Raw genomic sequence first — 141,245 nt, forward strand, 5'->3', positions numbered from 1 at the left:
GGAGTCTTCTTGGCTTGTTTTAGATCAGTTTTTCAACAGATAAAGAAAGGGGCTTTGAATTACAAAGTGAAATTGCAGAATGCATGATTCTCAACCAAACAGAACGGGAGGTGGGATGCAGGGTGAATACCTGAGCCAACACCACCTGCAAGCAACCCTTCAATATCTTAGGAATCTCTAGCCATCCCAAATCCAGTGTTGTGCTTGATCTATCATCTCTGCTGAGTTTTTAGCCTGCTGATGGTGAGCATCATGGTGGTGATGGGTGAGCAGTCGGACTAGAGGGTCTTAATCAACCTTAAGGAGCCTGTGATCAGAGGAATGTGAATGTGCTGTTATAGGTCACAAGCGCTGCACTGCAGCATGAGCATACACAGCAAAAGGCTTTCAGTAGAGCTTCAGTTCATAAATGAGGACTGGGTTATGGAAAAGAGGTTCAAGATAGAAACCAGAAACCAGATCTTAACGCCAGGTTCTGTGAATGCAGCCAGTTGAATTTCACAGATATTGACTTTCAATGACAATTTCTTGTGTTATTTTATCCTCCAGCTCCACCCTGAACAGGAACATGTCAGTGACAAGCATTACTCCTCCAGGCTTGACCTGACAGTGCTTTACTTGCACTATGAGCTAATGGCTGTGCTTACAGCACCTCAGGGAGACACCTCAGAGATCACAACGTCCTTCGGGTACAGCAGGAGACACTCAACTCTCCAAATGTGGAGTTTAATTTGTCAAAAGAGGAGACTGGATTCCCATGCTAAGAACTTAGGACCGTTTCAGTCATAGGTTTAAAGATGATGTAAGTGCTGAGGCAATTCATGAACTAGAAGAATGAAGCCCAGATGTCAGGGCTCAAGTCGTGACTCCAGTTGTCTCTTTGTTTATGAAGTTTGCCAGTGCTGAAACAAAATATGGGCACACAAAATATGTACGATGGTAAAGAACTGCAGGGACATTGCTGACCATGAGGCATTCATTTATCATAAGGCCAAACATACACGTTTAATCCTAGTTCTAATTGCTAGATTCTAATTCAGAAGCTGGCAAATTGGCAGCTTTTATAAACCACGTACCAGATTACCTTATCTCCACAAGTTGAAAGACATACACTGTACAGGGGACAGAGCCAAAGGAAGAAGCCCAGGGCTTAAAGAAAATGTCTAAACTCGGAAAACTGAGGAAAGAATTGGAACAAGCAAACTAGAAGGAAATAAATGGAGGGTGTTCTATTACTGCATTGTAACCCCCTGGAAAACAAATCGAGCCTAAAAGATGGAGACAACACTTAGGACTGAAAAGAAAAACAGAATTCCTTTATGGAAGTTAATTGGAGCGCAAAAGTTAGATGATGAAACTGGCCTCTATTAACACACAGTGGAATAATTGTAGTCACCTCACCACTGCTGGATGTGAGCCCAGCCACACAAAAGCAGCTGCTGGTTTTCACTGCAGATATAGCAGGAAGGAGGAACAGCCTCCGGACTGGACCAGCTGAGCGTGGCCCTACCAGGATTTGCTCCAAAAGTCTTATTACCAGTAATGCTTCCTGCTGAAATACATGGGGGTCCTCCTTTGATTCCAACCCCAACCCACCCCACCATGCCCCCTGATAACATCCATCAGGGCCACATCTCCACAGTTCCTGAACACCTCCAGGGATCCCACCACCTCCCTGGGTAGCCTGTGCCAGTTAATTCTGAGGGCAGACCTGCCAGTATGAAATATTATGCTAACGTGACAAAGAGGGAGAAGAAAAGCAAAATTAAGACTAGCTGACAAGCCTTGGCAGGAAGTTCTGCTCTCCATAAGTTTAGTCCCGTTATTCAATTCTGTTTGGAGCTGTCTCCATGCCTCTCTGGAGTTTGTTCATTGAGAAGAAGCAATTAAGTAAGCTCTCCAATGCCAAAGTGCATACACTACTCTAGGGCTTTGTTGTTTCTCCATGGATCAACAAGGGTGACAAGCCAGAAGAATATGATGAAGAGCCTCATGCATACTCAGTGTAAAAAAGAACAAGGCAATTGTTGCTGGGAAGAAGGTGCATTTGCATTTGTGTCTTCTGCAGAGGGTACTGCAGAAATGGAAAGTCTTCCACTGGAGCAAACAAAGGGCTCTCATTTATTGCAATCAAGGCCCAGCATGTGGATCTCAGAGATCAGACCTAAACCCTGCAGCAAAACAGAGACCTGCGTGGGAAAGTTCAGTTTCTCCCTACATCTGTGTAAGAAAAAGCCCACCATGGAATGACAGCTAAGTAAACATCCTTGTGACTCATCACAGGTCTCTTCTACATGTCAGTGCTGAGCAATTCAAGATATTTCATTTGGTCTTCTTGCCAGATTTACTAAGTAAAAATCAACCAAACATCTCATTCTACTGATTAAGAATGCTCTAAACATGCTTCTGCAGAGGTTTCCACCCAGTGACAAACAGCTCCTCCCATCACGAATGTTTATTTGTTATATTTGGTCATGCAACGCTGATTGATATTATTGGAATGATTGCTCCCCTACTTCTAAACTATTCCAGTGCAATCAGAAAGGCTGTCTGAACCTGGAGCTGAAAGTACTGCTCTATGGTGATGCAGTGGTAAACCTGGTGACTGAATGCACTGGCCAATAGCTGTGAACTGCAGACATTCATCAGCTGGCATGAAGCAATCTGGTTCAGATACCAAGCAGCTGGGTAGATTGGCTTACCCTACACTCTGTGCTATCATGTTTAGGTCATTACCAGGACTCACATCAGTCTATGGGATGCAATTTCAGGTATTTGGTACAGTCAGTGAATGCCTGCAGCCCCAGTTCTAATCAGCCGATCACAGCAACTATGCCTTGACTGGAAGAGGAAAGGAGAAGGATCAAAGCAAATACCTCTCACTTTCATCTTGGTGCTGACATCAACATTTTTGGCAACAAATTTCACTTCTGCTCCATCATCGTTCTTGGTGACGTTCTTTATCATTAGGCTGTGAGTAGTTTGGGTTCTCTTGATGATGCAGGTCTCGCTTTCCTGTAAGACTTTACCATTGATGTACCAAGTGCCGCAACACGTTGTTGTAAGGTCAATAGTAAACATGGCATTCCTTCCAGGTACAGCTTCACCAGTTGTTAGTGGGGATTTCACAGCCAGGACTGGTTCTGAGGAAGAACAACATGGATGTCTTAATGCTCTTTAGATGCAAGTCTGGGATCTCATTTAGAGATGGAAGATTAAATCATAGGTACATTTCTACTTCACCCTTTGCATGAGTGCTGGAAGAAGCACTTCTATGCTTCAAATCTGTTACAGAAAGTTCTGCCTCTTGCACATGTGAGATATCAAAAGATAATAATATTCATGTCTCTGTCACAGAAACATAACTTGTATCACTTTAGTGGTAGCTGGAGGTTGATAGGAGATAGGAGAACTAGGAATAAGGGAAAGCCTTTGGTGTGTTAATGCACTACTATCCTTCAAGTCAAAGAAAACAACTTTAGGGAACCAACACAGCTGCTCAGCACACACTGACCCATTTCCATTCGGGCTTTTGTGCGTACCAAGGTACACGCTCCCTGGGAATTCCAGAGACGGGCTCTGTCCATGCGCATTGACTGCAGACACTCGGAACTGATCATCAGCCTCTTCAGAAAGATTGCTCACCATGAACTCTGGGACGGGGACATGAGACTCGTGGCACCTCACCCAGGTGAAGCCAGTTAGTTTCTTGCGTTCCACAATGTAGCCATCGATTGGAATGGGGGTTGCATCTTCGGAGGGGACCATGCCAGCGTCACTGAGGTTTCTGTTTTATTTTTCACCACGGAGTCAACTGGGGGCTGGGTGGGAGGTTTTCTGGGAGCTGAACAGAAAGAAATACAGAAATATTAGCATAAGGTCATGTAGGCTGGAAAAGACCTTCAAGATCAGCAGACTCAACTTTCAGCATGACCTACTGAGTCCCACCATTAACTACTGTGGTACCTGAGGACATACATGACAAGCTTATTCCTGCAGGTATTTGCATAGTGAATATATTCACCCTCTGGTTGCTTCTGAACATTTTAGAGGTTAAATTCCCATCAGACTTTTTCACTGTGTGCAGCCACTGATACAGGCAGGAGGCTGGGAATTACCTGATGGGCTCTAGTTACAGACTACTGCCCATCACCCATCCAACCTCGCCTTCAACACCAAGGACAGGCATCCACAGCTTCTCTGGGCAGCCTGAAATGGAAGCAATGAGCCACACGTTGAAGACACTGAAATATTCATTACTGTAGAGAGAGCCAAATACTCCATACATATTGCCTGCCTGGTCAATTGCATTAAAATGCCAACAACAGACTCATCCAGCTCATTAAAAATGGTGTGAACATGGCGTACAGTATTCTTCCAGCAGCTAGTTAGATCTGCAAAGAGCAAAGACAGGAAATCTCAATGCCATACAATTTTCCTGACCCATCCTGACACATAACTGCTTTGATGTGCACTGTTACCAGCCTGTCAGTTGCTGTTAGTCAGTGCTAGATGCCAAAGGTCCCACTAACATAGCACGAAGCCAAAAGCTAGATGCTGGAATCAGATCTCCTGACCTTACCATCAGAAATTGAGATGTCATATTTTGCTCAGAGGTGCCTGCTTTTAGGAGGGACAGCTACCGAGCTTTTTCTGCTCCAGGAACCAGCTTGAGCTCCAGAATTTAAACAGCAGTCAGAAATTAAACTGAGCTTTGTCACCTCCATCAAACAGAAGGAGTAGTTGGGTGGTACAGCTTTCCAAATAACTTAGAAACTGGCACAACAATCAGATGCCTACCTTTTCTTTTTGAACTTGTTAATACATAGAGCTTAATAGCATCAGAATGCCCCAAGCACTTCAGATAACACGACAGCTATAAACCCTTCTTTAAGGATTCCTTAGAGTAACTGTAATTCAGTGGTGCTGGTGGGAGAAGGGAAGTCGTGATCTTCCCAGATAGTGAATAGAGTTGATTTTCACATGCAGACTGGTGCTGCAGCACAGCCAGAAACCACTCATTTGGGAAACACAGCACCAAGAAAATAACAGGAATAGCTTCATAAAATCAGGCAGCTTCACCCAAATTTCCGTCTGATCATCACAGTGGCCCTCCTTTGGACCCACCCCAACAGCTCCACATCCTTCCCAGGCCTGGACACAGTGCTGCAAATAGGGCCTCACAAGAGCTGAGCAGGAGGGGACAATCACCTCCCTCTCCTGCTGGCCACCCCTTTTTCAGTGCAGCCCAGAACACACATGGATCCATCTTTTTCATATGTATATTCCCATAGATGTACATATATATACCACACCTACACCCCCGCAATCTGCTACAACTTCATATTCCTCCCCACAGTCCCCGACAGCCCCCAGTAGCCCCATATCACCCTAAGGCCCCCACAACCCTCTATCTCTCCATACACCACCCCTTAAAGCCCCATACCTGCCCATATCCTCCAATAGCTCCCCACAACCCCTACACACCCTCAGAGCCCCCTAGAGCCCCTAGTCCTCCTATGGCCCACCACAGCCCCATATCCCCCCTACAGTCCCCCTCAGCTCCTTTTACAGCCCCTGCACAGCTCTATAGAACAGTCTGATAGAACTACCTCTAGTAGAAGCAATCTCCACACAGAGATCCTTTCCCAGTGGCACTCAGCCCTTCAGTGGGGTCTAAGAGAGCTGCAGCCAGACTCAAACACAACTGCTCACACAGCTCAGCTGCCTTCACCTGTGCTCCAGACGCTGACACATTGCAGCCCCACATCCCCCTCTGCCCCCTCACAGCCCCACACCCCCCTCTGCCCCCCCACAACGGCCACTCCCGCCCACTGCGGCTCAGCCAATCGGAGCCGGCGGAGCTGCCGCTGCCCAATGGGAGGCCGGGGGAGGCCAGCGCTGGGACGGGGAGAGGAGAGAAGAGACAGAGGCAGCACTGAGGTGGGATGGGCTGATGGGGAGTGCGGGGAGGACAGGGGGGTGTGGGGCTGTGGGGGGGCAGAGGGGGATGTGGGGCTGCAATGTGTCAGCAATGTGTCTTTTCTTCCCTCAGAGTTATGATGAATGCCAAAGCAATTGCTCACCACCTACCAATCAGTGTCCAGTTAGCCTCCTAGTAGTGGAAGAGATTTACATGAAGTTCTACCCCCTTCAAAACTCCTTCCACAATATGTCATATAGTATGGAATATCCTTTGGCCAGTTTAAGTCAGCTGTCCTAGTTCTGTTCCTTCTCACTTCCTTGGGCTCTCAGCTGAGATTGACTGTGGCTCTGTACAACGCTGCCTGGCAGCAGCTGTAAGCATCACTGGCTATCTCCATTGTTTCTCTAGAATGAAAACGTTGTATTGTATCAGACACTGAAGAAAATAATTCAGTCCCAGCTGAAGCTCAGACATCCTTCATTATCTTGTGCTTAGGATTCTTTCCCTTCAGGAAATGTGAGATAATTATTGCTATTTGGTACTGTGTTCTGTAGCTGAGCTGGATTTTGTTATCCTTGAAGAAGTATCTTCCTCTGAAAGGGGAGTAAAACATGATGCTCCTAATGAGCAGAGCAGAGACACAGATCTGATCTGAGTGTTGGTTTCACATTTTTGTGATGCTCTTTGCTGCAGTTTGTATCTCGAGAGAAGCCCTTGTGGTGTCAGTCTGTTGTGTAACCTGCTCTAGTTTTGTGCCTCAAGGAAGAGTGATCCTTTAAACAAATGGTGGCTATACAGAGGGTGTGGGGTGAGATGCATTCCTCTGGCCCCATCCAATGGATTTTCTGTCACTGAAGACTTGAAGCACAGGTTAGGTACTGGAAGGCTTGAATATTTCCTCACCAGTAGGTTAGAGCTTTGCATTTTGTAAGCTGCTGGTATCTCGGAGTAAAGCAAATCATTACAGCACGAGCATTTTCCTAGGCATCTTATGAAATCCCTCTATCTAAGGCTACTGGAAGGCACTCTGAACAAAGATCATTCTCCCCAGCTTCTCTTCTCTGAGTGGGAGCTTCAGCCCCCTGCACAGGCTGGAGGTCATCCATAGAACTTGCTTCAGAGTTTGTTTCAGGTTGTTATCCTTCCTGGCCAAAAACCAGATACAGTATTGTAGATGTGGTGCAATGAGTGTTGAAGCAGGAATGACTTGTCCTGGTCTGGTTGTGCTGCTTTTTAATGCAGCTGATGATCTTGTTGTACTTCTTTTCTGTCAGAGCACACTGCTGGCTTGCATTCAGCCTGTGGTCTCTCACCACTTGTCCTCCTAGTCCCCAGGTCCTTTCCAACAGATACAAGCTAGTATTTCCCACCTGGGATATTGGAAGATGGGAACTTGCCAGCAGTCAGTGAAGATCTCTGAGACAGCAAGAGCGAGCGAGCTTTGAGTAGACTGGGAACCACTGTCTACAGCAGGAAATAAAAGAAGAGAAAAGATGTTTCCTTGGGCACTTGGGTGGAAATCATTCCTGACTGCTTTCTCATCCACCGGGAAAATCTGCTGATTGACAGTTTGAAGCTGATAGACTTTGGACTCTGTGCAAAGCCAGAGGTAAGAGGATGTGTTAAATCAAATACAATGTGCCCCCAAGTAATGCATGTTTGACCACCGTATGCAACAGGGGCTTGTCCAAACAAACACCCTAAAATCAAGCTGTTTTTGTGGCTGACATGTCATTGCATCTTGTTTGGAATGGCCTGAACTGTGTGAGAGTGGTTAACAGATTGCTCAGAAGCACGGGTAGATAATTTTCTCTAGCTAGACTCCCTGTTTTCATAGTCTAAGCTGTAGATAATCTTGTAGGTATATCACCTGTGTTATGCAAGTGTCTGTAATAGGAGCGTGGGGTTGGTGTGCCTAAGGAACCTTCTAAGGATCTGTATGTAGGATGAGATTGTGGATAGAATAAAATGACTTTTGCAGGTGACGTACAAATCCTGTGATTGCATATGCTTGAACTGAATTGTTTCTTGATCTTCAAACTGATTTCCAGAAGCCTTTATTAACATGTAAGATGGGTGCTGGTAAGAAAGAATGGGAAGACTGCCTTACTGATTCCAAGAGAATTATTTATCATCAAATGATTTTTCCTGGCCAAATTTAGAGCCTCTCACAGGTAATCGAGACCAACAGGCTGTTGTTGCACAATCAACAGGCACAATCGAGATGATCAGCTGAGGAAAAGAAAGCATCATGCCAAGGGTACTAGATAAGTGAGCAGCTTGAGATCTGCACATTCATGTGATGCTCATGGTCTTAGACAATATTTGCTTAGTGAGGTCACATTGAATGAAAGCAAAATCTAAGATGAATGAAAATATACAGAGGAGAAGAAGCCTCTGAGGCTTCTGAAGTGTTATGACCAGAAGACATAAACTCTGTTAAAGCAAACGTTTCTCTCTCTTTTTTGTGTTCTTCCAGGGAGGCCTTGATTACCGCCTGAACACATGCTGTGGAAGCCCAGCTTATGCAGCACCAGAGCTAATCCAGGGCAAAGCGTCTATTGGCTCAGAGGGATGTAGAGCGGTGTTTGTGTTCCCCTCTTTCCCTTCCCTCTGCACAGAGCATTGAAAGGCAGTGGAGCTCAGGTAGGCTCTCTTGGTTTCCCTTCTGAATTCTGCTAGGTTGCATTGCTTGGTAGCTCTCAGAAGCTGTCAGTGGCCACAGACTAGAAAAGTGCAATTGGTCTCAGTTCACACAGCTGGCTGGTTTGTCTCTGGCTAATCCTGAACTGCCTCAAGCGACTGCTTTGGGGCTCTACAGAACAGCAGCTTCAGAGATCTCTTTCTATTACTAAGTTTTTGAAAGAGCAATTTGCTCTGTTAATTATCCATCATTTTTGTGCAGTCTGTTTTGTCAGACGTGTCTTTAGCTTCCAAGTTGTAGGTGAAGACTTGTTTCCATTGTAATGCACAGTGTACTAAAAACTGAGAGATGTCTGGAATTTTGGAACCCACTACTTGCAGTTGTTAATCTGTCCCAACTGGTCTGGTTTGGGATGCCCTCATCCTTCTTGAATCGCTGTTAAAGGCGGAGCAATTCCTACAAGTGCCATGGCCCCACTGTTGTTCTAATTCTTGTTTCTTTGTTTTCCACACACTGCTTTTCAAGCCTCCTTTTTCTTTACAGTCCAAGTGAGAATTGCACTGTGAGGTGTCTGAACCTTGTTGTGCCTCTACATAAAGAGAACAGCAGCAAAGCCTGACAGGTGACTGTGCTGACAGCTCTCGTAGCCAGTAACACGTAACTGTGCTAAATCCCTTGCGACGGCTTTGATTTCATTTTTGCCAGTGAAATCCTTGTAAAAGGAACTGCAGCAGTGTGATGAGCTAAGGTGAAGATGCTGGTTTTAGTAGTGCTCTAAGCTGAGTGGAAGAACAATTGAATTAGGGTTATATGCTTTCTCTGGGACGATAAGGTTTTTTTTTCTTGAGATAAAGAGCCAGCTTTTCATGGGCTATATGTGGGCTTTGGCAAGGGCAGACAATCCAGTCTGTCAGGAAGCCATTTGAGGTGCTTCAGGTTTGTAAGCTTGTCTTTTTGTTTTTTGAGGCGGATATTTGGAGCGTGGGTGTACTGCTGTATGCTCTGCTGTGTGGGTTTTCCCTTTGGATGATGACAATATGATGGGACTCTACAGGAGGATACCAGTGGATATCAGTGGTGCTAGAATACACTGAGAAGGGAAATAGCTGAGCTTGACAAGAGGCCTTGCTTTTCGGATGGCAGAACATGCTGAGCTGTGGGTAGAAAGGCCTGTCTGCTGAATATTGTCCCTGTTTTTGCTGCTTTGTCTGCCAGTATTTTGTGGATTTGGTTCTACGCTTGGTTGGCCTATGTGGCACTGTAGCCTGATTCTATACCATGATAGCATACAGAATTTAAGGAGAAGTATTTTCTTGCCAATGGGCGGATTTTTTGTATCTGGTTCTTCAACTGGCTGCTCCCTATACTATCTGTAGTAAAAATAGAGACACATCATTTGATTTCCCAGAAATGAATGTTCCTAAATGCCAGCTCTTCTCATGTCTACGAAGAGCAAAGTTCTGCATTTGCTATTAGAATTTCCTCTTCCAGAATCAGGAGGTAATGTAGGAACCCACAGATTGCCTTCAGAATCCAACAGTTAGTTCTGTTTCCTTTGGGAGTGCATAACAACCTGAGCACATGAACTGAATGATGTGGCTTTTCAGTCTGGTACAAACTCTGCTGTACACTGAAACTTGGTCCATTTGTAAGCAGGACTTTGTCCATCTCTGCAGGACAGCAGAAAACCCTTTGTGCTAATCATGATGCCAAGAAGCAGAATGCGGCAAATGGCAGATGATCCAACTGCTTCAGGTGTTCATTGCCTTAAAACTGAGAATAGTTTTGGACTGAGAGTTTGTAAGCAGAACGGAGCTCTTAAAGCTGTCAGAGATTATTTCTGCACTGCTCAATTCTATCTGCCTAACATACACAGGATCTCAGAACTGCGTTGCGTGAACTGGTGGAACTTGTTGAAGTGAACTGGGATGAGCAAATTTTAGAACTTAGTCAGAACGCAGTAAAAAATGGATAATCTCATGGGTATTAAGGTACAGGCTTGCTATTTCTGCACTGAATTTGTTTTTATTTTACATGGTTGTGATCTGAAAGTTGCTTGAAACGCAGGCACCTCGGCACTGTTGTGTAACTGAATTTCACACATTATAGACCCTCAAATATCCTGGAATCTAAAACTCTGACTTGTTTTAAGTCTGCTGCTTGAGTCTATTCAGGGTCATAGTGTCTGTGTGAAGTGGAGTGTGTGGGGAGATTGTTGCTGCAGATCCTGGGAAGTTGCTGTGTATTTGCAGACAATGGCTGCTGTTGGTCACTGGGTGCCCCTGTTCCTCTGCAGAACAGCTGTGCTGTGCATGCAGCACAGCATGCTGTGCACGCCATGGAACTAGGAATCAAGAAGAGATAGAAGCTTGGCCTTGATGGCACGGGCTGTGTGTATAATCAGGAGGGGTGTTAACTCTTTGAAAGGGCTGATAATATCAGGACAAGGGGAAATGGTTTTAAGTTGAAAGAGGGAAGATTTACGTTGGTTGGTAGGGGAAGTTCTTTACTAGGAGAGTGCTGAGGTCCTGGAACAGGCTGCCCAGGGACGTTGTGGATCCCCCATCTGTAGAGGTATTCAAGGCAAGGTTAGATGTGGCCCTGGACAGACAGGTCTAATAAATGTGGAAGATAGGTGGCCCTACCAGGCAGGGGGAGTGGAGCTTCATGATCCTTGAGGTCCCTTCCAACCCGGGTCATTCTGTGATTCTGTGTTCCCCAGATACCTCTTGGAAGGCATCAAGTCTGCCTCAGTGCTGACCACCAGTGCACTGTCCCCATGGGACTTAATGAGACACTTGGTGTCTCTGGCTGGGATCTGCTCGGTGATAAACATGGACGCGAAGAACTTAGCAATTGTGTGGGCTCCAAACCTCTTAAGGTAAACTTCTTTTTCCTTTTCAACACGATGCTTAGTTCTGCTCTCCTCCAACCCCAGGGGAACAATTTCTAGATGACAGTTTCTACTCACTTGTTTGGCTGGGACTGCTGTGTCCCTGATCATCCAGGATAATTTCGTCAGTGGCATCACTGTTTGCCCACTGCGGAAATCTCCGGAGCCCAGTTTGACAGTTTTTGGCTACAGAAATTCAGACTTGGGGAAATGATCTTGGGGAAATGACTTGTAAGATCTGCCTTTTCTTCAGATCCCACCAGAGCCAATCTCCCTGCGCCAGTGAAGCTGCCTGCATGGAGCTGCAGACCCAGTCAGCTGTTGTGGAATTCCTCATCAGCCACGCAGATGTCCTCTTCTGCTCCAAATCCACACCAGCCTTGGGAGAGGGAGTAGGTGAGCACCTTCCTCCATTAGCTTGATGTTGATCTGACAGCTTCATCCAATCCAGGGCTTCTCCAAGACCTTTGAAAATTCTATTACTGTCGAGGAGACAGCAGGCTTCTGGGCTTAGGTTAGAATACTGTGCCCCGTTGCTGGGTCATGAGAGTGTCCAAGCCTTACATGGAGAAAACTATCACTGCTGTTAAGATTTTTTGCAAGCAGGTGAAGCTTGATTGAAGTGTGGCTGTGAAGCTTTCTGAGATCCCTGCCCCCTAGTTTTTCTACGCTTTTTGTTTGCCTTTTTCGATACAGTGAGTTGCTCTTAATTGTGGCTGTGTCCTTTGCCACGAGCATACCACTGAGCACACAGTTATTTTGAGCTCCTCTTCTTCCAGTGGCTTGGATGAGCAATTCTGAGAGATATGCAGAACTGGGATGGCTGTGCTGCTGCTTCCTCCTCCGTCTCACCTGTGTTTTTCCCTTGCAGGGCACAGTTCTCTGGCAGGGCCCAAGTCTGTGTGGGTGTCTCCATCCACAAAGCTGCTCACCGTGCAGGAGGCACAGGCTGAGAGGAGAGGTCAGAGCAGCTCTCCTGTTGCAACACAGAGCAGCAAGATACAAGCGGAGGAAGGCCCCGCAGCTGTACTAAGGAACTTGGATGCAATCATTGATTTTCCATCTGAAAGATAAAGAAAGAGGAATTCCCTTTCCAGCCCCCATCATCATTATTTGGGTGATTTTTATTGGTTTACTTTTTGTCCGTTACATCTCCAATGACTCAACTTACACACAGTTGCCCTACGGGCTCAGTGGAGCCACACAAGGGTGCATTTCCTTCCTGGTTGGGCAGGCAGTCACGAGATGCAGAAAGCCACACTGACGTCTATCCTGGTCTGTGTTGGCTGTACCTGGAAACACTGGGGTTTTCCAGATTTCAGGGCCACACACCTGAAACCAATTGTGCTTCTCCTGTAAGCAGAGCTGTTGGTCAGACTTGCAGGCACTACAAATTAAAGATGGCAGGGAGCTGAGGCCGAGGAGGTGTTAACGTAAGAGTCAGAGATGCTTTTGAGCTTCCCTTATGGCTGCACCATTCCTCAGAAAGCAGTTACGCCTGCCAGCTCCTGTCCTGTTCTGCTGTGGAGACTTTACTCACATGCTCTGCATCTTGATTGACATGGTTGAGAGGAATGTAGCCAGCAGGACTTGAGGGCTGAGCTGTAGGAATGGAAGCGTCCTCTGCTGTTTGAAACAGAGCGCGTTTCTAAGCTGTGTTTCAGCAGAAAGCAGGCAGTGCCAGGAATGGGCAACTGTCATCAAGGGCTCGGTGCAGCTCATCACTCACCCTGCACCACGACTGACAGCATGCTCTGTTTTCTCTCTCCAGACTGAGTTCTCCCAGTAAGAGGGCAGAGTCAGCAGCTGGCAGTTGGCGTTCCTGCTTCTGCCTGGGCAAACCATCCCCTGTGGCCAAATGCCAACTGCAGAGCAGTGCCAGGGAGCCTTCCGAAGCAGAAGTCGTGGTCCTGGCAGGTAAGGGTGCAAATCCAGCTTTCAAAGCAGTGCTTGTCAGCAACACAGGTAGAATTCATGCTTTCAGTGGGCTTGTGCCTCCTTCTGTATTCCTGCGTTCGAGCCCGTGCCTGACATCGTTGGTTGACTCCTGTCTTTCCCAAATGAGTCTCGCAAGCTGCTTGAAACCTGCTTGACAGGCAGCACCAAGCCTTTGCCTCCTTGGATAGTGAAAGTTTGACGCTAAATGCTGTGTATCTACTCTTTCCAGGTGAATCCATCCCTCGCCAACACAGGAACCCACCAGCAATTTGCAATGATGCACGTTGTGCTTCCATCAATGGAGTGCAGTTAGGATGCATAAGTCACTGCAGTTCCAAGGACAGCCTTCCAGGTGACAGCAATGATGGAAAGAAGGAGCTCTGACCTATTCAGTTTTGGGCCCCTCCATGCAAGAAAACCTTACGTTTCTGGAACGTCTTCAGCTAAGAAGGTAGTGAGGGGTCTGGAGCAAAACCTTACGAGGAGAAGCTGAGGGAACTAGGATTGTTCAGCTTGGAGAAGAGGAGGCTCAGGAGAGACCTTATAACTCTCTATAACTTCCTGAAGGGAGGTTGTAGTGAGCTGGGGTTTGGCCTCTTCTCTTGTGTAATCACTGATAGAACTAGAGGGAAAGGTTTTATGCTGCGCCAGGGAAAATTCAGGCTGGACATTGCGAAACATTACTTGTCGGAAAGGGTATTCAGGCATTGGAATGCACTGCCCAGGGAGGTGGTGGAGTCACCGATCATGGCAGTGTTCAAGAAACGTTTGGATGTGGTGCTGAGGAATATGATTAAGCTGGGAAGTATTGGTAATGGTTGGACCAGATGATCTTCTAGGTCTTTTCCAACCTTGATAATTCTGTGATTCTGAGCTGAGAAGCTTGTCTTGCTCAAGTCCTGCTTCCAAGCTTAACCACCTACAATGAAGTAGACGTCAATTTTCTGGTGTCCTTCAATTCCATGTCCGCATTTTCCAAAAGAAGGAGGTAACCAGCTACAGTGAAGTGAGCAATTTCAGTGCCTATTTCTGATGGTGGCAATGAGTTCAGAGGTCACACTTAACTGATAGTGCCTGTTTCCATTCTGACAAAGGATGTAGTTGCAGCTGACTTCCCGAGGCTGCCATACGTAGTGGTGATGCAGCCTTGGGCTTGTGCGTTTGCATGACTCCCACCTTTCCTTTCTGTGTCTTGCAGGTCAGCTGGTGCTGGAAGCGGCCGGTATCTGAGTAGGAATGAAGGTGAGTGCAGCAGCAGCTGCTGAGGGGAGGAAGGAAGTCCATGCTAATGAGCTCTGAAGCATCTGCGGGTTCGGTATCAGAAGAAGCAGAAGTGATGCAGGGGGCTCCCCAGCAGGAAGCTGTCTGATCCAAATGCTTGCTGAGAGTTTGGAAGCCCAAACCCTTATGGTCTCTGTAAGGGTGGCTAATATAAAGATGTTAACCAAGATGGTGGTAAATAGTCAAAGGTTGTTAGCAAAGGAAAACTCACCAATGTCGATGTTTTGACCAGAAAGCTGAGGCAGTCTCAACTGGGGAGCAATCTCCAAGAGATGCTGCCTCAGTGGTGGTCAGCCCTTAAATGAGGTCTCAGAGGAAGTGGAGTTGAGGTCCACCCCTTCCAGGAGCACAGCTAGATTACTCTCATCTGTGCTCCCGCAGCTGACCCAACACTTGCCTCAGCTGATTAATCAGAGGTTCAAGCTGTGATTTCCCATACAGTCTCTAAGCTGAAGGCAGCATCTCCTTGATCTGATGGTGGTGTGCCTGAGTGAGGGAGTGATCCAAGCTGGATGCAGAAGAGTCATCTTAATTTCTCTGCTATTTTACTTCAGATGACACCTATTGGGTGTTGGTTTCTTAAAATTTGGATCTAGGAGGTGGCCTCTCCCTTTGCTTCTGGTGAAAGCACAGTAGTGCAGCAGGAGTAGAAGACAAAGAGGTTTTCTTCATGACAGCAACACCGATTATTTGATTCAAATGTGGAACAGTGATGAAGATGGTGAAGAACAGATACACCTCAAAGACATGCTTGATCACATAAGGAATGAGCATGTGATCCAAGACAGTCAGTGTGGCTTTAGCAGGGGAAGGCCATGCCTAACTAATCAGGTGGTCTTCTATGATGGAGTGACGGCATTTGTGGACAAAAGGAAGGAAACTGATGTCATTGACCTGGACTTGAGCAAGATCTTTTACATGGCCCTCCACCACATCCTTATCTCTAAACTGGAGGGATGTGGATTTGACAGGTGGACCACCTGGTGGATAAGGGATTGGTTGAAAGGCCACAGACAGAGGGTGGTGATTCATGGTTCTGTGTCCAGGTGGAGGCCAATAACAAGTGGTGTCATCCAGGAGTCTGTCTTGGGACCAGTGCTTTTTAACATGGTTATCAGTGACACCAATGATGCAATGGAGTGCACCCTCTGCTGTTTGCTGAGTGGTGCGGCTGATGCAGTGGAAGGAAGGGATGCCATTCAGAGGGAGCTCAACCGAGAGGTTGGCCTAGGTGAATCTAATGAGGTTCAAGACAGCAAAGTGCAAGGTTTTGCACTTGGGCTGGAGGAATCCCAGGCATTTCTACAGCCTGGGAGGAGCAGTCCTTAAGAGAAGCCCCGCAGAGAAGGACCTGGGGGTCCTGGTGGATGAAAAACAGAACGTGAGCCATCAGCGTGCTCTTGCAGCTCAGAGAGCAAATGGTCCCCTGGGCTCCATCAGAAGAGGGGATGGCCAGCCGGGACAGGGAGGCGATTGATCTTCATGATCCTTGAGGTCCCTTCCAACCCGGGCCATTCTATGATTCTGTGATTACACTCACTGACAGAAATAACGGCAGCTGTACAGAAGCTGGATATATTTTGGGACAGTTCTTGTAACCAGCTGATTTTAAGACCTTGCCCAAGTCGTGAGTCTTAATTGCATGTCAGAAGAAAGCTGGGAAAGTGGTTATTGCTCATTCTTTCTCATTTGCTGATTCTTTCTTTAGTGTTCCTTTTCCAAAGGAGATTCTGGTGATGGAAGCAGTTGAAGAAAGAACCAAAGCAGCTCTTGCCAAGAGTGCTTGAAGTCCCTGTGGAGAGAAGCAAAGAACTTGGGCTTCCTCTGGGATGCTCCCCACTATGTCTCAGGAAGGAGACCAACTGCTGTTCCACTTTCTGCTCTGTGTGTGGAAAGGTACGTCTGGGTTTCTTCTGCTTGTTTTTTCTTTCTTTTTCTGGCTTTGAAGGAGAAGGGGTGGAGCAAGGGGAGACCCACTGGTCATTTGTTACCTCAAGAGCAGGATGGATTTTACATTCACTGTGAAAAACCTGGGCTAGTAGCATGGGCATGTTTCAGGCTGGACTCTTCTTTTGCTGCTTGGTTTCCTTTTGGCTACAGGGAGACAGCTGTCTAAAGGTGTGTTTTCAAACCCACTCTCCAAAACCATGTTTCATTGTTGCAGGTGGTTCAGTGTGCTCTTGCAGTGCAGATGCTGTAGTTTGCTGTAGAATCTGAATGGTTTCTGTTCCTAGGGAAGGACTGGGAGGAGGTAGTGAGAAGAGAATTCAATGCCTGAGGTGTATCTTAGTGAGAAATGTTGGCATGAGGTGCTGGAAGTCTTGAGCTGTCAAAGGCCAGTGAGGCTCAGACTCCTTAACCTGCTGGAGCAGGGTGGAAGCAAGGAGTGGGCACTGCCGTCCCACAGGCTGCACTTGGTTCTGGTCTTCCAGGTCTGTGCTGGCCTGGATTTCTTCTGAGAAGTTTGTTGGAGCTGCTTGGAGTAGTGAAGGGTGGGGAAGAAGTGCTGCTCAAGAGCTAAAGCTCTGCTTGATCATTTTGGATGGATTTAACCATGGTATCTGAAGACATAGTTTCCATCAGAATGATCCCAGCATTGTGCAAGTGTCTCAGCTGAAGCCCCTGAGCAGATGTGTGAGAGCACCCTCCTACTCCAGCTGAGCCATAGGAAAGCTGACTGTGCCCAGTAATTACAGCTTCTGCAGATTGAATGTGCTTCCAAGTGTTTTCCTTAGTGATCAATCATGTCCCAGCACTCTGAGATTCCATCTCTGGCACAATCTGGAGCATCTCTGCAATCCTTGGGTGCCCATTCCCACCAGCATTTCTTCCTTTCTCTCTTTAGAATCAGTGTGGTGCAGTTCCCTGTGTTTGTGAGCAGCAGCCAGCAGGCTGCAAGAGATCCAATGGCAGCTTTCAGCACACAGAGGGATGTGATGGGGACAGACTGTCCTTAGTGCCATGCAGAAGGGAGTTTTTACTGTCCTCTATCAAGAAGTATGAAAGAATAGAGTTTGAATGATACTTGTGAGCAGGTGCTGTGCTGTAGGGGATGTCAGGTAACCATTAATTTGGGGGTTCAGGAAGGAGCAGTGAAAGTGATGTATTAGTTTGTGTTTTGACTGTTGGAGTGCAGTTCCATTTTTGGGAGCAAAACTATGGGCTATGATGGAAAACAGAAGGGAGAAGGCTGATACCTGGATAGTGGGCTGAGCTTTGGTGACTGCAGCCATCTGCAGTAGAAGTTAGAAGTTTTGCACAGTGGGGTTCAGAATGGGAGCTGATGATGAATGGGAGCTGCTCAAGGGACAGACTTCCACATACAAGTTCCAGTGCCTCAATGACTTTCTTGTAGCGAGGAGCCCAAAACTGAACATAAGACTTGAGGCACAGCCTCTCCAGTGTTGAGTCCAAGGGGATGATTACCTCTCTGCTCCTGCTGGCCACACTATTTCTTATACAGGCCAGGATGCCGTTGGCCTTCTTGGCCACCTGGGCACACTGTTGACTCATGTTCAGCTGAGCATCGACCAACAGCCCCAGGTCCATTTCCTCTGCACAGTCCTGCAGCCACTCAGCCCCAGGCCTATAGCGCTGCATGGGGTTATTGTGGCCAAAGTGCAGGACCTGGCATTTGGCCTCACTGAACCTCATCCCATTCACCTCAGCCCAGTGAGGTTGATCCAGCTTATCTAGATCCCTCTGAAGGGGCCTCCCTTCCCTCAGGCAGATTGACACCAGCTCCCAGACAAAAGACAAAAAGAGAAGAAAGCAGAAATGAAGAAGGCTTCTCTGAGAGCTGCCCCTGCACCTGCAGAGGTGAGTCCTTGTTATGGACAGACACAGCTCTTGTTGTCAGGGCCTCCATCTGTCAGACATGAATGAGACTGTAAAATCCTGAGGGAAGTGGTGTCCTGTTTCTGCACTTGCTTTGTTTCTTTGCAGTGTTTGAAGTGTTACACAAAATGAAGGATAAATCTCTAAAGCAGGTGGTCGGGATGCTGGCATGATGATGTTACTTATGTAATTAGTGCTATTATTTTGTAGTATGTTAGCAGTTTGCTAATAAACAAAAAACAAGGGGGGGTTGGAGGGGTCGGTAACAGAGGAAGGGGTCCTGGTAACAGAGGATGCTGAGAAGGCGGAAATACTGTATGCTTTCTTTGCTTCTGTCTTTAGTGAAAAGGCATTCCCTGAGGAATCCCAGAACCTGGAGGTTAATGAGAGAGTCTGGGGAATGGGAGATTTCCCTTTAGTCAGGGAAGAGGTGGTCCGTGAGTGCCTAGGAAACATTAAGGTCCATAAATCCATGGGACCTGATGGGGTGCATCCACGGGTGCTGAGAGAGCTGGTGGAGGTCATTGCTGAGCCGCTCTCTGTAGTCATTCAGAGGCCTTGGAAACTGGGGAGGTGTCTGAAGACTGGAGGATGACCAGTGTCACTCCGGTCTTTAAAAAATGGCAAGAAGGAGGACCCAGGTAACTATAGGCCAGTCAGCCTCACCTCTGTCCCAGGGAATGTGATGGAACAGCTTGTGCTGGATGCCATCTCCAGAGAACTGGGAGTAAAGCAGGTTATCAGGAGTACTCAGCATGGGTTCACCAAGGGGAGGTCGTGCTTGACCAACCTGGTGGCCTTTTATGAAGATGTCACTGGCTGGGTGGATAGGGGGAGAGTGGCAGATGTAGTCTACCTTGATTTCAGAAAGGCTTTTGATATTGTCCCCCATGACATCCTTATAACAAAGCTGAGGAAGCATGGAATAGATGAGTGTACAGTGAATTGGGTCAAGAACTGTCTGACTGGCAGAGTGCAGAGGGTTGTCGTTGGCGGTGCTGAGAGGGGATTTGATCCAGGTTTATAAATACCTGAGGTGTGGGGGCCATAGTGGCACGGCTGGTCTCTTTTCAGTAGTGCGTGGGGACAGGACTAGGGGTAATGGGCTGAAACTTCTGCATAGGAAGTTCCGCACGAATGTGTGCAAGAACCTCTTTACGGTGAGGGTGACGGAGCACTGGAACAGGCTTCCCAGGGAGGTGGTGGAGTCTCCTTCTCTGGAGATATTCAAGACACGCCTGGACACCTACCTGTGCAACGTGGTGTAGGGAACCTGCTTTGGCAGGGGGGTTGGACTCAGTGATCTCTAGAGGTCCCTTCCAACCCCTACAATTCTGTGAGTCTGTTGGAATGTGGGAATGCAAGAAAGAATATTCTGAGCAGTAGCTGTGGAGCGAGATAAATGGCATGAGAAAGCAAAGCTGAGAAGTAAGGAAGGCTCCAGAAGAGAAAACAAAGTCCAATAGGGCATATTTAGAGACAGGTGAAGAACCCTTGAGCGCACTGAGGAGTACTAGGGTGCCCTGGAATGTCTCTTGGGCTCCCTACAGCACACATACTTGCTCTGGGGCATGTCTGGATGTCTGTAGAGCTAATTGCGGGGCCCTGAGAAACGTCTGGGGCACATTAGGGGGCACTGGCTTCCATGTGAGTGTTCCCAGGTTCCCAGAAGTCAACAGGGAAGCCTTTGGAGACCCCTTGGGAAGACTCAGTGGGGCCCTAGAGTGATGTAGCAGCTTGTGTTGGTTGCATCTGCTTGGCAGGGAAGCGATTTCCGTGCTGGGAGCTGATTGACTGGGAGGTGATTCCCTTGGTTTAATTAATTTAATTACCTGGATTATAATTAAATAACACTGTTCAGCATTCAATCAAGATTATATTTTTCCAAAGTACTGCAGTCGTGCATCTGTAGCAGCTTTGCTAAAATATATCGAGTTTATTCAAAATTCCAGTGATGCTCCTAAAGCACTTGAAGTGCATTTGAGGTGGCGAGTGACAAAACAGCTCTGAGAGAATCATCATCAAATCAGAACATGGGAACGGTAACTAATAGCAGAGATTCTGATAAGAATATTTAAATTTTCAAATTACCTTTTTCTAAAGTTGTATTTCACCAAGTTTCATCAATATGCACACTGAAGAGCTGACTTGCTATGTTTCTTTTTATAAAAAATTATGTGTTACAATTGAGAAAAGAAGGTATAGCATGTAACATCCTCCAAGTAAAGTGCAAAAAACATTTCTTCACAGTTCCAATTAATGTCTTAGGTTTTGTTCAGACTCACTAAATGATGTATTTCAGGGTACATCACATGGGAATATAAGAAGATTATTCAGAACAGGAGCTGCAGAGCAAGATGAACAGCATGAGAAGGTAAGGCCGGGAACCAAGGACACAGCTTTTGTGTCACTCAGCCACCTGTGGCAGAGGTCAGGATTTCAGCAGGGATTTCTGCAGACGTTCCTTGAACACCCCCAGGGTGGGTGACTCCACCACCTCCCTGGGCAGTCCATTCCAGTGCCTGGCCACCCTTTCTGAGAAGTAATATTTCCTAATGTCCAGCCTGAACCTCTCCTGCCGCAGCTTGGAACCATTCCCTCTAGTTCTATCAGTAATGACACGAGAGAAGAGGCCAAGCACCAGCTCACTGCAACCTCCCTTCAGGAAGTTATAGAGAGCAATGAGGTCTCCCCTGAGCCACCTCTTCTCCAGGCTGGACATTCCCATCTCCTGCAGCCTCTCCTCATATGGCCCCATTGTGCTCCAGACCCCTCACCAGCTTTGTTGCCCTTCTTTGAACACATTCCAATGCCTCAGTGTCTTTTTTGCAGTGAGGGGCACAAACTGGACACAGAATTAGAGTTGTGGCCTCACCAGTGCTGAGTACAGAGGGACAGTCACCTCTCTGCTCCTGCTGGCATCACTGTTTCTGATGCAAAATGTATGTAAGTGTCACATGTGTGACATCCTTTTTGATGGAGTTCTGTGACTGGAGTTCAATGGATTTGAGAGCTGACTTGAAGCCTGTGGGCATCACCCAGGAGTTGGGGTGAGAGGATGAGGCGTAGGAACAGGAACCTCTTTGGTCGTTATTAACTCCCAACTTTTTGGTCAGGAATCTCTGTGTGTTTCTTTATCACGTAAAGAACAGAGTCATTGGGCAGCTTGTGAATGAATTGATTCACGCCTGCTGATTGGTGCTGTTCTCTACAGGGAGCTGCAATGGAAATGGACACTTGTGGTCCACTGTCCAGCCCCCTCCCGTGTTGGATTTTCTGGGCTTTGAGACACGTCTTCCAGATGCACTTTGTGTTATTTCTGATGTGTGACCTGTTGAGCTCCAGCCCCAAATGAGGATTCAAATACTACCACAGCAGTCCATTGGGACTGTAGTATTTCTTGCTAAACAGAATTCGTGTGCACCCTTGTCTTTCGTCTGCACAAAGGATCTTGTAATCATCTCTGTCTGTGTTTCTTTTAGAGCCAGAGATGGAGCAGAGAGGAACACAGACTTGGGTGAATCTTCATTCAGGAGCAGGGACACGTCATGCTCATCTGAGGTGTCTGGCTGACAACAAGAGCAGAGAGGTAAGTTTCATAGGGTCGCGTGCCCATTTTATTTTATTTTTCATTCATGATGCATAGAGGCGTTCCCCAGACAAAGTGAGCATTTCTCAACTGGACTTTCTAGAAATGAGCTAGGCAGTGAAAATGGGTTTGAAGCATTCCTAAGAGCCCCGCAAGAGAATGCTGAGAGTTAATCTGGCACCCTCCTTTGGAAACGTCCGGTGTCTGTCAGCTCTTCAGCTGTGCCCTAACACCTCCCATTGCGCTGCCACACCAGGATAGAATTCCAAGCCCACGCTGAGTTCTGGAATGTTGTGGTGCCGTGTTGGAATCAGATGTGACCACGTGGTCTTGGCTCCCCGCCTTGTGGGGGGTCATGGTGGACCAGGCTGTTGGCCGTTGGTGATGTCATAAGCGGCTGGAATGAGGGGAGGAGTGGTGCGTTCTGTGTTCCTTTGTGGGTGAGCTAGTGGTCGGAGTGGTTGGTTGTCTTGTTGGTCTTGTGCCTTTAGTGCCGTTAGTGCTGTTAGTTAGTGTTGTTAGTGTTGTTAGTTAGTGTTGTTAGTGTTGTTAGTTAGTGTTGTTAGTTAGTGCCTTTAGTTAGTACCTTTAGTTAGTGCCTTTAGTTAGTGCCTTTAGTTATTGCCTTTATTGCCTTTTTCTTCTCACCGTCGTGTGCAGCAGCTTGTAGGTAAGCTGAGCTGACGTGGGATGGATGGGTGGGCAGTGAGGTGTTGAGAACTGCTGGCTGTCGGAGCTCACAGCACCGTATTGCTTACTCTTGACCATCAGACGTAATTTTCCCCTGGTACACACGTTCCAAAGGGGGTATCAGTAAAGTTGGCACCTGTCCCGTGCTTCTTCCATTGTCTTTGCTCAGTAGTGGAAGCATTGTAAAGTTGCTGGGCGGACAGGCATCACGTAGCCTGAGACTCATCATGTCTTGCAGCAAGTGGATGGGACGGTTGTGCTGTGTGTGTTATTCCATGGATGTCTTAGCCCTGCTCACTGACCTGCTCTTTCTCTCTCCTCTCCTCACCCTCCGCCCACTGCCTCGGTGCAGCTTTTGCTCTCATTCCATCTGAGCAAAGCGACAAGGAACTGCTGCAGATAGCTTGAAGTGATCTCACTGCCAGGTACGTGCCACGTTTTGTCCCCGCACATGGTTTTGCCGCAGGGTATGCGAGGGTAGTTCTGACGAATTGTACCCATACTGTGCTGTGTGAATACAGAAAACAGAAATGTGTTTCCGTTCTGTTCCAGCACGTCACAGCTGCTGTGATGGGCGTCGCGTGCATGGCCGGGGAGGAGAGTGGGGCTCTCCAGGACAGAAGATCTCCAGCGGAGCCCTACCAAGTTACGGAGGTGATGCCTCTGCATGCTGGTGAGTGAGGTTCTAAAGCGGGGTGGGCAGGGCTGGGGCAGCGAGTGCCCCCTGCTCCACACCAGGAACCCTTGTCACGGGCAGACTGTGCCAGGGGAGCGAGCCCAGGGCCGGAGAGGGCAGAGCTCCTTCTGCTCCCGCCTGCCTTTGGCCCCTCTATAGCACTGCTCTCTCTCCTTGCTCAGATGCTGAATTGCTGCCTCTGTCTGATGTGGAACAGGAGGCAGTGGACTTCATCCAAGCCAACACCATCAGCATGGAAATGGTAAGAGCAGCCATCTCCATCGTGGCTATACCTGCATCTCCAGACGGTCCCTCTGGCTCTGCCTTCAGGCTGCAGGAGGGCTGATGGCCGGGCAGAGCTGCTGCTGTCCTGCAGCTGTCCTGTGCTGCTCCACACCCCGCAACGCCTGGTCCCCCTGGCCATGGCTGTCCCCACTCACACTCCTCGGTCTCTGTGTGCTTGCCAGGATCTGGTGCAGAAGCTGCAGTTCCTCAATTCCATTTGTATACTGTGCAGCATGGCTGGACAGACGAGCCTCACACTGAGCCATGATATCTTCTGCTTGCTGAAAAATCAGTGCAAGAAGATTGAGGTGAGGGGACATGGCACCCAGGTAGCTGCACCCTGTGAGAAGGACAGGACAGGGGGAGAGGGAGGCAGGGAAATGATGCACAGACACCCAAGTGCCCCAGATGGGACTCCAGGTGCTGCTGAGAGCTCAGCAGTGGAGGTGGACAGCAGCACCAGTGTGCCAGTGTTTGTCAAGGGCCACTGGGGCGACTCAGGCTCTAGCGGCCGGTGGCAGGTTTGCTGTTGCTGGGTGCTGGCAGCTGCCAGGTGCCATCCTGATTGTGCTTTGCAGGTTCTGTTGCGTGAGGAGCCCATGGAGCAGCTGAGCACCGGCCTGAGATACTGCTGCATGAACACCATTGCTGCCTTGAGGTACCTGCCCAGCCCCTGCTTTTGCCAGCACATCCCCCAGGCACCATCCTGGTGGCCCTGATGCAGCTCCCCACGAAGTCTTGGCCCTCGCCCTAAAGCTGGTGACATCAGGACTGTCCTCTGACCCAGAGCAGCCCCGTAGGGGAGGAGGCACCTCCTGGCAGGGCTCCCCATCCCTCTCAGGGAGCCTTGCCCAGGGGAGGACCTGTTCCAGCCCTGCCTCAGCACCCAGGCACCGCTCCTAGCATCAGTGTCTCTCTAATTGCAGCACAGTTAATGCAGTTACAGAGGAAGAAATACTCCATCTCTTCAAGGTGTGCTGCAGCATCGTCTTCTATCTTCCTCCAGCCAGGGCCTTGAACATTTCCCTCTACAACCAGGTATGTACTGGGCAATCTACTGTTGACCCCATGCCTCTGGGCTGCCGCTTGCATTACTTGTGTCCAGAGATCTATCAAGATGTTTGTGGGACAAGGTAGCAGCCTTGCTTGCCCTCACCCCTCTCACTCTTGCCTTGGGCTTGGCAAACACCCTGTGTTGTAGCCTGCTCTGAGTGCAGCAGCCTTGCAGGGTGCCCCTGTGCACAGATCTGTGGGTATCCTTCCTTGGCAGCTAGAGGGGTTCACAGCAGTCTACTGGGTATGAAAGGGAACCCTGAAAGACTTCCACAACCCACTGTTCTCTTTACAGACCCTGGAAGCTATGGACGACATGCTGCAGATTGTGCTAGATGTCTGTCCCATTGCCAGTGTCAAGAGTCGGCTGCAGGGAATCTTGGAGGTCTGTCTATTGTGAAGTTCTGCCCCCACAGCTCCCTTCTAGTAGTTTATCCCACTCCATGGAAACGGCACTGGCAGTAGTTGGAGCCAGCAAGGGACCCTGGCAGCAGTAGCCCCATGATGGGCTTGGCTTAAGCTCAGGGGAAGCCTGGATGGATGCTGTGATTCCAGCTAGGAGCTCAGCAGACCTGCAGTGGGCATCAGCAGCTCCCAGGCTAACCAGCAGCTCCTCTCCTCACAGGTGCTGCTGCCTTTCAGCATCTCCAAGACACAGGCTGTGTGTGAGAGGGCTTTGGGGCACATCTGGAAGCTTAGTGGCTTCATGACCAGCAGTTTCTGGCAGCAGGTAAGGAGACATGAAAATTGTGTACCTGTGAGAAAAGCTGCGGCTCAGGTGTGAACCCTCAGAATGCTTTTGACATGAAGGGAGGGTCTTTATCCTTCCTTTTGCCTGTGCTCATCCTGCTCCAGATGCTATTCTCTCATTCTGTTTAACATGCCTTCCCTCCTTTTTTCCTTCTTACTGCAGCCCTTTGGAAAAAACCTTGCCCCTTCTCAGAGGACAGACATTGCCCTTGTAACCCTGGAGAAGATCATTGGGGACTATGGTTTTGATGAGAAGAAGTGGGCTGAGACTATGCTGGATGTGCTTCGGAGAAACCCTGGCACCTGGCTGATGGATGTAAGCAGAGTGAGGCAACCCTGCCCGCCACAGCTCTTGGGAACTGAAGCCATTTGAAGGCAGCAATGAGCTGTGGGAAGGGCAGTAATAACACAGCCTGGGAGGCAAATGGCTGCAGTCCAGTGGCAGCAGCAGTCTCCCTGTGTTCTCACAACAGGTGCCAGAGATTCTGGGATTCATCCACGCCAACCTGAAGATCCAGAGCACATCAGTTCAGCAGATCCTGCTCTCAGTGCTGGATATGCTGACCGTCCAGTTTCCCAGGGATGTGCTGAGGAGTGTGTTGACTGACCTCCCACAGAATGACAGGTATCAGCCCAGACAGCCCCACACATTTGTTCCATGTGAAGAGCAGGGCTCAGAAATGGTCTGGCTGCCAGAGCCAAGGAAAGCTGCAGGACATCCCAAGGAGCAGGCCCTCCATCCCACTGTGCTTTCCAGTGCTGGTGGGCAGCTCAGGGCTGCAGCAGCCAATACCAACCATGGCAGCCCAGAGCCCCCCATCAGGCTCCTGCCTGAGCCATGGTGCTGTGGCTAAGGCAGCCCTGCTGACGCAGCATTGCTCTCTGTTTATAGCACTACCCTGGACATACTGAAGAGTGTGCTGACCCTGCTGGAAGCATCCAAGCGGATCTGGGATGAGCTCAGCAGTGTTCTACAGGACCAACAGCTGTGTGAGATATTGAGCATCAGCACAGAGGAGTTGGGCCTCCTTCGCTTGACTGTGAGTTACTGGACAATGCACCGTGCTCTCCTACAGAGCACTGGTAGCTCAGGCTGGGCTGTGTCTCCCTAGTGCCCTGCCTTGAGCTGCCAGAGCAGCCAGGAGCTGCAGGGTGCAGGATGTCCTGCTGCCTCTGCCTGCCTCTCACTGCTGTGTTGGTTTCAGGCGATGCCTCCCACTGAAGAGCTGGTGAAGGAGCTGTGTAAGCCAGCACTGCTCCAGAAGCTTCTGAATGTGGAAAGCCTGCCAGTGCTCTGGCTGGTGCTCAGACGTCTCGTGCTGCTGTCTGATAGACCTGAGACGGTGAGCAGGACCTTGTCAAACAAAGGCCTCATGTTGACAGCCTGGCGCTGGGGCAATGGGCAACACTGTGCCTTGGCATCTGTCCTCCTGATGGAAAGGAAATTGTGTGTTTTGTACAGGCAATTGAAATCCGGGCCCTGCTTCCAGGCGTCATGGAGAACCTGCTGTTTGCCAACACAGCCATTACTGTGAAGGTGCTGAATATTTTCAGGAATGCAATGCACCATCTGGGGAAGAGGCATGCCAGTCCGTTTGCTCTGGAGCTGGCTGAGAAGATCCTGCCTCTTTTTAATCACGTAAGTCTGTTGTGGGAGGCTGAGCTCTGCGGGTGGGTGCTTGACAGGAGCGTCTTCTCCTTTCTTTCCTTCTCTGGGCTCTCAGGAATGACATGTCCTGTGGGCTCTGTAGCACTGCTGGCCGTGTCCCTGCTAGTGCAGCTTGGTTGTTCTTGGTGATGTCAGGCCCCTGTGCTGGGGCTCAGCCTACACTCATGCTCACCATGGGCAGTGAGAGTGTGCTGCTGAGGTCTGAGGTCCTCCTGTTCTCCCTCAGGCATCATCTGAAGTGCGAGAAGGTTCCATCCGCCTCTTCATGGATGTGATGGATGCTGTGCTGTGGTCTCAGAAGGGAAGCATGAAGAAGATCGTGCGCAGGGCCCTGCACCCTCTGCTCTTTCACATGAGTGACGAGACCCTGAGCGTAGCACAGGTACGAATTTCAGAGCTGAGCAGTGTGCAGGCAGTGGTGTGCTGACAGTTCAGGTGTGATGTGCAATTGAGAGCAAGTTCAGCAAGCATTCAGACACTGGGATGTGTGTCTGTGTGTGTGGTGCCATGTCCCTGCATCTGTTGTTCTGCAGGCATCTGGGGAAGCCCTTGTGTCCTGTGCAAAGTTCCTGAAGTGGAAGGAGCTCAAGCAGCAGACCCAGCAGAAGAACACAGTGGGGATCATGAAGTGTTTGGTGAGGACAATCTCACAGCCCCCACCTTTTTGCTGGGGGAAAGGGGATGCTGGAGGAGGGGTTGCAGCAGCAGCTGTGGCTGCTCTGCAAGCCCCATGCTCTTGTTCTCTTCTTCAGCTGCAGCAGGACAGAAAGGGAGTGGAAGGGTACCTGCAGCAGAGCCTGCCATACCTGGAGGATTCTCAGGCCTCCTTGCGATGCGAGGCTGTCAGATTCATTGGTGAGCCCAACCCCTGCGTCCCTCTTTGGGCCCTGCCCTGGCAGGAAGGCACAGCCCTGAAGCCCCCAGGTACAGCCTGCCCATGCCGGTAGCCACAGTGGGTGCCTTGCTCAGGTCCCCCCTCAGGTGCCGTCCCTGCCTGCAGCATGGAAGGGGAAGCAGCTGGGCTGGCGGGGTTGGGGTCTGAGCTTCTGGCAGCATGTTGGGGAGTGGGTGTCTGACAGAGCTCTTTCCCTAGGGCTGATTGGGAAGCACGCCAGGGAGCAGAGTGAGGAGATGCTGAATGAACTCTGCAGTGGTGAGTGAGGGCAGTGCTGTGTGTGTTGGGGCTGGGGGCAGAGCTGGGCAGCATGCAGCTGTGCTTTGCCCTGCTGCAAGGAAATGCTGCAGGGGCAGAGGAGCATTCATGGCAGTCCTGAGCAGTGTCTTCCACTGACCCGTCAGTCTCCCGTGCTCCTCCTGGCCAGGAAAAGCAAGGAGTGGGGCTGGCAAGGCCCAGAGTGGAAGCTGGTGGCTCTCTGTAGACTGGGGGTCCCATCTCTGCTCTGTTTCCTTCTGTTGCAGCCCTTCAGCCTTTGGAAGATGACCCCCATCTGACAGTCTGTTCTATGGCATCTGAGACCATCCAGAAGCTGAGACACCAAAGGCAGAAGGCGGCACCAGCACGGAGAAGGCTCCCAGCACTTTTCCGCTGGTCCTGCATAGCCTTCTGAGGGATAATTCTTGTTCATTAACGTTGCTAGGACACCTGTACAGCAACGTTGCTGGGACATGTGTTCCTGTCACGCAAGACAGACCCCCTGAACAACAGCGGGAGCCTTGGAGCACAGACATCTTGGAAGAAAGAACAGGAACCAAGCTGGTTAGAACTGGGTCTGTAGTTAGCGATTAATTAAATTGAAAAGCACAATTGAAAGCCTTTGGAAGGAAGATCTGGAGAATATGACCACTAGAGAGCAGCACGTATGCACACAGATGCAGAACTGATCATAATTACACTGACTAAATTGTAACTCCTCATATGAGTTCTTGGAACTTAAACAAGCAAGCAGAAAAGTTGTGGTTTATTCTAGCTTTTGCAAAGCCGGAATGCTGGGCAGCAAAGCTCCTGCTTGTTTATAGTGCTGTGTGCCTGGACATAAGTGTCATGTGGAAAAAGACAAAGAAACACATTTTCTTTGCCTATGTCTTGGAGAGCCAGGAATCCAGAATTCAAGATCTTTGCTTTTGAGTTTGCAATTCAAAACCGGATTAGAAAGGATTCTGCAAACTTTCTTTGATGACATTAGACTCTTCATTAACAACAATACTGTTTCTAATACTACTAATAACAGCAACACAACAACAAAATAATGGAAGATGAAGGAAGACATGGGGACAAGAGTCACTGGAGGAAATTTCTCCTTTGAACTGAATTGGTGTTAGTGTCCCCGTGCACAAGAACCAAGGAGAGAGCAAGCATGTTTTGTACTCTTCAGAATGCAGTGTGGTTCATCTTATTGTCATCCAAATGAGACCGGGATTTCACTGCATTGTTGGAAATGGGAAAACAGTGCCAAAGTTGCATGTTTTGAAGCGGAAAAATAGTAATTTTAAAAACCCACAGCAATAGAGTAGAGAAGATCACCAGCAAAGCCTGTATCACTTGACCTCAGAGTAAAAGCAACAGTCAACCAAAGAAGCGGATGCTGATCCATTTCATGCACTTTTGTAAGGATGTGAAAGCGAGCAGACTTACCTGAAGGTGGTGTAACGTTAGTGGTAAACATCACCAAGCTCCCTCCAAAAGTGGACTTGACCTTTTGTCTCTGCGACCATCTACGTACAGAGGGAGCTACTGGAGAGCTGTGCTCGGATCCTTCAGTTTTCATGTCTCTTACCATCTCTCTTCCAGGAGATCTTGCGAAGAAAGGCTTTTCCTGTGAGGATGAAACACAGATAGGAAATGTTACATCTAGTTTTGCTGTGGGAGTTTACCTCTGTGTGTGACACATTCATTCTTCTGACAGCTGCTAACACTCAGTTTATTAATAAAAATCATACCTTTATTACTTTGTGCCTTGCAGATTAATCTGAATGTAAGAAAATCGGGTTGACTTTGTTTGCTTCGCTCAACACTGGCCACATCAAGATAACAAAGGACATTGTTTTCAAGAATAATTGCAGCTATCTTCCAGTTGGCTTGTGCTTCTGTGTTTCTGAGAAACACCATCTAGCAATTTCTTTTTCTTCTTTTTTTGCACGAGTCCTGGATGCTGGTGTGTGTTGTGCTCTGTTGTTTGCTGACCAGCAGGTGAGAGGACTGTGTTTTGTGTTGGGTGTTGAGTTTTGTCTGTCTCAGGGGCCATCCAATTGGATCCATCCTCTTTTTGCAGTGCTTAGGGACAGTTAATTTGCTGTTGCCTGGAGCTATGTGTGAAGTGCAGGACTAGAAGCTGTGATCGCTGAATCTCCTTGGATGAGCCCCAGCTCAGGTTCTCTCACACCAACCAAGAACATTTTTGCCAGCCCTGTTGTATTGCTGCAGCTCAGTGACCCCGACAATCTTCCCATGGAGTGCCGAAGACGGAGGTGGGAGCCTCCTTGCTGAGATCTGCTAGCAAAGCCCTGAGCGGCTCTAAGGTCGGAGCCTGTTGGGTCGGTAACACTGTGTCATGGTTTTGTGCTGCTGCTGTCCATATTCCACATCATAACATCACATGCAGTATGAATCATTAATTGAGGGTATAAATAGTGGAATCATGTACAAAGGAAAAAGGGTTAAAGAGAAAGTAACTTTTTGTTTATAACTGAACAATACGGATTGCTAAGGGAACGTTATATGGTATTAAAGGTGTTTGAATGGAACAAACTGTTCTGATGGTATAAGAAAGTGTAACTGAGGGTATGTGGAAGTGTAATAGAGGGTATGTGGAATTGTGATCGAGGGTATGTGGAAGTGTGGAAGGAGGAAGGCTGAGGGACCTGGTCTAGGTCCTGCTATCCTGGAAAGGCAGCCTGGGGATCTGGCAGTGTGTGTGCCAAGTGGCTCTGTGTGCCTATGGGTGTGTACTGAAGGGCACCCAGAACTGCCACTTCCCCTTGGGACATAGGCTTGGAGCATCAGTTGCTATGTTACTCTCTGAGAAGAGGATTCAGGCCCCAAGTCTTGCGTCCAGCTTGGTGATTTGGATTGACTCTGGGGCAGCAGTGGATGATCTGCAGCCCTGCAGCTGAGTGCATGAGGCTGATTGTGATCTCTGCTCTGCCATGTACCTACAGCAAATCCCAAGAGCACACAAAGATTGGGTCTGTACCCTGGCCTTCATCCCTGGCTGCCCCATGTTGTTGAGTGCGTACCAAGGAGGCGTGATCAAAGTCTGGAACATGGATAACTTCGGCCCAGTTGGGGAGATCAAAGGGCAGCCCCATCAACGCCATCTGCACCAACTCCAAGCACATCTTCACTGCCTCCAGGTGAGCCTCGGGCTTGGTGCTCCCCAGATCCTGCAGGAGGTGAGAGTGCCCTGTGTTGACTTGTCATCCCTGGGCCTGGGTGGGTTTGCACTGAGTGGGGCCAGGAGCCTGGAGGGCGAAGAGGGCAGAGGGGATCTTGCAGCTTTCTGGTCCCTCAGTGCCTTCCTCTCACCTTGCTGTCTTAGTCTGTCCCCTGCCCGCTCTCTGGGATATCCCCATGCAGGGTCCCCTCTTCCCTGGCGCTGGGCATCCCCTGCTGTTCTTGGGGAGCATTTTGGCAGCAAGACTCTGAAATCCACTCTCTTTTGTTTGTGCAGCAGCCGGAGCTGCGCATCTGACCTGGCTCACCCTGAGCTTCCCTGCAGAGATCTCTGAATCCCAACTGCAACGTCTGCTGACCCTCTGCTCTTCCCTGGGTACCCACTTTGCTCTGCAGTGGGGTGGGGAAGGGCTGCAGATGGGTGAGGATGGAGATGGTTGTGCCAGGAGCGGAGTGTGGACGGGTTGGACCCTGATCCTGCACGACTCCCCCACGGCTGCACACCTGAAGGACAATCCTACAGAGAACGATGGTGCATGGCTGGAGCCCTTCAGAAGGCTGAAGGCTCAGCCCAGGAGTGTCAATGAGGACGCAGCCTCTCCAGCTGCCCTGCTCATGTTTCTCTGCTCAGGGGGCCGACGAGGCCCTGGTCTCACACTGGAGCTTTCTTCTACCTCTTCTGTGGTCCCTTGGAGCATCCCCTGCTCCATCCTGCCCTGCCCCGCGCTGGGCTCGTGGGGGAATGTGGGAATACAAGAAAAGCTGTTCAGAGCAGCAGCTGTGGAGCCAGATCAACAGCCTGAGAACCAAGGACACCTCTGGAAGGAGAAGAAGGGACTCACGGCTCTGATTGGATATGTTAGAAAAAAAAAAAACTTGTGAAGGTTTATAATGGATGTGAGAACTTGTAATAAAGGATTTGGATCATTCACATCTGAGTCCGTGCTTCAAATGCTGCAGGGGAATGGCTGCGTTGAGCCCTGGGAGTGGTATTCTCTCCTTATGCGCTCTCACTTCCCTTTGGTCACTGAAGAAACGACTTTTGAACTCGGACTTAAGGATTTCTCTGCATGATCCCATTGGTGCTGAACTCGGATCTCAGAGGAGCTCCAGGATGTGCCCCATAAAGCACAGACCAATTTCTTTCTGCTTTCTGCAGCCCCGTTTGTTTCGTGTCACCAGTCCTTGTTCAAACCACTGCAGGGTGGGAATTTCTACACACCTTGAAACAGGAGCATCTCTATTGACTTGATGGAGTCTGTCTTTTATCATTCTGGGGATGGGGGGGGAAGAAGAAAATGCAGTTTCCATGGCCTGGTGGAGGGCACGATGGCATGCGCAGGGTCACCCTGCCATGGACAGGATGGTGGCTGCTCCTGGGTCACAGCTGAGCCCCGTGCTGTGGGGCTGGGCAGGATGGATCACAGGACCCATGGTTGCCCTGTGACGCACAGCACTTTTACAAAGTAAAAGAATCAATTTCCTTAAATATTGAGCATCCATACGTAAATTGCAGCCTAGTGGAATCTTTTCCTATCCAAACAGAATTCTTTATTTATTTCTGTTACATAAGAAAAGCAAATAATTTTTTATCGGTCGACTTTGAAATTCAGGCAAGTGTTCACTTGAAGTGTTATGAAGTGTCAGCTTTTCTAGAGCATTTACTTTTCATGCTCTTAATTTCTCATTATCTCGCCTTATTCTCTTGCCACGTCAGTGTTTTCATTCGATGGCTTCCATGTGACAAGAGCTCTTGCTGTGTGAGCGATACAAATGTAGCTTTAAAAGTGGTACAACTTGCTATTAAGGCAGCTCCCCTCGGGAATTCCTTAAAGCTGCAGTGAGACAAGGGACACAAGAGAAACTTTGCTATGCACAGCAGGCTGAGCCCTCCTGCAGTCCCAGCTATGGAGTGCTCTGCACAATCTGTCTCTTTTTGCTCCTGATGTGCAGAGGTTTGATCTGCTTTTGCACCAGCAAGAGAGAAGTGGCACCTCACACTTATATTTCTGAATATTCTTGCTGCATTCAGTGGGATGTAAGCAATAAATAAAGAAATAAAATAAAAATATTATTGCTTTGGTTCTCAAAAAAAAAAAAAAAGAACTGCCCAGCTTAATTTTGCTCCAGATCCTTCACTGCTTTGTTGCCTTTCACTGGACAAGATTTAGGGCCTCAATATCTTTCTTATAGTGAGGGGTCCAAAACAGAACACTGATAAACAGACCGGTACTGTGATCAATAGAACTTGAGGAAGAAATTCATCTTTCATGAGGAGCTCCTCTTTGAACAGCACCAGGAACTAAGACAGGTGTTTGATTATTTCCTGCTATGAGGCAAAGATGGATCAGCAGATAGAGCTGGAATCTATCTCTCTCCTCCCCACTTTATTCCCCACCTTCAATTCTTTTTGGAAAGGAAATGCTGCAAATCTGGACTTATTTGGGAAATCACCGTGCACACAATGAAGTGAGAAAGCACCGTGCACATGAACAAGGCAAGATCCTGGATCAAGCTTTCAGTGGAAGGGAAATGCCTGAAAGGATTGAGCAAAGTCCTGGCGAAAAATCCCTGGGGTTCCTGTTGGTGGGAAGCTGAACATGAGCCAGCAGTGTGCTCTCACAGCACAGAAAGTTAACCATATCCTGGGCTGCATCAAAAGAAGCACGGCCAGCAGGGCAAAGGAGGCGATCCTGCCCCTCTACTCTGTGCTGATGAGGCCTCATCTGGAGTACTGCATCCAGATGCAGAGTCCTCAGTACAGGAGAGACATGGACCTGTTGGAGCATGTACAGGTCACTGATACATGCCATAGAACTGATTCAAGGGCTGGAACACCTCTCCTATGAGGACAGGCTGAAAGAGCTGGGGCTGTTCAGCCTGGAGTACAAAAGGCTCCACGGTGACCTGAGAGCAGCCATGAAATCCTTAACAGGGGAAAGTAGAAAGAAATACAAATAAAAGAGATTTCCATTAGGATATTTAGCAACACAGTCAGTAAGGGAAGTCAGTAAGGCACAGATGATTTGCTACATACTACCAGAAGAAGAAATAAATATTACAATTCAATGGTAAATTCAGTTGTATTCACTTTTACTTCTTCATAGACTAAGATCTGAATACATAGAAAACCAAGAGAAAATTTATTACAGGGATTATAGCTCTTTCATTAAAAATGTCTGAAACTTAATAAAGAAAGTCAGCCAGGGATGGATTTATTGACCATATCAAATATGACCCCTGACTTCAATTCTTTGTGTTGCTTTTTACAAGGAAATGTTCTCTTGGCAGTGGGGTCAGCATATTTGGTGTTGAAAGATGCTGTAGAGCAAGGACTGACTCCACTCAGACATCAGGATGCCCAGGACAAGTAGGGTTCCCAAAAGGGGAAACTACAAGCTGCCATCAACATCTCAAAGTAAAATCTCTTGGAGAAGGCAGGTTTGTGCAGAGCCAGAAAGATCATGAGGCTGCAAACACTTTCAAGGCATATTATGGTAAAAGCGAAGTTCTCCAGCACATGTAGATACCAGGAGGAGAGAGAAGGGGGTCCATGCACTGTCACTGTCTTTCCTCTGATATTCTATATAGTTCCATAGCAAATTAAATTCTTTGGCAGGTGAATTGCTGTAATAACAGAAGTAAAATAATAAAAAAAGCCATCGCCTGGGCACAATGAGGCACACTGAGAAACAGTGAAGGGACAAGAAGGAGAGACCTCAGCTTCCTCTGTTGTGGGTCTTCAAAGTGCACCTGCAGCAGTCAGCTATTTTCCCTTATTATTTGGCTCTTTTCAAGATTTTCTTTGTGATACTGTTTTTATTTTTTTATTATTTTTATTTTTCTGTTTCCTAAGAGTCTCTACATGTTGTAGGTACTTCCCTCATCCAAAATTTCCTTTCTTCTTACGATAAAAGAATACAGATTATTCCCTCAATAATGGGAAAGGACAAATAGAAGCTGCTTCACCCCATCTGAGGTCAGGCTGTTTCCACACATAGGAAAATTGCAGGTAAGTGGAGGGGATTTTATCTAAGTGTAGGAACCAGGGGTGAAAATGTTGATTTTCTCCTCTATGAGAAGGGCAGAGCCAGCCATGCACACCCACAGAGCACAGAGCTTTTCATTGCTTCTTCATTTTTAAGTAAAATCATAGGGAAACTGTCAGACAATCAATGTGCAGAAGTGGTACAATCTCTTGAAAAGCCACTTACAGATCTGCAAAACTTGCAAAAAACAATTTTCTGTTTATCCAATTGTTTTCCCATCTCCAGATAAGACCCCGTGCTATGATCCATTTTTTGTGCGTGCATCAACAGATTTACAAAAAGAAACAAGTCAGCAACTAGCAATTTATTCAAGGTGTTGAAAGTATCAGACAGTTGGTAGATTAGAAAGCAAACTGATTCCTCCAGAATTTCTTGGGGGACTCTCAGGAAATGGGATCCAGTAGGAGCTGGTCTGAAGTGGGGACTACTCCATTTCTAAGGAACTGTACATCAATGAGGAACTAGTTCAATGCTTTCTCAATCAAAGAAAAACCTGACTTCAGTACACGTCTGACCAAATGCCCAAGCTGTACAAACCTAAGTCAAGGTGTGAATGCAACTCTCTGAAAGGAAATTTTGTCATTTATTTCATTTATTTCATTAGTAAACATGGAAGTTTGGTGGCCCTTCCAGGCAGGGGGGCTGGAGCTTCATGATCCTTGGGGTCCCTTCCAACCCGGGTCATTCTGTGATTCTGTGATTCATTTCTCTGCATTGACAAGACTATCTTCCTTGTGTAAGCAGAAAGAAGAGCTGCTGGAGAGGAGCTCTGCTGAGGGGGACCTGGGCGTCCTGGTGGACGACAGATTGACCATGAGCCAGCAGTGTGCCCTTGTAGCCAAAAAAGCCAGGGGTGGGTAAAAGATCTAACACACATCTCTATGATGGGGGTGGCCCAATCACAAGCAGTGCTGCGCTCAGTTGTTCTGCTTGCCTGCTCCTCGAGGAGTTAGGAGAAATCTATGCCTGTTGCGTGTTCGAGTGCATGCGCAATGCCATGTGGAGGGCTTATCGCAATAAAGATTGGCGGATTTGCTGCGTAGACCGGTCAGAACTCAGATCTGCGTTGTGCTTCCTGCGGCACCAAACGCCCAACAGTGGCAGTTCCGCTTATTGGCCAGCAGGTGGCAGCAGAGACCACGGAAAGAACGTCTGCGGGACAGACCCTGGGGATCCGTTCTCTTTTGATTATAGGGGAAATATATTGAAAGCTTCAGATTTCATTAATCTTTGTGGGAATCATATAATGTGCAACTCAGATCTACCTCTTCGTGCAGTGACTGCCTGTAAATTTGCTAGAGCCTGATATAATATGGCCTTGTGCTTTCCGCTAACTCACCTTCATTTCATTTTCATTAAATTTGCTTGGTAGTCAGATTTTGGTGTGTGGATATTTTAAAACAATCTAACTGACATTGGCAAAAAATTAAAAATAATAAAAAAATGCACGACAGCATCAATTGTATCAATTTTTATAGGTAAGATAAAGAAGAGCAGTTTCCCTTAGTTTTCTGTGCCTCTTTACTTTTTTACCCTCTCCCCTTGTGTGAGAAACTCTCAAAGTCAAAGATTTCTAGTTAGGCAAAGATGGCAGCGATAGCAGCAGTGCTTATTCATTACTGCAATACTGCGCGCACATCCCCTGTTGGCAAGGGAGAAACTGCACACCAGTCAGTGAAATCAATTCTGTTCTGTGCCCTAAGACCAATGCAGGTGATGCTCTCATGGCTCTCATTGGTTGAGCATCTCAGGCTCACAGACTCCTCCAGACTGTTGCTAGGATTCATTTCCATAGAAGGTCAATTACCAACCTCTTGTTTTTAGGTCTGCCTTGTACTTTTCTATGGAGAGAGAAGGGCAATGTTTCCAAAAGTCAGTACATTCATTCTGTCCTGTGCTGGGCTCTACCCACCCTGCATATTTATCTTGTGCTTGTCTCAATTCTACCCATGTCAGAATGCCCCCAGTCTGAACTTAACTCTGTTCAGCAACTTTCTTGGTGGAAAAACTACTTATACAGCTGTTTTACAAGAGGGTTATACATTCAGTTAGGGCCTACACTATGTACTGAAAATACTGGAAACTTCCACTGCAAAAACACAATCTACCTCTCCCATCTGTGCAGCCTTGCAGACCCAGAGCACGCCAGGTTATTTCTACTTTCATAGCATTTGCATGCTGTAGGGTGAGCAAAAGGTTCTGCTGCTTGATTCTTCTGCAAGAGCTGCCTACCGGCAAATGGTTGCAGGGATGGAGGATGTGACAGAAAGCATTTGTCTCCACAAGAGCAGAGTTACATTCAGTGCAGAGTGTGAGAGTCAGGTTGGTGTGGAAAAGCACTGACACGCTGGGGATGATGCAGTGCTCACATGTCTAACACTCACAGACATTACTGTCAGAAGGATGGTGCTGTGTTGTGCTTCTACCTTTGGCAGCCCCTGGAGAAATGCTGTGGCACACAGAACGCCTTTGTATTGCACTGACTGCTGCCATGCAGCATGGATTTAACACACTAAATCCAGAGGAGCGTGACTGCATCTAACTGCCCTGAGAAAAACTACTGTAGCTGAAGAGATGAGGAGGCAGCTGCTCATCTGCAGAACAAGCAGCACTGCCAGACATTGGGCCAGGTGAGCACCTCCTGCTGCAGCGTGATGATGACAGGGCTGGAGATGATCTGCAAAGCCAGCTTAAAAGTGGGAGACGTGAGTCAACATGGCAGGAGGACAGAGGTGTTAGGGAGCAGCCAAGGCATCAAAGAGTATCAAAAGGCTTTGAAAGGTATCACAAAGCGACAGCCAGGAAGACTGGGATTATCATGAGCAGCAACCTGGATGCTAGAGATTATTTGCTGCCATACAAAATGGTAGAGATCTTGCTGCTGACATCCCAAAGCCATGCAAAATGGGAACCCAGAGCTCTGCCTGCACGAACCCCACAGCCATAGCATTGCAACCTTGCTGTTTGTTGCATTCATCCCAATCCCTGTGAATGAAGACTCGGAATGCAGCCAAGGCGATGATTGAGCATGAGAGTGACTTTATTCAATAAAAGACAGGAGGGCTTGAGAGGTCAAGGGTGAAGATAGGACTCCTCTTGTCAAGATGAGAGTGGCTCAGAGCTGGTGCTGCTGCCTGGTGCCTGGGACTGGCAGCCTGACTCTAAGTCCCCATCTAAGATGCTCAGCTTCACCTCACTGATGCTGCCCTGCTCCTGCATGGTGGTGCTGCTGTTGGGGCACTCGGGCTGTGCTTGGGATGGGCAGCACTGCAAAGGCACTGGGTCACAATCCAGGCAGGTGACTGTGGTGTCTGGCAGGCTCAGGTCAGGAGCTTCAGCAGAGCCAGGAGATATGAGAGCATGAACGTGGATGAGCCCCTTGTGTCCATCACTGTTACCATGTGGAAGGCTGTCATCCGAATTGCAGCGATTTGTGCTTAATAAGAACTCTCCATTGATGGAAACACACTGCACATCACTACTTGGTTTGGATCTTTGGGGTTGACAAGGGCTCGAATTATCCAGGAAGGCACAGAAACACAAGGGTTAGTGTCAAACGTTTGCAAGTTGAATCATGCAAGAGGTTGCTGATACTTGGTAATAGAGTGGCGGCAGGACGAAGCAAATAAGCTTGAAGCAACAGAGCCACTGTCTTGAAAGTGATCCTCGTGCAGGTCCATAAGTTTTGACTCTGCCTGGACTTCATATGGGGCAGTATGACATCACAAAGGGGTGATATGATGTCACAAATGGGCATTATGACGTCACAAATAAGCATTATGATGTCACAAAGAAGAACTATAATGTCAAAAAGGGGCATTATGACATCACAAATAAGCATTATGACGTCACAAAGGACATTATGACATCACAAAGGGGCATTGTGACGTCACAAAGGATCATTATGACGTCACAAAGAGGTATTATAACATCACAAAGGGGCATCGTGACGTCAGAAAGGGGCATCGTGATGTCAGAAAGAAGCATTATGACATCACAAAGGGCATTATGACATCACAAAGAAGCATTATGACGTCACAAAGGGGCATTATGACATCACAAAGGGGTGTTACCATCACCCTGCGCCCAACTCCTCTCTCCCTCCTAATGGCTCCCTCTACCACCAATCCCCGATCTCCCCTCCCCTTAGGCATTGAATTCTCTTCTCACTACCTCCTCCCAGTCCTCCCCTAGGAACAGAAACCATTCAGATTCTACAGCAAACTACAGCATCTGCACTGCAAGAGCACACTGAACCACCTGCAACAATGAAACATGGTTTTGGAGAGTGGGTTTGAAAACACACCTTTAGACAGCTGTCTCCCTGTAGCCAAAAGGAAACCAAGCAGCAAAAGAAGAGTCCAGCCTGAAACATGCCCATGCTACTAGCCCAGGTTTTTCACAGTCAATGCAGAATCCATCCTGTTCATGAAGTGACAAATGACCAGTGGGTCTCCCCTTGCTCCACCCCTTCTCCTTCAAAGCCAGAAAAAGAAAGAAAAAACAAGCTTCTGTACAGCTGCCGTTATTTCTGACAGCGAGTGTAATCACAGAATCATAGAATGGCCCGGGCTGGAAGGGACCTCAAGGATCATGAAGATCAATCGCCTCCCTGTCCCTGCTGGCCATCCCCTCTTCTGATGGAGCCCAGGGGACCATTTGCTCTCTGAGCTGCAAGAGCACGCTGATGGCTCACGTTCTGTTTTTCATCCACCAGGACCCCCAGGTCCTTCTCTGCGGGGCTTCTCTTAAGGACTGCTCCTCCCAGGCTGTAGAAATGCCTGGGATTCCTCCAGCCCAAGTGCAAAACCTTGCACTTTGCTGTGTTCAACCTCATTAGATTCACCTAGGCCAACCTCTCGGTTGAGCTCCCTCTGAATGGCATCCCTTCCTTCCACTGCATCAGCCGCACCACTCAGCAAACAGCAGAGGGTGCACTCCATTGCATCATTGGTGTCACTGATAACCATGTAAAAAAGCACTGGTCCCAAGACAGACTCCTGGATGACACCACTTGTTATTGGCCTCCACCTGGACACAGAACCATGAATCACCACCCTCTGTCTGTGGCCTTTCAACCAATCCCTTATCCACCAGGTGGTCCACCTGTCAAATCCACATCCCTCCAGTTTAGAGATAAGGATGTGGTGGAGGGCCATGTCAAAGATCTTGCTCAAGTCCAGGTCAATGACATCAGTTTCCTTCCTTTTGTCCACAAATGCCGTCACTCCATCATAGAAGAGCACCAGATTGGTTAGGCATGGCCTTCCCCTGCTAAAGCCACGCTGACTGTCTTGGATCACATGCTCATTCCTTATGTGATCAAGCATGTCTTTGAGGCGGATCTGTTCTTCACCATCTTCATCACAGTTCTACATTTGAATCAAATAATTGGTGTTGCTGTCACGAAGAAAACCTCTTTGTCTTCTACTCCTGCTGCACATCTGTGCTTTCACCAGAAGCAAAGGGAGAGGCCACCTCCTAGATCCAAATTTTAAGAAACCAACACCCAATAGGTGTCATCTGAAGTAAAATAGGAGAGAAATTAAGATGACTCTTTTGCATCCAGCTTGGATCACTCCCTCACTCAGGCACACCACCATCAGATCAAGGAGATGCTGCCTTCAGCTTAGAGACTGTATGGGAAATCACAGCTTGAACCTCTGATTAATCAGCTGAGGCAAGTGTTGGGCCAGCTGCGGGAGCACAGGTGAGAGTAATCTAGCTGTGCTCCCAGAAGGGGTGGACCTCGACTGCACCTCTTCTGAGACCTCACCTCATTTAAACGCTGACCACCACTAAGGCAGAATCTCTTGGAGACTGCTCCCCAGTTGAGACTGCCTCAGCTTTCTGGTCAAGGCATCAACATTGGTCAGTTTTCCTTTGCTAATAATCTTTGACTATTTACCACCATCTTGGTTAACATCTTTTTACTAGCCACCCTTACAGAGACCATAAGGGCTTGGGCTTCCAAACTCTCAGCAAGCATTTGGATCAGCCAGCTTCCTGCTGGGGAGCCCCCTGCATCACTGCTGCCTCCTTTGGTACCGTACCCGCAGATGCTACAGAGCTCATTAGCATGGACTTCCTTCCTCCCCTCAGCAGCTGCTCCTGCACTCACCTTCATTCCTACTCAGATACCGGCCGCTTCCAGCACCAGCTGACCTGCAAGACACAGAAAGGAAAGGTGGGAGTCATGCAAACGCAGAAGCCCAAGGCTGCGTCACCACCACGTATGGCAGCCTCGGGAAGTCAGCTGCAACTACATCCTTTGTCAGAATGGAAACAGGCACCGTCAATTAAGTGTGACCTCTGAACTCATTGCCACCATCAGAAATAGGCACTGAAATCGCTCACTTCACTGCAGCTGGTTACCTCCTGATTTTGGGTAAATGCGGACACTGTCTTGAGGGCTACCAGAAAAACGACATCAACTTCATTGTAGGTGGTTAAGCTTGGAAGCTGGACTTGAGCAAGAAAAGTTTCTCAGCTCAGAATCACAGAATTATCAAGGTTGGAGAAGACCTACAAAATCATCTGGTCCAACCATTACCAATACTTCCCGGATAAATCATACCTCTCAACACAACATCCAAACGTTTCTTGAGCACTCCCATGGTCGGTGACTCCACCACCTCCCTGGGCAGTGCTATCCAATGCCTGAATACCCTTTAGGGGAAGTAATATTTCCTAATGTCCAGCCTGAATCTTTCCTGGCACAGCTTAAAACCATTCCCTCTAGATCTATAACTGATCACACGAGAGAAGAGGCCAAACCCCAGCTCACTACAACCTCCCTTCAGGACGTTATAGAGAGTTATAAGGTCTCCCCTGAGCCTGCTCTTTTCCAAGCTGAACAATCCTAGTTCCCTCAGCAGCTCCTCGTAAGGTTTGTGCTCCAGACCCCTCACTACCTTCGTAGCTGAAGATGTTCCAGAACCGCAAGGTTTTCTTGCAGGGAGGGGCCCAAAACTGAATAGGTCAAACATCCTTCTCTCCATCATTGCTGTCACGTGGAAGGCTGTCCTTGGAACTGCAGTGACTCATGCATCCTAACTGCACTCCATTGATGGAAGCACAACGTGCATCATTGCAACTTGCTGGTGGGTTCATGTATTGGCAAGGGATCGATTCACCTGGAAAGAGTAGATACACAGCATTTAGCGTCAAACTTTCACTGTCCAAGGAGGCAAAGGCTTGGTGCTGCCTGTCAAGCAGGTTTCAAGCAGCTTGTGAGACTCATCTGGGAAAGACAGGAGTCAACCAAAGATGTCAGGCACAGGCTTGAATGCCAGAAGGAGGTACAAGCCCACTGAAAGCATGAATTCTACCTGTGTTGCTGACAAGCAGTGTTTTGAAAGCTGGATTTGCACCCTTACCTGCCAGGACCAAGACTTCTACTTCAGAGCGCTCCCTGGCACTGCTCTGCAGTTGGTGTTTGGCCACAGGGGATGGTTTGCCCAGGCAGAAGCAGGAACACCAACTGCCAGCTGGTGATTCCTTCCTCTTTTTGGAAGAACTTGGTCTGGAGAGAAAATAGAGCATGCTGTCAGTCGTGGTGCAGGGTGAGGGAAGAGCTGCACTGAGCCCTTGCCAATAGTTGCCTGTTCCTGGTAATACCTGCTTTCTGCTGAAACACAGCTTAGAAACACCCTCTGTTTCAAACAGCAGAGGATGCTTCCATTCCTACAGCTCAGCCCTCAAGTCCTGCTGGCTACATTCCTCTCAATGATTTCAAGCAAGATTCGGAGCATGTGAGCAAAGGCTCCACAGCCGGACAGGAAAGGAGCTGGCAGGCGTAACTGCTTTCTGAGGAACCGTACAGTTATAAGGGAAGCTCAAAAGCAGCCCTGACTCTTACGTTAACACCTCCTCGGCCTCAGCTCACTGCCACCTTTAATTTCTAGTGCCAGCAAGTCTGACCAACAGCTCTGCTTACAGGAGAAGCACAATTGGTTTCAGGCACATGGCCCTGAAATCTGGAAAACCCCAAGATTTCCATGTACAGCCAGCACAGAACAGGATAGATGCCAGCATGGCTTTCTGCATCTTGTGACTGCCTGCCCAACCAGGAAGGAAAGGCACCTTGGGTGGCTCCACTGAGGCCATAGGGCAACTGTGTGTTAGTTGAATCCTCAAAGATATAATGGACAAAAAATAAACCAATAAAAATCATCCGAACAATGATGGTAGGGGCTGGAAAGGGAATTCCTCTTTCTTTATCTTTCAGATGGAAAATCAATGATTGCGTTGAAGTTCCTCAGTACAGCTGCAGGCCCTTCCTCCACTTGTATCTTGCTGCTCCGTGTTGCAACAGGAGAGCTGCTCTGGCCTCTCCTCTCAGCCTGTGCCGCCTGCACGGTGAGCAGCTTTGTGGATGGAGAGACCCACACAGACTTGGGCCCAGGCAGAGAACTGTGCCCTGCAAGGGAAAACCACAGCTAAGACAGAAAAGGAAGCAGCAGCACAGCCATCCTGTCATGGTTTTGTAATTTTGTAATTTTGCTATCAGTATTCCACATCATAACATCATGTCACGTATGGATACTTCTGTTGAATGTGCAGTCCACAGAAGAAGACTACATATCCCAGAGAACAACAGGAGTAACAATAAGTCACGGGACCAGGACTCTATATAATCTCGTTCCCAGGCTGGAGTGCCCTCCTTCTTCTCTCGAACTTCTCGGAGAGTGGGAAGCATTCCAGCCGTGTCGCCTAGAGTTCACAGTAGGCCTCTCGGTTTTTGGAGACTCTCTCTCTCTCTGTTTCGTTCGATTTGTTAGCCTTAATTATATTATATTGTGTTATCTTGTATTTCGATATCATATTTAGTAAAATAAGTTTTTCCTCCTTAGATTGTCGCTGTTTTATCCCACTCCCCTTTTCCCCCTCCTTTCCAGGCCCCGGGGGGGGGGCGTGGGGTGGCTTCCCCTGTCACGGGCATAGGTAAATCTAAGTAACCCGTGACAGATTTTTTGGTGGAGAATACGGGCATAGAGCTTTTTAGCTTTTAGAACAACTCTCTCTTTGCTCTTAAAGAGCTTCGTTACGGGAGTGTTGGGAGTGTTATCTTTCCGTAGCTGCTCACAGAGAACGTGACCTTGAAATACCAGACAAATTGTCAACATTAAGGGCTGCTGCACATTCTCAGCATTGCTATCTAACTTTTGTGTAGAAAACAAAGGGATTTCTTTCTCCCTTAGAGCAAAGCTAGCTAGCTCTGACTTTTACAGAGCCTGCCAGCTATGAATCCACTCTTCATCCCAGTTGCTCTGTTTAAGGGATTGAAAGCAATTATGATCTTCTTAAAGTATTGGTCAACTATTAACACCATAATTTGGTGTTGTGGAATTGTGCAGATATATAGCCTAATAAGGTGGATACTGATGGAGACACCTGCCTGGTACTTTTACGAGATGTGGTATGGTCAGAATTTTGGCATCTACACCTCAGATGGAATTGTGAATCTTACAAACACTTGCATCCCAGATGGAACAGGCAATTTTACAAATACTTGCATCCCAGATGGAACAGGCAATTTTACAAACACCACCATGTTTAATTCATTGTACAGGCTAAAAAAACCCTTTTTATTTAGGTTGTACTCTCAGATTTCCACACGCTTTTCAATAACTGAGATAGGGTTCATACTTGCATTCATGTTATCACTATCAATGCATGCATATATGTTCCTATGCATTCGTTCTATGCGGAAGTCCCCTCCAGAACCAGAGAATGATGACTGGCAGGGAATATGGAAAGGTTTAGGAAAAGTCTTAGAAGCATGGGGACCCGCAGTGTCATGGGATTTCACTCTTGAACACCTAAGGGACCCTAAGAAATTAAGTGAGTATTTGGGTCAGAGATCTAAGGAGGTAAACCTTATGTGGGGTTTGGCTTATGCATACCGTGCTTTGTATCATACTATTCTGGAGAGAGAGAGTTTCCGATCTGAGATTCAAGCCCAAGTTAATTCTGATCAGTCACAGGAGGCATCAGTAGCAATATCAGTTGCCCCTGTGGAAGGCAAGAAATGGAAACGGGTGTCCATGCGTCTAGAACGAAAAGAAGGAGAAGCACAGGGGGGGGCTGCAGAAGACCCAGGTGCCGGGCATGGAGCAGTACTGAAAAAAGCAAAGGCAAAAACCAAGAGGCATGAAGAAGAGACTGATGATGAGGAGGAAATCACCTATTGTCGACCTCTGAAGCTGACTGAAATCCAAGGCTCAAGAAAGGAGTTCACACGGCGTCAAGATGAAGGTATCCTTGCTTGGTTGCTTCGCTGCTGGGACAACGGGGCAACAGCTTGTCTCTAGATGGTAATGAAGCTCGCCAACTAGGAAGCATTGCCCAAGATGCAGGTATCGACAGAGGGATTAGCAGATGTTCGGATGGAGCTGCCACTCTCTGGTTGCGGCTGTTAGAAGCCGTGAGAGAAAGGTACCCCTATAAGGATGCTTTGAAGCCTAAATTTGATAGTTGGAATACCGTCCAAAAAGGTATTCAGCGCCTGAGGGAATTGGCCATGGCGAAAATGTTGTACAGCCCTGATCCAAGCGAACTTGACCCTGAGAGAGTGAGGGCCGATCCTGACATGTGGCAGAAAATCACAAGTACAGCACCAGAGAGAATTGCACAGTCATTGGTATCAGGATCTAAAGGGTTCGTGGACAGATGGCCCCGAGTTGTTGAGCTGATTATAATGCTTCAAACCATCGATCAGCAGCTCCCCCAACCGCATGCCGCAGTTTCTGCCATCTCACGGCTAGAAAACCGAGTAGATGAAATGTGCAAGAAATTGTTTCCATCAACTAATTGTAATGATCCTGTAATAGTATCAGAAACAACTGATGAAGGTCAATCCTCGTACGGGCCACCAGGTCTAATGAAGGATCTGATCAAACTAGTCCAGTCCTACTCCCCACCTGCATCATCAAAAGTCTCAGCTGTTAAACGCACACGCTTCCCAGCTCGAGCAAAGAACAACAGTACGATTGCACCGCGTGTTTCCATGTGGCGCTACCTACGTGACCGTGGAGAAGACATGAGGAAGTGGCATGATCAGCCTACTTCTGCACTACGAGCACGGGTGAAAGAACTGCTAGACATACCAACCACCAGTGGAGTTGCTCCAGTCATCACAGGTAACCAATAGAGGGGCCCTGCCCTCAGTCAGGGGAGGGAAAGGGATAATAGAGTTTATTGGACTGTGTGGATTCGATGGCCTGGCACATCAGAACCACAGGAATATAAGGCGCTGGTGGATACCGGTGCACAGTGCACCCTAATGCCCTCTAGTCATGAAGGGACAGAATCAATTCATATTTCTGGAGTGACTGGGGGCTCTCAAGAATTGACTGTGCTGGAGGCTGAAATAAGCCTCACTGGCAAAGACTGGCAAAAACATCCTATTGTGACTGGCCCAGGGGCTCCATGTATACTGGGTATTGATTACCTCAGAAGGGGGCATTTCAAGGATCCTAAGGGGTATCGATGGGCCTTTGGGATAGCTGCTGTAGACATGGACAACATTAAGCAGCTGTCTGTTTTGCCTGGCCTGTCAGAGGACCCGTCTGTTGTGGGGCTGCTACGAGTAAAAGAGCAGCAGGTACCGATTGCTACAAAGACAGTGCACAGACGGCAGTATCGCACCAACAGGGATTCCTTGCTCCCCATTCATGATTTGATTCGCCAGTTGGAGAATCAGGGAGTGATCAGTAAAACTCACTCACCTTTTAACAGTCCCATATGGCCAGTGCGTAAAGCCAGTGGAGAATGGAGGCTGACAGTAGACTACCGTGGCCTGAATGAGGTCACACCCCCATTGAGCGCTGCTGTGCCGGACATGTTGGAACTCCAGTACGAGCTGGAGTCAAAAGCAGCCAAATGGTATGCCACCATTGACATTGCCAATGCCTTCTTTTCTATTCCTTTGGCCGCAGAATGCAAGCCACAGTTTGCCTTCACCTGGAGGGGCATTCAGTATACTTGGAACCGTTTGCCCCAGGGGTGGAAACACAGCCCAACCATTTGCCATGGGTTGGTCCAAACTGTACTGGAACAGGGTGGTGCTCCTGAACACCTGCAGTACATTGATGACATTGTTGTGTGGGGCGATACAGCAGAAGAAGTTTTCACAAAAGGAGAGCAGATAATCCGGATTCTTCTACAAGCTGGCTTTGCTATTAAGCGAAGCAAAGTAAAAGGACCTGCCCAGGAAATTCAGTTCTTAGGTATAAAGTGGCAGGATGGACGTCGTCACATCCCAGCAGATGTGATCGACAAAATCACTGCCATGTCTCCACCAACTAGCAAGAAAGAGACACAATCTTTCCTGGGTGCAGTAGGCTTTTGGAGGATGCACATTCCAAACTACAGCCTCATTGTAAGCCCCCTTTATCAGGTAACGCGGAAGAAGAATGATTTTGCATGGGGCCCTGAGCAGCAGCAGGCTTTTGAACAGATTAAACAAGAGATAGCCCGTGCTGTAGCCCTGGGGCCAGTACGGACTGGACAGGATGTAAAGAACATCCTCTACACTGCTGCTGGAGAGAAAGGCCCTACTTGGAGTTTGTGGCAAAGAGCCTCAGGAGAGACCCGAGGCCGACCCCTGGGATTCTGGAGTCGATCATATAAGGGGTCTGAAGAGTGCTACACTCCAACTGAGAAGGAGATCTTAGCCGCGTATGAGGGGGTTCGGGCTGCTTCCGAAGTAGTCGGGACTGAAACACAGCTCCTTTTGGCACCTCGACTGCCAGTGCTGAACTGGATGTTCAAAGGACAGGTTCCCTCCACCCATCATGCTACCGATGTCACCTGGAGCAAGTGGATTACGCTGATTACACAGCGAGCGCGAATGGGAAACCTCAATCGTCCAGGAATCCTAGAGGTAATCATGGACTGGCCTGAAGATAAAAAGTTTGGAACATCACCAGCAGAAGAGGTATCATGTGCTAAAGAGGCCCCACCATACAACGAATTACCAGAAAATGAAAAGAAATATGCCCTATTCACTGATGGATCATGTCGCATTGTAGGGAAGCATCGCAAATGGAAAGCTGCTGTGTGGAGCCCCACACGACAGGTTGCAGAGGCCACTGAAGGTAAGGGAGAATCAAGTCAGTTTGCAGAGGTAAAAGCTGTCCAGCTGGCCTTAGATGTTGCTGAACGGGAGAGGTGGCCAATGCTGTATCTTTATACTGACTCATGGATGGTGGCAAATGCCTTATGGGGGTGGTTACAGCGGTGGGAACAAAATAACTGGCAACGGAGGGGAAAATCTGTTTGGGCCGCTGAACTATGGAAGGACATTGCTTCCCGAACAAAGAATATGGTTGTAAAGGTGCGTCATGTGGATGCACATGTGCCCAAAAGTCGGGCTACTGAAGAACAACAAAACAACCATCAGGTAGATAAAGCTGCTAGAATTGAGGTGGCTCAAATTGACTTGGATTGGCAGAATAAGGGCGAATTATTTCTAGCTCGATGGGCTCATGAGACCTCAGGCCATCAAGGAAGAGACGCAACATATAAGTGGGCCAGAGACCGAGGGGTGGACTTAACCATGGACGCTATTGCGCAGGTTATTCATGATTGTGAAACATGTGCCATAATTAAACAAGCCAGAAGGATGAAACCTCTCTGGGAGGAAGGGCGATGGCAAAAGTATAAATATGGGGAGGCGTGGCAGGTTGATTATATCACCTTGCCACGATCTCGCAGTGGTAAGTGTTATGTACTCACTATGGTAGAGGCAACCACTGGGTGGCTTGAAACATACGCAGTACCCCATGCAACTGCTCGAAACACCATATTAGGTCTTGAGAAACAAGTCCTGTGGCGGCATGGCACCCCAGAAAGAATTGAATCTGATAATGGGACACATTTCAAAAATTCTCTTATAAATACTTGGGCCAAAGATCATGGCATTGAGTGGATTTATCATATTCCCTACCATGCACCAGCTTCTGGTAAAATTGAACGATATAATGGGTTGTTGAAAACTATGTTGAAAGCAATGGGTGGTGGAACATTTAAGCACTGGGAGAAGAATCTGGCAGAAGCCACTTGGCTGGTCAATACTAGAGGATCTGTCAATCGTGATGGTCCTAGTCAATCTAGCCCCCTACACACTGTAGAAGGAGATAAGGTCCCTGTTATACATGTAAAGAACATGTTGGGAAAAGCTGTTTGGGTCCTTCCAGCTTCTGGAAAGGGCAAACCTATCCGTGGAACTGTCTTTGCCCAGGGACCCGGGTGCACTTGGTGGGTAATGCAGAAGGATGGGGATGTTCAATGTGTGCCACAAGGGAATTTGATGCTGGGGGAGTGCAGTCAATAATTTTATGTATCTATATATATATATATATGTTTGCATGTGTAGTGTATTTTAGTTATTATAGTTGTACATTTAGTTATGTTACATGCAATTCTACTATTTAGCTATCACAATTTTACATACGTGTATATATATGTATATATATGTATATATTAACCATGATGTAATAATGTAGAATAAGGGGTGGAATGTCATGGTTTTGTAATTTTGTAATTTTGCTATCAGTATTCCACATCATAACATCATGTCAAGTATGGATACTTCTGTTGAATGTGCAGTCCACAGAAGAAGACTACATATCCCAGAGAACAACAGGAGTAACAATAAGTCACGGGACAAGGACTCTATATAATCTCGTTCCCAGGCTGGAGTGCCCTCCTTCTTCTCTCGAACTTCTCGGAGAGTGGGAAGCATTCCAGCCGTGTCGCCTAGAGTTCACAGTAGGCCTCTCGGTTTTCGGAGACTCTCTCTCTCTCTGTTTCGTTCGATTTGTTAGCCTTAATTATATTATATTGTGTTATCTTGTATTTCGATATCATATTTAGTAAAATAAGTTTTTCCTCCTTAGATTGTCGCTGTTTTATCCCACTCCCCTTTTCCCCCTCCTTTCCAGGCCCCGGGGGGGGGGCGTGGGGTGGCTTCCCCTGTCACGGGCATAGGTAAATCTATGTAACCCGTGACACATCCCCATTCTGCATATCTCTCAGAATTGCTCATCCGAGCCACTGGAAGAAGAGGAGCTCAAAATAACTGTGTGCTCAGAGGTATGCTCGTGGCAAAGGACACAGCCACAATTAAGAGCAGCTCACTGTATCTTAAGAGGCAAACAAAAAGCCTAGAAAAACTAGGGGCCAGAGATCTCAGAAAGCATCACTGCCACACTTCAATCAAGTTTCACCTGCTTGCAAAACATCTTAAGAGCAGTGATGGTTTTCTCTATGTAAGGCTTGGACACTCTCAGGACCCATCAACAGGGCACCATATTCTAACCTAAGCCCAGAAGCCTGCTGTCTCCTCAACAGTAACAGAATTTTCAAAGGTCTTGGAGAAGCCCTGGATTGGATGAAGCTGTCAGATTTAGATCAAGCTAATGGAGGAAGATGCTCACCTACTCCCTCTCCCATGGCTGGTGTGGATTTGGAGCAGAAAAGGACGTCTGTGTAAATAGTACTGTTGAAATATCAACTGGTAGAGCAGTGTTGCACATTGTACAAATCACAGTTGGACATCCATGGACAGCTGATGATAAAAGTAATTGTAGGGGAAGAGCTGGATGAAATATTGTTAAAAACAAATAATCATTTTAGCTGCACGTTTGTAAGCATTTCTTTTCATCCTTCTCAAAACAGTTTCATGGCAGAATAAAGAGGACACGTTCACACAGACATTTCCACAGCCAGACTAGGGAATAATCAAAGAATATCAACCAAAACGTGTTTCCTACCAGTTACATGAATCTTGAAGGTGAGTTTCTAGCCAGCAGCCTCGCAGCTGTACTCCCCTTTGTTGCAGTAATTCATTCCTGGATGTAAATCACATGTAGAAAAGTGTTGCTATGATACTAGATGACCAAGAAAGTCCTATAGCCAAAATGTTTTGCACCAGAGGGGCTGTAAGTTGATCCTCCAAATGCAAGACACACAAAATGAAGCGTTCCTTTATCTCTGGGATTCCAAGCATTTTCTCACCTCTGACTTTCACTTGGAATGTTGCTTTGTCATCTTTTGTTTCACAGCTGTAGCTCCCTTGGTCTTTCAGGGTCACATTTTTGACCATGAGCTTGCGGTGCGTCCCCTGGGAGATGATGGTTGTCCTCTGGTCCTGCTTCACCTCTGTTTGATCTTTCTTCCATACGACAGCTCCGCTTGCAGCTGACACCTCACACACCAGCTCCAGGTCTTCAGAAGGACTGACTGATATTTCTGAAGTGGTTTTGGGCTTGCTGACAACATTAATGGCTTCATCTGAAGAAAAAAAGAGAAAGTGGTTTACATCCTGACTCAGGCTTATTCAGCACAGCATGAAGATACAGTTAGAACTGATTGTAATGTCTCTGCTCATTACATTTGGGTGATTGAGTTTCACCTCTGGAGGTACTCACATACAAACGTGTGCTTGATTCTCCTGTGTAAGGAAAGAGTAAGTTCTATGCAGACAGTTGTTATTTCTTTTAAACAATTCTGTATTCTGCACACGTTCTTCTGAAGCTAAAATGAAGGCAGATAAGTAACGTGTTTGCAATGCATGAACAAACCTATTCAACACTTTGTCTCTAAGCTAACAAGCAGCGTTTGAAGAGCACATCAGTATTTCATGCCCTTCATTCCATCCAGACAGAACCTGCCTGAGGAGCAAGCTGATGGCTGTCAGCTACAGGCAGACCTAGCTTAGCATTGCATTTCTTAGAGCAACAACTGTTGCTTTCAGTCACTGAATATACCAAGGCCAATTGCTATGCCAGGCACATTTATGGCATCAGTGAACAAATAATGAGTTAAAAATTGTAATAGACAGGAGTCATCTATTCTTGTAAAACTAGGTGACCAAAGAAGAACAGTCCCTCTAGAGTCAAGCTGTTTAGAACTAATAGCATCAATCAGTATCACATAGATAGATTACTTCCCTGCCCTAAGACCATCTTGTGACCATTTGGTGCTCCTAATTAAGCCCTCTTGATGGCTTTTTTGTCTGAGCCATGTGACATTTTGTGATAGGAGTTACTGCTAGTGTTCCCTTCACCCTACACCAAAGTAGGAGGTATCCATTCTCAGGGAATCATGCAGGCTTCCTCTGTATTTGATGCTCAGAGACAGCCCCAGAACTTTTTAAATCTTAGCTTAGCTCTCATCCAATAATGTTCATCAAACAGTGCAACTTGTCCTTTGGGGATGCCTTTGTTCTGCATCAACCAGTTCCAACGGAGTCTTCTCGGCTTGTTTTAGATCAGTTTTTTAACAGATAAAGAAAGGGGCTTTGAATTACAAAGTGAAATTGCAGAATGCATGATTCTCAACCAAACAGAACGGGAGGTGGGATGCAGGGTGAATACCTGAGCCAACACCACCTGCAAGCAACCCTTCAATATCTTAGGAATCTCTAGCCATCCCAAATCCAGTGTTGGGCTTGATCTATCATCTCTGCTGAGTTTTTAGCTAGCATCTTGGTGGAGATGGGTGAGCAGTCGGACTAGAGGGTCTTAATCAACCTTAAGGATCCTGTGATCAGAGGAACTTGAATGTGCTGTTAATGGTCACAAGAGCTGCACTGCAGCATGAGCATACACAGCGAAAGGTTTTCAGTAGAGCTTCGGTTCATAAATGAGGACTGGGTTATGGAAAATAGGCTCAAGAAATAAACCAGAAAACAGATCTTAACGCCAGGTTCTGTGAATGCAGCCAGCTGAATTTCACAGATATTGAATTTCAATGACAATTTCTTGTGTTATTTTACCCTCCAGCTCCACCCTGAACAGGAACATGTCAGTGACAAGCATTACTCCTCCAGGCTTGACCTGACAGTGCTTTACTTGTACTATGAGCTAATGCCAGGAAGAGCAGGAAAAGAGTTTCATCCACGTGCCTTCTCCTTCCTTAGTAAAATCAGTGTGAAACTGCAGCCACGTCAGGCTGAAGGAGACGTCTCAGATGTCCTGCCTGGATGCAGGAGCTCACGTGTCAGAGGATGTCTGGCACGTCAAGTCTCATGGCAGTGCAGTGCATGACAAAATGCAACAACACTTTCCTGTGGGTTCCTTTGGGCACGAGGCCCAGCGGGTGACACACCTCTGGCTGCAGCTCTTCAGAGCCTCCCAGCAGCCACGTGATGCCCATGGGAGAGACACAGCTGACCCGCACAGCAGATGATTTACCAGCTAGCTCTGATTTACAGCAAGAGAAGATACAAGTGGTGATGCTGAATGGTGAAATACTGCGAGTGTGTGGCATGGGTATAAGATTGGTGAGCCTGAGGATGTTCAAAGTCAGGATGGACAGGGCTCAGAGCACCTGATGGAGCTGCGGTGCCCCTGTTAATTGCAAGGGAGTCCAACTAGCTGACCCTTAAGGGTCTCTTCCCTATCTATGAGATACACAAAAGCTGATTCTGCAGTAACCAAGCTACCAACAGCAGCTGTTTGTCTTACAGCTTGCCAACACAGATTTTAAAATAACAGCATTGATTACTCATTTGATAGTCACATTACAGTGCAAAGCACATGGAAACGTCCATCAGCTAATTCATTTAATTCTTTGGGCAGACCTGCCAGTATGAAATATTATGCTAACATGACAGAGAGAAGAAAAGCAAAATTAAGACTAGCTGACAAGCCGTGGCAGGAAGTTCTGCTCTCCATCAATTTAGTCCCATTATTCAATTCTGTTTGGAGATGTCTCCATGACTCTCTGGAGTTTGTTCTTTGAGAAGAAGCAATTAAGTAAGCTCTCCAATGCCAAAGTGCATACACTACTCTAGGCCTTTCTTGTTTCTCCATGGATCAACAAGGGTGACAAGCCAGCAGAATATGATGAAGAGCCTCATCATGCAAACTCATGCATTTTATCCCCCTCACAGATGCACTGACAACTTACAGCATCATCCATTGAGACGTTGTGAATTTTCAGGGTGTGTTTCTTCCCCACAATGTGCAGTTCCTATTTTTCACTGGCCTTGAGCTCCTTCCCATCCTTCATCCACTCCACAGTAGCGCCTGTGTCTGAAAGCTCAGCCTGCAGTTTGGCTTCCTCACGCAGCCGAGCGGAGATCTTTTCTACATCTTTGCTCTTATTGGTAAATCTCACTGCAGCACCTGTCAGGAGCAAAGGCCTCGTTAGTTCAATTGATATCAGGCTAACGTGGTCAATGTTTGCTGCAACATCTCTGAAAAAGTATCACCTTCTGTTCCTGCACTCATCATTGTGTCACTGCTGAGCAATTCAAGATATTTCATTTGGTCTTCTTGCCGGATTTACTAAGTAAAAATCAACCAAACATCTCCTTCTACTGATTAAGAATGCTCTAAACATGCTTCTGCAGAGGTTTCCACCCAATGACAAACAGGTCCTCCCATCATGAATGTTTATTTGTTCTATTTTGTCATGCAAAGCTGATTGATAGAGATATTATTGGAATGATTGCTCCCCTACTTCTAAATTATTCCAGTGCAATCAGAAAGGCTGTCTGAACCTGGAGCTGAAAGTACTGCTCTATGGTGATGCAGTGGTAAACCTGCTGACTGAATGCACTGGCTAATAGCTGTGAACTGCAGACATTCATCAGCTGGCATGAAGCAATCTGGTTCAGATACCAAGCAGCTGGGTAGACTGGCTTACCCTACACTCAGTGCTATCATGTTTAGGTCATTACCAGGACTCACATCAGTCCATGGGATGCAATTTCAGGTATTTGGTACAGGCAGTGAATGCCTGCAGCCCCAGTTCTAATCATCAGATCACAGCAACTATGCCTTGACTGTAAGAGGAGAGGAGAAGGATCAAAGCAAATACCTCTCACTCTCATCTTGGTGCTGACATCAACATTTTCGGCAACAAATTTCACTTCTGCTCCACCATCATTCTTGGTGATGTTCTTTATGATTAGGCTGTGAGTAGTTTGGGTTCTCTTGATGATGCAGGTCTCGCTTTCCTGTAAGACTTTACCACTGAGGTACCAAGTGCTGCAACACATTGTTGTAAGATCAGTAGTAAACATGGCATCCCCTCCAGGTACAGCTTCACCAGCTGTTAGGGGGGATTTCACAGCCAGGACTGGTTCTGAGGAAGAACAACATGGATGTCTTCATGCTCTTTAGATGCAAGTCTGGTATCTCATTTAGAGATGGAAGATTAAATCATAGGTACATTTCTACTTCTCCCTTTGCATGAGTGCTGGAAGAAGCACTTCTATGCTTAAGATCTGTTACAGAAAGTTCTGCCTCTTGCACATGTGAGATATCAAAAGATAAGGATATTCATGTCTCTCTCACAGAAACAGAACTTGTATCACTTTAGTGGTAGCTGGACGTTGACAGGAGAACTAGTAATAAAGGAAAGCCTTTGGTGTGTTAATGCACTACTATCCTTAAAGTCAAATGAAACATCTTTAGGGAACCAACACAGCTGCTCAGCACACACTGACCCATTTCCATTGGGGTTTTTGTGCTTACCAAGGTGCACGCTCCCTGGGAATTCCAGAGACGGGCTCTGTCCATGCGCATTGACTGCAGACACTCGGAACTGATCATCAGCCTCTTCAGACAGATTGCTCACCGTGAACTCTGGGACGGGGACATGAGACTCGTGGCACCTCACCCAGGTGAAGCCAGTTAGTTTCTTGCGTTCCACAATGTAGCCATCGATTGGAATGGGGCGTTGCATCTTCGGAGGGGTCCATGCCAGCGTCACTGAGGTTTCTGTTTTATTTTTCACCACGGGGTCAGCTGGGGGCTGGGTGGGAGGTTTTCTGGGAGCTGAACAGAAAGAAATACAGAAATATTAGCATAAGGTCATTTAAGCTGGAAAAGACCTTCAAGATCAGCAGACTCAACTTTCAGCATGACCTACTGAGTCCCACCATTAACTACTGTGCTACCTGAGGACATACATGACAAGCTTATTCCTGCAGGTATTTGCATAGAGAATATATTCACCCTTTGGTTGCTTTGGAACATTTTAGAGGTTAAAATCCCATCAGACTTTTTCACTGTGTGCAGCCACTGATACAGGCAGGAGGCTGGGAATTACCTGATGGGCTCTAGTTACAGACTACTGACACAGTAAAGGATTGATTTCATTTCATTTTGGCCATCAGAAAGTTTGGAGTCTGGTTTAAGTCATCCATCTAGACTCCAATTATAATCATATGGAGAACAGCGCATTTAGGAGAACTCATCTCATCTTAATAAACCTGAATGAAATCACAGAATCATAGGATCACGGGAGGGCTTGGGTTGGAAGAAACCTTCAAGATCATCCAGTTCTAAACACCCTGCCATGGGCTGGCTGCCCACTAACCAGCTCAGGCTGCCCATCACCCATCCAACCTCGCCTTCAACACCAAGGACAGGCATCCACAGCTTCTCTGGGCAGCCTGAAATGGAAGCAATGAGCCACATGTTGAAGATACTCAAACATTCATGACTGTAGAGAGAGCCAAATACTCCATACATATTGCCTGCCTGGTCAATGGTATTAAAATGCCAACAACAGACTCATCCAGCTCATGGAAAATGGTGTGAACATGGCGTACAGGATTCTTCCAGCATCGAGTTAGATCTGCAAAGTGTAAAAATAGGAAATCTCAATGCAATGCAATTTTCCCTCATAACATAAATAGACACATAACTGTTTTGGGGTGCACTGTTACCAGCCTGTCAGTTGCTGTTGGTCAGTGCTAGATGCCAAAGGTCCCACTAACATAGCATGAAGCTGAAAGCTAGACGCTGGAATCAGATCTCCTGACCTTACCATCAGAAATCGAGATGTCATATTTTGCTCAGAGGTGCCTGCTTGTAGGAGGGACAGCTTCTGAGCTTTTTCTGCTCCAGGAACCAGCTCCAGCTTCAGGATTTAAACAGCAGTCAGAAATTAAACTGAGCTTTGTCACCTCCATCAAATAGAAGGAGTGGTTGGGTTCTACAGCTTTCCAAATCACTTAGAAACTGGCACAACAATCAGATGCCTACCTTTTCTTTTTGAACTTGTTAATACATAGAGCTTAATAGCATCAGAATGCCCCAAGCACTTCAGATAACATGACAGCTATAAACCCTTCTTTAAGGATTCCTTAGAGTAACTGTAATTCAGTGGTGCTGGTGGGAGAAGGGAAGTCCTAATCTTCCCAGATGGTGAATAGAGTTGATGTTCACATGCAGACTGGTGCTGCAGCACAGCCAGAAACCACTCATTTGGGAAACACAGCACCAAGAAAATAACAGGAATAGCTTCATAAAATCAGGCAGCTTCACCCAAATTTCCGTCTGATCATCACAGTGGCCCTCCTTTGGACCCACCCCAACAGCTCCACATCCTTCCCAGGCCTAGACACAGTGCTGCAAATAGGGCCTTACAAGAGCTGAGCAGGAGGGGACAATCACCTCCCTCTCCTGCTGGCCACCCCTTTTTCAGTGCAGCCCAGAATACACATGGATCTATCTTTTTCATACAGATATTCCCATAGATGTACATATATATACCACACCTACACCCCCTTAATCTGCTACAACTCCATTCTCCTGCTCCTGTGATAACACAGAATGGCTGAGACCTTCCAGCTGCTTCCACCCAGGGTCACACAGCAAAGCCGACCCTGCAGGAGTCTGCATCATTCTTTGCATGGCATTGCTAAGAGGAAGATCCCCCCCCTACCCTTGGCTCTACACTCCAGGTGCTCTCTGCCATCTGTAAAGCCCCCCCACAGCCCCACACCCCCCTGTCCTCCCCGCACTCCCCATCAGCCCATCCCACCTCAGTGCGGCCTCTGTCTCTTCTCTCCTCTCTCCGTCCCAGCGCCTGCCTCCCCCGGCCTCCCATTGGGCAGCGGCAGCTCCGCCGGCTCCGATTGGCTGAGCCGCAGTGCGCGGGAGTGGCCGTTGTGGGGGGGGCAGAGGGGGCTGTGGGGCTGCAATGTGTCAGCGTCAGGAGCACAGGTGAAGGCAGCTGAGCTGTGTGAGCAGTTGTGTTTGAGTCTGGCTGCAGCTCTCTTAGACCCCACTGAAGGGCTGAGTGCCACTGGGAAAGGATCTCTGTGTGGAGATTGCTTCTACTAGAGGTAGTTCTATCAGACTGTTCTATAGAGCTGTGCAGGGGCTGTAAAAGGAGCTGAGGGGGACTGTAGGGGGGATATGGGGCTGTGGTGGGCCATAGGAGGACTAGGGGCTCTAGGGGGCTCTGAGGGTGTGTAGGGGTTGTGGGGAGCTATTGGAGGATATGGGCAGGTATGGGGCTTTAAGGGGTGGTGTATGGAGAGATAGAGGGTTGTGGGGGCCATAGGGTGATATGGGGCTACTGGGGGCTGTCGGGGACTGTGGGGAGGAATATGAAGTTGTAGCAGATTGTGGGGGTGTAGGTGTGGTATATATATGTACATCTATGGGAATATACATATGAAAAAGATAGATCCATGTGTGTTCTGGGCTGCACTGAAAAAGGGGTGGCCAGCAGGAGAGGGAGGTGATTGTCCCCTCCTGCTCAGCTCTTGTGAGGCCCTATTTGCAGCACTGTGTCCAGGCCTGGGAAGGATGTGGAGCTGTTGGGGTGGGTCCAAAGGAGGGCCACTGTGATGATCAGACGGAAATTTGGGTGAAGCTGCCTGATTTTATGAAGCTATTCCTGTTATTTTCTTGGTGCTGTGTTTCCCAAATGAGTGGTTTCTGGCTGTGCTGCAGCACCAGTCTGCATGTGAACATCAACTCTATTCACCATCTGGGAAGATTAGGACTTCCCTTCTCCCAGCAGCACCACTGAATTACAGTTACTCAGTGGTTAAACAAAGGAATCCTTAAAGAAGGGTTTACAGCTGTCGTGTTATCTGAAGTGCTTGGGGCATTCTGATGCTATTAAGCTCTATGTATTAACAAGTTCAAAAAGAAAAGGTAGGCATCTGATTGTTGTGCCAGTTTCTAAGTGATTTGGAAAGCTGTAGAACCCAACCACTCCTTCTGTTTGATGGAGGTGACAAAGCTCAGTTTAATTTCTTACTGCTGTTTAAATTCTGAATCTTGAGCTGGATCCTGGAGTAGAAAAAGCTCGGAAACTGTCCCTCCTACAAGCAGGCACCTCTGAGCAAAATATGACATCTCGATTTCTGATGGTAAGGTCAGGAGATCTGATTCCAGCGTCTAGCTTTCGGCTTCATGCTGTGTTAGTGGGACCTTTGGCATCTAGCACTGACCAACAGCAACTGACAGGCTGGTAACAGTGCACCCCAAAACAGTTATGCGTCTATTTATGTTATGAGGGAAAACTGTATCGCATTGAGAATTCCTATTTTTACTCTTTTCAGATCTAACTCGATGCTGGAAGAATCCTGTACGCCATGTTCACACCATTTTCAATGAGCTGGATGAGTCTGTTGTTGGCATTTTAATACCATTGACCAGGCAGGCAATATGTATGGAGTATTTGGCTCCCTACAGTCATGAATATTTGAGTATCTTCAACATGTGGCTCATTGCTTCCATTTCAGGCTGCCCAGAGAAGCTGTGGATGCCTGTCCTTGGTGTTGAAGGCGAGGTTGGATGGGTGATGGGCAGCCTGAGCTGGTTAGTGTGCAGCCAGCCCATGGCAGGGTGTTTAGAACTTAATGACCTTGATGGTTTCTTCCAACCCAAGCCCTCCCGTGATCCTATGATTCTGTGATTTCATTCAGGTTTATTAAGATGAGATGAGTTCTCCTAAATGCGCTGTTCTCTATATGATTGTAATTGGAGTCTTAAATTATAATTGGGTGACTTAAACCAGACTCCAAACTTTCTGATGGCCAAAATGAAATGAAATCAATCCTTTACTGTGTCAGTAGTCTGTAACTAGAGCCCATCAGGTAATTCCCAGCCTCCTGCCTGTATCAGTGGCTGCACACAGTGAAAAGGTCTGATGGGATTTTAACCTCTAAAATGTTCCGAAGCAACCAGAGGGTGAATTTATTCCCTATGCAAATACCTGCAGGAATAAGCTTGTCATGTATGTCCTCAGGTAGCACAGTAGTTAATGGTGGGACTCAGTAGGTCATGCTGAAAGTTGAGTCTGCTGATCTTGAAGGTCTTTTCCAGCTTAAATGACCTTCTGCTAATATTTCTGTATTTCTTTCTGTTCAGCTCCCAGAAAACCTCCCACCCAGCCCCCAGCTGACCCCATTGTGAAAAATAAAACAGAAACCTCAGTGATGCTGGCATGGTCCCCTCTGAAGACGCACCGCCCCATTCCAATCGATGGCTACATTGTGGAACGCAAGAAACTAACTGGCTTCACGTGGGTGAGGTGCCACGAGTCTCATGTCCCCGTCCCAGAGTTCACGGTGAGTAATCTGTCTGAAGAGGCTGATGATCAGTTCCGAGTGTCTGCAGTCAATGCGCATGGACAGAGCCCGTCTCTGGAATTCCCAGGGAGCGTGCACCTTGGTAAGCACAAAAACCCCAATGGAAATGGGTCAGTGTGTGCTGAGCAGGTGTGTTGGTTCCCTAAAGGTGTTTCCTTTGACTTTAAGGATAGTAGTGCATTAACACACCAAAGGCTTTCCTTTATTCCTAGTTCTCCTATCTCCTATCAACGTCCAGCTACCACTAAAGTGATACAAGTTCTGTTTCTGTGACAGAGACATGAATATTATTATCTTTTGATATCTCACATGTGCAAGAAGCAGAACTTTCTGTAACAGATCTGAAGCATAGAAGTGCTTCTTCCAGCACTCATGCAAAGGGAGAAGTAGAAATGTGCCTATGATTAAATCTTCCATCCATAAATGAGATACCAGACTTTCATCTAAAGAGCATTAAGACATCCATGTTGTTCTTCCTCAGAACCAGTCCTGGCTGTGAAATCCCCCCTAACAACTGGTGAAGCTGTACCTGGAGGGGATGCCATGTTTACTATTGACCATACAAAATGTTGCGGCACTTGGTACCTCAGTGGTAAAGTCTTACAGGAAAGCGAGACCTGCATCATCAAGAGAACCCAAACTACTCACAGCCTAATCATAAAGAACATCACCAAGAATGATGGTGGAGCAGAAGTGAAATTTGTTGCCTAAAATGTTGATGTCAGCACCAAGATGAGAGTGAGAGGTATTTGCTTTGATCCTTCTCCTTTCCTCTTCCAGTCAAGGCATAGTTGCTGTGATCTGATGATTAGAACTGGGGCTGCAGGCATTCACTGACTGTACCAAATACCTGAAATTGCATCCCATGGACTGACGTGAGTCCTGGTTTTGCCCTAAACATGATAGCACTGAGTGTAGGGTAAGCCAGTCTACCCAGCTGCTTGGTATCTGAACCAGATTGCTTCATGCCAGCTGATGAATGTCTGCAGTTCACAGCTATTGGCCAGTGCATTCAGTCAGCAGGTTTACCACTGCATCACCATAGAGCAGAACTTTCAGCTCCAGGTTCAGACAGCCTTTCTGATTGCACTGGAATAGTTTAGAAGTAGGGGAGCAATCATTCCAATAGTATCTCTATCAATCAGCTTTGCATGACCAAATAGAACAAATAAACATTCATTATGGGAGGAGCTGTTTGTCACTGGGTGGAAACCTCTGCAGAAGCATGTTTAGAGCATTCTTAATCAGTAGCAGGAGATGTTTGGTTGTTTTTTACTTAGTAAATCTGGCAAGAAGACCAAATGAAATATCTTGAATTGCTCAGCAGTGACACAATGATGAGTGCAGGAACAGAAGGTGATACTTTTTCAGAGATGTTGCAGCAAACATTGACCACATTAGCCTGATCTAAATTGAAATAACGAGGCCTTTGCTCCTGACAGGTGCTGCAGTGAGATTTACCAATAAGAGCAAAGATGTAGAAAAGATCTCTGCTTTGCTGCAGGGTGTAGGTCTGATCTCTGAGATCCACACGCTGGGCCTTGATTGCAATAAATGAGAACCCTTTGTTTGCTCCAGTGGAAGACTTTCCATTTCTGCAGTACCCTCTGCAGATGACACAAATGCAAATGCACCTTCTTCCCAGCAACAATTGCCTTTTTTTTTTTACACTGAGTATGCATGAGGCTCTTCATCATATTCTGCTGGCTTGTCACCCTTGTTGATCCATGGAGAGACGAGAAAGCCCTAGAGTAGTGTATGCACTTCGGCATTGGAGAGCTTACTTAATTGCTTCTTCTCAAAGAACAAACTCCAGAGAGGCATGGAGACAGCTCCAAAGAGAATTGAATAATGGGTATAAATTTAAGGAGAGCAAAACACCCTGCCAAGGCTTGTCAGCTAGTCTTAATTTTGCTTTTCTTCTCTTTCTTTTTCACGATAGCATAATATTTCATACTGGCAGTTCTGCCCACAGAATTAACTGGCACAGGCTGCCCGGGGAGGTGGTGGGATCCCTGGAGGTGTTCAGGACCAGTTCTTGGGACCAGTGCTTTTTTACATGGTTATCAGTGACACCAATGATGCAATGGAGTGCACCCTCTGCTGTTTGCTGAGTGGTGCGGCTGATGCAGTGGAAGGAAGGGATGCCATTCAGAGGGAGCTCAACCGAGAGGTTGGCCTAGGTGAATCTAATGAGGTTCAAGACAGCAAAGTGCAAGGTTTTGCACTTGGGCTGGAGGAATCCCAGGCATTTCTACAGCCTGGGAGGAGCAGTCCTTAAGAGAAGCCCCGCAGAGAAGGACCTGGGGGTCCTGGTGGATGAAAAACAGAACGTGAGCCATCAGCGTGCTCTTGCAGCTCAGAGAGCAAATGGTCCCCTGGGCTCCATCAGAAGAGGGGATGGCCAGCAGGGACAGGGAGGTGATTGATCTTCATGATCCTTGAGGTCCCTTCCAACCCGGGCCATTCTATGATTCTATGATTACACTCGCTGTCAGAAATAACGGCAGCTGTACAGAAGCTGGATATATTTGGGGACAGTTCTTGTAACCAGCTGATTTTAAGACCTTGCCCGAGTCGAGAGTCTAAATTGCATGTCAGAAGAAAGCTGGGAAAGTGGTTATTGCTCATTCTTTTTCATTTGCTGATTCTTTCTTTCGGGTTCCTTTTCCAAAGGAGATTCTGGTGATGGAAGCAGTTGAAGAAAGAACCAAAGCAGCTCTTGCCAAGAGTGCTTGAAGTCCCTGTGGAGAGAAGCAAAGAACTTGGGCTTCCTCTGGCATGCTCCCCACCATGTCTCAGGAAGGAGACAACTGCTGTTCCACTTTCTGCTCTGTGTGTGGAAAGGTACGTCTGGGTTTCTTCTGCTTGTTTTTTCTTTCTTTTTCTGGCTTTGAAGGAGAAGGGGTGGAGCAAGGGGAGACCCACTGGTCATTTGTTACCTCAAGAACAGGATGGATTCTGCATTCACTGTGAAAAACCTGGGCTAGTAGCATGGGCATGTTTCAGGCTGGACTCTTCTTTTGCTGCTTGGTTTCCTTTTGGCTACAGGGAGACAGCTGTCTAAAGGTGTGTTTTCAAACCCACTCTCCAAAACCATGTTTCACTGTTGCAGGTGGTTCAGTGTGCTCTTGCAGTGCAGATGCTGTAGTTTGCTGTAGAATCTGAATGGTTTCTGTTCCTAGGGGAGGACTGGGAGGAGGTAGTGAGAAGAGAATTCAATGCCTGAGGTGTATCTTAGTGAGAAATGTTGGCATGAGGTGCTGAAAGACTTGAGCTATCAAAGGCCAGTGAGGCTCAGACTCCTTAACCTGCTGGAGCAGGGTGGAAGCAAGGAGTGGGCACTGCCGTCCCACCAGCTGCACTTGGTTCTGGTCTTCCAGGTCTGTGCTGGCCTGGATTTCTTCTGAGAAGTTTGTTGGAGCTGCTTGGAGTAGTGAAGGGTGGGGAAGAAGTGCTGCTCAAGAGCTAAGGCTCGGCTTGATCATTTTGGATGGATTTAACCATGGTATCTGAAGACATAGTTTCCATCAGAATGATCCCAGCATTGTGCAAGTGTCTCAGCTGAAGCCCCTGAGCAGATGTCTGAGAGCACCCGCCTCCTCCAGCTGAGCCATAGGAAAGCTGACTGTGCCCAGTAATTACAGCTTCTGCAGATTGAATGTGCTTCCAAGTGTTTTCCTTAGTGATCAATCATGTCCCAGCACTGTGATATTCCATCTCTGGCACAATCTGGAGCATCTCTGCAAACCTTGGGTGCTCATTCCCACCAGCGTTTCTTCCTTTCTCTCTTTAGAATCAGTGTGGTGCAGTTCCCTGTGTTTGTGAGCAGCAGCCAGCAGGCTGCAAGAGATCCAATGGCAGCTTTCAGCACACAGAGGGATGTGATGGGGACAGACTGTCCTTAGTGCCATGCAGAAGGGAGTTTTTACCGTCCTCTCTCAAGAAGTATGAAAGAATAGAGTTTGAATGATAGTTGTGAGCAGGTGCTGTGCTGTAGGGGATGTCAGGTAACCATTCCTATGGGGGTGCGGGAAGGAGCAGTGAAAGTGATGTATTAGTTTGTGTTTTGGCTGTTAAAGAGGAGTTCCATTTCTGGAAGCAAAACTATGAGCTATGATGGAAAACAGAAGGAAGAAGGCTGATACCTGGATCGTGGGCTGAGCTTTGGTGACTGCAGCCATCTGCAGTAGAAGTTTTACTGTTTTGCACAGTGGGGTTCATAATGGGAGCTGATGATGAATGGGAGCTGCTCGAGGGACAGACTTCCATATACAAGTTCCAGTGCCTCAATGACTTTCTTGTAGCAAGGAACCCCAAACTGAACATAAGACTTGAGGCGCAGCCTCCCCAGTGTTGAGTCCAAGGGGATGATTACCTCTCTGCTCCTGCTGGCCACACTATTTCTTAGACAGGCCAGGATGCCGTTGGCCTTCTTGGCCACCTGGGCACACTGTTGGCTCATGTTCAGCTGAGCATCGACCAACACCCCCAGGTCTATTTCCTCTGCACAGTCCTGCAGCCACTCAGATCCAAGCCTATAGCGCTGCATGGGGTTATTGTGGCCAAAGTGCAGGACCTGGCACTTGGCCTGGGTGTACTACATCCCATTCACCTCAGCCCAGTGAGGTTGATCCGGCTTATCTAGATCCCTCTGAAGGGGCCTCCCTACCCTCAGGCAGGTTGACACCAGCTCGCAGTCAAAAGACAAAAAGAGAAGAAAGCAGAAATGAAGAAGGCTTCTCTGAGAGCTGCCCCTGCACCTGCAGAGGTGAGTCCTTGTTATGGACAGACACAGCTCTTGTTGTCAGGGCCTCCATCTGTCAGACATGAATGAGGCTGTAAAATCCTGAGGGAAGTAGCGTCCTGTTTCTGCACTTGCTTTGTTTCTTTGCAGTGTTTGAAGTGTTACACAAAATGAAGGATAAATCTCTAAAGCAGGTGGTCGGTATGCTGGCATGGTGATGTTACTTGGTAATTAGTGCTATTATTTTGTAGTATATTAATAGTTTGCTAATAAACAAAAAACAAGGGGGGGAGGAAGGCGTTCTGATAACAGAGGATGCTGAGAAGGCAGAAACACTGAATGCCTTCTTTGCTTCTGTCTTTAGTGAAAAGGCTCTCCCTCAGAAATCCCAGACCCTGGAGGTTAATGAGAGAGTCTGGACAATAGGAGATTTCTCTTTAGTCAGGGAAGAGGTGGTCTGTGATTGCCTAGGAAACATTAATGTCCATAAATACATGGGATGGGTGCATGGGGTGCATCCACGGGTGCTGAGAGAACTGGTGGAGGTCATTGCTGAGCCCCTATCTGTAATCTTTCAGAGGTCTTGGAGAACTGGGGAAGTGCCTGAAGACTGGAGGATGGCCAATGTCACTGCAGTCTTCAAAAAGGGCAAGAAGGAAGAGCCAGGTAATTATAGGCCAGTCAGCCTCACCTCTGTCCCAGGGAAGGTGATGGAACAGCTTGTGCTGGATGCCATCTCCAGAGAACTGGGTGATAAGGAGGTTATCAGGAGTACTCAGCATGGGTTCACCAAGGGGAGGTCGTGCTTGACCAACCTGGTGGCCTTTTATGAAGATGTCACTGGCTGGGTGGACGGGGCTAGAGTGGTAGATGTAGTCTACCTTGATTTCAGTAAGGCTTTTGATACTGTCCCCCATGACATCCTTATAACAAAGCTGAGGAAGTATGGGATAGATGAGTGGACAGTGAAGTGGGTTGTGAACTGTCTGACTGGCAGAGTGCAGAGGGTTGTCATTGGTGGTGCTGAGAGGGGATTTGATCCAGGTTTATAAATACCTGAGGTGTGGGGGCCATAATGGCACGGCTGGTCTCTTTTCAGTAGTGCGTGGTGACAGGACTAGGGGTAATGGGCTGAAACTTGTGCATAGGAAGTTCCACATGAATGTGCACTATAACTTCTTTATGGTGAGGGTGACGGAGCACTGGAACAGGCTGCCCAGGGAGGTGGTGGAGTCTCCTTCTCTGGAGATATTCAAGACCCGCCTGAACACCTACCTGTGCAACGTGGTGTAGGGAGCCTGCATTGGCAGGGGGGTTGGACTCGATGATCTCTAGAGGTCCCTTCCAACCCCTACAATTCTGTGATTCTGTTGGAATGTGGGAATGCAAGAAAGAATATTCTGAGCAAAAGCTGTGGAGTGAGATAAATGGCATGAGAAAGAAAAGCTGATAACCAAGGAGGGCTCCAGAAGAGAAAACGAAGTCCAGTAGGGCATATTTAGAGACAGGTGAAGAACCCTTGAGCGCACTGAGGAGTACTAGGGTGCTCTGGAATGTCTCTTGGGCTCCCTACAGCACACATACTTGCTCTGGGGCATGTCTGGATGTCTGTAGAGCTAATTGCGGGGCCCTGAGAAACCTCTGGGGCACATTAGGGGGCACTGGCTTCCATGTGAGTGTTCTCAGGTTCCCAGAAGTCAACAGGGAAGCCTTTGGAGACCCCTTGGGAAGACTCAGTGGGGCCCTAGAGTGATGTAGCAGCTTGTGTTGGTTGCATCTGCTTGGCAGGGAAGCGATTTCCCTGGTGGGAGCTGACTGACTGGGAGGTGATTTCCTTGGTTTAATTAATTTAATTACCTGGATTATAATTAAATAACACTGTTCAGCGTTCAATCAAGATTATATTTTTCCAAAGTACTTCAGTCGTGCATCTGTAGCAGCTTTGCTAAAATATATCGAGTTTATTCAAAATTCCAGTGATGCTCCTAAAGCACTTGAAGTGCATTTGAGGTGGGGAGTGACAAAACAGCTCTGAGAGAATCATCATCAAATCAGAACATGGGAACGGTAACTAATAGCAGAGATTCTGAAAAGAATATTCAAATTTTCAAATTACCTTTTTCTGAAGTTGTATTTCACCAAGTTTCATCAATGTGCACACTGAAAAGCTGACTTGCTATGTTTCTTTTTATAAAAAATCATGTGTTACAATTGAGAAAAGAAGGTATAGCATGGAACATTCTCCAAGTAAAGTGCAAAAAACATTTCTTCGCAGTTCCAATTAATGTCTTATGTCTGTGAAAGGTAATGAGATGGGAGAGATTCTGGGGTCTGAGTCCTTCAACTGTCTCCTGATAAGACTGTCGTGAGAGCTAACTGATAATATGGTTAAAGTGAATAGCAACCTTCTACTTGAACCTTGAAGCACTGAGAATTTCTCTTAAAAATAAGTAAAAGGAGGAACCATTTGACACAAATGTGAGAACTACCCAAAGCACTGGGGTAGTGTTGGCAATGAGCATCTCACTACAGCTTGTTCCATTACCAGTAAATCAGGAATGATCTGTTGAGGCAACTGTGGGAGCAAATATCCTCTAAGTATAAGCTGAAGGGATGACCTTCACATCATCTAGCTGTACAACAAATTCCTATCTAGAACATGTGCATCTGAGAGCATCATCTGAGGCTCCCAGTGTGATCAGTGGAGAGAAGGAAGAGGCAGTTTTCAGACATGGTTCCATCCTCAATGGGGTAGATTTAAGAGAGAATTAAGAGTGCCTGGAATTCTATTGTCTGTACTTTACAGATTACTGCTGGCTGTAGGATGGCCTCTGTTGCAAGTGCCTCTCTAACTTATGTCCAGCATGTAGATGCGTGTATTTTGAGAGAGGCATCCTACCCTAAGTGTATGTTACTCAAAAAGCATGTTTTCTTTCAGAAAAACCTACTGAGGTAACAAAACAGCTGGAGGATAAGACAGCAGCAGTAGGGCTGAGCTGTGAGCTGTCGAAACCTGATGTGAGCATCAGGTGGTACAAGGATGGCAAAGCAATCAGAAAAAGCCAGAAGTACGACTTGCAGCAGGAGGGAACGAGGGCCATTCTGATCATCCATGACTCTACTGCCAAGGCCAGCGGGGAGTACACCTGTGAGACAGAGGACTCTGAAACAAAAGCCAGGGTCACTGTGCAAGGTGAGTTGAAAAGCACACTGGGGATGGCATGTAGAGAAGTCGAGGTAAATATCTGCAGCTTGTGGGTGATGTTTTTCTCTTCTGTTTCCTTGAGCGGGATCAATTCTTAGTTTTCAGAAAATATGGTGGATTAAAATATTTTAGTTAAAATAATCTCTAAACTGAATGATAAATGGCATGAGAAAGCAAAGCTGAGAACTAAGGAAGGCTCCAGAAGAGAAAACAAAGTCCAGTATGGCATATTTAGAGACAGGTGAAGAACCCTTGAGCTCACTGAGGAGTACTAGGATACTCTGGAATGTCTCTTGGGCTCCCTACAGCACACATACTTGCTCTGGGGCATGTCTGGATGTCTGTAGAGCTAATTGCGGGGCCCTGAGAAACCTCTGGGGCACATTAGGGGGCACTGGATTCCATGTGAGTGTTCTCCGGTTCCCAGAAGTCAACAGGGAAGCCTTTGGAGACCCCTTGGGAAGACTCAGTGGGGCCCTAGAGTGATGTAGCAGCTTGTGTTGGTTGCATCTGCTTGGCAGGGAAGCGATTTCCCTGGTGGGAGCTGACTGACTGGGAGGTGATTTCCTTGGTTTAATTAATTTAATTACCTGGATTATAATTAAATAACACTGTTCAGCATTCAATCAAGATTATATTTTTCCAAAGTACTGCAGTCGTGCATCTGTAGCAGCTTTCCTAAAATATATCGAGTTTATTAAAAAATTCCAGTGATGCTCCTAAAGCACTTGAAGTGCATTTGAGGTGGGGAGTGACAAAACAGCTCTGAGAGAATCATCATCAAATCAGAACATTGGAACGGTAACTAACAGCAGAGATTCTGATAAGAATATTTAAATTTTCAAATTACCTTTTTCTAAAGTTGTATTTCACCAAGTTTCATCAACACTTGGTGAAAACACTGAAAAGCTGACTTGCTATGTTTCTTTTTATAAAAAATCATGTGTTAAAATTGAGAAAAGAAGGTATAGCATGTAACATCCTCCAAGTAAAGTGCAAAAAACATTTCTTCACAGTTCCAATTAATGTCTTATGTTTTGTTCAGACTCACTAAATGATGTATTTCAGGGTACATCACATGGGAATATAAGAAGACTATTCAGAACAGGAGCTGCAGAGCAAGATGAACGGCATGAGAAGGTAAGGCCGGGAACCAAGGACACAGCTTTTGTGTCACTCAGCCACCTGTGGCAGAGGTCAGGATTTCAGCAGGGATTTCTGCAGACGTTCCTTGAACACCCCCAGGGTGGGTGACTCCACCACCTCCCTGGGCAGTCCATTCCAGTGCCTGGCCACCCTTTCTGAGAAGTAATATTTCCTAATGTCCAGCCTGAACCTCCCCTGCCGCAGCTTGAAACCATTCCCTCTAGTTCTATCAGTAATGACATGAGAGAAGAGGCCGACCCCCAGCTCACTGCAACCTCCCTTCAGGAAGTTATAGAGAGCAATTAGGTCTCCCCTGAGCCATCTCTTCTCCAGGCTGGACATTCCCATCTCCTGCAGCCTCTCCTCATATGGCCACATTGCGCTCCAGACCCCTCACCAGCTTTGTTGCCCTTCTTTGAACACGTTCCAATGCCTCAGTGTCTTTTTCTCAGTGAGGGGCCACAAACTGGACACAGAATTAGAGTTGTGGCCTCACCAGTGCTGAGTACAGGGGGACAGTCACCTCTCTGCCCCTGCTGGCGTCACTGTTTCTGATGCAAAATGTATGTAAGTGTCACATGTGTGACATCCTTTTTGATGGAGTTCTGTGACTGGAGTTCAATGGATTTGAGAGCTGACTTGAAGCCTGTGGGCATCACCCAGGAGTTGGGGTGAGAGGATGAGGCGTAGGAACAGGAACCTCTTTGGTCGTTATTAACTCCCAACTTTTTGGTCAGGATTTGTGTGTTATTTTTATCATGTAAAGAACAGAGTCATTGTGCAGCTTGTGAATGAATTGATTCACGCCTGCTGATTGGTGCTGTTCTCTACAGGGAGCTGCAATGGAAATGGACACTTGTGGTCCACTGTCCATCCCCCTCCCGTGTTGGATTTTCTGGGCTTTGAGACACGTCTTCCAGATGCACTTTGTGTTATTTCTGATGTGTGACCTGTTGAGCTCCAGCCCCAAATGAGGATTCAAGTACTACCACAGCAGTCCATTGGGACTGTAGTATTTCTTGCTAAACAGAATTCGTGTGCACCCATGTCTTTCGTCTGCACAAAGGATCTTGCAATCATCTCTGTCTGTGTTTCTTTTAGACCCAGAGATGGAGCAGAGAGGAACACAGACTTGGGTGGATCTTCATTCAGGAGCAGGGACACGTCATGCTCATCTGAGGTGTCTGGCTGACAGCAAGAGCAGAGAGGTAAGTTTCATAGGGTCGCGTGCCCATTTTATTTTATTTTTCATTCATGATGCATAGAGGCGTTCCCCAGACAAAGTGAGCATTTCTCAACTGGGCTTTCTAGAAATGAGCTAGGCAGTGAAAATGGGTTTGAAGCATTCCTAAGAGCCCCGCAAGAGAATGCTGAGAGTTAATCTGGCACCCTCCTTTGGAAACGTCCGTTGTCTGTCAGCTCTTCAGCTGTGCCCTAACACCTCCCATTGCGCTGCCACACCAGGATAGAATTCCAAGCCCACACTGAGTCCTGGAATGTTGTGGTGCCGTGTTGGAATCAGATGTGACCACGTGGTCTTGCCTCCCCGCCTTGTGGGGGGTCATGGTGGACCAGGCTGTTGGCCGTTGGTGATGTCATAAGCGTCTGGAACGAGGGGAGGAGTGGTGCGTTCTGTGTTCCTTTGTGGGTGAGCTAGTGGTCGGAGTGGTTGGTTGTCTTCTTGTTCTTGTGCCTTTAGTGCTGTTAGTTAGTGCTTTTAGTTAGTGCTGTTAGTTAGTGTCGTTACTTAGAGTCGTTAGTTAGTTAGTGACTTTAGTTAGTTAGTGACTTTAGTTAGTTAGTGACTTTAGTTAGTGACTTTAGTTAGTTAGTGATTTTAGTTAGTTAGTGACTTTAGTTAGTGACTTTTGTGCCTTTTTCTTCACACCGTTGTGCGCAGCAGCTTGTAGGTAAGCTGAACCAGCATGGGATGGATGGGTGGGCAGTGAGGTGTTGAGAACTGCTGGCTGTCGGAGCTCACAGCACCATATTGCTTACTCTTGACCATCAGACGTAATTTTCCCTCAGTACACACGTTCCAAAGGGGGTATCTGTAAAGGTGGCACCTGTCCCGTGCTTCTTCCATTGTCTTCTTTGCTCAATTTTGGAAGCATCGTAAAGTTGCTGGGCGGACAGGCATCATGTAGCCTGAGACTCAGCATGTCTTGCAGGAAGTGGATGGGATGGTTGTGCTGTGTGTGTTATTCCATGGATGTCTTAGCCCTGCTCACTGACCTGCTCTTTCTCTCTCCTCTCCTCACCCTCTGCCCACTGCCTCGGTGCAGCTTTTGCTCCCATTCGATCTGAGCAAAGCGACAAGGAACTGCTGCAGATAGCTTGAGGTGATCTCACTGCCAGGTATGTGCCATGATTTGTCCCCCCGCATGGTTTTGCCGCAGGGTATGCGCGGGTAGTTCTGAGGAAGTCTGTCCATACTGTGCTGTTTGAATAGAGAAAGCAGAAGTGTGTTTCTGCTCTGTTCCAGCTGTTCACACTTGCTGTGATGGGCGTCGCGTGCAGTGGGATCAGCCGTGAGCCTGAGGTGGCGGCGACGGAGGTACAGTATGAAGCTCTGGCTGGTCTTTTTTCCGTGTTGAGCCAGCAGAGGGAGCTGCAGGTGTACTCTCCTGCAGTAAAGAATGGGCCCAAAAGGGCCTGGCCAACTTTCTGCGCCAGTGCCATTGCTGATTAGTCTGTGTTGAGAGAGATGCATCTTTGCATGGCCTGACAATGCAAAATAGCAGCTCCTTCTGAAGTGCTGATTATAAGGACGGAGCGCATTTGCTGCAGCTTTCTCTGCAGATGTGCTCCTCACTTTGAAATCCTCCTGGTTTGTCCTCATCTCCTGACCACGGCCTATGCTCTGTTTTGCAGGCTGATAACATGCGGAAGCCGCAGATGGAGCGTGCTGTGTCATCTTTAAACGTACCAGCGGTTGCGGCGGCCCATGTTATTAAGAGCCACGTCGCCCAGGGGCCGGATGAGCTCTCCCTTGAGGTAAGCAGTTACAGCTGTTCCTTGTTGTCATGCATAGAAGAAGGCAGTCATTTGAGCTGTGTTTTCCTACCAGATTTGCTGAATGTGGGATTGACGTTTCAATCTCTTGCAGGTTGGAGATCTGGTGAGCATTATCGATATGCCACCAAAGGAGCTGAGCCCCTTTTGGAGAGGCAAGCGTGGCTTTGAGGTAGGTACACGTTTCCGACTAGAGAGCACAACTTGACTAGAGTCGGGAATCTCAGGTTGGAGCTGCTCTGCCTGCACAGGATGGCTTCTGGACGCAAACAGTTGCCCTGTGTCGGTGTCAGAGGACCTTCCCTTTGGCTCTGGGCTCGCGCTAATGCCCACCTGTCTTTTTGTTCTTATTACAGGTTGGGCTTTTCCCTGGTGAGTGCGTGGAACTCATCAGAGGAAATGTTCCCGAGTCCTTCCTGAATTCCTTGCCAAAGCCAGGTACATATGTTACATTTGATAATTCGGGTTAGTAAAATGGGGTCAGAATGTTGCTTTAAGGGTGTTCGTTAATGCCCAAGTACAGAAATCTCAGCAAGAGGACTGCATTAAGCTCCTTGGGCGCCTCCCGGAATAGGGAAAATCTGTTCTTGCATGTCCTTGTTGGGAATTCTCTTCCCGTTGTTACATGCTTTGTCGAATGCATTATGTTTGGCCTCGTCCAACCGAGCCAAGCCTGAAATGAACTGGTTTCTTTGTTTTGTTGTGCAGTGCCAAGGAGACGGGGCAAGCTCATCCCCTTCCTTCACTCCTTGGTGACGGCCCGCTCCAGGAGAGCAACGGAGCCGGAGCCGAAGAAGGAAGGGGTGTTTGGGTGTGACCTGGGGGAGCACCTTCTCCGCTCTGGCCGTGATGGTAAGGAACAGCCCATTCCTGAGATCTTCCTCCGTTGGGCATGTAAAGGTGAAAGGGAGATCATAGGCAGCAATTGTTTCAGTCTGAAAATGCAGGAAGCCTTCTGGCCACAAAGTGCATCCTGCATCCTTTTTGTAGCTCTTCTGGTCTTTCGATTCCTGAGGGAGCTGTGATGGGACTTGCAGTGTCTGTGGCTTTGCCAGACTTACTTTCTCCAGGCTGTTGATATGTCGTGGCATTTCTGGAAAGCCAAGAAAACATCTCTGTGCAGTTTCCTCACAGCTGTCTCTGCCAGCTTTCTCCTCTCTGGAGGAAGCAAGCGGTAGCCCGGCTGGGCTTAGAGGATGGGATGTGAGAAGGGCGCGGCCTGAAACAGGACTTAAGAAGCTGAGCTAACTGCTGGCTCTTGTTCTGTAGTCCCCCAGGTCCTGCAGAGCTGCGCTGACTTCATTGAGGAGCATGGTGTAGTGCAGGGGATATACCGCCTGTCCGGCGTGGCGTCCAGGATCCAGCGACTACGGTAAGAGTGCTGCGACTGACACAGCTGTCAGTAGGGGCCCGTGCCATGCTGCGGGTGTTCAGAGGAACCCCTTCCTTTTCTTGACTGTTATTTGTGTGGCTTTGGACTTGTTTTCGTCTTTCTCAAAGCCCTCTGCCCAATTCTGTGTCCTTCTCTGCAGCCATGAATTTGATTCGGAGCAAGTTCCCGAGCTCAGCGTCCGAGAAATTCACAGCGTGAGCTCCCTGTGTAAAATGTATTTCAGGGAGCTCCCAAACCCTCTGTTAACCGACCAGCTGTATGACAAGTTCTCGGTAAGCTCAGGGCAGTGTCTTGGTAAAGATATGTACCTCTTCCCGGGGCGTCCTGGCTAGTGGTTGCAGCAGTGCCCCAGCTCTGAGGTCTTCTTTCTGTTAGCCCCATGAGGCATGTCTTTGCCACATCCTGCCTCTCACTGATGGCACTTGTAGTGCCAGGAGGTGCTTATTTAAGGTATTCACAATGCTAGTGAGAAATCCCTTTCCTTTGTTGTTCCCCAGCTATTGGTAGAATGGGGTTAATAGTAAATTGTAGATGAATGCCTGCTGTGAGGAGCTGTGCTCCACAATCAGGCTGTAAAGACCTCAGAGTTTTCACTGCTTGGCCTTGATGGCACAGGCTGCGTGCTGCTGTGTTCCCCTGATGCCTCTTGGAAGGCATCGAGTCTGCCTCAGTGCTGACCACCAGCGCGCTGTTTCCATTGTTCCCAAACCTGTGGCAGCTCTCCAGCCTGACTGGTGTCTGAATCCCTTCCTGCCTTTTTCCAGGACGCTGTTGGTGCTGCAGAGGAGGAGCGGGTGCTCAGAATGAAGGATGCCATCCAGCAGCTGCCCGCTCCTCACTACAGGTCAGTGCTGCACTCGGTCTGCTGAGCTGGATGAAGTTATGATTGTTTTGTGCACTGCAGCACGGCTTGCTTTTTGTTGCTGAACATCTGCCTCTCTTGTTTTCCAGGACTCTGCAGTACCTAATGAAACATCTGGCAAATCTGGCAGGGAACTGCTCCGTGACAAACATGGACTCTAAGAATTTAGCGATAGTGTGGGCTCCAAACCTCTTAAGGTAAACTTCTTTTTTCTGTTTCAACACGATGCTTCGTTCTGCTCTCCCCCAACCCCAGGGACACAATTTCGAGATGAGAGTTTCTACTCACTTGTTTTGCTGGGACTGCTGTGTCCCTGATCATCCAGGAGAATTTCATCAGTGGCATCGCTGTTTGCCCACTGCGGAAGACTCCAGAGGCCAGTTTGACAGTTTTTGGCTACAGAAATTCAGACTTGGGGAAATGATCTTGGGGAAATGACTTGTAAGATCTGCCTTTTCTTCAGATCCCAGCAGAGCCAGTCAGCCTGCTCCAATAGTGAAGCTGCCTGCATGGAGCTGCAGACACAGACAGATGTTGTGGAGTTTATCATCAGCCACGCAGATGTTATCTTCTGCTCCGAATCTACACCAGCCGTGGGAGAGGGTGAGCATCTTCCTCCATTAGCTCGATGTTGATCTGAAACCTTGATCCAATTCTGGTCTTCTCCAAGACCTTTGAAAATTATTTTGCTGTCGAGGAGACAGCAGGCTTCCGGGGTTAGATTAGAATATGGCACCCTGTTGCTGGATCCTTAGTGTGTCCAAACCCAAACCTTACATGGAGAAAACTGTCCCTGCCGTTTAGGTGTTCTTCATGCAGGTGAAGTTTGATTGAAATGTGGCAGCAAAGCTTTCTGAGATCCCTGCCCCCTAGTTTTTCTAGGCTTTTTGTTTGCCTGTTTCGATACAGAGAGCTGCTCTTAATTATGACTGTGTCCTTTGCCACAAGCATACTTCTGAGCACACGGTTATTTTGAGCTCCTCTTCGGTGAGTGGCTCTGATATGCAAGTCTGACAGAAATGCAGAACTGGGATGGCTGTGCTGCTGTTTTCTGATCCTCCGTCTTACCTGTGGTTTTCCCTTGCAGGGCACAGTTCTCTGGCCGGGCCCAAGTCTGTGTCTCCTGCTACAAAGCTGCTCACACTGCAGGAGGCACAGGCTCAGAGAAGCGGCCAGAGAAGCTCTCCCACTGCTACGTGGAGCAGAGAGAGAGAAGTGGAGGAAGGCCCCGCAGCTGTACCAGGGACCTTCCACACGGTCATTGATCTTCCATCTAAAAGGTAAAGAGGACTTCCCATTCCAGCCCCTATCTTCATTGGTTGGGTGGGTTTTACTGGTTTAAATTTTGTCCATTATATATATATGAGCCTGCCAGCTCCTGTCCTGTCTGGCTGTGTAGCCTTTACTCACATGCTCTGCATCTTGATCGACATGGTTGAGAGGAATTTAGCCAGCAGGACTTGAAGGCTGAGCTGTAGGAATGGAAGCATCCTCTGCTGTTTGAAACAGAGCGTGTTTCTAAGCTGTGTTTAGGCAGAAAGCACACAGTGCCATGAACAGTCAACAATTGGCAAGGGCTCGGTGCAGCTCTTCCCTCACCCTGCACCACGACTGACAGCATGCTCTGTTTTCTCTCTCCAGACCAAGTTCTCCCAGTAAGAGGGCAGAGTCAGCAGCTGGCAGTTGGTGTTCATGCTTCTGCCTGCACAGACCATCCAGTGTGGCTGAACACCAACTGCAGAGCAGTGCCAGGGAGCCCTCTGAAGTAGAAGTCTTGGTCCTGGCAGGTAAGGGTGCAAATCCAGCTTTCAGAACACTGCTTCTCAGCAGCACAGGTTGGACAGGGCCCTGGGCAACCTGATCTAGTAAATGTGTATGTTTGGTGGCCCTGCTAGGCAGGGGGGTTGGAACTACATGATCCTTGAGGTCCCTTACAAACCAGGTCGTTCTGTGATTCTGTGATCTTGTGAATGTATGACACTAACCCCTGTGCATCTACTCCTTCCTAGGTGACTTGAGCCCTTGTCTACCCCGAACACACAGGGCATTTGATGATGGAGCATCCTGTGCTTCCCTCAATGGAGAGCTCATGGGAAGCACAGGATGCTGGAGTTCAGATGACAGCCTTCAATATGAAATCAGCGATGGAGAGAAGAACGTCATCGTTGTGCAAGCTTTAATTCATCCCATCCCTCCTGAAGCTGCTGACCTGAGCCTGCCAGACAACACAGGCACGAGCCCGGATTGTGACCCAGAGCCTTTCCAGAACAGCCCAGCCCAAGCGCAGCCCGAGTGCCCCGAAAGTGACACCACCATGCAGGCTCAGGTCAGCATCACTGAGGAGAAGCCAAGCATCTCGGAGGAGGGCGTAGAATCAGACCAAGAGACCCAAGCTCCGGGCAACAGCACGAGCTCAGAGTCACACTCATGATGACAAAAGCTCATGAATCCCATCTTTCCTCAAGACCTCACGCCCCCTCCTTTCTCCTATTGAATAAAGGCACGCTCGTGCTCAATCAACGCCTTGACTGCAATCCGAGTCTTCATTCGCAGAAATTGGGATGAGTACAAGAAACATCAAGGCAGCTCAGCTTGCAATGCTCTGGCTGTGGGGTGCATGCAGGGACACTGTAACCATACAGGGAAAGGCTTCCACTGCTTCCTCAAGCTGTAGTCCAGCCCTGCTACTGCTCTGTGGCACAAAGCCCTGAGGGATGTTCCATATTGTTAACCTAAGTGAAGCCAGCTTCATGCACTGTGTTTTGTTGTTTCTGGGTGAGAGGGGGATGCACGTTGGTGAGAAGATGAGCATTGCTGGATCTGCCACGAGTGTCCCTTCTGCCTCTAAGAATATGTCCTAAGTAGGATGTGAACACTGCTGGCACTTCCTCATTGCACGTGCTTGGAGGATCTTCAGTTCTTGCACATTTCAGGATGTCTGTCAGTGACTACGAGGAAATTCTCAAGTACTAGGAATTCCATGAAACAGTTGGAACGGGTAAGTGTCATCTTTGTACAGAAACAGCACGCCTAACAGTCTGTCTCACCACTCTAGAATTAATCTGAGAATAGATTAACAGCTCTTGTCAGTTCTCTAAGTCAGGTTTCATTTGTATAAATTTGAAATTCGTTTTTTAAACCAGTTGGAAATTGTAATATTATATTAGAGAAGAATTCACACTCAACTTTAAGCATCTGTGTTTTGATTTGTAGGTGGTTTTGCCAAGGTAAAACTCGGGCGGCATCTTCTTACTGGTGAAAAAGTTGCACTAAAAATCATGGAGAAAGTTACTGTAGGGGTAAGCCAAAAGGCATTTAAATATGAGAATATCTTCTGTTGGAGTTGTGGAGTTCTCAAGAACACGGGGGCAGGTGGGATGGTACATACGAATGCAGCCTACTGGTCCCATTGCCTTTTGAAAGATGCTGTAGAGCTGGAAAAAGTTTAACAGAGCACCACAAATCTTGTTGCTGGTTGTTCAGAGGGCAGTATTCTCTGGCTTTAAAATGGAGGAAGTTATTACATCATTACATTACATTACATTATTGTTACATTATTACAGCAACTTTACCAAAATGCCAATGAAAATGCTGAATGTTTTACTTTTCATTTTTCACAGCTCTGTTTCAGAATTTCTATGGGAGTGATGTCAGTCATTGCTGAGTTGATGTTGAATTGTGTACTGTCCCATATGTGCTTGATCTGTTCCACAGCAGTCAGATGTGGTACCTGCTATGTCACAGTAGTTAGCGATTTCATCGCTTGCTTTTATGGTCTCTTAAGGATGACTTGCCTCATGCTAAAACAGAAATTGATGCCATGAAGAACTGAAGTCATCAACATGTTTGCCCATTGGATCACGTAAGAGAGACATCAAAGAAATATTTATAGTCATAGAGGTAAGAAATAGTTTCTGCTTTCTGTGCTGTCTTTCTTACTTATCTTTCTCTGATACTCTCTAAATGCATTTTCAGATAACCTTATCTTACAGGGAAGCTGTTTGATTGCATTGTTTCTAAGGACCGCCTTTTGGAAGAGGAAGCTCCAGTCTTTTTTTGACAGACTGTTTCAGCAATTGCTTCTGTTCACAGTCAGGGTTATGCCCAGAGACCTCAAACCAGTGAGCCTGAACTGCAGTCAGTCTTCCATAAATAATAATGAATGTGTTTTTATTTTTCTGTTGGCAGAGAGAGTTACAGTACTCCACTCCATTCCAGTGGACTGCAGGAGAGAACTGAAGGGGGGAGAAGTAACACAAAGTAGAACTCATGGGTTGAGATAGAATTATGTACTGAGATAGAGAAAAGGATAATAGTTATGATGAATGCAAAAGCAATTGCTCACCACCTACCAATCAGTGTCCAGTTAGCCTCCTAGTAGTGGAAGAGATTGACATGAAGTTCTACCCCCTTCAAAACTCCTTCCACAATATGTCATATAGTATGGAATATCCTTTGGCCAGTTTAAGTCAGCTGTCCTAGTTCTGTTCCTTCTCACTTCCTTGGGCTCTCAGCTGAGATTGACTGTGGCTCTGTACAACGCTGCCTGGCAGCAACTGTAAGCATCACTGCGCTATCTCCATTGTTTCTCTAGAATGAAAACGTAGTATTATATCAGACACTGAAGAAGATAATTCAGTCCCAGCTGAAACTCAGACAATAACTTGTGCTTAGGATTCTTTCCCTACAGGAAATGTTAGATATTTATTGCTATGTGGTACTGTGTTCTGTAGCTGAGCTGGATTTTGTTATCCTTGAAGAAGTATCTTCCTCTGAAAGGGGAGTAAAACATGATGCTCCTAATGAGCGGAGCAGAGACACAGATCTGATCTGAGTGTTGGTTTCACATTTTTGTGATGCTCTTTGCTGCAGTTTGTATCTCGAGAGAAGCCCTTGTGGTGTCAGTCTGTTGTGTAACCTGCTCTAGTTTTGTGCCTCAAGGAAGAGTGATCCTTTAAACAAATGGTGGCTGTACAGAGGGTATGGGGTGAGATGCATTCCTCTGGCCCCATCCAATGGATTTTCTGTCACTGAAGACATGAAGCACAGGTTAGGTACTGGAAGGCTTGAATATTTCCTCACCAATAGGTTAGAGCTTGGCATTTTGTAAGCTGCTGGTATCACTCAGTAAAGCAAATCATTACAGCACGAGCATTTTCCTAGGCATCTTATGAAATCCCTCTATCTAAGGAACCTTTCCCCTCTGAAAAATGAATCATTGTCTGTATGTTTTAGAAGCAACTGGCTTCCAGCTGAGAAGCTGATGGATTTATGGGCTTGGACAGGAACTGGGTGTGGAGGTGACTTGTAGAGATTTGTGCCTGAACCTGCTGCTCTGGGAATCGTGAGACCAAGTTTCTCAAGAGCTTTTCCCACTCTCATCATCACTTTCTGCGAGGGATGAGGCTGCATGTTCTCTCTGGGTAATATGTTCAGTGCTTGGAAAGCTATTTCCTTCTATCTAGTCTGCTGTTTAGGTGTATGACTGTTTCCTGTCACAATCCCATCGTGACCTGCTGGCCAGAGCCTCAGTCAATCTTCATACGCACCCCCTCTCCCCACCCCGTAGGCATTGAGAAGCTGCCATGAGGTTCCTCTGCACCCTGAACAAACATCTTTCTCCCCAGCTTCTCTTCTCTGAGTGGGAGCTTCAGCCCCCTGCACAGGCTGGATGTCATCCACAGAGTTTGTTTCAGGTTGTTATCCTTCCTGGCCAAAAACCAGATACAGTATTGTAGATGTGGTCCAGTGAGTGTTGAAGCAGGAATGACTTGTCCTGGTCTGGTTGTGCTGCTTTTTAATGCAGCTGATGATCTTGTTGTACTTCTTTTCTGTCAGAGCACACTGCTGGCTTGCATTCAGCCTGTGGTCTCTCACCACTTGTCCTCCTAGTCCCCAGGTCCTTTCCAACAGATACAAGCTAGTATTTCCCACCTGGGATATTGGAAGATGGGAACTTGCCAGCAGTCAGTGAAGATCTCTGAGACAGCGAGAGCGAGCGAGCTTTGAGTAGACTGGGAACCACTGTCCACAGCAGGAAATAAGAGAAGAGAAAAGATGTTTCCTTGGGCATTTGGGTGGAAATCATTCCTGACTGCTTTCTCATCCACCGGGAAAATCTGCTGATTGACAATTTGAAGCTGATAGACTTTGGACTCTGTGCAAAGCCAGAGGTAAGAGGATGTGTTAAATCAAATACAACGTGCCCCCAAGTAATGCATGTTTGACCACCGTATGCAACAGGGGCTTGTCCAAACAAACTCCTTAAAATCAAGCTGTTTCTGTGGCTGACATGTCATTGCATCTTGTTTGGAATGGCCTGAACTGTATGAGAGTGGTTAACAGATTGCTCAGAAGCACAGGTAGATAATTTTCTCTAGCTAGACTCCCTGTTTTCATAGTCTAAGCTGTAGATAATCTTGTAGGTATGTCACCTGTCTTATGCAAGGGTCTGTAATAGGAGCGTGGGGTTGGTGTGCCTAAGGAACCCTCTAAGGAACTGCATGTAGGATGAGATTGTGGATAGAATAAAATGACTTTTGCAGGTGACGTACAAATCCTGTGATTGCATATGCTTGAACTGAATTGTTTCTTGATCTTCAAACTGATTTCCAGAATCCTTTATTAACATGTAAGATGGGTGCTGGTAAGAAAGAATGGGAAGACTGCCTTACTGATTCCAAGAGAATTACTTGTCCTCAAATGATTTTTCCTGGCCAAAGTTAGAGCCTCTCACAGGTAATCGAGACCAACAGGCTGTTGTTGCACAATCAACAGGCACAATCTAGATGATCAGCTGAGGAAAATAAAGCATCATGCCAAGGGTACTAGATAAGTGAGCAGCTTGAGATCTGCACATTTATGTGATACTCATGGTCTTAGACAATATTTGTTTAGTGAGGTCACATTGAATGAAAACAAAATCTAAGATTAATGAAAATATACAAAGGAGAAGAAGCCTCTGAGGCTTCTGAAGTGTTATGACCAGAAGACATAAACTCTGTTTTTGAAAGAGCAATTTGCTCTGTTAATTATCCATCATTTTTGTGCAGTCTGTTTTGTCAGACTTGTCTTTAGCTTCCAAGTTGTATGTGAAGACTTGTTTGCACTGTAATGCACAATGTACGAAAAATTGAGAGATGAAAATGTGAAGAGTTTTTCTATCTTTGATTTCATGTCTGGAATTTTGGAACCCACTACTTGCAGTTGTTAATCTGTCCAAACTGGTCTGGTTTGCAATGCCCTCATACTTCTTGAAAAGCTCTGCTGTTAAAGGCAGAACAATTCCTACAAGTGCCATGGCCCCACTGTTGTTCTAATTCTTGTTTCTTTGTTTTCCACACGCTGCTTTTCAAGCCTCCTTTTTCTTTACAGTCCAAGTGAGAATTGCACTGTGAGGTGTCTGAACCTTGTTGTGCCTCTACATAAAGAGAACAGCAGCAAAGCCTGACAGGTGACTGTGCTGACAGCTCTCGTAGCCAGTAACACGTAACTGTGCTAAATCCCTTGTGATGGCTTTGATTTAATTTTTGCCAGTGAAATCCTTGTAAAAGGAACTGCAGCAGTGTGATGAGCTAAGGTGAAGATGCTGGTTTTAGTAGTGCTCTAAGCTGAGTGGAAGGGCAATTGAATGAGGGTTATATGCTTTCTGTGGACAATAAGGTTGTGGTGCTGTTGGGGTGGGTCCAGAGGAGGGGCCACTGTGATGATCAGAGGGTTGGAGCAGCTCTCCTATGAGGAAAGGCTGGATTGTGGCTCTGGGCAGCCTGGTCTGGTGGTTGGCGACCCTGCACATAGCAGGGGGTTGGAACTGGATGATCTTTGAGATCCTTTTCAACCCAGGCCATTCTATGGCTGTACAGTTCCATACTGGAACAAATATAAAATGCTAACTATGTAAAACATGGAGTCAAACCTGTGTGATTTGTCCACACCAGGAGGTGATTAGAAAACAATTTTTTAAGCTACAAAGCTGCTTGCATGAAAGGAAAAGAAAATAAAACTACAAGAATAAGGGAAAACATTTATTCCTGAAAATAGGAAGAATAATGGACCTGACATGAAATTTGGGTGAAGCTGCCTGATTTTATGAAGCTATTCCCATTATTTTCTTGGTGCTGTGTTTCCCAAATGAGTGGTTTCTGGCTGTGCTGCAGCACCAATCTGCATGTGAACATCAGCTCTATTCACCATCTGGGAAGAGTAGGACTTCCCTTCTCCCACCAGCACCACTGAATTACAGTTACTCAGTGGTTAAACAAAGGAATCCTTAAAGAAGGGTTTACAGCTGTCGTGTTATCTGAAGTGCTTGGGGCATTCTGATGCTATTAAGCTCTATGTATTAACAAGTTCAAAAAGAAAAAGTAGGCATCTGATTGTTGTGCCAGTTTCTAAGTGATTTGGAAAGCTGTACCACCCAACCACTCCTTCTATTTGATGGAGGTGACAAAGCTCAGTTTAATTTCTGACTGCTGTTTAAATCCTGAAGCTGGAGCTGGTTCCTGGAGCAGAAAAAGCTCGGAAGCTGTCCCTCCTACAAGCAGGCACCTCTGAGCAAAATATGACATCTCGATTTCTGATGGTAAGGTCAGGAGATCTGATTCCAGCGTCTAGCTTTCAGCTTCATGCTATGTTAGTGGGACCTTTGGAATCTAGCACTGACCAACAGCAACTGACAGGCTGGTAACAGTGCACCCCAAAACAGTTATGTGTCTATTTATGTTATGAGGGAAAATGGCATTGCATTGAGATTTCCTATTTTTACACTTTGCAGATCTAACTAGCTGCTGGAAGAATCCTGTACGCCTTGTTCACACCATTTTCCATGAGCTGGATGAGTCTGTTGTTGGCATTTTAATACCATTGACCAGGCAGGCAATATGTATGGAGTATTTGGCTCTCTCTACAGTCATGAATGTTTGAGTATCTTCAACATGTGGCTCATTGCTTCCATTTCAGGCTGCCCAGAGAAGCTGTGGATGCCTGTCCTTGGTGTTGAAGGCGAGGTTGGATGGGTGATGGGCAGTCTGAGCTGGTTAGTGGGCAGCCAGCCCATGGCAGGGTGTTTAGAACTTAATGATCTTGAAGGTTTCTTCCAACCCAAGCCCTCCCGTGATCCTATGATTCTGTGATTTCATTCAGGTTTATTAAGATGAGATGAGTTCTCCTAAATGCGCTGTTCTCCATATGATTATAATTGGAGTCTAGATGGATGACTTAAACCAGACTCCAAACTTTTTGATGGCCAAAATGAAATGAAATCAATCCTTTACTGTGTCAGTAGTCTGTAACTAGAGCCCATCAGGTAATTCCCAGCCTCCTGCCTGTATCAGTGGCTGCACACGGTGAAAAAGTCTGATGGGATTTTAACCTCTAAAATGTTCCAAAGCAACCAGAGGGTGAATATATTCACTATGCAAATACCTGCAGGAATAAGCTTGTCATGTATGTCCTCAGGTAGCACAGTAGTTAATGGTGGGACTCAGTAGGTCATGCTGAAAGTTGAGTCTGCTGATCTTGAAGGTCTTTTCCAGCCTACATGACCTTATGCTAATATTTCTGTATTTCTTTCTGTTCAGCTCCCAGAAAACCTCCCACCCAGCCCCCAGCTGACCCCGTGGTGAAAAATAAAACAGAAACCTCAGTGACGCTGGCATGGTCCCCTCCGAAGATGCAACGCCCCATTCCAATCGATGGCTACATTGTGGAACCCAATAAACTAACTGGCTTCACCTGGGTGAGGTGCCACGAGTCTCATGTCCCCGTCCCAGAGTTCACGGTGAGCAATCTGTCTGAAGAGGCTGATGATCAGTTCCGAGTGTCTGCAGTCAATGCGCATGGACAGAGCCCGTCTCTGGAATTCCCAGGGAGCGTGCACCTTGGTAAGCACAAAAACCCCAATGGAAATGGGTCAGTGTGAGCTGAGCAGCTGTGTTGGTTCCCTAAAGATGTTTCCTTTGACTTTAAGGATAGTAGTGCATTAACACACCAAAGGCTTTCCTTTATTACTAGTTCTCCTGTCAACCTCCAGCTACCACTAAAGTGATACAAGTTCTGTTTCTGTGAGAGAGACATGAATATCCTTATCTTTTGATATCACACATGTGCAAGAGGCAGAACTTTCTGTAACAGATCTTAAGCATAGAAGTGCTTCTTCCAGCACTCATGCAAAGGGAGAAGTAGAAATGTACCTATGATTTAATCTTCCATCTCTAAATGAGATACCAGACTTGCATCTAAAGAGCATTAAGACATCCATGTTGTTCTTCCTCAGAACCAGTCCTGGCTGTGAAATCCCCCCTAACAGCTGGTGAAGCTGTACCTGGAGGGGATGCCATGTTTACTACTGATCTTACAACAATGTGTTGCAGCACTTGGTACCTCAGTGGTAAAGTCTTACAGGAAAGCGAGAGCTGCATCATCAAGAGAACCCAAACTACTCACAGCCTAATCATAAAGAACATCACCAAGAATGATGGTGGAGCAGAAGTGAAATTTGTTGCCGAAAATGTTGATGTCAGCACCAAGATGAGAGTGAGAGGTATTTGCTTTGATCCTTCTCCTTTCCTCTTACAGTCAAGGCATAGTTGCTGTGATCTGATGATTAGAACTGGGGCTGCAGGCATTCACTGCCTGTACCAAATACCTGAAATTGCATCCCATGGACTGATGTGAGTCCTGGTAATGACCTAAACATGATAGCACTGAGTGTAGGGTAAGCCAGTCTACCCAGCTGCTTGGTATCTGAACCAGATTGCTTCATGCCAGCTGATGAATGTCTGCAGTTCACAGCTCTTGGCCAGTGCATTCAGTCACCAGGTTTACCACTGCATCACCATAGAGCAGTACTTTCAGCTCCAGGTTCAGACAGCCTTTCTGATTGCACTGGAATAGTTTAGAAGTAGGGGAGCAATCATTCCAATAATATCTCTATCAATCAGCTTTGCATGACAAAATAGAACAAATAAACATTCATGATGGGAGGACCTGTTTGTCATTGGGTGGAAACCTCTGCAGAAGCATGTTTAGAGCATTCTTAATCAGTAGAAGGAGATGTTTGGTTGATTTTTACTTAGTAAATCCGGCAAGAAGACCAAATGAAATATCTTGAATTGCTCAGCAGTGACACAATGATGAGTGCAGGAACAGAAGGTGATACTTTTTCAGAGATGTTGCAGCAAACATTGACCACGTTAGCCTGATATCAATTGAACTAACGAGGCCTTTGCTCCTGACAGGTGCTGCAGTGAGATTTACCAATAAGAGCAAAGATGTAGAAAAGATCTCCGCTCGGCTGCGTGAGGAAGCCAAACTGCAGGCTGAGCTTTCAGACACAGGCGCTACTGTGGAGTGGATGAAGGATGGGAAGGAGCTCAAGGCCAGTGAAAAATAGGAACTGCACATTGTGGGGAAGAAACACACCCTGAAAATTCACAACGTCTCAATGGATGATGCTGTAAGTTGTCAGTGCATCTGTGAGGGGGATAAAATGCATGAGTTTGCATGATGAGGCTCTTCATCATATTCTGCTGGCTTGTCACCCTTGTTGATCCATGGAGAAACAAGAAAGGCCTAGAGTAGTGTATGCACTTTGGCATTGGAGAGCTTACTTAATTGCTTCTTCTCAAAGAACAAACTCCAGAGAGTCATGGAGACATCTCCAAACAGAATTGAATAATGGGACTAAATTGATGGAGAGCAGAACTTCCTGCCACGGCTTGTCAGCTAGTCTTAATTTTGCTTTTCTTCTCTCTGTCATGTTAGCATAATATTTCATACTGGCAGGTCTGCCCAAAGAATTAAATGAATTAGCTGATGGACGTTTCCATGTGCTTTGCACTGTAATGTGACTATCAAATGAGTAATCAATGCTGTTATTTTAAAATCTGTGTTGGCAAGCTGTAAGACAAACAGCTGCTGTTGGTAGCTTGGTTACTGCAGAATCAGCTTTCGTGTATCTCATAGATAGGGAAGAGACCCTTAAGGGTCAGCTAGTTGGACTCCCTTGCAATGAACAGGGGCACCGCAGCTCCATCAGGTGCTCTGAGCCCTGTCCATCCTGACTTTGAACATCCTCAGGCTCACAAATCTTATACCTATGCCACACACTCGCAGTATTTCACCATTCAGCATCACCACTTGTATCTTCTCTTGCTGTAAATCAGAGCGAGCTGGTAAATCATCTGCTGTGCGGGTCAGCTGTGTCTCTCCCATGGGCATCACGTGGCTGCTGGGAGGCTCTGAAGAGCTGCAGCCAGAGGTGTGTCACCCGCTGGGCCTCGTGCCCAAAGGAGCCCACAGGAAAGTGTTGTTGCAGTTTGTCATGCACTGCACTGCCATGAGACTTGACGTGCCAGACATCCTCTGACACGTGAGCTCCTGCATCCAGGCAGGACATCTGAGACGTCTCCTTCAGCCTGACGTGGCTGCAGTTTCACACTGGTTTTACTAAGGAAGGAGAAGGCACGTGGATGAAACTCTTTTCCTGCTCTTCCTGGCATTAGCTCATAGTACAAGTAAAGCACTGTCAGGTCAAGCCTGGAGGAGTAATGCTTGTCACTGACCTGTTCCTGTTCAGGGTGGAGCTGGAGGGTAAAATAACACAAGAAATTGTCATTGAAATTCAATATCTGTGAAATTCAGCTGGCTGCATTCACAGAACCTGGCGTTAAGATCTGTTTTCTGGTTTCTATCTTGAGCCTATTTTCCATAACCCAGTCCTCATTTATGAACCGAAGCTCTACTGAAAACCTTTCGCTGTGTATGCTCATGCTGCAGTGCAGCTCTTGTGACCTTTAACAGCACATTCAAGTTCCTCTGATCACAGGATCCTTAAGGTTGATTAAGACCCTCTAGTCCGACTGCTCACCCATCTCCACCAAGATGCTCACCATCAGCTAGCTAAAAACTCAGCAGAGATGATAGATCAAGCCCAACACTGGATTTGGGATGGCTAGAGATTCCTAAGATATTGAAGGATTGCTTGCAGGTGGTGTTGGCTCAGGTATTCACCCTGCATCCCACCTCCCGTTCTGTTTGGTTGAGAATCATGCATTCTGCAATTTCACTTTGTAATTCAAAGCCCCTTTCTTTATCTGTTAAAAAACTGATCTAAAACAAGCCGAGAAGACTCCGTTGGAACTGGTTGATGCAGAACAAAGGCATCCCCAAAGGACAAGTTGCACTGTTTGATGAACATTATTGGATGAGAGCTAAGCTAAGATTTAAAAAGTTCTGGGGCTGTCTCTGAGCATCAAATACAGAGGAAGCCTGCATGATTCCCTGAGAATGGATACCTCCTACTTTGGTGTAGGGTGAAGGGAACACTAGCAGTAACTCCTATCACAAAATGTCACATGGCTCAGACAAAAAAGCCATCAAGAGGGCTTAATTAGGAGCACCAAATGGTCACAAGATGGTCTTAGGGCAGGGAAGTAATCTATCTATGTGATACTGATTGATGCTATTAGTTCTAAACAGCTTGACTCTAGAGGGACTGTTCTTCTTTGGTCACCTAGTTTTATAAGAATAGATGACTCCTGTCTATTACAATTTTTAACGAGTTATTTGTTCACTGATGCCATAAATGTGCCTGGCATAGCAATTGGCCTTGGTATATTCAGTGACTGAAAGCAACAGTTGTTGCTCTAAGAAATGCAATGCTAAGCTAGGTCTGCCTGTAGCTGACAGCCATCAGCTTGCTCCTCAGGCAGGTTCTGTCTGGATGGAATGAAGGGCATGAAATACTGATGTGCTCTTCAAACGCTGCTTGTTAGCTTAGAGACAAAGTGTTGAATAGGTTTGTTCATGCATTGCAAACACGTTACTTATCTGCCTTCATTTTAGCTTCAGAAGAACGTGTGCAGAATACAGAATTGTTTAAAAGAAATAACAACTGTCTGCATAGAACTTACTCTTTCCTTACACAGGAGAATCAAGCACACGTTTGTATGTGAGTACCTCCAGAGGTGAAACTCAATCACCCAAATGTAATGAGCAGAGACATTACAATCAGTTCTAACTGTATCTTCATGCTGTGCTGAATAAGCCTGAGTCAGGATGTAAACCACTTTCTCTTTTTTTCTTCAGATGAAGCCATTAATGTTGTCAGCAAGCCCAAAACCACTTCAGAAATATCAGTCAGTCCTTCTGAAGACCTGGAGCTGGTGTGTGAGGTGTCAGCTGCAAGCGGAGCTGTCGTATGGAAGAAAGATCAAACAGAGGTGAAGCAGGACCAGAGGACAAGCATCATCTCCCAGGGGACGCACCGCAAGCTCATGGTCAAAAATGTGACCCTGAAAGACCAAGGGAGCTACAGCTGTGAAACAAAAGATGACAAAGCAACATTCCAAGTGAAAGTCAGAGGTGAGAAAATGCTTGGAATCCCAGAGATAAAGGAACGCTTCATTTTGTGTGTCTTGCATTTGGAGGATCAACTGACAGCCTCTCTGGTGCAAAACATTTTGGCTATAGGACTTTCTTGGTCATCTAGTATCATAGCAACACTTTTCTACATGTGATTTACATCCAGGAATGAATTACTGCAACAAAGGGGAGTACAGCTGCGAGGCTGCTGGCCAGAAACTCACCTTCAAGATTCATGTAACTGGTAGGAAACACGTTTTGGTTGATATTCTTTGATTATTCCCTAGTCTGGCTGTGGAAATGTCTGTGTGAACGTGTCCTCTTTATTCTGCCATGAAACTGTTTTGAGAAGGATGAAAAGAAATGCTTACAAACGTGCAGCTAAAATGATTATTTGTTTTTAACAATATTTCATCCAGCTCTTCCCCTACAATTACTTTTATCATCAGCTGTCCATGGATGTCCAACTGTGATTTGTACAATGTGCAACACTGCTCTACCAGTTGATATTTCAACAGTACTATTTACACAGACGTCCTTTTCTGCTCCAAATCCACACCAGCCATGGGAGAGGGAGTAGGTGAGCATCTTCCTCCATTAGCTTGATCTAAATCTGACAGCTTCATCCAATCCAGGGCTTCTCCAAGACCTTTGAAAATTCTGTTACTGTTGAGGAGACAGCAGGCTTCTGGGCTTAGGTTAGAATATGGTGCCCTGTTGATGGGTCCTGAGAGTGTCCAAGCCTTACATAGAGAAAACCATCACTGCTCTTAAGATGTTTTGCAAGCAGGTGAAACTTGATTGAAGTGTGGCAGTGATGCTTTCTGAGATCTCTGGCCCCTAGTTTTTCTAGGCTTTTTGTTTGCCTCTTAAGATACAGTGAGCTGCTCTTAATTGTGGCTGTGTCCTTTGCCACGAGCATACCTCTGAGCACACGGTTATTTTGAGCTCCTCTTCTTCCAGTGGCTCGGATGAGCAATTCTGAGAGATATGCAGAATGGGGATGGCTGTGCTGCTGCTTCCTTTTCTGTCTTAGCTGTGGTTTTCCCTTGCAGGGCACAGTTCTCTGCCTGGGCCCAAGTCTGTGTGGGTCTCTCCATCCACAAAGCTGCTCACCGTGCAGGCGGCACAGGCTGAGAGGAGAGGCCAGAGCAGCTCTCCTGTTGCAACACGGAGCAGCAAGATACAAGTGGAGGAAGGGCCTGCAGCTGTACTGAGGAACTCCAACGCAATCATTGATTTTCCATCTGAAAGATAAAGAAAGAGGAATTCCCTTTCCAGCCCCTACCATCATTGTTCGGATGATTTTTATTGGTTTATTTTTTGTCCATTATATCTTTGAGGATTCAACTAACACACAGTTGCCCTATGGCCTCAGTGGAGCCACACAAGGTGCCTTTCCTTCCTGGTTGGGCAGGCAGTCACAAGATGCAGAAAGCCATGCTGGCATCTATCCTGTTCTGTGCTGGCTGTACATGGAAATCATGGGGTTTTCCAGATTTCAGGGCCATGTGCCTGAAACCAATTGTGCTTCTCCTGTAAGCAGTGCTGTTGGTCAGACTTGCTGGCACTAGAAATTAAAGGTGGCAGTGAGCTGAGGCTGAGGAGGTGTTAACGTAAGAGTCAGGGATGCTTTTGAGCTTCCCTTATAACTGTACGGTTCCTCAGTAAGCAGTTACGCCTGCCAGCTCCTTTCCTGTCCGGCTGTGGAGCCTTTGCTCACATGCTCCGAATCTTGCTTGAAATCATTGAGAGGAATGTAGCCAGCAGGACTTGAGGGCTGAGCTGTAGGAATGGAAGCATCCTCTGCTGTTTGAAACAGAGGGTGTTTCTAGGCTGTGTTTCAGCAGAAAGCAGGCAGTGGCGGGAACAGGCAACTATTGGCAAGGGCTCGGTGCAGCTCTTCCCTCACCCTCCACCACGACTGACAGCTTGCTCTGTTTTCTCTCCAGACTGAGTTCTCCCAGTAAGAGGGCAGAGTCAGCAGCTTGCAGTTGGTGTTCCTGCTTCTGCCTGGGCAAACCATCCCCTGTGGCCAAACACCAACTGCAGAGCAGTGCCAGGGAGCCCTCTGAAGTAGAAGTCTTGGTCCTGGCAGGTAAGGGTGCAAATCCAGCTTTCAAAACACTGCTTGTCAGCCACACAGGTAGAATTCATGCTTTCAGTGGGCTTGTACCTCTTTCTGGCATTCAAGCCTGTGCCTGACATCTTTGGTTGACTCCTGTCTTTCCCAGATGAGTCTCACAAGCTGCTTGAAACCTGCTTGACAGGCAGCACCAAGCCTTTGCCTCCTTGGACAGTGAAAGTTTGACGCTAAATGCTGTGTATCTACTCTTTCCAGGTGAATCGATCCCTTGCCAATACATGAACCCACCAGCAAGTTGCAATGATGCACGTTGTGCTTCCATCAATGGAGTGCAGTTAGGATGCATGAGTCACTGCAGTTCCAAGGACAGCCTTCCACGTGACAGCAATGATGGAGAGAAGGATGTTTGACCTATTCAGTTTTGGGCCCCTCCCTGCAAGAAAACCTTGCGGTTCTGGAACGTCTTCAGCTACGAAGGTAGTGAGGGGTCTGGAGCACAAACCTTACGAGGAGCTGCTGAGGGAACTAGGATTGTTCAGCTTGGAAAAGAGCAGGCTCAGGGGAGACCTTATAACTCTCTATAACGTCCTGAAGGGAGGTTGTAGTGAGCTGGGGTTTGGCCTCTTCTCTCGTGTGATCAGTTATAGATCTAGAGGGAATGGTTTTAAGCTGTGCCAGGAAAGATTCAGGCTGGACATTAGGAAATATTACTTCCCCTAAAGGGTATTCAGGCATTGGATAGCACTGCCCAGGGAGGTGGTGGAGTCACCGACCATGGGAGTGCTCAAGAAACGTTTGGATGTTGTGTTGAGAGGTATGATTTATCCGGGAAGTATTGGTAATGGTTGGACCAGATGATTTTGTAGGTCTTCTCCAACCTTGATAATTCTGTGATTCTGAGCTGAGAAACTTTTCTTGCTCAAGTCCAGCTTCCAAGCTTAACCACCTACAATGAAGTTGATGTCGTTTTTCTGGTAGCCCTCAAGACAGTGTCCGCATTTACCCAAAATCAGGAGGTAACCAGCTGCAGTGAAGTGAGCGATTTCAGTGCCTATTTCTGATGGTGGCAATGAGTTCAGAGGTCACACTTAATTGACGGTGCCTGTTTCCATTCTGACAAAGGATGTAGTTGCAGCTGACTTCCCGAGGCTGCCATACGTGGTGGTGACGCAGCCTTGGGCTTCTGCGTTTGCATGACTCCCACCTTTCCTTTCTGTGTCTTGCAGGTCAGCTGGTGCTGGAAGCGGCCGGTATCTGAGTAGGAATGAAGGTGAGTGCAGGAGCAGCTGCTGAGGGGAGGAAGGAAGTCCATGCTAATGAGCTCTGTAGCATCTGCGGGTACGGTACCAAAGGAGGCAGCAGTGATGCAGGGGGCTCCCCAGCAGGAAGCTGGCTGATCCAAATGCTTGCTGAGAGTTTGGAAGCCCAAGCCCTTATGGTCTCTGTAAGGGTGGCTAGTAAAAAGATGTTAACCAAGATGGTGGTAAATAGTCAAAGATTATTAGCAAAGGAAAACTGACCAATGTTGATGCCTTGACCAGAAAGCTGAGGCAGTCTCAACTGGGGAGCAGTCTCCAAGAGATTCTGCCTTAGTGGTGGTCAGCGTTTAAATGAGGTGAGGTCTCAGAAGAGGTGCAGTCGAGGTCCACCCCTTCTGGGAGCACAGCTAGATTACTCTCACCTGTGCTCCCGCAGCTGGCCCAACACTTGCCTCAGCTGATTAATCAGAGGTTCAAGCTGTGATTTCCCATACAGTCTCTAAGCTGAAGGCAGCATCTCCTTGATCTGATGGTGGTGTGCCTGAGTGAGGGAGTGATCCAAGCTGGATGCAAAAGAGTCATCTTAATTTCTCTCCTATTTTACTTCAGATGACACCTATTGGGTGTTGGTTTCTTAAAATTTGGATCTAGGAGGTGGCCTCTCCCTTTGCTTCTGGTGAAAGCACAGATGTGCAGCAGGAGTAGAAGACAAAGAGGTTTTCTTGGTGACAGCAACACCAATTATTTGATTCAAATGTAGAACTGTGATGAAGATGGTGAAGAACAGATCCGCCTCAAAGACATGCTTGATCACATAAGGAATGAGCATGTGATCCAAGACAGTCAGCGTGGCTTTAGCAGGGGAAGGCCATGCCTAACCAGTCTGGTGCTCTTCTATGATGGAGTGACGGCATTTGTGGACAAAAGGAAGGAAACTGATGTCATTGACCTGGACTTGAGCAAGATCTTTGACATGGCCCTCCACCACATCCTTATCTCTAACAGGTGGACCACCTGGTGGATAAGGGATTGGTTGAAAGGCCACAGACAGAGGGTGGTGATTCATGGTTCTGTGTCCAGGTGGAGGCCAATAACAAGTGGTGTCATCCAGGAGTCTGTCTTGGGACCAGTGCTTTTTAACATGGTTATCAGTGACACCAATGATGCAATGGAGTGCACCCTCTGCTGTTTGCTGAGTGGTGCGGCTGATGCAGTGGAAGGAAGGGATGCCATTCAGAGGGAGCTCAACCGAGAGGTTGGCCTAGGTGAATCTAATGAGGTTGAACACAGCAAAGTGCAAGGTTTTGCACTTGGGCTGGAGGAATCCCAGGCATTTCTACAGCCTGGGAGGAGCAGTCACAGAATCACAGAATCACAGAATTACCCGGGTTGGAAGGGACCTCAAGGATCGTGTAGTTCCAACCCCCCTGCCTAGCAGGGCCACCAAACATACACATTTACTAGATCAGGTTGCCCAGGGCCCCGTCCAACCTGGTCTTGTACACCTCCAAGTACGGGGCATCCACAACCTCACTGGGCAGCCTGTTCCAGGACCTAACCACCCTTCTAGTAAAGAACTTTCCCCTAACATCCAACCTAAATCTTCCCTCCTTCAACTTAAAACCATTTCCCCTAGTCCTGCTATTATCAGCCCTTTCGAAGAGTTTACTCCCCTCCTGGGAGTAAGTTCCCTTCAGGTACTGAAAGGCTGCAATGAGGTCACCCCGCAACCTTCTCTTCTCCAGGCTGAACAAACCCAACTCCCTCAGCCTGTCCTCATAGGGGAGGTGCTCCAGCCCCCTGATCATCTTCGTGGCCCTCCTCTGGACCCTTTCCAAAATCTCCATATCTTTTTTGTACTGAGGGCTCCACACCTGGACACAGTACTCCAGATGGGGCCTCACAAGAGCAGAGTAGAGAGGGACGATCACCTCCCTATCCCTGCTGACCACCCCTCTCCTGATGGAGCCCAGGATCCCATTTGCCTTCTGGGCTGCCAGAGCGCACTGCCGGCTCATGTCAAGCTTCTCATCTATCAGGACCCCCAGGTCTTTTTCAGCCGAGCTGCTCTCAAGGACAACTCCTCCCAGCCTGTACAGGTGCCTGGGGTTCTTCCGGCCCAAGTGCAAAACCTTGCACTTTGCCGTGTTGAACCTCATTAGGTTCACCCGAGCCCAGCTTTCCAGCCTGTCAAGGTCCCTCTGAATGGCATCCGTTCCCTCCACCGTATCGACTGCACCACTCAGCTTGGTGTCATCAGCAAACTTGCTGAGGGTGCACTCCATTCCCTCATCGATGTCAATAATAAAGATGTTAAAGAGCACCGGTCCCAAGACAGACCCTTGAGGGACGCCGCTCGTTACCGGCCTCCACCTGGACATAGAGCCATTGACCACCACCCTCTGTCTGCGGCCTTTCAACCAATTGCTTATCCATCTAGTTGTCCACCCATCAAATCCACCTCCCTCCAATTTGGAGATGAGGATGTGATGGGGGACCATGTCAAAGGCCTTGCTCAGGTCCAGGTAAATGACATCGGTCGCCTTCCCTTCATCCACCAACGCCGTCACTCCATCATAGAAGGCCACAAGATTAGTTAAGCATGACCTTCCCCTGGTGAAGCCGTGCTGGCTGTCTCGGATCACATGCTTGTTCTTTATGTGATCAAGCATGTTGTCCAGGAGGATCTGTTCCATAATCTTCCCAGGCACAGAGGTGAGACTCACCGGCCTGTAGTTCCCCGGGTCCTCCCTGCTCCCCTTCTTGTAAATGGGAGTGACGTGACCCTTCCTCCAATCATCCGGGACCTCACCTGACAGCCACGACTTCTCAAATATGATGGAGAGCGGCTCAGCAACCACCTCAGCCAGCTCCTTCAGGACCCTGGGATGCACGCCATCTGGCCCCATAGACTTATACTCATTCAGTCTAAGGAGGCACTCTCGGACTTGCTCTACCCTTACAGTGGGGAGGGATTTACCTCCTTGGTCCCCACATGGAGGGATGGGGGTGCAAGACTTAGGGACGTGAAAAAGACTAGAATCCTGGCCACCAGTGAAGGCCGAGGTGAAGAACTCATTCAGCACCTCAGCTTGCTCTTCATCTGTTGAAGCCATTTCTCCTTTTGAATTTACCAGAGTAGGTACGCCCATTTTGGCCTGTCTCTTCTGGCCAATGTACCTGTAGAAGGTTTTCTTATTGTTTTTCACATCCCTCGCCAAGTTCAGTTCTGCCTGTGCCTTGGCTTTCCTGATCCCACATCTGCAAGTTCGGACGGCATCCCTGTATTCTTCCCGGGTGACACAGCCTTGTTTCCAGAGCTTGTACACCCCTTTCTTCACCCTCAGTTCTCTTAGCAGGTCCTTGCTGAGCCATGCCGGTTTTCTACCTCTCCTGCCCACTTTCTTAATCAGGGGAATGGAGACCTCTTGTGCTGCCAGGAGGGCATCCTTGAACAGTAGCCAGCTCTCCTCAACGTCCTTATCTTTGAGGGCAGCGCGCCAGGGGATCTTGGCCAGCATTCCATTGAGTAGCTTGAAGTCTGCTCTTCTAAAGTTGAGCATCCTGGTCCTGCTCTTTGCCAGGCCCACATCGCTTGAGATCACAAACTCAACCAGGGCATGATCGCTGGAGCCCAGGCAGCCTCCAACCTTGACGCCTTTGATGATCTCTTCAGCGTTGGTGAGCAGCAGGTCCAGCAACGCTTGACCTCTGGTCGGTCTGTCCAATACCTGAACCAGAAAGCTATCATCAATGGATTCCAAGAGCCTTCTGGAGCTCTTGCAGCTCGCCGTGTGGTTTTCCCAACAGATGTCCGGATGGTTGAAGTCCCCCACCAGGACAAGAGCCCGTGAGCCAGACGCCTCACGCATCTGGAGCAAGAAAGCCTCATCAGCAGCCTCCCCTTGATCAGGTGGCCTGTAGTATACCCCTAATACCAGCTGACCTTTATTAGTCCCATCTCTAATCCTAACCCACAGGCTCTCAACCTGTTCTTGACTGTTTCTCATGGGGAGCTCCTCACAGTTTATCCAATCTCTGACATAAAGGGCGACTCCCCCACCCTTCCTACCTCGCCTATCTCTCCTAAAGAGCCTATAGCCATTGATGGTAGTATCCCAATTGTGGGAGTCATCCCACCATGTTTCTGTGATAGCAACAATGTCATAATTTTCAGAGTGCATCACAGTTTCCAGTTCCTCCTGCTTGTTACTCAGGCTCCGTGCATTAGTATAAAGGCACTTCAGCCGGGCTGTCCGTCTCACCACCTTCATAAGCGATCCAGGATCCGCTAGAACAGCGGCATCCCCAGCATCCCCCTGCCCTACTCCCTCCTTTTGCACTCTGCAATCTTTGCCCACAGAGTTTGGTACAATCCCTCGAATGCACCGTTCAACCCCAGTAGCCCTTATTTTGTCCCCTTCCCCCTTCGTTCCTAGTTTAAAGACCTATCAATGAGTCCCGCTAATTCTTCAGCTAATACCCTCTTACCCCTCAGGGACAGGCTGCTTGCATCAGCAGCCATCATTCCAGGTGCAGTGTAGATTGCCCCATGGTCAAAATAGCCGAAATTCTTGTGTCTGCACCAGCTCTTAAGCCATCTGTTTAAGAGATGGGTTTTTTGGATCCTCCCTGTATCTTTTCCTGACACCACGGGCATAGAAGAAAAGATCACCTGCACCCCAGCTCCTTCGAGTATTCGCCCCATTCCCCTGAAGTCTTTCTTGATGGACCTCAGGCTTTGCTTGCCAACTTCCTCACTGCCAGCCTGAATTATTAAAAGTGGGTAGTAGTCTGAAGGATGAATCAATCTAGAAATTTTCTTTGAAATGTCCCTGACCCGTGCCCCAGGAAGGCAGCACACTTCTCTGCGGGTAGGGTCAGGCCGGCATATAGGGCCTTCTGTTCCTTGCAGAAGGGAGTCACCTACAACAATCACCCTTCTGTCCTTACGTGTGGAAGCAGTCTTGAGGCTTCGGGGTGACCGCTTCACCTGAGGCAACCTCATGGGTGCACCTGTTTCCACACTCTCACTAGTCCCCCCCTCAAGTTCCAGGGCCTCAAACCGGTTTCGCAGAGGCACCTGGGGAGCCGGGGATGGTCGTGATGGAGGTTTCCCCTTTCGTCGAGCAGGTACCCGTTTCCACTCCTCCTCCCTTCTCAAATTACTGCTGGGGGGAAGAGAGGACAGGGGGCCGGCTGCAGTGTTGCCAGCTGGCTGGTTACCCTTTACCACCTGTTTGTGAGGTGGCAGGGGCTGACATGCTCCATTAGGAGCCTCGACTGTGTGATGAGAACTTGAGGCCGAGAGGGACTGACACCACCAGTCAATCTCCCTCTCACACTCTTTTATAGTCCTCAGCCTCTCCACTTCCTCCTTCAGGTCAACTACGAGGCTGAGCAAGTAGTTCACCTGGTCGCAGTGAACACAATCACTGCCTCCCTCACCCAGCCCTGCAAGGGCCAGGCTCTGGCACTCAGTACAGCCAGAGACCTGCACACCAGCATCGTGGGTTGGGGGCTCAGTCTGAGTTTCCTCAGACATTTTGGCAGCAGCCTTCCTATGAGGCAAGTGCAGGACGTCAGTCTGGGTCTCTGCAGTCTTCTTGGTTGCTGCCTCCCGTTTCTGTGAGATCGGGACCCTTGTCTTGGCCTCCTCAGTGTTTCGGGCAGCAGCCTTTCGCCGGGGAGCACCCATGTCGGAGCAGAATACTTACCAGAGCTGAAACAGGAAGTCAAGAGGTGCACGAGCCCCGCCTCCTCCTGACCGTTTCTGGTGCTCGTTTAAATCTCCCTCCGTAGGCAGGGAACGCCCACACGCTGCGTCAGCGGCTGCGTCAGCTGCTCCCTGAGAGCTGCCGGGCTTCTCCTCTACCCGGGGGTTCCCTGCTTGAAGGAACCGCCCGAGATCCCCCTTGACCACGCGGTCAGCCGCTGCTGATCGGTCCGGGACGGCTCCGAGTCAGGCGACTTCGGCGATCAGAAAGTCCTTAAGATCAGTCCTTAAGAGAAGCCCCGCAGAGAAGGACCTGGGGGTCCTGGTGGATGAAAAACAGAACGTGAGCCATCAGCGTGCTCTTGCAGCTCAGAGAGCAAATGGTCCCCTGGGCTCCATCAGAAGAGGGGATGGCCAGCAGGGACAGGGAGGTGATTGATCTTCATGATCCTTGAGGTCCCTTCCAGCCCGGGCCATTCTATGATTCTGTGATTACACTCGCTGTCAGAAATAACGGCAGCTGTACAGAAGCTTGTTTTTTCTTTCTTTTTCTGGCTTTGAAGGAGAAGGGGTGGAGCAAGGGGAGACCCACTGGTCATTTGTCACTTCATGAACAGGATGGATTCTGCATTGACTGTGAAAAACCTGGGCTAGTAGCATGGGCATGTTTCAGGCTGGACTCTTCTTTTGCTGCTTGGTTTCCTTTTGGCTACAGGGAGACAGCTGTCTAAAGGTGTGTTTTCAAACCCACTCTCCAAAACCATGTTTCATTGTTGCAGGTGGTTCAGTGAGCTCTTGCAGTGCAGATGCTGTAGTTTGCTGTAGAATCTGAATGGTTTCTGTCCCTAGGGGAGGACTGGGAGGAGGTAGTGAGAAGAGAATTCAATGCCTAAGGGGAGGGGAGATCGGGGATTGGTGGGAGAGGGAGCCAATAGGAGGGAGAGAGGAGTTAGGCGCAGGGTGATGGTAACACCCCTTTGTGATGTCATAATGCCCCTTTGTGACGTCATAATGCTTCTTTGTGATGTCATAATGCCCTTTGTGATGTCATAATGCTCCTTTCTGACATCACGATGCCCCTTTCTGACATCACGATGCCCCTTTGTGATGTCATAATGCCTCTTTGTGACGTCATAACGATCCTTTGTGACGTCATGATGCCCCTTTGTGATGTCATAATGCCCTTTGTGACGTCATAATGCTTATTTGTGACGTCATAATGCCCATTTGTGACATCATATCACCCCTTTGTGATGTCATACTGCCCCATATGAAGTCCAGGCAGAGTCAAAACTTATGGACCTGCACGAGGATCACTTTCAAGACAGTGGCTCTGTTGCTTCAAGCTTATTTGCCTCGTCCTGCTGCCACTCTATTACCAAGTATCAACAACCTCTTGCATGATTCAACTTGCAAACGTTTGACACTAACCCTTGTGTTTCTGTGCCTTCCTAGATAATTCGAGCCCTTGTCAACCCCAAAGATCCAAACCAAGTAGTGATGTGCAGTGTGTTTCCATCAATGGAGAGTTCTTATTAAGCACAAATCGCTGCAATTCGGATGACAGCCTTCCACATGGTAACAGTGATGGACACAAGGGGCTCATCCACGTTCATGCTCTCATATCTCCTGGCTCTGCTGAAGCTCCTGACCTGAGCCTGCCAGACACCACAGTCACCTGCCTGGATTGTGACCCAGTGCCTTTGCAGTGCTGCCCATCCCAAGCACAGCCCGAGTGCCCCAACAGCAGCACCACCATGCAGGAGCAGGGCAGCATCAGTGAGGTGAAGCTGAGCATCTTAGATGGGGACTTAGAGTCAGGCTGCCAGTCCCAGGCACCAGGCAGCAGCACCAGCTCTGAGCCACTCTCATCTTGACAAGAGGAGTCCCATCTTCACCCTTGACCTCTCAAGCCCTCCTGTCTTTTATTGAATAAAGTCACTCTCATGCTCAATCATCGCCTTGGCTGCATTCCGAGTCTTCATTCACAGGGATTGGGATGAATGCAACAAACAGCAAGGCAGCTCAGCTTGCAATGCTATGGCTGTGGGGTTCGTGCAGGCAGAGCTCTGGGTTCCCATTTTGCATGGCTTTGGGATGTCAGCAGCAAGATCTCTACCATTTTGTATGGCAGCAAATAATCTCTAGCATCCAGGTTGCTGCTCATGATAATCCCAGTCTTCCTGGCTGTCGCTTTGTGATACCTTTCAAAGCCTTTTGATACTCTTTGATGCCTTGTCTGCTCCCTAACACCTCTGTCCTCCTGCCATGTTGACTCACGTCTCCCACTTTTAAGCTGGCTTTGCAGATCATCTCCAGCCCTGTCATCATCACGCTGCAGCAGGAGGTGCTCACCTGGCCCAGTGTCTGGCAGTACTGCTTGTTCTGCAGATGAGCAGCTGCCTCCTCATCTCTTCAGCTACAGTAGTTTTTCTCAGGGCAGTTAGATGCAGTCATGCTGCTCTGGATTTGGTGTGTTAAATCCATGCTGCATGGCAGCAGTCAGTGCAATACAAAGGTGTTCTGTGTGCCACAGCATTTCTCCAGGGGCTGCCAAAGGTAGAAGCACAACACAGCACCATCCTTCTGACAGTAATGTCTGTGAGTGTTAGACATGTGAGCACTGCATCATCCCCAGCGTGTCAGTGCTTTTCCACACCAACCTGACTCTCACACTCTGCACTGAATGTAACTCTGCTCTTGTGGAGACAAATGCTTTCTGTCACATCCTCCATCCCTGCAACCATTTGCCGGTAGGCAGCTCTTGCAGAAGAATCAAGCAGCAGAACCTTTTGCTCACCCTACAGCATGCAAATGCTATGAAAGCAGAAATAACCTGGCGTGCTCTGGGTCTGCAAGGCTGCACAGATGGGAGAGGTAGATTGTGTTTTTGCAGTGGAAGTTTCCAGTATTTTCAATACATAGTGTAGGCCCTAACTGAATGTATAACCCTCTTGTAAAACAGCTGTATAAGTAGTTTTTGCACCAAGAAAGTTGCTGAACAGAGTTAAGTTCAGACTGGGGGCATTCTGACATGGGTAGAATTGAGACAAGCACAAGATAAATACACAGGGTGGGTAGAGCCCAGCACAGGACAGAATGAATGTACTGACTTTTGGAAACATCGCCCTTCTCTCTCCGCAGAAAAGTACAAGGCAGACCTAAAAACAAGAGGTTGGTAATTGACCTTATATGGAAATGAATCCTAGCAAAAGTCTCGAGGAGTCTGTGAGCCTGAGATGCTCAACCAATGAGAGCCATGAGAGCATCACCTGCATTGGGTTTAGGGCATAGAACAGAATTGATTTCACTGACTGGTGTGCAGTTTCTCCCTTGCCAACAGGGGATGTGTGCACAGTATTGCAATAATGAATAAGCACTGCTGCTATCGCTGCCATCTTCGCCTAACTAGAAATCTTTGACTTTGAGAGTTTCTCACACAAGGGGAGAGGGTAAGAAAGTAAAGAGGCACAGAAAACTAAGGGAAACTGCTCTTCTTTATCTTATCTATAAAAATTGATACGATGCTGTTGTGCATTTTTTTTTAATTTTATTTTTAATTTTTTGCTAATGTCGGTTAGATTGTTTTAAAATATCCACACACCAAAATCTGACTACCAAGCAAATGTAATGAAAATGAAATGAAGGTGAGTTAGCGGAAAGCACAAGGCCATATTATATTAGGCTCCAGCAAATTTACAGGCAGTCACTGCACGAAGAGGTAGATCTGAGTTGCACATTATATGATTCCCACAAAGATTAAGGAAATCTGAAGCTTTCAATATATTTTTTAAATTCTTTTTTCATTTCATTTTTAAACACCTGACCCAGACCCCAACCCTCATAGGAGCTGTAAAGATAACAGCACTAACCCGCAATGTAACTCTAATCCTAACCCTTACCCTGATTCTAAAATCGTCCCTAACTCCAAATGTAACAACAAAAATGATGCTAGAAGTTTGTAGCAAAAGGAACCTTAACCCTGATCATAATCCAAAAAACAATCATTAAGGTAACAATAATCTTTACCTTAAGAGTAATATTAATCAGAGCCCAGATGATGCCTGCATCCAATCAGAAGCATGCTTTGCATTATTTAAGAGTTGTATTTTTTCCAATGAACTCTCTCTATTATCACATTTATAAACTAACAGAGTCTGTTCTTATTCTCCTGACACTATGCCTTACTCCTGACATCCCTGGAAATGACCCAGATAGGGCACCATCAAAGTAATGCTAATAGTAATGTCAATCCTAAGGGTATCTCTAGCCTCAGTGTTAATGGGACGCTAACAACAATCCCAACAGCCTTAAACATTCTGGTGGTGTGAAAGAGGTGCTGCCTTGCACATGCTGGGCAGTCCCATTGCCTGTTAAATGCAGGCGGCAGCGTAGAAACATGATGCCCGTGGTCAGAATGCCCTGTGGCAGATCCTGGCACCGGAGAACTGACCGGAGAACCATGAGAGAACTGACAACAAATCACTCGACATCAGAACCGACCCAGTGGTTATTTACAAGCCTTGGGTGACCCAGACAGGATCTCAGAGTGGTGAATGTAGGTACAGAAGTTGTTACTACTCTGTTTTCTTCTAAAAGATGCTCAGCTGCTTTGCGTTTCAGACCATCCCTGGCTTCACTGTGTGCATCTGTCCAATTGATACCAGGTGTTTTTTTTTCATCTCAGAAGTTTTGTGGGGGGCGGGGGAGAGGGGAAACAGACATCAATTCAATTACTCATTTATTTATTGACAGAGATTCACGTTTGCTACTTTTGGAGAAATTTTTATTTGTTTGCTGCGGCTTGGTTTTTTCTTTTTTTCTTTTTTTTTTTTCCCCTTCCCTCCTCTTCCATCTTTGTGTTCTTCCCCTATAATCAAAAGAGAACGGATCCCCAGGGTCTGTCCCGCAGACGTTCTTTCCGTGGTCTCTGCTGCCACCTGCTGGCCAATACTCGGAACTGCCACTGTGGGGCGTTTGGTGCCGCAGGAAGCACAACGCAGATCTGAGTTCTGACCGGTCTACGCAGCAAATCCGCCAATCTTTATTGTGATAAGCCCTCCACATGGCATCGCGCATGCACTCGAACACGCAGCAGGCATAGATTTCTCCTAACTCCTTGAGGAGCAGGCAAGCAGAACAACTGAGCGCACCACTGCTTGTGATTGGGCCACCCCCATCATAGAGATGTGTGTTAGATCTTTTACCCACCCCTGGACTGGCCTTGTTTAACGATAACCTCTGAAATCTGAGTTACTGGTTCTACCACCTGTAGTGTAGAATAGGTAGCCAATAAATGCTTTTCAACTGTGATGTATCTTCATTCTGCTCCATGCCAAACCTGTGACCAAAACCTCATAGGGGTTCACAAAGAACTCCGGCTCTGCCAGAGCCCCCATCCAGACCCTTCTTGAGTTACATTCATATCTAGTTTGGCTGAAAAGGTTGGACTATAAATACTCAGTGCTTGGGCCTGTTTAACAGATATTTTTTCCTGATTATGCTGTCCATTGATCTTTTTAAACTGAACTCCTGCTCTAATCTGGTCTTTAAACATTTGTTGTCTCAAGACCCTAATGGGTCCAGACTGGATTACCTTAGGGGCTGGACGCCTAAGTCATGGCAGCAGATGGTTCTCTGACCTTTTCACCACCATTCAGAGCCTGCATCTGGCCATAGGCTCTCTTGTCTCCCCATCAATTGGGCAGCCTGTTGTATTACAGCACCTGAGGGCCACTGGGGGGTTCAGTATGGATAACATAGACCCATCCTGATGTAAAGGTGATGGCTGTAGGATGAGATCCCTCGTTCCTGATGAAAAATTTATTGACTGGGCTCTCAAAATCATCTTCATAGATTGCCTCTTTCATGCCTAATTCTCTAATATAATTTTGTTAGTCCTCCATAGAGGACCACAGGCTGATATTTAATGGTATGTCATTCTTATTTGGCCATGTTATATGACACACATCTATCCTCATTATGTTGGACTGAGCATACAGTCTTTGCCTGAGGGCAGGGTGAGTAGTAATGGATGTCAGTTCTGAAATTTCCAGTCCATTCACCACAGCGCTTTCTGCCTCCATGTCCCATAACCAGAGCAGCTATGCTGGCATGCTCTCTTGGTTTCTGTCTAAACCACTGTACTATATCCATCAGTTCAGCTGCTGTGTTATGGGCAGCAGGGTTTGGGGGGCTGGACACTGGTCAGGGCACTCCCACCAGCCTATCCTGCATTTATTTATTATTTTTTTCATTTTTGGGTTACAATCAGTCAGATCTCAAATAGATCTAGTCCAAATGGAACCTCAAAATCTGACCTTTTAGTGCCTTCATTTACAGAGTCCATTTTATACACATTCCCTTGTACAGGGTCCCCATGGTCTTCCAGAGAGATGTTCCTGATCTTCCATAGGAGAATGATTGAATTAGGTTTTTTCCCCATCAAAACTGCCACCTGTCTTTCCAGTTTTTCAACACTGTCATTCAATAGCTGATTTGCATCAGCCTGAGCCTCTTCAGTTATGTTCAGACAGTTCAAGGCCATCAGCAGTGGCCATGCCACCATGAACGCAGCTAACTCTCATTCTCAAGTTGTACGTATGTCTTTGCTAAGACCATGGAAATACTCAGTCAGGTGGGCCAGGGACTCATGGACCCTCCCTCCGTCCCACACAGGGCCCCATTTTTCAGTGACAGAAGCAGTGCTGCATTTTGAGGATCCTAGGAATCTCAGGACATGCCCTGACAAAAGGTCATTCAAAGCAGTAGTCTTTCCCAACCAAACCACCCCATGATATTCACAGAATCACAGAATTGTAGAGGTTGGAAGGGACCTCCAGAGACCATTGAGTCCAACCCCCCTGCCAAAGCAGGTTCCCTACACCACGTCGCACAGCTCAGCATCCAGGCAGGTCTTGAATATCTCCAGAGAAGGAGATTCCACAACCACCCTGGGCAGCCTGTTCCAGTGCTCTGTCACCCTCACCATAAAGAAGTTATTGCACACATTAGTGCAGAACTTCCTATGCTGTACATTCATCCTATTACCCCTAATCCTGTCCCCACGCATTACTGAAAAGACACCAGCCTCACCACTATGACCCCCACACCTCAGGTATTTATTAACCTGGATCCTGTCCCCTCTCAGCCTTCTTTTCTCAAGGCTAAACAGACCCAGTTCCATAAGTCTCTCCTCATAGGGGAGATGCTCCAGGCCCTTCACCATCTTTGTGGCCCTCTGCTGGACTCTTTCTAAGAGATCCCTGTCTTTTTTTTACTGGGGAGCCCAGAACTGGACACAATATTCCAGATGAGGCCTCACCAGGGCAGAGTAGAGGGGGAGGATCACCTCCTTCGACCTGCTCGACACACTCTTTTTAATGCACCCCAGGATGCCATTGGCTTTTTTGGCTACAAGGGCACACTGCTGGCTCATGGTCAATCTGTCGTCCACCAGGACGCCCAGATCCCTCTCAGCAGAGCTCCTCTCTAGCAGCAACTCCCCCAGCCTGTACTGGTGCATGCAATTATTTCTACCCAGGTGCAAGACTCTACACTTGCTTTTGTTAAACCTCATCCAGTTTCTTACTGCCCAGCTCTCCAGCCTGTCCAGGTCCCGCTGGATGGCAGCACAGCCTTCAGGCATGTCAGCCAATCCTCCCAACTTCGTGTCATCAGCAAACTTGCTGAGGGTGGTCGTTGATGAAGATGTTGAACAAGACCGGACCCAGCACAGACCCCTGGGGGACGCCGCTAGTTACAGCCCTCCAGCCAGACACTGCACCGCCAACGACAACCCTCTACACTCTGCCAGTCAGCCAATTCTCGACCCACTTCACTGTCCACTCACCTATCCCATACTTCCTCAACTTTGGTATAAGTATGTCATGGGAGACTGTATCAGTTATAGAGGTTATAGAGTTCAATTCCTGTAGTCAATTTGGCGGCCTAGGTGGGACCAGCTCTGTTCGCTGCAGGACCAGCTGAGAGGGAGACACTTTTGGCGCACCCTGAGATTTCTCTGAAGGACTCCCTTCCTCACCTTATCACTGCAGGGACAGACAAGGACAACCCATAGGTGGACCAGGTATGTGTATGGTAAGTGGAGCCCATATGTCTTGAGGAGACATCCTACACAGTTTACAGCCATACGTGCTGCTCCCAGGGAGGTGAGCTCATGGCTTTGGTTGCCAGCTGGGGTAGGAAGACTCCTTGGGTGAGTTCCTATGAAAGGGAACTGTATGTCATATGAATGGAAACAAGAACAAATACTCTCTCCCAGGTGGTTGGCAATAGGAGGGACCTAGGTTGGTCTCTCCTACGGGTATGGGATATAGTGGATAGCCTGTCAAATGGTAGCCTGGGTTATCCAAGGTGTAATCATGGGGCTTATAGGTTGTATGTTCAATATTATCATCTGCTTTAAGTGTTTGGTACCGTGTGTCAAGCCGACTCTGGGAAAAACATTAACGTATGCAACTGGTCGACCAGAGTATGAGTGTTATTAAGATTCCAGCTAGAAAACGTTGTCAGCATTGTGTAGTATGAATAAACCATGGTTTTTGATCTAAATGTCAGAGTGAGTGTGGTGTGAGTGAGACACAGAACAGCTGCAGGGTGAGTGCCGAGTCCCGATCCATGTTTCCTTCCTCCTGTGAGGGAAATGGCCAGACACGGACAAAGTGAAAGACTGTGTTGTCTGTCCACTCACAAGTACTTTCTGCTTGTATGTAAGAAGACGGGAGTTTGTACTCTGTAGATTAGTAAGATGGTCCTGAGGAGAGGTGTACATTCCACCACCAATGAGTGTCAACCCATTTATGTAATACTATGTACTGCTTGTGAGGAAGTGTGTGAGGGAGGTGGTTCAATCAGTGCTGGTTCTGTGGCACAGTGTTTATAGCTGAAGAATACAGACTGTATTAAGGGAGTTTATGTGAACTGAAGAACTGTACTGTTTGACAAACTGTTTTGTTGGTATAAGAAAGTGTAATTGTTAATGATATATGAAAGTGTACTTGAGGGAATGTGGAAGTGTATCTGAGCATACAAATAGAGGAAGCATTTACAGAGGAAAAAGGGTTAAAGCAAGTTTACCTGCACTGACATGAGAGCAACACCCTGCCGAACCGTTGCCCTGTGAGCTGAGCAGAGCAGAGCGGAGACACAGTCCCCATGTATCAGGTAGTGTTATTCTGCTTACCAAATGAATGAGTTCACTACAGAAGAGGCAAATCTTCACCTCTGCTGCATTTGTGGCATACTCTGGAGTTAAAGGCATTGCAAAGCTATGGCACATCTACTTTCTTTCAATGATGACACCTTAGTGTGCTCTGGGCTCTCATTTCAATTGCATCTAAAGAAGTCTAGGGTCATGCCAGCTGACAGGAAGCTGGCAAATGTTGACTCATTGTAAGGAAGAGCAAGAAAGATGACATGGGCAATTATGGACCTGTCAGTCCAGAGCCTGGTAAAATTATGGAGAAAATGATGGTGGGAGTTATGGAAAAACAGCTGAAGGACAATTCTGTCATTGGTCGCAGCCAACCCAAGTTTGTGAGGCGAAGGTCCTGTTTAATTTAAGCTCATTCTGTGACACAGTTATCCGTTTAGTTGACCAAGGGAAGCCAGTTGATGTAATCCTTGAGGATTTCAGTGGAGATTTTGATACTGTTTCTCACAACCTTCTGGACAGAATGTTCTGCATATGGCTAGACAGAAACACAATGTGGTGGGTGAGCAGTTGGACAGTAGGTCAGTCCCAAAGGATTATAGTCAGTGGGTTCCATCGGGCTGGTAGATGGTCACTGTCGGGATCCCCAGGGTTCCATTTTGGGGCCACTTTCCTTTCATGTTTATGCAGATGACTTGAATGCAGGACTAGAAGATGTTCTGAGCAAGTTTGCTGATGAGACCAGATGAGGAAGTGCTGTTGCCTCCACTGAGGGTGGAGAGGACTTGCAGAGAGATGTGGACAAGTCAGAGAAGTGGGTACCAGTTGGTACTAAGCATCAAGTGCATAATGTATAACAAGAACAAGTGCCTGATTGTGCACCTGGGTAGGGGCAACCCTGGACATACACACTGACTGGATATGGGACACTGGAGAGGAGTCTGACTGGAAAGGGTTGGGGTGCTGGTCAGCATCACACTGAATGTGAGTCAGCAGTGTGCCAAGGCAGCCAGGAAAGACAACAGTCCCCTGGAGTGCATGAAGCAACTTATTGCCAGCTGGGTGAGGGAAAGGATCATCCCTCTGCTCTGCATTGCTACTGCCTCACTAGCAGCACTAGGTGCACTTCTGGGCACCGCAGAACATAAAGGACTTCAAACTCTGGGAGAATGTGCAAAGGAGGGCACTGGAACTGAGAGATATAAAGTTCAGAGTTTCACAGGGATTGACTGCTTGTTCAGACTGGGCCCTTCTCACATCCCACATCCTTCAATGAGACACAGGGCACATGTGGGATAGGAACTTAACAGCATCCTTGCACCACATGCAGAGCCTGGGATCTTCCGTTCCTATGTCTTTCACATAACATCATATAGACTTCCAACCCACTGCCACAGGAAGTGCCCTGAGCCAACATGAGAGACAGGATCTCCCTACTTCTGGTCTTGCAATCAGGGCTTGACCTGTCTGCTTTGTAAGGCAAAGGAGAGGTTTCTTAGCATGCCAGTGCCTTTGCCTGCCTGTAGTCATGGCTTCCAGTTATCTTCTCTAACAAGTCCCTTGGGAAGCTTGCTTGTTAATGTTCCTCAGTGGGCCCATTAATACTCCAAGAAACTTCACTGTTACTTCTGACTTTGTCTTGTTGAGCACTTTGTGCAAACTTCTCTCTGCACTGGAGGTTGATCCACTCAGCATCAAATGCGCCCTGGGGCCCATTATAACCTAAATAATCTCCTGTGTTTTATGCCATCTTGTTATCTTCTTCAGGTTATCAGAACTTGTTCAGCAAAAAGGAGGGATATCTGGAGAGAGCTTAAAGAGAAAGAATCCATTATAAATTTATTGTCTCTTTATTTATAGCTGGGTTTAAAGCAGCACTGTGCAACTGATACCAATCCAGGATGTCCCAATGAGTTCTGTACTGTTACTGTGTTGACAAAGGTCCTTCTCAACCTCCCCACCCAATTTCTGCTCACAATGGACCTATGGGACTTACATCACTTTTCTTCACATCACTCTTCTCCTCTGCATTCATCTGCTCAGTGTTAAAACTGCTTTGCACCAACTCCCACTGGCTTTCCTCAGAGAACCAGCTACACATGGAAAAGGAAAGATTTCTCTTTTTTATCTGGCCAGCAAATGGAAGGAAAGGTGATGCAATTGAATGAACAGTAAAACACAGTGATCAACTGCATGCCATGTTCAAGCTGCATCTATTGAAGTTTGTTTTTCATATGGAATACTTTTAAAAGAAATGATTTTTACTGAGGTAGGATAGGATAGATTGAATCACAGTGAAGGAGTTGACAACAGATGCCATCAGACTCTGGGAGATGGAGCAAATTCCAGTAATCTCCCTGGGATAGATAAGCCACGTAGCTGAGAGGTATCAACTTAAAACTGAACAGGACTTGTGAGTATTTCACACATTGAGAATGCTTAACACATTCTCTTTGATTTATATCTTTGTCTTCAACTCTTTTTTTTCACTTTTACTGACATTAATTAACATCTTTTAGACATTGTGCTTTTTAAAAAAAGAAAAATAAAAACAATAAGAAAAAGAAAAAAGAAGAAAAAGAAAGAGAAAAAGAAATGAAAAAGAAAAGAAAAAGGAAAAGGAAAAGAAAAAGGAAAAAGAAAAGAAAAAGGAAAAGAAAAAGAAAAAGAAAAAGAAAAAGAAAAAGAAAAAGAAAAAGAAAAAGAAAAAGAAAAAGAAAAAGAAAAAGAAAAAGAAAAAAAAAAGAAAAAGAAAAAGAAAAAGAAAAAGAAAAAGAAAAAGAAAAAGAAAAAGAAAAGGAAAAGGAAAAGAAAAAGAAAAAGAAAGAGAACGAGAAAGAGAAAAAGAAAAGATAGGAAGGGATAGATAGAATTATGGTGAAGGATTTGACAACACAGTCAATCAGACTTAGGAGAGTCAGAGCAAATTCAAGTAATCTCCTTGAAAGTCAGAAATCAGACAGATAACTGGGAGGTATCTGACTGAACAAGGATGGGGAAATATGGCAGGCAGTGGGAGAAGCGTGAGTCCAAATGGTCTGCTGAAAACATGCCCTTAACCACGGCCATTTATTCACGACAGCTCCAGACACCTGAAAAATGAGGGACATCAAATAGGCAGCAGGGAAGAGCAGCGGTGGACGCTGGGCTTTAGTCGCAGGGCAACGGCAATGGCACCACTCTCTGTGTCTCTGTACCTGAAGGCATTTGAAATATAGGGAAAAAAAAAAAAAAGAAGAAGACACAAAATCCCCACAAATTCTCATATTTACAACTAAAAATGGATCAAGACTCATGAGAATTTCTCATGATGAGAAGGGTTAAAGCATTTTCATTGAATTCTTTGTCTTCAATTCTTTGTTTCAGTTTTATTTACATGTATGTTCATCTTTTAATCTTACAGCCTCAAAACAAACAAACAAACAAACAAATAAATAAAATTAGATCCATTTGTCTTTTGCACGTGGCCTGATGCCCCTCTCACCTTCACAATTCCCACTAGACCTTCATTGCCAGAGAGTATGAGATCCAGCAGAGCACCTCTCCTCTTTGGTTCCTCCACTGCTTGGTCAAGAAGCTGCCATCTGTGCTCTCCACGGATCTGCTGGACGGCACATGCCCTGCTGTGCTGTCTCTGCAGCACATACTGGAGTGAAAAAGGCTCCCAAACGGGACAATGGCCTGACAACATAAGTACTTCCATGTGTTTGCAGAGGGCACTTTCTACTTGCTCTCCCTGATCAGGAAGACAGGAACAGACACTGTTGATCTCCTCCATTGGCCATTTCCATTAGCTCTGGCCTGGCTGCTCTGCCACCCCCAGGCAGAGCTCAGTGCACTCTCTTTTCCTTGTCTCCTCACCAATCCATCCTTAAGAATGTATACCCCAGTGCTACCCCTGTATGCCCCTTGTGCTACAGTGCAGTTGTAGAAGCCATTCAACTGTACCACTGTGGTCCCAACAAGAGCTCAGGCATGTAACTCTACAAAGATTTCTAGCTCCTCAAGTTTTGTTGTTCTCATTAGTGCAAAAATATAGAAGTAAACATACTCATTGGAAAGCATCACTGGACAGAGCCTGACTGGATAGCTCATCTATGGTATTACTGTGAAGAAGGTGGCACACAGGCTTTAGATCCATTGTGGATCTTGGAGTTGACACAGCAGCACAGACACACCATGGGCATGGCTTTCCTGAAGGCCCTGTTACAGTTGCATGTGAGTGTGTGGGAGAGCCCAGAGACACTAGGCTGCTTCTGAAGCCATTCACTTGAGAGCGCACCGAAAACTGAGGTTATGTCTGTTGAAGAATAAAGACGTATATTATCTTTGTGTTGCCTTGAGCTCCAGAATATGCCGCAGATGGAGAACAGAGAAAGATCTGGCTCTTCTTTTGTGAGCTCATCCATTTAGTCAGCTGTGTAACTCTGCATTCTCAGTGGAGTTGGAGACAAAGGCACCATGAAGTGCCCTAAACGCTGGGGTCTGTTGTCATTCAGGATGGTCGATAATACCTCTGTTCCCTCTCTGCCCCGCAGCTGATGTTCAGGAAAGAGGTTTCTGTCCCAGGGATTTCCCACACATTTTATAAGCACTGGCACACATCAGGAGCAGCCCAGGCACCTTGGTCATCACCCAGTGTCTGTGTGTGAGCAACTGCCTCCCTGCTGAAGGACCGAGGACTCAGAGCAGGAGCTCACATGCAGGCAACTCCTTGTGCACTTCTGAACTGAACCAGAGGAATCCCAATGATACTGTGTGTCCATGGGGAGCTGAATCCCATTTCAGCCCCAGGGTTTCCCATTAGGGATGAGACTCCTGAACTGCCTCAACTAAATCACTGCCGTGCACAGGGGAAGTCCGCCTCTCTCTGTCCTTGCCTGTATGCCCATTTTGTTTCATCACAGGATCTCAGGTATCAGGTCTGAAATCAGTCACTGACCACCGTACATTTGGTGTTTAATTCATCAGATTTCAAAGTACAATCATGATGCTGTTGTTTTTTCAGGATCTGTTGGCCAAGAGGACGCAGGGACATCTCAGGGGAGATGAGTGAGAAGGATAAAACATGACATCCTCTGATGCTGAGCTGGGCCGGGCTCCTGGGACACAGTGAGCTCATAAAGGTGGGCAGTGCTACAGAGAGAAAGTTGTGCTCAGGAGCAGCTCTTGTGCACAGCACAGCCTGCAGCTGACAGAAGGAGAGGCGAGAAAGGGGAGAGAGTTTCCAGGATGTGTACAGTGTGAGCAGGCTGTGGGCACATGAAAAGGTAAGTCTCACTGCAGACCATGAAGCTTCCTTTCATAGAGGGTTAACCAAATCAGGGACATCCCATGGCAGATCTGGCTGCAGGCACTGCATGTTTCTGTACTGTGGAAAAACCCTTCTGCTACAGCTGAGGGCTTCTGTGCTGCAGTATGAAAGCACAGCCCTGAGGGCTGCGTGTCCCAGCATGGCTGCAGGCTGTGCAGCCAGGGCTGCAGGCGGGTGCCCAGGGCTGTCCTGCAGAGCAGGGTCCCTGCTGTGCCCCAGGGGCTGTGTGCCGGGTATGGGACTCTGCCGCCTGCCAGGCTCAGCACTCAGCCTGCCCGGGGAGCTGCCCAGGGCGCTGCGGGGAGACGGGTGGGGGGAAGGAGCCCCCGGCAGGGCTTGTGCTGCCACAGCTGCTGCCTGGGGCAGGGGATCACAGCTCCACTGCACAACTGAATGTTTGTGAGGGCACTTTGCAAGAGGAGAGCCAAGGAAGGGTTTTTTCATATCTTGTTCTGAGGGAAGGCAGAAAGGACTGGAGGTGGAAATCTTATAGAGGCTTATAGAGGTAAAATTTAAAACACAGCTATGTCACTCCCAAATAATTCTTCAATCAATTGCTTGTTTTGTGAACAACCACACAGGTTGTGCTTTCAGCCTCTCGTTTCTAAAAGGAAAGAATCAGTTTAAGTTTTTCCTGTTTTCTGCAGACTCTAATATTGCACTTATACTGCAAACAGGAATATTTGACTAAAACATATTGAAGTGCAAAGAGGCTGGAGTTGGGGGCACTAAGAACAGTTGGAGTGAAGATATGAGACATGTAAACAGCTCCAAAGAGGAAAATATTCAGAAGCTCAGGATATGATTATGAAATGAGAACATATTAAGAGCTCCTTAATCTTCTATTTCTTTAGGGATTGTGAAGCTCATGAATTTAAATTCAAGTTATGGATTTAAATGAAAATTATCCAAAGGTAAATGAAAACATTTCAGAGTACAGCGGGAGGAGTGTGTCTGAAAATGATCTGGACTTGTCATTATCTTCTGCACTCTGAGCAGGACTCCAAGCCCAACAACAGCAGATGCCCAACAGCAGCTCCATCAGCGAGTTCCTCCTGCTGCCGCTGGGAGACACGTGGCAGCTGCAGCTCCTGCACTTCTGGCTCTTCCTGGGCATCTACCTGGCTGCCCTCCTGGGCAACGGCCTCATCAGCACAGCCGTAGCCTGCGACCGCCGCCTGCACACCCCCATGTACTTCTTCCTCCTCAACCTGGCCCTCCTCGACCTGGGATGCATCTCCACCACTCTCCCCAAAGCCTTGGCCAACGCCCTCTGGGACACAAGGGCCATCTCCAACGCAGGATGTGCTGCACAGCTCTTTTTCTTTCTCTCCTTCATCTCAGCAGAGTTGTCCCTTCTCACCATCATGTGCTATGACCGCTACGTTGCCATCTGCAAGCCCCTGCACTACGGGACCTTGATGGACAGCAGAGCTTGTGCCACCATGGCAGCAGCTGCCTGGGGCGCTGGGGTTCTCAATTCCCTGCTGCACACTGCCAGTACGTTTTCACTGCCTCTCTGCCAAGGCAATGTTGTCAACCAGTTTTTCTGTGAAATCCCCCAGATCCTCAAACTCTCCTGCTCAGCATCCTACCTCAGGGAAATTGTGTTTCTCATTTTTAGTGCCAGTTTAGCCTTTGGCTTCATTGTTTTCATACTTGTGTCCTATGTGCAGATCTTCATGGCTGTGCTGAGGATGCCCTCTGAGCAGGGACGGCACAAAGCCTTCTCCACGTGCCTCCCTCACCTGGCTGTGGTCTCCCTGTTTCTCAGCACTGCCTTTTTTGCCTACCTGAAGCCCCCCTCCATTTCCTCCCCACTCCTGGATCTGACAGTGGCAGTTCTGTATGCAGTGGTTCCTCCAACACTGAACCCTATTATCTACAGCATGAGGAACAGGGAGATCAAGCACGCTCTAAGGAAGGTGTTGCAATGCACATTATTCCAGCTACAATAAAGTGCACATTTTCCTCGCAAGATTCCCAGTGATGGTTCTTTATGTTTTACGAATCTTTGATTGTTTAATTGTGTGTGATATAGCAACCTGCAAAAAAAAAAAAAGTGATTGAACTTATAAATAAAAATTTATTTCACTTCTTTCCTACCTACTTTCCATTTTCTCACTCCAAGAGCTCATGTAAACATGGAAAAATATACCCTGAATAGGTTAAGAGATAAATAAAAAGCTTTCAAAATAGAATTTTCCTTATCTCTTCTCTCTTCCTACTTTGAATGGGTCTGGGGGAGGTACAGCCACAGACAGCAGCACAACGTGCTCTTTTCATTCCTGCTCTATTTATCCTATCTATTTATCCTGGATTCCCGCTGTGTCTGTTCCTGGCTCCTTGATCATGGAGAGCAAGTGGAAGGTGCCCTCTGCAGACAGATGGAAGTCTCATGTTGTCCGGCCATTGTCACCTTTGGGAGCCTTTTGCACTGCAGTATCTGCTGTAGGGACAGCACAGCAGGGCATGTGCCATCCAGCAGATCCCTGGAGAGCACAGATGGCAGATTCTTGACCAAGCCATGGAGGAACCAAAGAGAAGAAGTTCTCTGCTGGATCTCATACTCTCCAGCAATGAAGGTCTGGTGAGAACTGTGAAGGTCAAAGGGGCATCAGGCCAAGCAGAAGACACAAAAGGATCTCTTTATTTATATCTTTATATATTTATTTATTTTGAGGCTTTATTATGAAGCTTAAAAGATGTACATTTATGTCAATAAAATTGAGACAAAGAATTGAAGACAAAGATCGAAATCAATGAAAATGTGTTAACCCTTTTCAATATGAGAAATTCTCATGAGTCTTGTTCCATTTTAAGTTGTGAATATGAATTATTTTTTTTTCTTTTTTCTCTTTTCTTTTTTTTTAATTTTTTTTATTTTTTGAAACTACGATGTTTTCCAGAAATGAGTTTTCAGGAAACAGATGCCTTCAGGTTCAGGGACACACACAGTGGTGCCAGTGCCAATGCCCTGTGACTAAATCCCGGCGCCCGCAGCTGCTCTTCCCTGCTGCCTATTTGATGTCCCTCATCCTCCAGGTGTCTCCAGCTCTCCTAAATAAATTGCCGTGGTTAAAGGCTTGTTTTCAGCAGGTCATTTAGACACACGCTCCTGTCACAGCCTGCCAGATTTCCCCATCCCTTGCTCTTTGTTCAGTCAGATACCTCCCAATTATCTGTCTGATTTCTGACTTTTAGGGGGATGGCTCAAATTTGCTCCATCTCGCCAAACTCTGATGGACTGTGCTGTCAACTCCTTCCCCGTGATTCTATCTATCCCTTCCTATCTTTTCTTTTTCTCTTTCTCTTTCTTTTTCTTTTTCTTCATTCATTTTCTTCTCCATTTCCTTTTTCTATTTTTCCTTTTTTCTCTTTCTCTTTCTCTCTCTCTTTCTCTTTCTCTTTCTCTTTCTCTTTCTCTTTCTCTTTCTCTTTCTCTTTCTCTTTCTCTTTCTCTTTCTCTTTCTCTTTCTCTTTCTCTTTCTCTTTCTCTCTCTTTCTCTTTCTCTTTTTCTTTCCCTTTCTCTTTTTCTTTCCCTTTCTCTTTCTCTTTTAAATTTTTCATGCTTTAAAAAGCATGAATTCTGAAAGATGTTCATTAATGTCAGTAACAGTGAAAAAAAGATTTCAAGACAAAGATAGAAATCAATAAGAATGTGTTAACCCATCTCAATTTCTGAAATACTCACGAGTCCTGTTCAGTTTTAAGTTGATACCTCCCAACTCCCTGGCTGCTCTATCCCAGGGAGATTACTGGAATTTGCTCCATTCCTCAAAAGTCTGTTGTCAACTCCTTCACCGTGATTCTATCTATCCCATCCTATCTGTGTCTAACTGATTTATTGTGCAAATATTCCCTATGAAAGATAAACCTCAATAGAAGCACCTTGGACATGGCATGCAGTTGATCACTGTTTTACTGTTCATTCAATTGCACAACCTTTCCTTGTGTTAGTTGGCCATAAATAAAGAGAATTCTTTCCTTTTCCATGTGCAGCTGGTTCTCTGTGGAAAGCCAGAGGGAGTTTATACAAAGGAGGTTTAACACTGAGTGGGTGACAGCAGAGGAGAAGAGTGATGTGAGGAAAAGTGATGCAAATCCCATTGGGCCAATGTGAATAGAAGTGAAGTGGGGAGGTTGAGGAGGAACTTTGCCCACACAGAAACAGAATAGAACTCATTGGGGGCATCCTGGATTGACATCAGTTGCAAAGTGCTTCTTTTACTTCTTGTATAAAACAAATATAAATAAATAGACAATAAATGCATTTTGGATTCTTGCTCTTTAAGCTGTCTCCATTTTTCTGAACAACTTCTGAAAACCTGAAGAAGAGAACAGGAAGGCACAAGGCACAAGAGGCTCTTTAGGTTATAATGGGCCCCAGGGCGCATTTGATGCTGAGTCCATCAACCTCCAGTGCAGAGAGAAGTTTGAACAAAGTGCTCAGCAAGACAAAGTCAGAAGTAACAGTGACGTTTCTTGGAGTATTAATGGGACCACTGAGGGCCATTAGCAAGCAAGCTTCCCAAGGCACTAGTTAGAGCAGATAATTGTAAACCATGACTCCAGTCAGGTAAAGGCACTGGCATGGTGGCTCTGATGCTAAGAAAATCCTCCTTTGTCTTAAGAAGCAAACAGGACAAGCCCTGATATTCAGACCCTTGGCAGGGAGGACCTGTCTCTCATGTTGGCTCAGGGCCCTTCCTGGGGCAGTGGGATGGAGGTCTGTATGATGTTAAATGAAAGACATGGGGACAGAGATCCCAGGCTCTGCATTGGGTACAATGATAATGTCAAGTTCATGTCCCACGTGTGCCCTGTGTCTCATCACAGGATGTGGGGTGTGAGAAGGGCCCCGTCTAAACAAGCAGTCAATCACAGTGAAACTCTGAACTTCAGATCTCTCAGTTCCAGTGCCCTCCTGTGCACACCCTCCCATCGCTTGATGTCCTTTATGTTCTGCATTGCCCAGAAGTGCACCTAGTGCTCCAGGTGAGGCTGTAGCTGTGCAGAGCAAAGAGGGACAACCCTTTCCCTCACCCAGTTGGCAATAAATTCCCTGATGTGCTCCAGGGGACCGTTAGCTTTCCTGGCTGCCTGGGCACACTGCTGACTCACATTCAATTAGATTTTGACCAGGACCCCCTGTCCTTTTCAGTCAGAGCACTCTCCAGTGTCCCTTATACATTCTGTGTTTATGTCCAGGGTTGCCCCTACCCAGTTGCACAATTAGGCACTTGTTCTTGTTAGACGTTATTCACTTGGTGCTTAGTACCAACTGGTACCCACTTCTCTGACTTGTCCACATCTCTCTGCAAGTCCTCTCCACCCTCAGTGGAGGCAGCAGCACCTCCTCATCTGGTATCATCAGCGAACGTCAACAAAAAGTCTTGCATGCAAGTCATTCGCAAAAACATGACAGAGAAGTGACCCTAAAATGGAGCTCTGGGGAACCCTGCTACTAGTGACCTACAAGTGACCATGTACCAGCCTGTTGGAACCCTTTGACTCTAATCCTTTGGGCCTGACCTACCAGCCAACATCTCACCCACCACATTCTGTTTCTGTCTAGCCGTATGCAGGACGTTCTGTCCAGAAGGGTGCTGTGAGAAATAGTCTCAAAAGCTCTACTAAAATTCTGAAGGATCACATCAACTGTCAACCCTTGGTCAACCAATTCACTAACATTGTCATAAAAAGACCTATAGTTAAACAGGACCTTCCCCTCGGGAACTTGTGTTGGCTGTGACCAATGACACAATTGTCCTTCAGGTGATTTTTCAATCAGTCACTCCCACCATCATTTTCTCCATAATTTTACCAGGCACTGGAGTGAGACTGACAAGTCCATAATTGCCCCTGTCATCTTTCTTGCTCTTCCTTACAATGAGACAACATTTGCCAGCTTCCCGTCAACTGGTATGACCCTAGATTTATTTACATGCCATTGAAATGCGAGCCCAGAGCATACTAAGGTGTCATCATTGCAAGAACATAGATGTGCCAGAGCTTTGCAGTGCCTTGAACTCTGGAGTATGAAATAGATGGAGCATAGAGAAAGACTTGCCTCTTCTGTTGGTTAGCAGAATAACACTACATGATACATGGGGTCTCTGCTCTGCTGGGAGTGTGGATGTGCCTGAAGTTAGCAAGGCCTTGCTTAGGAATCTGGACAGGCTGGAGAGCTGGGCTGAAGCTAATGGGATGAGGTTCACCAAGACCAAGTGCCATGTCCTGAACTTTGGGACCTGGAATGGACTGCCCAGTGTGGAGGTGGTGGATTCACTGACACTGGAGGAGTTCAAGGAATGACTGGATGTTGTGTTGAGGGACATGGATTAGTGGGAGCTCTTGGTGATAGGTGACCAGCTGGAGTGGATGATCTTTTAGGTCTTTTCCAACCTTGGTGATTCTATGATTCTATGATATCCCGCCCTTGTATGAGTGCCCTCTTTGAGAAAACACTCTCTGGGATGACTCAGCACATGTCTGGAATTAGTCACTGACCACTAGAAATCTGGTGTTTAATTCAACAGATTTTAATGTACTGTCATGATGCTGTTGTCTTTCAGGAGCAGTTGGCCATGAGGACCCCGGGACACCACAGGGGAGATGAGTGGGAAGGATAAAAAATGACATCATCTGTTACTGATATGGACTTGGCTCCTCAGATACATGGAGCTCATAAATGTGGGCAATGTTTTAGCTGTGCACAGGTGCATCTCTTGTGCGCAGCACAGCAAGGCTGGGGCTTCATCAGCAGTTGACATGAGGATAGAAGAGAAGGGAGAGAGAGCATACAGAGTTCACACAGTGTAAGTCTGCTGTGAGCTGACTGTTGGAGCATTGATAACAGACCACAGCATGGTAAGTGTCTTGCAGTAGGCAATGGAGCTACTTTTCCTGGAGGGATCACCAATCTGGGACACCCCATAGCTGATCTGGCTGCAGGCACCGCATGATTCTTTACTATGTTAAAAGCCTTCTGCTCCAACTGAGGGCTTCTGTGCTGCAGCACCAGAGCACAGCCCTGAGGGCTGCGTGTCCCAGCACGGCTGCAGGCTGTGCAGCCGGGGCTGCAGGCGGGTGCCCAGGGCTGTCCTGCAGAGCAGGGTCCCTGCTGTGCCCCAGGGGCTGTGTGCCGGGTATGGGACTCTGCCGCCTGCCAGGCTCAGCACTCAGCCTGCCCGGGGAGCTGCCCAGGGCGCTGCGGGGAGACGTGTGGGGGGAAGGAGCCCCCAGCAGGGCTTGTGCTGCCACAGCTGCTGCCTGGGGCAGGGGATCACAGCTCCACTGCTCAACAGAATGTTTGTGAATGGTCTTGGCAAGAGGAGAGCGAAGGCAGGGATTTTGCAATTATTTTTCTGAGGGAAAGCAGAAAGGACTGGAGGCAGAAATAGAATAGGGGCTGTAAAATTTAAAACACAGCTATGTTACTCACAAGTATTTCTTCAATCAATTGCTTGTTTTGTGAACAGTGACACAGGTTGTGCTTTCAACCTCTCATTTCTAAAAGGAAAGAATCAGTTTGTTGTTATCTGAAGACTTTAATATTGCACTTACCCTGCAAACAGGCATATTTGTCTAAGACATATTGAAGTGCAAAAAGGCTGGGGCTGGGGGTCTAAGAGAAGCTGGAGTAAAAATATGTGATGAGTAAAGGGCACCTAACAGGAAAGTATTCAGGAGTCTGGGATATGATTATGAAATGAGAAAAAAGTAAGAGCTCCTTAATCTTCTACTTCTGTAGTGATGGTGAAGCTCACGAAAATAAATTGAAGTTATGGAGTTAAATGAAAATTATCCAAAGGTAAATGAATACATTTCACAGTACAGCAGAAGAACTGTCTCTGAGAATGGTCTGGACTTGTCATTATCTTCTGCACTCTGAGCAGGACTCCAAGCCCAGGAACAACAGCAGATGTCCAACAGCAGCTCCATCAGCGAGTTCCTCCTGCTGCCGTTGGCAGACACGCGGCAGCTGCAGCTCCTGCACTTCTGGCTTTTCCAGGGCATCTACCTGGCTGCCCTCCTGGGCAACGGCCTCATCAGCACAGCCGTAGCCTGCGACCGCCGCCTGCACACCCCCATGTACTTCTTCCTCCTCAACCTGGCCCTCCTCGACCTGGGTTGCATCTCCACCACTCTCCCCAAAGCCTTGGCCAACACCCTCTGGGACACCAGGGCCATCTCCTACACAGGATGTGCTGCACAGCTCTTTTTCCTTCTCTTCTTCATCTCAGCAGAGTATTCCCTTCTCACCATCATGTCCTATGACCGCTACGTTGCCATCTGCAAGCCCCTGCACTACGGGACCTTGATGGACAGCAGAGCTTGTGCCACCATGGCAGCAGCTGCCTGGGGCACTGGGGTTCTCTATTCCCTGCTGCACACTGCCAGTACGTTTTCATTGCCTCTCTCCCAAGGCAATGTTGTCAACCAGTTTTTCTGTGAAATCCCCCAGATCCTCAAGCTCTCCTGCTCAGAATCCTACCTCAGGGAAGTTGTGTTTCTCATTTTTAGTATCAGTTTAGCCTTTGGGTGCTTTGTTTTCATAGTTGTGTCCTATGTGCAGATCTTCATGGCTGTGCTGAGGATGCCCTCTGAGCAGGGAAGGCACAAAGCCTTCTCCACCTGCCTCCCTCACCTGGCTGTGGTCTCCCTATTTATCATCACTGGCTTTTATGCCTATCTCAATCCCTACTCTGTCTCCTCTCCATCCATGAACCTGATGGTGGCAGTTATGTACTCAGTGGTACCACCAGCACTGAACCCTATTATCTACAGCATGAGGAACCAGGAAGTCAAGGATGCAGTGAGGAAAGCGATGTCCATATGTGTTTCAAAAACATTGAACTGCCCATCTTTTCTAATTCATGACAAGTAATGCAGCTTTTTACTGTTGCAAACACTTTGTTTTATTTAGTTTTGATCAATTTTTATAATTGTAATGTATTAAATGTTTGGGGTTTTTTTTGCTAAAATATAATTATTGAAATAAATTCCTCTTATCTTGTGCCTTTGTTGTGTAGCCCAGAGACACTGTATATAATGAACCAGGCTCTCTGTTAACCTTAACAGAATAAAGGATGTGCAGTGACTTTGTCTGTCCTCCTTCTTGTGAGACATTTATGGAGGTCTTGGGGTTGGATGTGCTCAGAAACCCACAGTCCAGCAGGAAGCAAATAGCTATTCATCAAACTGTGCAGTGACTTCAGCCTGCAACAGCTGATGGGCCATCCCTGGTCTCCTGGCTGGGGTCTGTGTTTTCAGGCTCACATCTGTCAGTGCCTCTGACAGGCCAGCAGCAGCAGCTGATTTGCACGTTGGTTGTCACGTCCCCTCTTCATCATTCCCTGTGAGACCCTGCACAGGACAAGTTCTTGGATATGGGTTATCACGTCAGAAGTTTCCAAGCTTCATAGAATCATAGGATCATAGAACTACCCAGGTTGGAAAAGACCTTGAATATCATCAATTCCAAATGCAGCCTAACCATAGTACACTAACTCTAACAACCCTCTGCTAAATCATATCTCTGAGCAGCACATCCAAAAAGCTCTTGAACACATCCAGAGACGATGACTCAACCACCACCCTAGGGAGCCTATTCCTGTGTTTAACTACCCTTTCTGTAAAAAGGTGTTTTATAATGTCCAGCCTGAACTTATCCTGGCACAACTTGAGGCCATTTCCCCTCATCCTGTCACTTGTCACCAGTGAGAAGAGAATTGCCCCACTCTCACTGTAAGCCCCCATCAGATCCCTCAGCCTCTCCTCATAGGGTTGATTTTCCAAGCCCTTCACAAGCCTCTTTGCCCTTCTCTGGACCTGCTCCAGTACCTCCATGTCTTTATTGTTCTGAGCTGTCCAGAAATTAACACAGTACTCGAGGTGAGGCCTCACCAATGCCGAGTACAGGGGTAGGATGACTTCCCTAGTCCTGCTCACCCCACCATTCCTGATCCAAGCCAGGATGCCATTGGCCCTCTTGGCCACTTGGGCACACTGCTGGCTCATATTCAGCCAACTGTCCATCAGCACACCAAGGTCCCTTTCCATCAGGTAGCTTTCCAGCCACACCTCCCCAAGTCTATATGGTTGCCTGTGGTTGTTGTGACCAAAATGCAGGACCCAACAACTGGTCCCATTGAAGCTCACGCCATTAATCTTGACCCATAGATCCAGCCTATGCAGGTCCCTCTGTAATGCCCTTCTCCCCTCAGGCAAATCAACACTCCCTTCCAACTTGGTATCCTCTACAAACTTACTGAGGGTGCACACAATCCCCTCATCCAGATCATCAGTGAAGAAATATAGAAGATATACAAAATAGCTTCCAAAACCCAAAGATGAACTCAGAGCTGAATATGTACAAAACTTAATTTTGTCAGCTGCAAATTTTATCATGATATAAACCAAGGTCAAACAGCATAGCAAAATAAATACCCTGTTCCAGACCCTAGAGCTGACAAACAATGCAGCAGGGAAAACAAGCACCAAGCAAGGAGCTGTGCACTGAAGCTTTATGAAAAGGCTCAGCAAGCTCCACAAATAAGGGAACAATCAGCATCATTGCCAGCAGTTCTCCAGCTCCCACGAAGCCCTGTGTTATCTCACTCTGAATAGATGTGCTGTTATCTCAACCCTTGGAGACTCACATCAGGCACCAAAATGACGGTGGTGGTTGAACCCAGCAGGCGGGTCAGCTGCACACAGTGCTCTGTGCACTGCCCCATTCCCAGTGCGATGGGGAGGAGAACTGGGAAAAAAAGTACAACTTGTGTGTTGTAACAAAGCAATTTACTAAGAGAGATAAAAGGAGAGGAGTAATAGTTGTCACTATATATCTGTTGATATGGAATTGTATGTAACAATTGATGAACAAGCACTTGCTCAGCACCACCAGACTGATGCCCAGCTGGGCCCTGGGCAGTCAAGAGAGTGAGATGAACTCCCAACACTTTCAATACAATTTCTGCTTGCTGTCAGGTGCTACAAAACCTCCACTGACCATGGCCTTGGCTCTGTACAATGCTGCTTAGCAGCAGCTGTAAACACCACAGTGTTATCAACGTTTTTTTTCACCTAGAACCACAAAACTGCACCATAGCAGGCAGTCTGAAGAATAAAATTCCATCCCAGATGTAACTCATATTCCTGCTTTTCCTCCTCCTCTTGTTCTTCCTGATCAGGAAGCAAGGAACACAATCTGCTGTTCTCCTCTTTGTGCCCTTTCCATCAGTTCTCAGCTGGCTCCTCTGCCATCCCCAGGCAGAGCTCAGTGCACTCTCACAGACGGCAGCAGCATTTCCTAATTGTCCTTGGCCATCCGTCATAAAGAATTGGTATCTGCCCTGCTACAGTTCAGAGGTGAGAACCATCCCACCATGTCCCTGAGAGACAAACAAGACCCTAGGCCTGCAAAGGCACAGAGATTTGGAGTTCGCTGAGTGAATGTTTGTGGTCCTCTCATTAGTGTAAGGATTCTTCAGAAAGCATCCCCTTCCAGAAGCATGTTTTGATTTAGCCTGGCTGGGCCTTGCATCTACACCGTGGTACTGATGTTCAGGGCCTTGCTCAGAAGCAGCAGCCTGCATGAAAGGAAATGCTCTGTGGTTTTCTCTTGTGTTGTCCCGTTTATTTCCCATGCTACCCGCACTGGTCTATAGGCACTATAGGGCAGCAGCAGGTTGGGGTTACCCCCAGAGGGTACACAGTAAGATTTAGGACGAGGTATTGGCAATAAGACCTTCACTGAGGAATCCTCACACAATCCTATGGAACAACTCAGAGGCTTTCTCTGCAATCTCCAACACCAACAACATCCCTCAGCCCTTCTCTGTCACATCCAATTCCCCACCCTTCCCCATTTGGACCTGGTTTAAAGCCCTTTAATCAATCAGTGCAGGAGCATTTCAGATGGGGTCATGGAGGAGGCAGACTGCCATTCTTGGGGTGGCCATTTTCCCAGGAGGGCATGGTGGGAGGGCTTTGTCCCGTCTGGTTCCACCAACACTTACATCCACCCAGCAGAAGGCTGTGCCCTCTGTGTCCCACCTGAACTCTGCATGGAGCTTACAGTTGACAATGACATGGCTGAGAAGCTCTGGGCATGGATTAAGTGATAGGGAAGTAAGGTACCTTCCTAACTTCCTCCCTTCATACCTTAGCAACTTCTTTGCAATCTCCCCAAGTATCCTCTCCCTTCTTCCGGAGGATGGAGATTCTCTTTTTCTTCCTGAGTCTCAACAGTTTTTCCCAGTTCAACTACACTGGTCTTCTTCCCCTATGGCTCACCTTATGGCATTCAGGGACAGCCTGATTTTGTGCCTTTAAGATTTCCATCTTGAGGAGTGTCCAGGCTTCCTGGACCCCTTTACCCATAAGGAGTGACTCCCAAGGGACCTGTGCTACAAGTGTCCTAAACAGGTCAAAGTCCGCCCTCTAGAAGTTCAGGATAGTAGTTTTGCTAGTCACCCTGGGAGCTGCCCAGGGCGCTGCGGGGAGACGGGTGGGGGGAAGGAGCCCCCCAGCAGGGCTTGTGCTGCCACAGCTGCTGCCTGGGGCAGGGGATCTCCACTGCACTGCTGAAAGTTTCTGTGGGTACTTTGCAAGAGGAGAGCCAAGGTAGCAATTTTCTATTTCTTGTTTGGACAGAAGGGGGAAGGATTCGAAGCAGAAGTCTAAGAGTCTGTCAAACATAAACACAGCTCTGAGACTCCCAATTCTTCTTCAGTCAATTGCTTGTTATGTGAACTGTCACACGTGAAGTGTTTTCAGCCTCTCCTTTCAAGAAAAAGGAACCTTTCCAAGGGTGGAACTAGTTGAAATTATCAATTTTGTTGACAAGAATAATGCACCTATATTGCAAATAGGCATGTTTCCAGAACAGAAAGTGAAGGGCACAAAGGTTGGGACTGAGGATTTTAACAGCAGTGAGGGTAAAGATATGAGACACGAAACAGATGAAAAAGTCCAGGGAAATGGGATAAGATTAGAAGATAAAAGGAAGGTTAAAGCTCCATGTGCTTTTTCTGCTTATAGAATGGTGAACTTAATGAAGTTAAATTTAATTAGAGTTGCTAAATGAATATTGTCATAGGAAAATGAAAACATTTCATAGTATAGTAGGAGGAATGTTTTTGAGAATCATCTGGATTTGTCATTATCTTCTGCACTCTGAACAGGTCTATGAGGCAAGGAACAAAAGCAGATGCCCAACAGCAGCTCCATCAGCCAGTTCCTCCTGCTGCCGTTGGCAGACACGCGGCAGCTGCAGCTCCTGCACTTCTGGCTCTTCCTGGGCATCTACCTGGCTGCCCTCCTGGGCAACGGCCTCATCAGCACAGCCGTAGCCTGCGACCGCCGCCTGCACACCCCCATGTACTTCTTCCTCCTCAACCTGGCCCTCCTTGACCTGGGCAGCATCTCCACCACTCTCCCCAAAGCCATGGCCAACGCCCTCTGGGACACCAGGGCCATCTCCTATGCAGGATGTGCTGCACAGGTCTTTTTCCTTCTCTTCTTCATCTCAGCAGAGTATTCCCTTCTCACCATCATGTCCTATGACCGCTACATTGCCATCTGCAAGCCCCTGCACTATGGGACCTTGATGGACAGCAGAGCTTGTGCCACCATGGCAGCAGCTGCCTGGGGCACTGGGGTTCTCAATTCCCTGCTGCACACTGCCAGTACATTTTCACTGCCTTTCTGCCAAGGCAATGTTGTGAACCAGTTTTTCTGTGAAATCCCCCAGATCCTCAAACTCTCCTGCTCAACCTCCTATCTCAGGGAAGTTGTGCTTCTATTTTTTAGTGCCAGTTTAGCCTTTGGGTGTTTTGTTTTCATATTGGTGTCCTATGTGCAGATCTTCATGGCTGTGCTGAGGATGCCCTCTGAGCAGGAACGGCACAAAGCCTTCTCCACGTGCCTCCCTCACCTGGCCGTGGTCTCCCTATTTCTTAGCACTGCTTCTTTTGCCTACCTGAAACCCCACTCCATTTCCTCCCCACTCCTGGATCTGACAGTGGCACTTCTGTATGCAGTGGTTCCTCCAACACTGAACCCTATTATCTACAGCATGAGGAACAGGGAGATCAAGCACGCGCTCAGGAAGGTGTTGCAATAAGCACTATTCCAGCTTCCATAAAATGCACAACTTCCTCAATAGGATTCCCAGTGATGGTTCTTTATGTTTTATGCATCTTTGCATAAAGATTGTTTGCTTATGTGAGATATAGCAATGTGCAAAAAAAAAAAAAAAAAAATGTTATTGAACTTATAAATAAAAATTTATTTCACTTCTTTCCTACTTCATTTGCATTTTTTTCACTCCAAGAGCTCATGTAAACATATAACCAGATTCCCCAAATACGTTATATGATACCTAAAAAGCTTTCAAAATTGACGTTTACTTAGCTTTTCTTTCTTCCTACTTTGTCTGGATTTGGGGAGGTACAGCCGCAGACATCAGCTCAACGTGCTCTTTTCATTTCTGATCTCTTTACACTGCCATAGTGCTCTCAGGCCCTCTCATTTGTGCAGTCCTTAAGGTCTTGTGTGTCTCACGACAGTCCTGTTGCCTCTACAGCAGCAATCCAGGGCTGCAGTCAGTATCCGGCAATACGAACTGCTGTGTCAGGGCTGGTCTCCTTGCTGGCACTGCCATAACAAGAGGGCTCCTTCAGAGCAGGCCCAGAGAACTGAAGGCCTCTTCCAAAGCTGGTGTAAGGAATATTCCTCAGGAGCTGCTCCCTGAGAAGACCTCGGGATCTTCTGGTGCTCTTCAGTGTGTGACCGGATCAGATTGAATAGTCCCAAGGAGATCAGTAAGAGACTCGGGGCTGTGCTGTGGTTAAAGGTTTATGGGTTGAGATAAAGAGAAAAGAGGAAAAAAAAAAAAAAAAAAAAGAGAGAGAGAGAAGAAAAAGAAGAAAAGAAGAAAAAGAAGAAGAAAAAAGAGAAAAAGGATAATAGTTTTGACAAATGTAATTATACATATATAATATATTTAGTATATTTTCACACATATACAATATATGCATTTGCAAACATATATGAACTAATTCTTATGTTTTTCTGTTTGCAAGTTCAGAACTAGTTGCAGGGGTTTTAACAGCCATAGTATTCACTGTAGGAACTGAAGTGACTGTTGGGCTGTTGCAGGAGTTGGAGCAATTGCAGAGCTCATTGCCAGAGCTGGAATCACCGCAGGACCTGTGACTGAAGTTGGAGCAGCCACTGGGCTCATTGGAGGGGTTGGAGTGACCACAGGGCTGTACCTCCTGGCACAGTGCACCTCCCTTGGGAGGAATTTGTTTCATTTTCTTATAGCAATACTTGGAACAGCTACAGGACCTGTAGCAGGAGTGACTGCAGAGCTCATTATGAGGGGATGAGTGACAGCGGGATCTGTCCAGAGCATGGAGCAAACGCAGGACATGTGGCAAAACCTTGGAGCTGCTGCAGGGTCTGTGCCAGGAGTTGCAGAGGCTGCAGCACTGTCAGCATTTCCAGCTCTCTGGATCTGGCACACTGCAGTCATTTGTGCCTCTTGGGGGCTACCAGTGCCACAGCAGACCTGCCCCCAATATTCTACCAGTTTCTCAGGATCCTGCAGTTGCTCGGAGATGAAGTTCCAAAGCCCTGGGGGTGCCCACCGCTCCAGGCAGCTGCCCAGACCGTCCCACACCCCCTGCCATGCAGAGCCTTCTCACCTTGGGGCAGATCTCTCACTGATATTTCTGAATAACTGTTTAATCTGAAACATAAGCTGAAACACATTAATGACACGTAACAGTGGGAGTGTGCCGGTGTGAGTACCCCACGTATAGTCAAAATTTTCAAGAGCTATTGGAACTCGCTGTCAATCTCCAGGACAAAAAGAAGTGAGAGTGAGTCTGAGGGACTACTGGAAAGTGTCATCCCTTCTCTCCTCCGTAGCAAGACTCCCTGAGGAGTCTGAGTCAAGGGTGTAATTACTAATCTTATCAACAGTATAACTTCCATAACTCAAAGATGACATCAGAGATGAATGTGCACAAAACTTCACTTTGTTGGCTGCCAATTTTATCATGATATAAACCAGAGTCAAACAGCATACCAAAATAAATACCCTAATCCAGCATCCCGAGTTGACAAATGATGCAGCAGGGAAAACAAGCAGCAAGCAAGGAGCTGTGCAATGCAGCTTCATGAGAAGACTCATCAGTCTCCACAAATAGGGAAACTATCAGCACCATGGCCTGCAGTTCTCCAGCTCCCACAAAGCCCTGTGTTATCTCGCTCTGGACAGATGTGTTGTTATCTCAATCGTTGGAGTCTCACATCGGGCACCAAAATGATGGTGGTTGTTGAATCCAGCATGTGGCTCAGCAGCACACAGTGCTTTGTGCAATGTCCCATTCCCAGTGGGATGGGGAAGAGAATTGGGGAAAAAAAGTACAACTTGTGGGTTGTAGCAAAGCAATTTGAAAAAAGAGATAAAAGCAGAGGTGTAATAGTTATCACTATATATCCATTTATATGCAGTAGTAACAACTGATGCACAAGCGCTTGCTCAGCATCACCAGACTGATGCTCAGTTGGGCACTGGGAAGAGAAGAGAGTGAGATAAACTGCCACCCCTTTCAATACAATTTCTGCTTGCTGTCAGGTGCTACAAAATGTCCCTTTGACCACTTCCAGTCATCTGTGTGCAGTCTGTTCCCTCCCAGCTCCTTGAGCCCTCCACTGACCATGGCCTTGGCTCTGTACAATGCTGCTTAGCAGCAGCTGCAAACATCAGAGTGTTATCACCGTTGTTATTCTCATAGAAACAAAAAACTGCACCATAGTAGCAGCCTGAAGAAAACAATTCCATCCCAGCTGTAACTCAGATACCTGCCTGTCCCCCTCTTCCTCTTGTCCTTCCTGATCAGGAAGCAAGGAACAGAATCTGCTGCTCTCCTCTCTGAGCCCTTTCCATCAGTTCTCAGCTGGCTCCTCTGCCATCCCCAGGCAGAGCTCAGTGCACTCTCACAGATGGCAGCAGCATTTCCTAATTGTCCTTGGCCATCCGTCATAAAGAATTGGTATCTGCTCTGCTACAGTTCAGAGGTGAGAACCATTCCACTATGTCTCTGTGAGACAAACAAGACCCTAGGCCTGCAAAGGCACAGAGATTTGGAGTTCACTGAGTGAATGTTTGTCGTCCTCTCATTAGCGTAAAGACTCTTCAGAAAGCATCCCCTTCCAGAAGCATGTTTTGATTTAGCCTGGCTGGGCCTTGCATCTACACTGTGGTACTGGTGTTCAGGGCCTTGCTCAGAAGCAGCAGCCTGCATGAAAGGAAATGCTCTGTGGTTTTCTCTTGTGTTGTCCCGTTTATTTCCCATGCTACCCGCACTGGTCTACAGGCACTTTAGGGCAGCAGCAGGTTGGAGTTACCCCCAGAGGGTACACAGTAAGATTTAGGATGGGGTATTGGCAGTAAGACCTTCTCTGAGGAATCCTCCCACAGTCCTATGGAACAACTCAGAGGCTTTCCCTGCAATCTCCAACACCAACAACATCCCTCAGCCCTTCTCTGTCACATCCAATTCCCCTCCCTTCGCACTTTGGACCTGGTTTAAAGCCCTTTAATCAATCAGTGCAGGAGCATTTCAGATGGGGTCATGGAGGAGGCAGACTGCCATTCTTGGGGTGGCCATTTTCCCAGGAGGGCATGGTGGGAGGGCTTTGTCCCGTCTGGTTCCACCAACACTTGCATCCACCCAGCAGAAGGCTGTGCCCTCTGTGTCCCACCTGAACTCTGCATGGAGCTTACAGTTGACAATGACATGGCTGAGAAGCTCTGGGCATGGATTAAGTGATAGGGAAGTAAGGTACCTTCCTAACTTCCTCCCTTCATACCTTAGCAACTTCTTTGCAATCTCCCCAAGTATCCTCTCCCTTCTTCCGGAGGATGGAGATTCTCTTTTTCTTCCTGAGTCTCAACAGTTTTTCCCAGTTCAACTACACTGGTCTTCTTCCCCTATGGCTCACCTTATGGCATTCAGGGACAGCCTGATTTTGTGCCTTTAAGATTTCCATCTTGAGGAGTGTCCAGGCTTCCTGGACCCCTTTACCCATAAGGAGCGACTCCCAAGGGACCTGTGCTACAAGTGTCCTGAACAGGTCAAAGTCCGCCCTCTAGAAGTTCAGGATAGTAGTTTTGCTAGTCACCCTTCTGACATCTCCAAGAATAGAGAATTCTACCATTTCATGGCCACTCTGCCCAAGACAGTCCTCAGCCTTCTCAACTCCTACCAGTCCTTCACTGTTAGTGAAGAGCAGGTCTAGCAAGGAACCGCCCCTGGTAGGACTTCATACCAGCTGCGTAAGGAAGCTGTCTTGCATGCAATCTAGAAACCTCTTGGACTGATTCCACTGCTCTTTATTATATTCCCAGCATATATCAGAGAAGTTGTAGTCTCCCAAGAAAATGAGTGCTGGCAATCTTGCGACTTCAGTAAGCTGCTCATAGAATGCCTCACCCATCAATTAGGCGGTCTATAAGAAACCTTTAGCAAGATGTCACACTTACAGGCCTTTCCCCTGATCCTTACAAACATGCACTTCATTCTGAAGCCCAAGCTCTTCAACATCAAAACTCTCTTTAATATAAAGGGCCACACCACCACCCTTCCTTCCTCCTCTATCCCTTCTGAAGAGCTTGTAACCATCCATCACAGCAATCCAGTCATGGCAGTGGTCCCACCATGGGTCAGTAATAGCAACTAGGTTATGGTTTGTCAGATGCACATTTGCTTCCAGCTCCTCCTGCTTGTTGACCAAGCTCCTTGTGTTGGTGTAGACACTTCAGCTGAGGCATCTGCCTCTCTCCCAACTCAAACAGCGTTTCCCTAGGCTTATCTCTGGTAAGCCGTGTTTGGTCCCCTCCCCCATCGTAGCTAGTTTAAAGCTCTTTCGATAAGCCCCGCTACCGTCTGTGCTAGGATTCACTTCCCCCTTTGAGACAGTTGGGTTCCATTCATGGATAACAGACCATGGGCCAAGTAAACTGTCCTGTGATCAAAGAACTCAAAGTTTCTGGCTCAGTACCAACCTCTGAGACAATTGTTCATTGCTTTGCTTTCCAAGCCTGCTCTGTGTCCCTCACTGCCACTGAAGGTATAGAACAAAAAATCACTTGATCTCCCACTTTGTGAACTAAATGGCCTAAATTCCTGAAATCTCTTTTTATAGTTTGTAGTCTTATCTAAGAAATTTCATCACTGCCCACCTAAACTATGAGTAGTGGAAAATAATCAGTGGACCTAACCAGCATGGGGAGTTTCCTCATTATGTCCCTGACCTGAAGCCAAGAAGGCAGCAGACTTCCTGACAACTCGGGTCCAGTCTGCAAATGGGGCCCTCTATTCCTCTGAGAAGGGAGTCACCCACCACGGCCACCCTTCTTTCTTTCATGGCAGAGGAAGTCACAAGGCTTGGTAGTGACTGCCTTGCATTAGGTTCCCTCCTAGGCAGATCCTCCATTGCCTCCCCATTCTTATCTCCTTTAGATTTCAGAGTGTCAAACCTGTTGCTTAGATGGATCAGGGGTCGAGGGCTAGGCAGGCATGGGGGGGCTCCTGTGATGTTGAGTTGGGACTCTCTTCCAACCCTCCTCATCAGTCAGGTCTGTCTGACTGTGACAGGGCAGGGAGTCAACCACTTTTCTGGGGGTATCTGCCTGGCAGCCTTCCCTCGGGGATGCCAGCAAGTCACTCCACCAGCCCATCTCCAGATCACACTCCCTGATGGTAAATTGTGAGTAAAACCTTGAGTAAAGTGAGAGTTCACCTAGAGAAAAGTATGAGTAGAAACCTGGATTGACGTGAGGGCAAACCCAGAGTAAACCCATGATCCCATCCATCATCATGCTCAGCCTCTGAGGGCAACTTTTTCCAGTGTTACTGTGTAAAAATATAGGTTCCTCACATCTAACCTATGTCTCCCCTTTTTAATTTAAATCCATTTCCATTTGTCCTGTTATCAACAGACCATCCCATCCTTATTCTAGCGTTAGGCATCTCATCCTCAGATGGAAACCCTGGGGCTGAATTGGGATCAGTTTTTCAAAGAACCACGGGGGCTACAAGTTCACCTAGCTGAGTTCAGATGTGCACAGTGAGGTGTCTGTGTGTGAGTCCCTCATCTGAATCCTTGGTTTTTATTCCACAGGGACTGCACTGCTCGTACACAGTCTCTCAGTGATGCCCAAGGTGCCTTGGGTGATCCTAGTTTTGTGCTAGTGCTTGTAAACTGTGACGGAAAATCTATGAGATAGACAGCTCCTTCTGGAGCATCAGCTGAGGGCCAGAATGGAGGAATTCTTGGCCATCCTAAATACCACCACAGCCGCGTGCTTAGGGCACCCAGTGTGTCTTTTGCACCTGACCCCATGGAGTACGTAGTGATATTCAGCTTATCAAAACGATGAGCTCAGAACAGAAGAGGCAGATTTTCCTCTCTGCTCCATCTGTGGCATAGTCTGGATTTCAAGGCATTGCAAAGCTATGGCACATCTACGTTCTTGCACTGATGACACTTTAGCATGCTCTGGGCTCGCATTTCAATGGCATCTAATAAATCTAGGGTCATACCAGTTGACAGGAAGCTGGCAAATGTTGTCACATCGTAAGGAAGAGCAAGAAAGATCACACGGGCAACTATGGACCTGTCAGTCTCACTACAGTGCTTGGTAAAATTATGGAGAAAATGATGGTGGGAGTTATGGAAAAACAACTGAAGGACAGGTCACAGACAACACAAGATCCTGAGAGGAAGGTCCTATTTAATTTCAGCTCTTTTTATGACACCTTTATCCATTGAGCTAAACAAGGGAAGGCAGTTGATGTAATCCTTGAGGATTTCAGTAGAGCTTTTGATACTATTTCTCCAGCACCCTTCTGGACAGAAATTCCTGCATACAGCTAGACAGAAACAGAACGTGGTGTGTTGTAATACAAGAAGAATTTTACAGAGCAGCAGCCATGGATTGAGATAAGGAGTTCACAGAGCAGCAGCTGCGGAGCAGGATAAACAGCATGAGAACAAAGGACATCTCTAGGAAAAGAATGAATGGCTCGTGGCTTTGAAGGGGGGTTATAGGGTTGTTATTGCAGTAGCTTTCTTCCAATTAGCGTGTGTGATTTTTGGACACCCTTGTCTGTCTCTTTTAAAATCATGGCTTTTCAGGCAATAAATTGACGCGGCTATCTGTAACTATATTGGTGTTTGTCTGTTTGTCCCAGCACGCTGACATTTTGCCTTTCAGGTTCACCAGCAGTGGTGGGTGAGCAGTTGGCCAGTAGTTCTGTCCCAAAGGATTATAGTCAGTGGGTTCCATCGGGCTGGTAGATGGTCACTTCCAGAGTTCCCCAGGGTTCCATTTTAGGGCCACTTTCCTTTCATGTTTATGCAGATGACTGGAATGCAGGAGTAGAAGATGTTCTGAGCAAGTTTGCTGATGAGACCAGATGAGGAGGTGCTGTTGCCTCCACTGAGGGTGGAGAGGACTTGCAGAGAGATGTGGACAAGTCAGAGAAGTGGGTACCAGTTGGTACTAAGCACCAAGTGCATAAATTATAACAAGAACAAGTGCCTGATTGTGCACCTGGGTATGGGCAACCCTGGACATAAACACTGTCTGTATATTGGACACATGAGAGATGTCTGACTGAAAAGGATTGGGGGTCCTGCTCAACATAAAATTTTAAGTGAGTCAGCAGTGTGCCCAGCCAGCCAAGAAGGCCAACAGTCCCCTAAAGAGCATCAAGCAATTTATTGCCAGCTGGGTGGGAGAAAGGGTTGTCCCTCTTTGCTCTGCATTGCTACAGCCTCACCTGGAGCGCTGGGAGCACTTCTGGGCAATGCAGAACATAAAGAACATCAAACTATGGGAGAGTGTGCACAGGAGGGCACTGGAACTGAGAGATCTGAAGTTCAGAGTTTCACTGGGATTGACTGCTTGTTCAGACTGGGCCCTTCTCACACCCCACATCCTGTGATGAGACACAGGTCACATGTGGGATATGAACTTTAACAGCATCCTTGCACCACATGCAAATGCTTTTCCCAGTGCTTCAGTGTTCCACCACCCATTGCTTTCAACATAGTTTTCAACACCCCATTGTATCTTTTAATTTTACCAGAAGCTGGTGCATGGTAGGGGATATGATAAATCCACTCAGTGCCATGAACTTTGGCCCAAGTATTTATTAAGGGAATTTTTGAAATGTGTCCCATTATGAGACTCATTTCTTTCTGAGGTGTCATGTCTCTATAGGACTTGTTTCTAACAACCCAATATTGTGTTTCTGGCAGTAGCATGGGGTACTGCGTATGTTTCAAGCCACCCAGTGGTTGCTTCCACCATGGTAAGCACAAAACGCTTATCATTATGAGATCCTGGTAAGGTGACATCATTCACCTGTCACTCCTCCCCATATTTGTACTTTTGCCTTGGCCTTCCCCCCAGAGAGGCTTCATATTCTTGGCTTGTTTAATTATGGCACATGATTCACAGTCATGAATAACCAGTGCAATAGCATCCATAGTTAAGTCCACCCCTCAGTCTCTAGCCCAGTTATATGTTATGTCCATTCCTTGATGGCCTGAGGTCTCATGGAACCATCAAGCTTGAAATAATTCACTCTTGTTCTGCCAGTCCAAGTCTATCTGAGCCACCTCAATTCTGGCAGCTCGATCTACCTGATGGTTGTTTTGTTGTTCTGCAATAGCCCGACTCTTGGGCAAGTGTGCATCCACGTGACACACCTTTACAATCATATCTTTTTTTTGAGCAGTTATGTTTTTCTACAGTTCAGCAGCCCAAATAGGTTTACACCTCCGTTGCCAGTTATTTTGTTCCCACTGCTGTAACAACCCCCATAAGGCATTTGCCACCATCCATGAGTCAGTATAAAGATAAAGCATTGGCCACCTCTCCCGTTCAGCCACATCTAAGGTCAGCTGGACAGCTTTTACCTCTGCAAACTGACTTGATTCTCCTTTACCTTCAGTGGCCTCTGCGACCTGTCGTGTGGGGCTCCAAACAGCAGCTTTCCATCTCCGATGCTTCCCTACAATATGAAATGATCCATCAGTGAAAAGAGCATATTTCTTTTCATTTTCTGGTAGTTCGATGTATGGTGGGGCCGCTTTAGCACATGACACCTCTTCTCCTGGTGATGTTCCAAACTTTTTATCTTCAGGCCAGTTCATGATCACTTCTAAAATTCCTGGACGATTGAGGTTCCCCATCTGCGCTTGTTGTCTAATCAGTGCAATCCACTTGCTCCAGGTGGCATCGGTAGCATGATGGGTGGAGGGAACCTCCCCTTTCAACATCCGGTTCATCATTGACAGTCGAGGTGCCAGAAAGAGCTGCATTTCAGTACCAGCTACTTCGGAAGCAGCCCGAGCCCCCTTATACATGGCTAAGATCTCCTTCTCAGTTGGAGTGTAGCACTCTTCAGTCCCCTTGTACGCTCAGCTCCAGAATCCCAGGGGTCAGCCTTGGGTCCCTCCTGAGGCTCTTTGCCACAAACTCCAAGTGGGACCTTTCTCCCCAGCAGCAGTATAGAGGATGTTCTTTACATCCTGTCCAGTCCGTACTGGCCCCAGGTCCACGGCACAGGCTATCTCCTGTTTAATCTGTTCAAAAGCCTGCTGCTTCACTGGGCCCTATGCAAAATCATTCTTCTTCTGCATCACCTGATAAAGGGGGCTTACAATGAGGCTGTAGTTTGGAATGTGCATCCTCCAAAAGCCCACTGCACCCAGGAAAGATTGTGTCTCTTTCTTGCTAGTTGGTGGAGACATGGCAGTGATTTTGTCGATCACTGTTGGGATGTGATGACATCCATCCTGCCACTTTATACCTAAGAACTGAATTTCCTGGGCAGGCCCTTTTACTTTGCTTCACTTAATAGCAAAACTGGCTCATAGAAGAATTTGAATTATTTGCTCTCCAGCACAGCAGCACTCAGTGGGGGTGTGACCTCATTCAGGCCACGGTAGTCTACTGTCAGCCTCCATTCTCCACTGGCTTTACGCATTGGCCATATGGGACTGTTAAAAGGTGAGTGAGTTTTACTGATCACTCCCAGATTCTCCAACTGGCGAATCAAATCATGAATGGGGAGCAAGGAATCCCTGTTGGTGCGATACTGCCGTCTGTGCACTGTCTTTGTAGCAATCGGTACCTGCTGCTCTTTTATTTTTACTCGTAGCAGCCTCACAACAGACGGGTCCTCTGACAGGCCAGGTAAAACAGACAGCTGCTTAATGTTGTCCATATCTACAGCAGCGATTCCAAAGGCCCATCGATACCCCTTAGGATCCTTGAAATGCCCCCTTCTGAGGTAATCAATACCAAGTATGAACGGAAAACCTGGGCCACTCACATAGGATGTTTTTTCCAGTCTTTACCAGTGAGGCTTATTTCAGCCTCCAACACAGTCAATTCTTGAGAGATATCCAGAAATATGGATTGATTCTGTCCCTTCATGACTGGAGGGCACTAGGGTGCACTGTGCACCGGTATCCACCAGTGCCTTATATTTCTGTGGTTCTGATGTGCCAGGCCATCAAATCCACACAGTCCAATAAACTGTATTATCCCTTCCACTCCCTTGACTGAGGGCAGGGCCCCTCTATTGGTTACCTGTGATAACTGGAGCAGCCGTACTGGTGGTTGGACTGTTTTGTAGTTCCCTCACCCGTGCTCATAGTACAGGAGTAGGCTGGTCATGCCACTTCCTCATGTCTTCTCTGTGGTCACGTAGGTAACGCCACAAGGAAACACGCAGTGCAATTTACTGTTGTTCCTTGCTCGAGCTGGAAAGCACTTGTGTCTAATAGCTGAGATTTTTAATGATACACATGAAGGCTTTATGATTGTTAATTTCTTTACGATCTCTCGCCTTCAACTGAAGCAGCAGCTAGGCCAATTACCAAGTGACACCAAGGAGATGAAGTGGCAAAATGGCGATTTATTGAAACAGACACATCCTTATATAACCTACGCCTTTTTGTCTACACCCACTGTATTACACGTCACTAAGATTCTTCCAGAATATGGGGAAGGGCCTGTCACATCACAACAAGCGACCATCCCAGCTGTCCCAACAGCGAAGCAACCAGGTAACAAGAGATTCATTCTGATGCCGTGTGAACTCCTTTCTTACGCCTTGGATTTCAGTCACCTTCAGGGGTCGACAAACAGTAATAGAGATTTCCTCCTCGTCACTCTCTTCTTCATGCCACTTTTCCTTTTGCCTTTCTCGGTACTGATCCAGACCTGTCACCTGGATCTTCTGTTGCCTCCTCCTCCACTTCTTTTTTCCGTTCTAGACATGAGGACATCCATTTCCATTTCTTGCCTTCCGCAGAGGCAACTGATATTGTTACTGGTGCCTCCTGTGACTGATCAAAATTGACTTGGGGATTTCCCTTTTTGGCTTGAACCTCAGCTCGGAAACTCTCTCTTTTCGGAACAGTGTTCTATAGAGCATGGTAAGCACAAGCCAAGCCCCAAATAAGTCGTACCCCCTTAGATCTATCTAGGCTGCACCATCCCTGACTCAAATACTGGCTTAGTTTCTCGGGATCCCACAGGTGTTCAAGAGTTAAATCCCATGACATTGTGAACCCCCCCGTCTTGGCGAACCTGAAGGCAAAAGGTCAGTGTTCTAGGACAAACAACCACACACCAATATAGTTAATTATAGCTGTGTCCATCTATTGCCTGAAAAGCCGTACTTTTATAGCAAACAAACAAGGGTTTTCAAAAATCACATGCACTAATTGGAAGAAAGCTTCTGCAATAAGAACCCTAAAACCCTGCTTCAAATCCACGAGCCTTTCATTCTTTTCCTAAAGGTGTCCTTGGTTCTCATGCTGTTTATCCTGCTCCGCAGCTGCTGCTCTGTAAAGTGCTTATCTTGATCCATGGCTGCTGCTCTGTAAAATTCTTCTTGTATTACAACAGAATGGCAGTTCCCTGGGGTCTCCAACACACCCCCAGCCAGCTGGCAAATGCCGCTGAGGACCTTCAGGAAAGACATGCCGTGGGTAGTGACAATGTTCACTGGACAACTGTGAGCCCCACAATGGGTCTCGTACCTTGTGCCATCTTCTGAACACCAGTAGCACGGTGTAGATGCAAGGCCCAGCCAGGCAAAATCAAAACATGCTTCTGGAAGGGGATGCATTCTGAAGAATCCTTACACTAATGAGAGGACCACAAACATTCACTCAGCGAACTCCAAATCTCTGTGCCTTTGCAGGCCTAGGGTCTTGTTTGTCTCACAGAGACATGGTGGGATGGTTCCCACCTCTGAACTGTAGCAAATGGGGTACAGATTCTGCATGACGGATGGGCAAGGAAGAAGAGAAAAGGCTGCTGCCATCCATGAGAGTGCACTGCGCTCTGCCTGGGGATGGCAGAGGAGCCACCTGAATACTGATAGAAAGGGCTCAGAGAGGAGAGTGGCAGATTCTGTTCCTTGCTTCCTGATCAGGAAGAACAAGAAGAGGGGACAGGCAGGAATCTGAGTTACAGCTGGGATGGAATTGTTTTCTTCAGACTGTCTGCTGTAGTGCAGTGTTTTGGTTCTTGGAGAAAATCATTGATAACACTCTGATGTTTACAGCTGCTGCTAAGCAGTGTTGTACGGAGCCATGGCCATGGTCAGTAAAGGGCACATGGAGCTGGGAGGGAACAGAGTGAGGACAGCTGACTGATAGTGGCCAAAGGGACGTTCTCTATCAGCTGACAGCAAGCAGAAATTGTATTGAAAGGGGTGGGAGTTCATCTCAGTCTCTTCACTGCCCAGGGTCCAGCTGAGCATCAGTCTGGTGGTGCAGAGCAAGTGCTTGTGCATCAGTTGTTACATACGATTCCACATCAACGGATATATAGTGATAACTATTACTCCTCTCCTTTTATCTCTCTTAGTAAACTGCTTTGTTACAACCCAGAAGTTGTATTTTTTTTCCCAGTTCCCATCCCCATCCCACTGGGAATGGGGCAGTGCACAAAGCACTGTGTGCTGCTGAGCCACATGCTGGGTTCAACAACCACTGTCATTTTGGTGCCTGATGTGAGACTCCAAGGGTTGAGATAACGGCACATCTGTCCTGAGCAGATAGGGCTTTGTGGGAGCTGGAGAAGTGCAGGCCATGGTGCTGATATGTGTGGATGTGCTCCCTATGTGTGGAGCTTGTTGAGTCTTCTCATGAAGCTTCACTGCACAGCTCCTTACTTGGTGCTTGGATGCAGGATTAGGGTATTTATTTTGCTATGCTGTTTGACCTCTGTTTGTACCACGATAAAATTGGCAGCTGACAAAGTGAAGTTTTGTGCACATTCAGCTCTGCGGTCATCTTTGGGTTTTGGAAGTAATATTGTCCATATGATTAGGAATTACACATTTTACATTGTCGCCTCTGTGAGTCCGGGGGTGTACTGGATATTGTGTTGAGGGACATGGTTTAGTGGGAGCTAAAGGTAATAGGTGAACGGTTGGAATGGATGATCTTTTAGGCCTTTTCCAACCTTGGTGATTCTATGAATCTATGATTGAGGTTAAACAATTATTCAGGAATATCACTGAGAGATCTGCCCAAAGGTGAGAAGGCTCTGCATGGCAGAGGGTGTGGGACAGTCTGGGCAGCTGCCTGGAGCGGTGGGCACCCCCAGGGCTTTGGAACTTCATCTCCGAGCAACTGCAGGATCCTGAGAAACTGGTAGAATATTGGGGGCAGGTCTGCTGTGGCTCTGGTAACCCCCAAGAGGCACAAATGACTGCAGTGTGCCAGATCCAGAGAGCTGCATCTGCTGACAGTGCTGCAGCCTCTGCAACTTCTGGCACAGACCATGCAGCAGCTCCAAGGTTTTGCTACACGTCCTGCAGTTGCTCCAA

General features: G+C 47.3%; 5 protein-coding genes and 5 long non-coding RNA genes across 10 annotated transcripts in view; 8 read left to right on the forward strand and 2 right to left on the reverse strand.

The window, feature by feature from the left end:
• The window catches only part of LOC146754330 (obscurin-like), an 11,029-nt gene extending 7,505 nt beyond the window's left edge, over nucleotides 1-3,524 (reverse strand). The window contains exon 1 of the mRNA XM_085527524.1: nucleotides 3,515-3,524. Coding sequence (XP_085383650.1) covers nucleotides 3,515-3,524 — 10 coding nt within the window. The remainder of the gene's footprint in view (nucleotides 1-3,514) is intronic.
• Nucleotides 3,525-21,660: 18,136 nt separating this feature from the next.
• On the forward strand, nucleotides 21,661-25,656 carry LOC146754331 (uncharacterized). The gene is made up of 9 exons (XM_085527608.1): nucleotides 21,661-22,108; nucleotides 23,151-23,223; nucleotides 23,351-23,471; nucleotides 23,657-23,736; nucleotides 23,942-24,067; nucleotides 24,338-24,417; nucleotides 24,686-24,797; nucleotides 25,108-25,197; nucleotides 25,438-25,656. The coding sequence occupies exons 3-9, from the start codon at nucleotides 23,369-23,371 to the stop codon at nucleotides 25,594-25,596; spliced, it is 750 nt and encodes a 249-aa protein (XP_085383734.1). The 5' UTR covers nucleotides 21,661-22,108; nucleotides 23,151-23,223; nucleotides 23,351-23,368; the 3' UTR covers nucleotides 25,597-25,656.
• Nucleotides 25,657-25,692: 36 nt separating this feature from the next.
• LOC146754332 (maestro heat-like repeat-containing protein family member 7) lies at nucleotides 25,693-30,134 on the forward strand. Its single transcript, XM_085527525.1, has 10 exons — nucleotides 25,693-25,878; nucleotides 26,036-26,187; nucleotides 26,455-26,602; nucleotides 26,768-26,905; nucleotides 27,025-27,201; nucleotides 27,458-27,613; nucleotides 27,765-27,866; nucleotides 27,984-28,086; nucleotides 28,325-28,384; nucleotides 28,651-30,134. The coding sequence occupies exons 1-10, from the start codon at nucleotides 25,693-25,695 to the stop codon at nucleotides 28,797-28,799; spliced, it is 1,371 nt and encodes a 456-aa protein (XP_085383651.1). The 3' UTR covers nucleotides 28,800-30,134.
• A 20,972-nt stretch (nucleotides 30,135-51,106) lies between these two features.
• LOC146754333 (uncharacterized) lies at nucleotides 51,107-54,668 on the reverse strand. Its single transcript, XR_014938895.1, has 3 exons — nucleotides 54,556-54,668; nucleotides 51,414-51,933; nucleotides 51,107-51,208 (listed from the first exon to the last, which is right to left on the reverse strand). It is a non-coding gene; the product is annotated as an uncharacterized LOC146754333 (long non-coding RNA).
• Nucleotides 54,669-63,483: 8,815 nt separating this feature from the next.
• On the forward strand, nucleotides 63,484-70,300 carry LOC146754334 (uncharacterized). Its single transcript, XR_014938896.1, has 3 exons — nucleotides 63,484-63,844; nucleotides 68,683-68,937; nucleotides 70,018-70,300. It is a non-coding gene; the product is annotated as an uncharacterized LOC146754334 (long non-coding RNA).
• A 650-nt stretch (nucleotides 70,301-70,950) lies between these two features.
• Nucleotides 70,951-72,993, forward strand: LOC146754335 (uncharacterized). Its single transcript, XR_014938897.1, has 5 exons — nucleotides 70,951-71,077; nucleotides 71,197-71,303; nucleotides 72,381-72,453; nucleotides 72,581-72,652; nucleotides 72,970-72,993. It is a non-coding gene; the product is annotated as an uncharacterized LOC146754335 (long non-coding RNA).
• A 10-nt stretch (nucleotides 72,994-73,003) lies between these two features.
• LOC146754336 (uncharacterized) lies at nucleotides 73,004-73,509 on the forward strand. The gene is made up of 3 exons (XR_014938898.1): nucleotides 73,004-73,092; nucleotides 73,205-73,282; nucleotides 73,467-73,509. It is a non-coding gene; the product is annotated as an uncharacterized LOC146754336 (long non-coding RNA).
• Nucleotides 73,510-73,819: 310 nt separating this feature from the next.
• On the forward strand, nucleotides 73,820-77,885 carry LOC107305732 (rho GTPase-activating protein 32-like). Its single transcript, XM_085527610.1, has 9 exons — nucleotides 73,820-73,962; nucleotides 74,380-74,482; nucleotides 74,643-74,775; nucleotides 75,268-75,347; nucleotides 75,455-75,562; nucleotides 75,829-75,968; nucleotides 76,453-76,645; nucleotides 77,007-77,152; nucleotides 77,375-77,885. Exons 3-9 carry the CDS (start codon nucleotides 74,716-74,718, stop codon nucleotides 77,794-77,796), a joined length of 1,149 nt encoding a protein of 382 aa, XP_085383736.1. The 5' UTR covers nucleotides 73,820-73,962; nucleotides 74,380-74,482; nucleotides 74,643-74,715; the 3' UTR covers nucleotides 77,797-77,885.
• Nucleotides 77,886-79,166: 1,281 nt separating this feature from the next.
• On the forward strand, nucleotides 79,167-80,896 carry LOC146754337 (uncharacterized). Its single transcript, XR_014938899.1, has 2 exons — nucleotides 79,167-79,265; nucleotides 80,601-80,896. It is a non-coding gene; the product is annotated as an uncharacterized LOC146754337 (long non-coding RNA).
• A 40,290-nt stretch (nucleotides 80,897-121,186) lies between these two features.
• LOC146754338 (olfactory receptor 14C36-like) lies at nucleotides 121,187-122,173 on the forward strand. The gene has a single exon (XM_085527527.1). It carries the CDS (start codon nucleotides 121,208-121,210, stop codon nucleotides 122,171-122,173), a length of 966 nt encoding a protein of 321 aa, XP_085383653.1. The 5' UTR covers nucleotides 121,187-121,207.
• Nucleotides 122,174-141,245: the final 19,072 nt, after the last annotated feature.

Source organism: Coturnix japonica, chromosome W (genome assembly GCF_054131305.1).
Source record: "Coturnix japonica strain WE chromosome W, WE-NBRP24, whole genome shotgun sequence".
NCBI classification, from domain to species: domain Eukaryota; kingdom Metazoa; phylum Chordata; class Aves; order Galliformes; family Phasianidae; genus Coturnix; species Coturnix japonica.

What these genes read in the sequence shown, in the direction of transcription:
- LOC146754331 (XM_085527608.1), top strand. Translation starts at nt 23,369, where the DNA reads ATGGGCGTCGCGTGCATGGCCGGGGAGGAGAGTGGGGCTCTCCAGGAC. An exon ending in ACATTTCCCTCTACAACCAG is followed by an intron (nt 24,798 to 25,107) that starts GTATGTACTGGG and finishes TTCTCTTTACAG; the next exon opens with ACCCTGGAAGCTATGGACGA. An exon ending in GGCTGCAGGGAATCTTGGAG is followed by an intron (nt 25,198 to 25,437) that starts GTCTGTCTATTG and finishes CTCTCCTCACAG; the next exon opens with GTGCTGCTGCCTTTCAGCAT.
- LOC146754332 (XM_085527525.1), top strand. Translation starts at nt 25,693, where the DNA reads ATGCCTTCCCTCCTTTTTTCCTTCTTACTGCAGCCCTTTGGAAAAAAC. An exon ending in CTGGCACCTGGCTGATGGAT is followed by an intron (nt 25,879 to 26,035) that starts GTAAGCAGAGTG and finishes TTCTCACAACAG; the next exon opens with GTGCCAGAGATTCTGGGATT. An exon ending in GCTGAATGAACTCTGCAGTG is followed by an intron (nt 28,385 to 28,650) that starts GTGAGTGAGGGC and finishes CTTCTGTTGCAG; the next exon opens with CCCTTCAGCCTTTGGAAGAT.
- LOC107305732 (XM_085527610.1), top strand. Translation starts at nt 74,716, where the DNA reads ATGTATTTCAGGGAGCTCCCAAACCCTCTGTTAACCGACCAGCTGTAT. An exon ending in CTGCCCGCTCCTCACTACAG is followed by an intron (nt 75,348 to 75,454) that starts GTCAGTGCTGCA and finishes CTTGTTTTCCAG; the next exon opens with GACTCTGCAGTACCTAATGA. An exon ending in ATTGATCTTCCATCTAAAAG is followed by an intron (nt 76,646 to 77,006) that starts GTAAAGAGGACT and finishes TTCTCTCTCCAG; the next exon opens with ACCAAGTTCTCCCAGTAAGA.
- LOC146754338 (XM_085527527.1), top strand. Translation starts at nt 121,208, where the DNA reads ATGTCCAACAGCAGCTCCATCAGCGAGTTCCTCCTGCTGCCGTTGGCA.